The sequence below is a fragment of the Adiantum capillus-veneris genome, chromosome 5 (genome assembly GCF_014529385.1).
Source record: "Adiantum capillus-veneris isolate H3 chromosome 5, ASM1452938v2, whole genome shotgun sequence".
In the NCBI taxonomy this organism is placed as follows: domain Eukaryota; kingdom Viridiplantae; phylum Streptophyta; class Polypodiopsida; order Polypodiales; family Pteridaceae; genus Adiantum; species Adiantum capillus-veneris.
In genome coordinates, this window is record NC_140935.1 from 153690937 (window position 1) to 153835115 (window position 144179).

The 144179-nt window shown below is 44.4% G+C and overlaps 1 protein-coding gene and 1 pseudogene across 4 annotated transcripts; both read left to right on the top strand.

The window, feature by feature from the left end:
- Positions 1-8033: 8033 nt before the first annotated feature.
- Positions 8034-105191, top strand: LOC147458329 (Low-density receptor-like protein). Of its 3 annotated transcripts, none has more exons than XM_086512990.1 (3): positions 8034-8367; positions 8542-8688; positions 104793-105191. In XM_086512990.1, the coding sequence occupies exons 1-3, from the start codon at positions 8214-8216 to the stop codon at positions 104813-104815; spliced, it is 324 nt and encodes a 107-aa protein (XP_086369116.1). In that variant the 5' UTR covers positions 8034-8213; the 3' UTR covers positions 104816-105191. The 3 variants fall into 3 exon arrangements, with proteins under 3 accessions (XP_086369116.1, XP_086369117.1, XP_086369118.1); XM_086512991.1 differs by lacking the exon at positions 8542-8688 and adding an exon at positions 24119-24164 and having other exon boundaries at positions 8038-8367; XM_086512992.1 differs by lacking the exon at positions 8542-8688 and having other exon boundaries at positions 8095-8367.
- Positions 10745-13979, top strand: LOC147458330 (uncharacterized; annotated as a pseudogene). Its single transcript, XR_015188025.1, has 4 exons — positions 10745-12471; positions 12575-12920; positions 13046-13207; positions 13297-13979. The product of XR_015188025.1 is annotated as an uncharacterized LOC147458330 (transcript).
- Positions 105192-144179: the final 38988 nt, after the last annotated feature.

Below are 144179 nucleotides of genomic sequence, written 5' to 3' on the forward strand. Positions count from 1 at the left end.
CAAGATGACTACATTGCGTGTAGTGCTTGAGGACTTGGCGTAGTAGCCATTGAGGACCTAGAACTTGTCCAAATGGATACGAAGATATCTTTTCTTCATGGGGATCTAGAAGAAGATGTTTACATGAAGCAACCTCAAGGTTTTGAATAGCCTAGTAGGGAGGACCTTGTATGCAAACTCAAGAAAGCACTTTATAACTTAAAGCAAGGTTCAAGGCAATGGTATAATAAATTTGACACTTTTATGTGGTCAAGGGTTTTAGAAGGAGTCGAGAGAATCATTGCTTGTATGCAAAGAAACTCAGTGATGGTTCTTTAGTCATTCTTAGTGGTATCAAAAAATTGATGCGTTTATGTGGTCAAGGGTTTTAGGAATCACTGCTTGTATACAAAGAATCTCAGTGATGGTTCTTTAGTCATTCTCAATTTATTGGCAAATGATGCAGGAAAGTCCACTGAGGAGATTGCCAAAACAAAGCAAATGCTAAACAAAACTTTGCTATGAAGGATTTGTGCAAAGAAAATCAAATTTTTTGGTATGCATATCAAGAGAGATAGGAAAGAGGAACTGCATCTTGCTTGAAGTTCAAGTCTTGTCACCACGTGTTCAGTGGTAACGCTACTAGGACCAAAGAGAATTTGTTCAAAGTGCCATGCAATGTTGGGCCTTGTGGTTTACCTCTACAAGACATCTATGACGCAATTCCTAATTATGCACAAAAGGCAACACTTGAGAGTAAAAATAGAGGGTAATGCAAAAGTGATCATACTATGGGAAGAGAAGATCTAATACATGAAGAGGGACCTGTTGCAAATGAGGAGAGGGAGCCGATGTGCACTCAAATAGAGAATATTAAAATCTTTATTTTCAAAGTGAAGTGTAATGTAGTGCACAACCCTATCTTCAAAGATGCATTGATGATAAGTACCACCAAAAAAGGATATGTGATATTGGATTATAATAAAATGCGCACAAAGTATGTTGAAAAAGTAAAAGATGAGGTGGAAAGTACACTCAAACGTGCGATGTTGGAATACGTTACTTCCTTTGGTTGTACTATAATCTTGGATGGATGGACCAATTGTCTGCAGAAGCTTTGATCAATGTGGTTTGTAGTCATGTGTGGATGTATGTGCATGAAATAGCACTAGGGTGAACTACATCCTGCTTGAAGTTCAAGTCTTGTCACCACGTGTTCAGTGGTAATGCTACTAGGATCAAAGAGAATTTGTTCAAAGTGCCATGCAATGTTGGGCCTTGTGGTTTACATCCACAAGACATCTATGACATAATTCCTAATTATGCACAAAAGGCAAAGGCTATACTTGAGAGTAAAAATAGAGGGTCATGCAAAAGCGATCATACTATGGGAAGAGCAGATCTAATACATGAAGAGGGACCTGTTGCAAATGAGGAGAGGGAGCCGATATGCACTCAAATAGAGAATATTAAAATCTTTATTTTCAAAGTGAAGTGTAATGTAGTGCATAACCCTATCTTCAAAGATGCATTGATGATAAGTACCGCCAAAAAAGGATCTGTGATATTGTATTATAATAAAATGCGCACAAAGTATGTTGAAAAAGTAAAAGATGAGGTGGAAAGTACACTCAAACGTGTGATGTTGGAACACGTTACTTCCTTTGGTTGTACTATAATCTTGGATGGATGGACCAATTGTCTGAAGAAGCCTTTGATCAATGTGATGCTAATTTTTCCCCGAGGTTCAATATTCTCAAAAACCATTGACACATCTTTGAAAGAAAATACAATTACCTTTCTAACAAAAATATATAAGCGTGCCATATCAAAATGTATAGGCCAAGGAATGTAACAGCCAATCATCACTGACAATGCTACAAATTATAAAGGCCGCAGGTCTTGCAATTCAAGCAACATACCCAAAATTAACATGTGCCATGTGTTGCACATAATATCAATTTGATTATGAAAGATATCGGCAAATTTGATGAAATAAAGAGCACACTACTGAAAGAAAACACAATAGTAAAATTTATTAGAGAGCATCAATTTTCATATGCTCTATTTAGAACAAGGTCACTTAACAAGGCATTATAAATCTTTTGTATGACTAGGTTTGCCACTGCATATTATGTGTTGTCAATGTTGAGTGAGTAAAGATATACGCTCTACGTATTCTTTGTAACTATGATAGGTTGTGTTGGAGATTATCTCACGCTTCAACAATGACTAAATTGATTATTTAATCTTTTAATCAATTAAATTGATAATGATCACTCTTGTGTTAGAGCTATTAGCTCACACAGTTGAGTTATTAGTGAAGTCGCAGAGCGGAGCTTAGATCGACTCACACACACACACACACACACACACACAAAGATACACAGACAGAGAGCTTACACAGTACGCAGAGAATTTGTTGAAGGGTTATCTCCCAAATCTTATTATTCACACAAGTATAAGTGAGTATATACAAAGAGTTAGTGATAAGCGAGTTAGGCGGCCGGCCGGCCATATCCGTATAAGAGGCCACTTGGACTTTAATCCCAACAACCTCCCACTTAAAGTCCAATGTAGCACTTTAAGTTACTGTAAATCTATGAACATAAATGTACAAAGATTTACATGGCTGCCATCCATCCAATGCCCAATAACTCACGACAATGCACAAAGCCCTCTCCTGGAAGTCTCTTTGTGAGTAGATCAGCAGGATTGTCCTTGGTGTGGATCTTCATCAATTGTATCTGCTTGTCTTCAAGTACTTCCCTAATGAAGTGATATTTCACATCAATATACTTAGTCTTCAAATGGAAAATTGGATTCTTTGCCAATTGTATAGCACTTTGACTATCACAATATAACTCTGGCATATCTACTTTGATTCCCAAGTCTGCTACCAATATACCAAGCCAAATAGCTTCTTTGCATGCCTCATTTGTTGCAATATACTCAGCTTCTGTAGTAGACTGCGTAATACAATCTTGTAATCGAGATCGCCATGATATGGCACCTCCAGCCAATGTAAAGACATAGCCTGATGTAGATCTCCTCTTATCCAAGTCTCCTACATAATCTGAGTCAGTGTATCCTCTGACACTCAAATCCTGACTACCATAGCATATGTCCATACTCTTTGTATGTTTTAAGTATCTCATGATACCTTTCACTGCCTCCCAATGTTTCTTGACAAGATTTGACATATATCTGCTAACCACTCCCACTGCAAATGCAATATCCGAACATGTAGCAATCATTGCATACATCAAACTCCCACATGCAGACACATACGGCACCGGATCCATTTCAACCTTTTCCACCTCAGACTGTGGGCAATATTGGTTGCTTAGTTTCACATATGATGGCAATGGTGTCATCAATGCCTTTCCCCTGTCCATATGGAAACGTTGCAACACCTTGTCAATATACTCTTCCTGAGATAAGTAAAGCATCTTCTTTGACCTATCTCACTGGATACGCATACCCAGTATATGACTTGCCTCACCCATGTCTTTCATGTCAAAAACCTTTGCCATTTTTGACTTAAGAGCTGAAATTTATGTCATTTTTCTACCAGCAAGTAACATGTCATCCACATACAAGATGAGGATTATCAAGCTACCATCCTTAGCTTGTCGAGTATACAGGCAATGATCTGACTCACTTCTCTTGTATCCTTGAGAAAGCATAAATTGGTGAAACTTCTTATACCATTCTCCATAGAGACTCTTTCTCAAACGACATACCAATTTCTCTTTGCCTTTCTCAACATACCCTTCTGGATGCTGTATATAAACCTCCTCATGCAAATCTCCATGAAGAAATGTCGTTTTCACATCCATCTGATGTAATGCAGATCATGGTTGGCAACCAAAGCAAGTACACTTCTCAATGTTGTCATCTTGACAACTGGTGAAAAGACTTCATCAAAATCTATTCCGTGTTCTTGCTTAAAACCCTTAGCAACCAACCGTGCTTTGTATTTTGGTTGTCCATCATGAGGAGTAAGCTTATACCTGTAAACCCACTTACAAGGTAGAGCTTTCTTGCCATCTGGCAATTGAACCAAATCCCACGTTTGATTCTTATGTAGAGCCGTCATCTCTGATTGCATGGCCAATTGCCATTTTTTCAAGTCAACCACTTGTAATGCCTCCTTGTAACAAGATGGTTCTCCGCAATCTGTGAGCATGACATAATTTAGAGGTGGCACATAACGATCAGGTGGTTTGGAGACACGCTCAAAATGTCTCACCACAATTGATTCTGCCTCTCTAGACACTATAGGCTGTTCCTGAGCCTGACCATGTGTCTTGATGTGCTAGCATTAGGTCCATCTTCCCTGAAGACAACTCTTCTGATCTCCTCTGTCTTCTGTGGCTTAGCGTGAAACTTGGCTTCATTGAAATGCACATCATTGATACGAATAACTTTTCTGGACTTAGGATCCCAAAGCCGGTAACCCATCTCGCCTGATTCTCCGTAGCCAAGAAATATACACTTCCTGCTCTTTGGTTCTAACTTATTCCTCAAATCCTTAGAAATATGGCTATAAGCTTCACAACCAAAGACTCTGAGATGCTTATACGAAGGTGCCTTGCCTGTCCATAGCATCTCGGACACTTCACTCTTATCCAGAACCCTACTAGGAGACCTGTTGATCAAATGGACTGCTGTAGCCACTGCTTCCGCCCAAAATCCATCAGTCAACTCAACATTTGACAACATGCTTCTGACCTTCTCTTGTATGGTCCTATTCATACGTTACGTTCTGCAACTCCATTTTGTGAAGGATTGTATGGTGCAGTAAGTTCCCGCTTTATCCCTTTTGCTTCACAAAAGTCTTGGAAAGCCTTGGAAACGGACTCTCCACCATTGTCTGTCCTTAAGCATCTCAACTTTTGACCACTCTAATTCTCCACAAGTTGCAAGAATGTCTTAAAGACCTTGAGCACCTCATCCTTGTGCTTCAAGAAGTAAACCCATACTCTGTGAGAATATTCGTCTATAAAGGTACAAAAGTACGCTGCTCCCCCTAGCGACAAACTAGCCATTGGTCCGCATAGATCACTGTGCACAAGAGCTAACCGTTCGTCCCTACGATTCCTCTTTGATCTGTGCGGTTCTTGTGTTTGCTTACCATACACACAATGCTCACAAAACTCAAAATCTTGAAATGAAAATCCAGGCAAATAACCATAACGAGAAAGTATTTCCATTCCTCTTTTTGACATATGTCCCAGCCTACGATGCCACAATGACACACTTGGCTGCTCAATCACATTAATTACATGGTTTTTAACCTCTAAAACATGTAAAGTGTACAGAGTTCGTGACTTGCTACCATGTGCTACAATCATTGAACCTTTGGAGATCTTCCAAGTGTTGTTTCCAAAGACTGTCACATAACCCGCATCATCCAACTTCCCTGTATTGTTCAAGCTCTTTCGAATGGTTGGAACATGTCTGACATTCTTGAGCAATAAAGAAGAACCATTCTGAAATTTTAACTGCACATCTCCCACTCCAAGTATGTCACAAACCTGTTCATTGCCAAGTCTGACATAATCTTTAGTAGCCACATATGATGTAAACCACTCTTTGTAAGGAGAGACATGTAGAGATGCCCCAGAGTCGATAATCCAATCACTCATGGCATAACCATCCTCTACAGTCAAAAAAGCAGAATCATAGCACTTGTGAGAAAGATGTCACCAGTTACAATTTCGGAATCACTGTCTGAACCAGATCCTGTGACATTCACTTCTTCAATCTTCACTGAACTCTTCTTCTTATCATCTTGCTCAGAACTCTTAGCTTTGCCTTTTTCTTGTTTCCATTTTTTACAGTCCTTTCTCATGTGACCCTTGTTGCCACAATGATAGCACTCTGTGTCATTGTGTGAAATTCATTGAGATGATTTGACGTGGTTGTCCCTTCCTTCATCTTCAAATCTACCAATTTCTTGAGCCAGTAAATTTGAGAAGCAGCACTTTGTTTCTCGTACATACCACATAGCTTTTGCCATACGCCATACGTTGTAGTCTCTTCTGCTACGTTGAAGTAAACATTTTCTGCAGTGTCAACATGATTGTGGAACAAGCTAACTCGTCAAGCTCTTCCCACTCATCTTCAGCCATACCTTCTGGTCTCTCCCCTTTGAGCTTCAATGGCTTCACTTGTTTTTTCTGCACCAAAACCTGCCAAATCTGCTTCTTCCAGAATGGAAAGTTTGTGCCATCCAGCTTCTTTATGTTGTAAAGAGTCTCACTTTGAGAAGATGCCATGTCTGCCAAACTGTTTACTCTTGGGAAAAATCCAACAGAGTTTCCCCTGTAAACTGGCCTCTGTACACAAAGAACAAGCTGTAAACAACAAGCTGAACACCTCTCCTCAAGAATTGTCAGTATTTTGAAAAATTTTGACAGAGTCTCCCCTGTAAACTAAGATCTGGAAACCAAAAGATAGCTCAAAAACAACCATAAATAGCTGACCAGTGACAAATCTAAAAATCTATGTAATATGATACCCTGTAAGCATACACTGTCTCCTGCCTGGGCGATCACAGAACCTGTATCTATCTCAAGACTGAACCCTGAACAATGCCTCAATGGCCTGACGCATAAGATGCAATCCAGTGTCTACACAAAGTCATATCCTATGGGATAAAAGTCGCCGAAGAGGATGCGTGTAGAGGGGAACTCCAGCAACCTAATCCACCTCACACTAGGTAACCCAACCCCTAGTGCTTGCTTCAAAAAACCTCACAGACGACCCTCTCAGATGGCTCAGCAAACTGCCCAGAACTAGCATACATCCTACAATAGACCAATCACTGTCCTATGACCGATGTGGCAGTCTTTCTGCTAGTGTGACTCACAACTAGCAGACCCACAATCACAGTACATCAATCTGCAATACATGCCAGTGGTGTCAAGCTATCGTATGGCCACACCTCCCTTGGAACCTGGCAAGCTCAAGAAGTAGCAATGCAGACTGTAATATATAAATATCTGATAATATATATGTGTACCCGGTCTATAGATGATGCTTTGAAGACTAATGAGTGATGTATGTCGATGCCGATATTGATGCCGACCACCTCTTGCTTGCCGATCTACACAAGACGGGTTTCTTTGTGGCTGAAACCTATCTTTTAATGTAGTGCTCAGAACAAAATTCTGAGGGAATAAACAGCTTCGAAAGGGGGGAAAAGCCTCAGGTCGCCTACTGGAAATACTCCAGGAATGCCGAGTGTGAATTTCCAAGCTCCGGATCCAAAATTTGCCTGAAAAGTGCGCGCGCGCGATTACGCAAAAACGCATTGCACCTCGCTCTGATACCAATTGAAGTCGCGAAGCGGAGCTTAGATCGACTCACACACACACACACACACACACACACATACACACACAGATACACAGACAGAGAGCTTACACAGTACGCAGAGAATTGTCGAAGGGTTATCTCCCAAATCTTATTATTCACATAAGTATAAGTGAGTATATACAAAGAGTTAGTGATAAGCAAGTTAGGCGGACGGGCGGCCATATCCGTAGAAGAGGCCACTTGGGATTTAATCCCAACAATTAGTGCATAATATACACTTTTCGTAGTCTAATAGACTACTTTCGTGTGACATAAACTTTCAGTGTTCTGTGTTTAGTAGTATCCACACTTGTGTTAGAGTTTTTAACTCACACAGTTAGACTACTTTTTCATAACAATAACTTTTAGTGATCTATTTTCTAAAATTTTATCTTCCATTGCATTACAATTAAATTGATTGTACATTTATTCAATTATTGATAACAAAATCTTATTCAAAAATCATAATCATTAAAAAGTGTGTGTGTGTGTGTGTGTGTGTGTGGTTGCACACGTCTCGATCGCCATGTCTTGACTTCGCTGCCGTGGATCCCACCGCTTGAGCTTCAAAAATTTCCCGTGCCCTTTAGTGCTCAGGAAGGAGGGAGGGGAGGGGGGGAAGGGGGGGGGTTTCGCCTAACCCAAGGATTGGCAGGTGAGGCTTAGTTTTAGCCTAATCAATTAATGACAGCGTGGACGAAGAACCGCTTCGCTCAAACCCGGCCGTAAGATGACTTCGAATTTTAGGCGATCGGAGGCTCACGTGTGCTCCTAATGTGGAAGGGACAATCCAAGAGATCTAAAAGGTAAATTAGACAATACAAAAGCACACCGAGTCACTGACTGGTTCCGCATCTACGTCGGACATGGCAACTCCAGCAGGGAAATGGACGCTGCGGATGCTGCTACTAGTTGCTCTCTGCATTGCGCTTTTCTACCTGGGCCGCCCCCTGTACTGGAAGCTATCCGCCTCTGCCCACGACTACTGGCTCCACAATTTTTCCGCCCAACAGCTGCAAGGTGATGCGTACAGACACCCCCCTGATCTGCCAATACTGAAACTTTTGAATCTAGTTCATGATCCAGAAGACTTAAAGTCCATTTCTCATGTCAATTTCTTTCAAGGGAATTAGGGACGACAATGTGTGAAAAGTAGATGAACATTCCTGATTTAAAGATTTGTTCAAATTGTAGATAAACCCACATTTTCTTTAACGCATGGAGGAAGGTCCCTTAACTGTCTCAGTCCGTACTCTGCCACGACCTGCAGATCCTGTTGTACTGTGCTGCGCATGCCCCACAAAAGCATATTGCTCAAGGAGGGCAGCGGAATACTCCCAGGTTGTGCATGCGTGCTGTTGTTCAATAGAGGCTTGCTCCCTTTGTAAGAGTTGTTGCGATACGACATGCCAAATTGTCATTTGTTAAGAAAAGACCAAGATCAAAACAAGTCAAGCCCAGGGTTTGTAATGATTGCCTTTGAATCGCTTATAGAGTTTCTAGGAGGTACACTGATAATAAGTGGCTGATTATATAGGGTTATTCGTTCATACCAGCTGATAAGTTTGCAAGTGATGAACTTTACAAGATATTATCACCAATTAAAGGTTGCTAGTTGTTAACCCTCACGGCTCACGGACACCCTATCACCTACGATGGACGTTGTAACCTACGGCGGACGTTGTATTATTTACTTATAGAGTCAAGCACCGGGTTTGTCGGTCCAATAAGAAAAGGGTAAGAGTGATCGCCGATGAGAGGCGCACTCTAACTATAACATTTAAGGGATTAGTTGGCTAAGCATGGGCGCCCAAGTGTGAATGGGGTGAGCTCATATAAAAGTCAACTAAACCTAAAATTCACTCATTCTCTCATTTGTGCAATAGAAGAGTGCTCTTGCTCCATCTCCATCTCCATCTTCTTCTTCTTCACCTCCTTGTGTGTGTGTATGTGAGAGTGAGAGAGAGAGAGAGAGAGAGAGAGAGAGAGAGAGAGAGAGAGAGAGCATTGCGGTGGCACGACGGTGGTGAAGCGGTTGAGCGCGACGTAGCGACGTCTCCTTCTTCTTCGCGGCGAGGAATCCTCCACGGCAGGAGCATAGAGCAGTGAGTGACACACCATTGCCCTCTTTTGAGTTTACTAGTTAAGCTAGTTGTGTGCTTGGAGCCGTCTGTGGTTCGCACACAGTGTTAGGCAAGTTCCTTGCTTCGACAGTGCGGCAAGGAGCGCACATTTTTGGCGCCGCTGTCGGGAAATCGCCCTGCACTAAGCCCAAGAGGCACTTTGTGCTTCTCCTATGAGTTGTTTGTAGTAGGAAAGAAGAGGAAGAGGAAGAGGAATGAGTTATTTTTCTGCAAGTTGTTAATTTCTGTATTGTCTGCAAGTTCTGTGATTTCTGCATAATGTTGTGTTTTCTGTTTGCACACAGTCTTTGCACAATTAGTAGTCGTTAGCTTGTTCGCAGTGAATGAATAAGCAGGTAGACAATTAGCAATTTCTGTTTGCACACAGTTTTCTGTCAAGGTTTGCGTGCACAGAGTCTTTGCACAGTAAGGTAGTGAGAGAGGAAGTAGGTGGACAGTTAGTCCACTGTCAGTAAGCAGTTAGCAGAATGGTTAACAGATTAGTTAGTGGTTAGCAGCACTGTTAGTAGGTAGATAAGGTAGTGAGCTGTCTGTGAGCTGTTGACAGAGAGGGTAGATAGGTGTTGACAGTGTGTGTGGCCAAGAAAGGGTCACCTAAACCGCGCGCGGTCGACGCCTCAAAAAATAAATAAATAAATAAATAAATAAATAAATATATAAAACCGAAAATATTTAAGCGTGAGTGACTGGGGGGCTATACTAAAATTTTAATCGGGATCGGGATCATTTCCCCAAGCCCAAGCTCAAGCCCAAGCCCAAGCCTTAGTCCTCAGTCTTATGATATATACTAGACTCACTCTTATATATATACCCTACCTCCTCAAGAGGGAATGAGAGCATGTGGGGCAAGTCCTCCACTCTCCTCCCTTCTCTTCCCACTTGCACCCTTAGACTTTCTAATTTGGGCCTAGTTCCCTATTAGAAATGGACGGTTTTAGGGATTCCGAGGGCTTTAAGTGACCAAACGGAGGGCTGTAAAGCACGGCACGTCTCTTTGATCGAGACGCTCGTTTTGAGCTATCATACGTTCTATTCTATAGTTGGTAAAAAAAAAAGGACCAAAAAATCAAAAAATAAATAAATAAAAAAAGACTTGGGTTCAGGGTAGAATCCGTACGTACGTACGATACCTTTTCGTACGGTACAACCGTACGGTACGGTACAGTACGTACTGTACGGTACAGTACGGCATAATTTTTTTTTTTTGGCGTTTTTTGCTCGGACAAATTCCGCTAGGGAGCGCTTCCAGTTGGGCTTATTAGTGTGAAGGGGGGAAGCCTTAGGCTTTTTTAATCGACCACTGTAGCAAAAGAGTCTCTGTTCTGTTACAGAGAAGTCTGCAGAGCAGTGCACAGAGTCCTGCAGAGCCGAGCTACGCGTGTGAAAAGGTACTGCTTCTGCCACGATGCACTCCGTACTCTTCTCTCGCACTCCGTACTCCTCATGTGCGTGCACTCTTTTGCATTTGCAATGTGCAGGATTCATTATGCCGCGTAAAACCAACCCCAACTGGTCGCTCCACACCAATGTTTTGAGGATCATCACGACCACTTCTCAGCAAGGTTCTGGTACACGCTTATGGCAATGCAAGTATTGTGGGGACCAATACACCAGCACTATTACGCGAGTCAAAAAAGCACTTGACAGGCATCGGGTGCATTGATAAGATTGGTGCATGTGAGAAAATACCACCACCTTTGAGGGAGCAGCTTATTCAAGAGTATTTTCCTGTTGATGCTCCTGCTTTGAGAGGTGCTCCCAGCACACAGGATGCTTTACATGATGCTTTTGTTGGAGAGCTGGAGTCTTTAGGTGCGGAGACAGAGGTTGGAGGAGGTTCGGCCTCCATGCAATCCCCTACTTCCAGGAAGAGAGCACGTGTTGGTGGTGAAGGTGAGGATTCCTTGCCACGTGAAAAAGGTACATCTGAAACACCAACGCAGACCACTTTGCCTAGTCGCATCTCTTCTCAGGCTTGGGTGAAAGAGCGTCAGAGGGTGGCAGAGATGGAGATATGTCGCACTCTTATTGAGTGCAACATATCTTTCAATGTTTTGCGCACAGATCAGTGGAAAAGAATGGTAAAAGCCATTGCACAGGTGGGGCCTACTGAGACATGGACAGGTCTTGATTACACAAAGATGCGCACCACTATGTTAGATGAACAAAAGGCCTTAATTGACAAGGCGCTTACGCCTGTGAAAGCTGGATGGAAGGAGTTTGGATGTACCATTATCTCAGATGGTTGGGCAGACATATGCAAACGACATATAATCAATATTCTTGTGTCTTCTGCTTTGGGCACCTATTTCTTGCGTGCTGTGGATGCAGGAAAAGCAGGGGAAAAGATCACGGCTGAGTTTATTTTTGGTCACATCAAAACAGCCATAGAGGAGGTTGGCAAGGAGAATGTTGTGCAGGTGGTGACAGATAATGCAGCTAATTGCAAGGCAATGGGATTTATGGTGGAGCAACATTTTCCTGGCATAGTGTGGACTCCATGTGCTGCACATTGTTTGGATTTGCTCATGGAGGATATTGGCAAACTTTCATGGGTGCAGCCCATAGTTGCAGATGTAGTCAAGGTCACCACATTCTTTCGCAAGAAACATCAGGCTCTTGCTATCTTCCGCAGCCATAGCACTTTGGATATGGTTCGACCTTCAAAAACCAGGTTTGCCTACATTTACTTGGTTTTTCAGAGGCTCTACAAACTTAGAGATCCACTACTACAGACAGTGGTGGATCCAAAATGGCGAGGCATGTCAAGATCGCAGGATGAATCTACAAAATACTTGCAGAGGCGGATCCTTGATGAGAGCTTTTGGCAGGAAGTGCACGCTCTTTCAATGGCACTCAAGCCAGTCTACGTCCTCCTTTGATTGACGGATATGGAGGGATCGACCTTGGGACTAGTCTATCATCTGTTTATGTAGATGAAAGACCACGTTTCCAAATGCGATCTGTTGACTATTGATCGGTAAGGGTTCCTCATGTTCTAATGGTTGTAACTTGTCTATTTTAACCGTCAAGTCTAAGTTATAACAGTTAACTTGTATTGACAAGTTGTTTTGATATTTCAGCCGATCAGATTTATTGGGATGTGTTGAGAGCCGCTGGACTTTCATGAGCCGTCCCATACATGCGATGGCTGCCATGCTTCATCCTCTCTACAAGTCGCCAGAGCTATGGAGTGATACCTTGCTTAGCACAAAACAATCAGAGTATGTTGGGCTCATGTTTTCAGAGGATGATCAACTTGGGATAGACAAGGAATTCACCAACTACATGAATGGCATTGGCGCTTCTTTCACGAGAGCAGTTTCTTTGAGGAAGGAAGCCACAAAGTATCCTTTGACGTGGTGGCACTCGTATGGAAGAGTTGGTCTTCCCAACCTCTCACGCATTGCTCTTCGTATCCTTTCCCAGGTTAGGAAACTGCCATCCATGATTACATTGTATATATCATTTTAAACTTCTAACTTTATCTTTATATTACTTGACACTTGTCACTCTCTTGCTGATAATTGCGCTCTTGCTTGATCACTGAGCAGGATTGCTCGGCTGGAGCATGTGAGCGCAATTGGAGTGCTTACTCTCTCATACACACGAAGATTCGAAATCGCCTTAGCACTTCTCAGTTGGAGAAGTTGGTGTATTGCAGAGCCAACATGAGGCTCGTGCGGAGTTACCATTCTTTGGGGCAACCCAAACAGGTAATTACCTTGATGTTGGCCACTGTAAACTCAACCTGCAAGCATATGCCATAAATAAGTCAGTTTAACTTTATTTTACTCTTCAACAGGTTGATGCGACAGAGCTGAAAATGGTAGATGATCCTAGACCAGAGGAGGTGGACCGACAGATTAGAGACGAACAGGAGCAGATTCTCAGAGAGCTGCATAGAGAGCTCGAGAGCGTGGATCGTCGTGTGACTAGATTACGTGCACGAGCTCTTAGCCTTCCTCTACGCACGGTGGGAGGAGATCCAGACACTGTGAGACGAGAGAGTATTCGCAGGGGGAAGCTTCCTATTCGCTCCATTCGCAGGCGAGCGAATGAAGCTGTCCGGCTCATCCATGCAGAGATTGCTGATATGCCTGAGGAGCCTTGTGGTGCAGCGGTGCTTGTACCAGAGTTGACATATGCTGAGCCTGACCCTGAGTTTGATGAGGAGGGCAATGTCCTTGATGATGGGGGCTTGCTCTCTACTGACGATTCATCTTTCGCATCTGACACAGACTTTTGAGGCCGCACGTCTTAGTGCACACTGGTGACTTCATGCTTTGGAGGACAGGCTGCAACAGACTTTTATTGTTATTATGGCATTGTAGTATTTCACAGTACTTTGTTTTGGATCTTGATTCAGTTTGTATGGTATATGCCCACTTCTGGCTAATGCCATGGACATGATGTTTGAACTTTGTAGTTGTTATTTGGTCTTATGATTTATGGTCATTGGTTTTCTCATTGAGTATTGAATCTTGAGTCATTAAGTTTTTGGATCAATATGTTCATTTTAAGCATTGCATTGTTAATGAGGTTGAATTTTGAAAGGTCTGTGAACTTAAATTTAGTGTAATTGTCTTTTTTTACAAATGGTACGTACCTGTCACGTACTTAAAGGTTGGTTCAGTACGGAAGTACGTTCCGTACGTACCTAAACCGTACCGTACACTACGTACCTTTCCACCTTGCTTGGGTTGCAAAACACCCAAAATTACTAGGTGAGCAGCCTTCACGGGCACTCACTGATACTTCTAGGGGATCCAAGTCATATGAACCTACGCTCTGGACGCTCTGGACGAGTGTTAGAGCACGAGCATATTGGTAGTGCCTCCATTTACGCGGGCACCCATTATTCCTTCACCCTAGGTTCTGGACCTTCGGCCGGGACTCAAGGTAGCGCGACCCAAGATCCTTATATCGCGTCTAGTGATTCTTCCTCTGACTACGAAGTCATGGAGGGGTATCCTACACCAAACCCTGATAGTTCAAGTCAAGACATGCATGCCATGGGCCCACGGCCCGGGTCCAGCGTGTTTAGCCGCTTAAAAGAGACCCTTAGTAGAGCTACTTGCTCCGAACATGCGGTTAATGAAATAAATGAACGGAGTGGGGAAGTAAATTCGTCATTCATGTCTAAAATAGACCCTATGCTTCTTGAGAGTGTGCATGTGAATGTTCCATCCACTGCACCTCCTGATCCTTTAGGACTATCTCCCTCTGAGGTTTTACTACCCGATGGTAGGAGTCTTGCTGAAGTACAAGAGATCGAACGCTATATGCAAGCAACAAGGGAGAGGGAAATTGAGAACCTACGAAGGCTAGAACAAAGTCGAGCCCTGAAAGCAAAGGCTCCTATGACAACAATCATGCCAGCCGAGCAACCGAGTGCTCCCAAGGTAGCAGTCACGGAGGGGCAAGCGATGGGGAGCAATAATGCTTCCACTTCTAGAGAAACCTCCAGCACGCCAGGCTTAGATGGGATATTCCTAAACGAAAATTGGGAGTATGACCTACAAGCAGAAGCTTTAACTGATCGGTACACAGGACACACCTATCATGTGGGTTGGTTAGATGTTCTACAATCCACATCGGGTGCTACTAGCATAGATGAGCAACAACAGAAAGTCTGTGATGTCCTCCATAGGATTGTCGAGTTAGAAAGACAGAACACAGGGATCAACATGCCTTCAATAGGCCTAATGAGATTCTTGGATGTGGGAAAGGCCAACCAACCAACCCTATCACAAATAGAGACTCCCTTAGTGAGCCCCATTGATCCTCCATATGTTGTTTCGCCAGGAGCCTCAGTACTATCTGAGCCCACAAGTGACAGCTTTACCTTCCTAGATCTAGCTCATCTTTCTCTTAATGACACTACGGCTACCATGCATATCCCAGTGGTGAGCATGACAAGAAGTACACCATGGAGTTCATTTGTTAATACTGCGCCGATGCCTAGTAGCACAGTGCCCCCAACTATACCTACATATATGTATCAATCATGTGCACCTGTCGTACCTCAGTCTCATGTAGCTCCTACACCTCCGATTATTCCAAGAGCATACAATCCACAATGCCATTATCCAAGCTCTTATACAAGTGGGGCCATGCCATTTAATAATAACATGCCACATCAGACACCCCCTATGCCTAGGGCCACGCCTGTAAACTTTGGACCATCGTCTGGTACACCACCATACGAAATATGGGACCCAAGAGCCGCGCGTATGCCAAGGCCAAGGCCAACTCTCATCTCACATGTGGTTCCAGGAGCACATACACCCATTATACTTGCTCAAATAGGAGATTTGGCAGCATTTGCTCAAACTATCGGTCGCTCTATTGCGGAAAACATGCGTAGTGCACTTGATAGAGAGCCTAGGAGCAAGGCAGTTCAAGTAGCTAAGCTCACACAGAAATTCAATGGAGACGGAGATGCTAGAAAGCATATGGAAGTCTTTGAACATGTGTGCGATTCCTTGGAAGAGCACAATGAGCTACATAAGTGTAAGGCTTTGAGTTTGACCCTAAGCGGAAAGGCTGGAGATTGGTATAGAACCTTAAGAGTAGAAGAGAAAACGATCTACTCTACTCTTAGGAGACTGTTCTTAAAAGAACACATACGAGAGGGAGTACTTTGGGGTGTAGTCTCTCAGCTCCAGAAAGCCCAACGAGAAGAAGGTGAATCCGTGAGAGACTTCATTAGTCGCCTAAAGAATTTGAATTCTCGATGCAATCTAAACGAGCGATTCAACAACAACCAATTGCTCGATAGATTCATTAGGGGACTACGACATGAAAGTATCTATAATGGCCTAGTCATTAGAGGTATCACTACTTGGGAAGCAGTCACCATGAATGCAATCCAATTGGAGGATAATTTAATGATTGCAGGAGAAAGAGTGTCTGCCGAGCCGAAGTCTAGTAGCTCGCAAGCGTCAGGGCATGAGCCAATGAAGATAAAGCCAATCGTGAAAGAGCAAACGATATCTGAGATGACTCTGGCAGATCTCACCAAGGCCATCCAAGAAAGCCTTAGGGGTAATCGTGCTCCACAAAACACTCATATGTATCCAAGAAGGGAGCAACAATGGTGCTCAATTTGCTTGGGCCCACATACTACGAGTGAATACACTACTTTCAGAGTAAAGTTTAACGAGACTTGTAACGCGTGTGGTAGGTATGGCCATCAAGCGAAGGATTGCCTAATGCTTAAACGCATCATGGAAAATAGACCGCCTATAGCTTGGGCAGACTCACCTCGAGTTCTTGCATTGATGCCTACCCCACCTTAGGAGCAACAATTGCCATTACAACACATGGTCCCTAGAACCCAAAATGTGGTCCAAACCACACCGTTGCCACCTCCAGTGCTAGGACCGCAACCCCCTCATCCAAGAGTTACACCTATGAACCAAATAGGTTGCGAGTCATCTAGTACTTATGTAGATTGCGAAGAGGACATAGACTCTAGTATCATCTATGGAGTCGACATGCTTGAGGAGTGTCCCATGTACTATATGGAAGACCATTGGGGACAAATCAAACCGGTATATCAAGCTACTGCGCTAGCAGCAAGAGGCCAAAACATTAATAGTTTTGCCAGGAGACCACCTCTTCAGTGCTACGAATGTGGTGGACCACATCGAGTAGCTGAGTGCCCCATTAGAATGCAAAAGAATGCTGCACTAATGCAAACAAGTCAAGGGAGTGCATTGGCAATGCCAATACTCACTTGTAATCGTTGTGGCATAGATCATTTGATCGCACAGTGTCCTAACAATCCAAACGCGCCGAAAATCACACCATTGAACTTAATAGAGATTGTTGATGGGACACCACCAACTATAAACATAGCACCCGTGAATGCACTCACACGGTCGATGCTCCAAAAGCAAAATTACATCCTCAAAGAGAGAGATGCTGCATCCATTGGCCGAGCGAGAAAGAAGAAAACACGAAGAAAGAAATCCCTTAATGCTTCTAGCTCAAAACCTAGTTCAAAGACTAACATAGGGACATGAGAGGATCCCGTGTATATGAATGACCCTGAGGATGACTCAGATTCGATAGAGACCACGGAGACCAAAACTGTTACTACAAAGGAAAAAGCCAGTGAGGAGGATCACGAGAGGGAATTACGACGAACACCAAAAGAGTATTCAAAGTTAAACCACCCAGTTGCGAACCCCCAAGATAAGCCACGAGAGACAAAAAATGAGGATTGCAAGAGAAAGATTGGAACCTATCCAAACCCAACAGTGGAAATTGAACGAGTCCAGCAACTGAGGGGTTTGGTGGAAGAAACTCAACGAACATTAGAACGTGAACCTAAACATATCCAGATGTCGGACACACTGTTTCCCACACAAGTTCAACCTCACAAGAACTACAGGCAGTTAGCTATACCCAGTATCATTCGGGAAGAGAGTGAGGGTAGGACATCTGAAAGTAGACACACACCTTTCCTACTAGAGAGAATGTTTGGTGAGGGAATGCCCGACCCCCTTGAGGAAGTGGAGATTCCATCTTCACCATTCTCTTGTCAGGGTCCTACGTCCCACAAGATGCCATTAAATGTTGCCAAATTGATGGATTTCATGTCTTCAGAAGTTAGAACCACCATCATGTCGAAACTATATAAAGACCCCGAGTTAGTCTCAGCTCTTCGAGCCTTCCTCAATGGAGAATTACAGATCGGATTACCACAGTTTGCACATATGAACAAACCTGACTCGGTAATGAATGATGAGGAACATTTAGCACCACCATCTGACCTAGCGAGACATGAATCTGTAATTGAAATACCCGTTAACAAGTTGGGGCAATACTTTGAAGGTGATGAATCTAATGCTACTCTACCAATCACTATTAAGGGATTAATTGTAAAGGGGGTCCTTGACGGTGGTGCGGGAGTCAGCATGGTGACAAAGAGTTGTTGGGAGTCTATGGGGAGACCTCACCTTGAAGCCACAAGCGTAGTGGTAAAAATGGCTAATGGATCTATTGTTACGCCTATTGGAATGCTAAAGGATCTCAGGATCAAGGTCTTGGGACATAAGGTAAGACAGACTTTCATTGTTATGGATTTTTCCAAGCATCCTATGTCATTTGAGATGATCTTAGGGCGTCCATTCATGAGGGAAGCAAAAATGGTGCATGACTGGTCCAAAAACCACGTCTACTTACAGTTCCAAGACTCTGTCATTCGAGTTGATCTTTTAAGTGGTCGAACGCATCCTCTAGGAAATAAATTCATCATTGATAATCGATCAGACACAACAATTCACTCAGCTCCATTACAGTATTGTTACACGTGTAACGAAGACACGGATATTGGGGAGAACTCTCCTTATATGGATATCCTACCCGGAATGGCTGAGTCAGACAATGTCGATTGGATGCACCTAGCGGAAACTATAGATACATGGGGAGCTAGAGGAACAACCTGGGTAACACCAGATGGGGAACAGATACCACACATTGCACCAATAAACATGTTAGGTGTAGCGCATGTAACATCCGATGATAAGAAAGAGGCACACCTACCTGAGAGTGAAACTGATGATTCCTCAAAGGCTTCAGGCCAATACACATCAGAAACGGAATCTCAGGGAGAAATGGATTCAGAACCCGAGGAAACATCGAGTGAACCAAGTATAGAAACTAAACACTCAAGGCCTAGTACGACCATCTATGGTAATTTATATGAGAGTGAAGAAGATACAAGTGAAGACCTATCAGGCGAGTCGAGTTCAAACATTTACCAAAATCAAAACCTTAACAAGAAACAAAGGTCATATAAGAGACGACGATATCGAGCAAATGTGAGAGCTAGGATAAACAAGGAAAGATCTATTGCAGAATGGCTTAGCTATCTAGGGGCATGTGATGCTCATCGAAAGCTAGTAGACAATTGGGGTGAACATCTCCAGAGTGTCATGTGGTGCAGCCCGCGACCCATTGACCACGCTCAATTGGAGGTTACAGAGCCGAAATTGAGTCGAACTATAAGAAGACGTCAAAACCGAGAGTTAGTACAACAACAAAAGGAGGCAGAACTAAAAGAAAGGTCTCTGTCAGGACAAGAGCCTGCTGACTTACATACGGCTCCTGAACATTTTAAATCTTATACCACGGGGGAGCGAAAGGTTGTGTATGCCAAAGCCCAACGAATACCTACCAATGGAAGCAGTGGAGTCTATGATGGTCCAGCGGTAGTTAAAGAGATAGAATTAGCAGAACCAGGTGAGGAGTCTAAACCAGTCTTTATTGCTCAAGACCTTACCGAAACTGAAGAGGCTGTACTTAAGGAGCTCCTCAAGGAATACAAGGATATCTTTGCTTGGACATATCTGGACATATCATGACATGAAGGGCGTTCCACCTTCTGTGGTGCAACATACAATTCCCATGATCAACATTGCTAAACCCGTCCAGCAACGACCCTATCCAATGAATCCTAAGTACGCCAAAATTGTACAAGAGGAGATTGAAAAACTTATCCAATGTGGATTCATATACCCTATTGAGCACTCAGAATGGGTTTCTCCAATAGTCATTGTGCCAAAAAAGAATGGGAAACTAAGAGTGTGCGTGGACCTCAAGAAAGTTAATGCAGCTACTAGGAGAGATCATTATCCCTTGCCATATTCAGAACATGTGCTTGAAAGAGTTGCGGGCAAGGAAGCTTATAGCTTTTTAGATGGGTACTCTGGTTACAATCAAATCACAATTGCATTAGAGGACCAAGCTAAAATTGCTTTTATCACAAAGTTTGAAGTGTTTGCATTTCGTGTTATGGCTTTTGGCTTAACAAATGCCCCTGCTACATTCCAACGATTAATAAACACTGCGTTTAAAGAATTTCTAAGTGAGTTTTGTGAAGCTTTCCTAGACGACCTTTGTGTTTATTCTTCTTGGGAGAAGCATTTGTTATATCTACGAAAAATATTTGAAAGGTGCAGATTTTATCGCATCTCATTGAACCCTTTCAAATGCCAATTTTGGGTTAAGCATGGAGTCATTCTAGGACATATAGTGTCCAAGAACGGGATATCCACAGATGAGAGTAAGATTAAAGCCATTGCCGATTTGCCACCACCTACGAACTATAAAGGAGTTCAAAGATTTATGGGCCATGTTGGTTATTATCGAAGGTTTATTTTAAACTTTGCCGAGATAGCGCGTCCATTGTACAAGCTTCTTATCGAGTTTCACTGGACGGAAGAATGTCATCAATCTTATGAGTTATTAAAGAAGGCCCTAACAAGTGCTCCAATCCTGCGAACACCTGATTGGAATGTACCTTTTCATGTGCATATTGATGCATCAAACTTTGCTATTGGGTGTGTTCTAACTCAACCAGGAGAACATAAATTGGACTACCCTATTAGCTTTGCAAGTCGCTAATTAAATGATGCCGAGATGAACTACACTACTACAGAGCGCGAAGGTCTAGCTATGATTTACGCAGTAAAGAAATTTCGCTGTTAACTTCTTGCTACCAAGTTTGTGTTTTATGTTGATCATCAAGCATTGCTATATTTGGTAAACAAGCCGTGTTCCACAGGTCGAATTACACGATGGTTGTTAATTCTTCTTGAGTTTGACTTCACCGTTGTTGTGAGGCCTGGGAGGAAACATGTCATGGCGGATCATTTATCTCGTTTTCCTAATGACGAAGCTCCTACAGGGGTTGATGATGAATTGCCTGATACTCCTTTGTTCATTGTTGAGACAATGCCTGAATGGAGTGATTAACTTCTTAGTTAATGGTTTTCCACCCAAAGAGCTGCGAAAAGATATAGCTAGAAAATTAATCAAGGAATGCGAACCCTATTGCTTACTGGCTGGAACTCTCTATAAGAGAGGAAAAGATGATGTTCTTAGACGCTGTGCCCGCGAGGATGAGTATTTATATATTTTACAAGAGGCACACATGGGCGTAGCTGGTGGTCACTTTTCAGGAAAGTTGACTGCCCGAAAGATCTTACAGTCAGGCTATTGGTGGCCCACTCTGTTTAAGGATGCATCACTTTTTGCAAAGGGATGTGATGAATGCCAACGCTTCAAGAAGCCACAAAGAAGGGATAGGATGTCTCTACATCCCATCAAGGTAACCAAACCATTTGAAAAGTGGGGCTTAGACTTTGTAGGACCGATTAGTCCGGCTGCACGTAACACGCAATCACGATATATCATTGTGGCTACCAACTATGTAACCAAATGGGTTGAAGCAAAAGCAACACGAAAGGCGGATGCAAAAAAAACAGCTAAGTTCCTCTTTGAGAACATTATCACACGTTTTGGATGCCCCTTTGAACTTGTGAGTGACAATGGAACTCATTTTATAAATGAAGTAATAAAAGAACTCACATTAAACTTCATGATATCTCACCACAAGTCTACACCCTATTATTCCCAAGCAAATGGCCAAGCTGAGAGTACCAACAAAACTCTCATCTCCATTTTGACAAAGACAGTTGAGGCTCATCGCACTGATTGGGACCTAAAGCTTACATCAGCTTTATGGGCTTATCGTACTGCGTATAAAGTTGCTATTAATTGCACACCGTTTAAGATGGTGTATGGCCAAGAAGCAGTTATGCCATGGGAGTTTCTCATTCCTAGTCTTCGAGTAGCTTCTCAAGAAGGTTGGGATGGTAACCCCTTAAGTGGAGCGATTATATATCTTGGAAAGGCTAGACGAAGAGAGGCAATTAGCTGTGCGAAATGCTCTAGTGGAGAAGGATAGGAGAAAGAAGTGGTTTGATAGCCATTTAAAGGATAAAGACATCAAGGTTGGTGATAAAGTTCTTATGTACGGGGTACGTAATGAAAAGAAGAAATTGAAATACGCTGGTAAGGGACCATATCGAGTGTGTGAAATTACCCCGCGAGGTACCATTCGTGTGGAGACTCTAGATGGAGTTGAAACCATTGGATTCCTTAATGAGAGTAAATCCAAAAGATATTATGATCCTCTAAGCCAGGAAGAGTTGCAAGCCATCCATAAAAAGAAGGCTGCCAAGGAACAAGCAGAGCTTAGAAAAATCCAAGCAAGAGTTGAGGCTCGAGAACGACAACAACGTCTTAGATGCCAACGAGAGGCTAATCTGGGAATCACGCAAGCATTTTTCGAGGACACAGATGACGACTCATTAAAATCTGAGCCACCCCTACGATACCCAATTGAGCTAAATAGCACCTATGGGAAAGTACTATACAATGCCTTATTAGATACGGGAGCTAAACACAATTTGTTGTCCTATGGAGTTTGGTGTCAATTAGGGAAACCGACCCTATCCCCTAGTACGATGCAAGTCAAGGGCATTAATAAAAAGAAAACTGCTATTCTTGGAGTCCTTCAGACCCCTGTTGTCTATGACAATGGAAGCATAGTGCAGAGGTTTCTAGTCATGCCTGCGGGAGCTATGGAAGGCAACGTAAACCTGGGATGCACGTGGATGTTGGCAACCAAATGCACTATTGATTGGGATACTAGTAGTGTCACGACGCGACCACCGACTCTTACCCCTATCATTCAAGCAAAGTCACCTACGTTGCAAACTCTAGCAAAGTTGAAGGATAGCCAACATTCACAAGCCAAGGTGGTTAACTCGTCTTTGCCGGCTACCCATGAACCTAGCACTTCAACACTTGTAGTTGCAGCAAGCAGTAATATTGCAAGTACTCAACTTGCACGACCTAAGAGTACATATCAATGGGTCCCCAAGGCCTTACTTCCAACTACCTCAACCCTCCCATCCATTCCAAGAAAAATTTTTCCCGGAAAACCAAGAGCGCGCCCTAGGAGAGTCAAGACCAAATCACGATGGATTCCAAAACAACTATTAGAAGCCCAAGGCTACTATGATGGAAATGAGCAAATTTGGGTACCTAAACGTAAAATGTGTCCTTCCCTATCGACAACAAACCCATATGAGTCAAACAGTGTAACACTAAAGCCAATGGTAGACCGTGGGAAGGGAAAGATCATAGAATGCTACACACCTAGTCCGGAGCTAGTTTGGGCTCCAAGGCAAAACCAATTTATTCCACCTAGCTCAGGAAGGGGGGAGTTCCATGAAGCTTCTAGCTCCTCATGTAATACATCCATAGAGATAAAAGCTTCTACACAGCCTCCACCTACAATAATGGACCTCCATGAAGCTACAAAGGAATCCACATCTTCCAATGTTCAATAATCACCTGATGAACCACTTCAAGTTCGATCTTGGGAGAGTACCTTACCACCCTTGCAACTCGACGAGGCACCTAAGGTAATAGAAAACTACTGGCAAAAATCTTCACCTATAACAACTTGGGACAACTGGTTTCAAAGGGTGACGACATCATTTCAAACGGTATGATCTACTCAAGGAAGGGGGGAGTGTTTTTGGACATACATTATTCACTTGCTTCCCTCTCAACCTTTCTCCCTGACCTCTTAATCTCCAATCTTAAAGAATGTATATATAAAGCGTTATACTCACAAAACAAGATAAAAAAGTAAAAGTTCAAGAGCCATAACACAAAATCATAAAAGCAAATTATGCACAAAACACGATCCTTGTAATATTTGCACTCTAACCATCATCTATTTGCGTGTACAGATATGGCTAGTACGCTAGAGTCATCCACTCCTGCCTTGGGTGAGAGGTACCCTCGTTACTTTTCACAAATATTTCACATGGTCTTTCCAGTGCTTGCATGTGAATGGAATTTGATAGGTACGCTAGCATGTGAGAGGAATTTTGAGGAGTTAGAATGGCTGATACGTCTCTTGACCACGTTTGATCCATACTTAGTAGAGAGCGTTTCTCCCATTGCACAAGCCTACCCTTTTGACCAAGATGACTATAGGCGTCTAGTGACCTTCTTAGTAAACATGGGCACCTATGATGAAGAAGAAAATTTACAGGACTACACGGATGACACATATGGTCTCATGGATGATGACTTTGTTTATCTCGACGACGAGGATAGGGGTTTAGCCTTAGGGTTTCCCCCCAACCTCTACAATATCCTATTCCTTTGACTCTCTAGGGGGAGTGCAAATAATTAGGTTAGGGTTCCTTATGTTTTTTGTTGTGTTCAAAAATGTGCGCTCCTTGCCGCAATGTCGAAGCAAGGGACTTGCCTAACACTGTGTGCGAGCCACAGACGGCTCCAAGCACACAACTAGCTTAACTAGTAAGCTCAAAAGAGGGCAATGGTGTGTCACTCACCGCTCTATGCTCCTGCCGTGGAGGATTCCTCACCGCGAAGAAGAAGGAGACGCCGCTACGTCGCGCTCAACCGCTTCACCGCCGTCGTGCCGCCGCAATGCTCGATCGCACTCTCTCTCTCTCTCTCTCTCTCTCTCTCTCTCTCACACATACACACACACACAAGGAGGTGAAGAAGAAGAAGATGGAGATGGAGATGGAGCAAGAGCACTCTTCTATTGCACAAATGAGAGAATGAGTGAATTTTAGGTTTAGTTGACTTTTATATGAGCTCACCCTATTCACACTTGGGCGCCCATGCTTAGCCAACTAATCCCTTGAATGTTCCAGTTAGAGTGCGCCTCTCATCAGCGATCACTCTTACCCTTTTCCTATTGGACCGACAAGCCCGATACCTGACTCTATAAGTAAATAATACAACGTCCGCCGTAGGTTGCAACGTCCGTCGTAGGTGATAGGGTGTCCGTGAGCCGTGAGGGTTAACATGCCCCCCTTCCTGATGTAGATTCCGTCCTCGGAAGCTATTGAGTTGAAGCTCGTTGGTCGAGGTGGAAGAGCATTTGAGATGAATGTCCTTAGCCTTCTTTAGTCACTGCAAAATCAAACAACATTGCACAGTAATTGCATTCTCATAAGCGATTAAAAAGCATATGCAATTTTAGGCATACAATTGATTGGTAACAGAATTTTAAACAATTTGTCAGCAATAAGCATTAAATTGCAATGTAATCAAATGCATAAACAGATGTAAGGTAAAAAATTAAACAAGTCTGGGTCGCTAATTTAACGGTCGAAAGGCACTAGAGATCGACTATTAATACCATGGGTAAGCTTCTTAATTTTCTCTGGTTAATTAAGTTGTTTAATCGCGAGAGCCAAGTATTTCATGTTCGAGGGCTAACTAGAGGCTATACTTAGAAGACCTTGTAATTAAGCTACGATAAAAGGAATTTCTCATGAAATCATCGCCTGATTGATTACCTTTTCTTTGACTCCCCAAAGTCTTTTCACAGTGATTCAATTTTGATGTGTGTGCTTATTTTGTATGCCTTGGGTTTTTTGCTTTTCAAGGGAAAGCGTCCACACTAGGAACCTCTAGGGCTCTAGTACCATAGGCAATACATGTGAGTGAAGTACCAAATCCAGCTGAGATTTCTCTTCCAGCTTAAAATTTTACATTGTGGCACTTTGATATTTTTTTGTGTTGTTTGTTTTCATCATTTTAATTTTGTAGCTTTGGGGGGTCATATAACTCTGATACACCTCCCCAGGCTCATCACACTAGTAAACTCCCTTTATAATACTTAAGCTAAAGGTCAATAGGGTCAAGCCGACTAGAAAGCCCTAGTACATTTCACACAATGCTGCCTAAATCGGGTTAAGAACCTAAGTAACCATTGCTTATTAAGAAGCTTACCCATGGTATTAATAGTCGATCTCTAGTGTCTTTCGACCGTTAAATTAGCGACTCCAGACTTGTTTAATTTTTTACCTTTATGTCTGTTTATGCATTTGATTACATTGCAATTTAATGCTTATTGTTGACAAATTTTCTAAAATTCTGTTACCAATCAATTGTATGCCTAAAATTGCATATGCTTTTTAATCGCTTATGAGAATGCAATTACTGTGCAATGTTGTTTGATTTTGCAGTGACTGAAGAAGGCTAAGGACATTCATCTCAAATGCTCTTCCACCTCGACCAACGAGCTTCAACTCAATAGCTTCCGAGGACGGAATCTACATCAGGAAGAGGGGCATGTTAACCCTCACGGCTCACGGACACCCTATCACCTACGACGGACGTTGTAACCTACGGCGGACGTTGTATTATTTACTTGTAGAGTCAGGTATCGGGCTTGTCGGTCCAATAGGAAAAGGGTAAGAGTGATCGCCGATGAGAGGCGCACTCTAAGTGGAACATTCAAGGGATTAGTTGGCTAAGCATGGGCGCCCAAGTGTGAATGGGGTGAGCTCATATAAAAGTCAACTAAACCTAAAATTCACTCATTCTCTCATTTGTGCAATATAAGAGTGCTCTTGCTCCATCTCTATCTCCATCTTCTTCTTCTTCACCTCCTTGTGTGTGTGTGTATGAGAGAGAGAGAGAGAGAGAGAGAGAGAGAGAGAGAGAGAGAGTGCGATCGAGCATTGCGGCGGTGAAGCGGTTGAGTGCAACGTAGCGGCGTCTCCTTCTTCTTCGCGACGAGGAATCCTCCACGACAGGAGCATAGAGCGGTGAGTGACACACCATTGCCCTCTTTTGAGCTTACTAGTTAAGCTAGTTGTGTGCTTGGAGCCATCTGTGGCTCGCACACAGTGTTAGGCAAGTCCCTTGCTTCGACAGTGCGGCAAGGAGCGCACACTAGTCAAACGCATATGATGCAACTAAGAAAAGAGCTGCTATTACCTATTGATGGTTAGTGCCGACTCATTCAATCCATTGTTTCAATCCCCAACTCTCTTTGATCCTCTAAAGTTGACAACACATAATAATCGGAATTGTTTTATTTTAATTATTTATATGGTTTCTCTTGAGTGGTGCTCAAGTGTGGTTTATCGCCGATAGTCCACACACCATCCTTGTGCCCTATAGAGACTTTTTGGAGGCTGGAGCTATTAGTCGGACGGTTTATGGTATATCTCTATTTGTTTCCTCCTAGTTCTTTGTAACAGGCTTGGCACTAACAAGGCAGTAATCTCACAACAACACAACAACACATGAACAATACTGAAATCTTTAACACTTCAACTTGAAAGCAAACAGTAGTCGTGACATGAAGAGGTGGAATTCCACTACTAGATGCACTCCCCCCAAAGTCTGGCGTCCCTTTCGGTACTTCTATTTATATTGATAAGGCATAGAGTACAACTGTTGGGAAGTCGCTCTGTAATTGTGCAACCATGCATTGTCTACTAGAGTGCTGGCAAGGCCTCACTAATAAAGGCTCTAGTGTAACAATGTCAGTCTTTGTAAAGTTTTAACTTAATTACTAGAAAATTATTATTTAATTAGTTGTGTTTACATCATAATAGAATTAGTAGTTCTAGGGTCTCAAGTGTGCCTAAATGCGGGCTAGAACACCTCAGGGATACCCTAGCAAAAAAATATCTTGAAGCCTTAGTGATTGGGAAATCAGGCCGTCATTAAGGGGTAGACAGTAGCCTTAGATTTTAGGCTCAAAAAAATTATGTGCGCCAGTGCGAGCACAGGATTGAGATGGGCTCCTTAGAACAGTGATCCTAAGGCCTTCATTATTTTTGATAAGGCCTTAGGATAACCAAATTAAATTAATTTTAGTTTTTTGTGCCCGGACAAGTGTGAACAAGTTCGAGGGGGGGGGGGGGGGGGGGGGGGTAGGGGCAAAGAAAAGTTGAAATCGGGCGTGGGAACTGAAGAAAAGAATGAAGATTTTGGGCAAATTTTTGGCAGAGAAGTTTGCCACAACAGAGTAAAAGCGTCAATTGTAGGTTGACATGTGTGTGAAAAGATTGATCAAGTACTCCAGAGACCGGAGATTTGCAAAACACGTGAAGAATTACCCGATTGATGAAATTTACTTAGATGGCGTGAGGCCACTGATTCTTCTCTCAAGTCAGGAGGAAAGCTGAAAGGACAGACGAGTGCACACAAGCGGAACTTGTACTTGCAGAAAGAGCTGGATATAACTCTTGAAAAGAAGATGAACCATAGGATCATCAGAAGATAAGCCAGAGAGTTACAGAGCAGCCGCTGAGCGCGGGAGAAAAGGAAAGACGAAAGCAGGATTGATACCAGATTTTGTGGGAACGGCCGACCCTTTATTAGTTGAACGAAAGTATCGAACTTTGCAGAGCAGGGGGCAAAGTGCAAGACCAAGAAGCCCTTATCTTCTTTGATGGAGAAGCCAAGGCCAACTTCAACCGAATTGGCGGCTTGATTTGTAAGGTGTAGTGGATGTGAATGTTGAACTTTGCTCAAGATGAGTGCTCCGAACTGTGCTCAAGGATTCCTTTTACTTATGGAAGGGAGAGCCTTCCGTTCCTTTAGTGAGAGAGTACAAATGATCACAAACAAAGTGGGTAAACAGTGTGCATGAAAGTGCTGAGACTGAGAGTTAGACAGAGAAGAATACGACACCAGACAAGTTGTCAAACCCTTCTCCAAGGACCCCTCTCTCGATGACGAGAGAAGTCTATGCTATTGATTGCACAATCTGATACAAGATGTTGATGCAAGTTCTTGACGCTACAATGCAATGAGGTTCTAAGTCGGAGACGACGACGATGACGAGGCCACGGCTGGCTGAAAACGCTGGTTCCATCTGTTGAACAAACGCTGGTTTTGTCTGTTGGAAACGTTGGACAGTAGGGTTGAAAAACGCAATTTCAGCAGGTTGAAAACATTGTTATACTGATCTGCTGAAAACGCTGGCACTGGAACTGTTGTAATTGCTGAAAAACGCAAGGGCTTGCAGGGGGTTCTTGCTTGAGAAGGTTGCTAGAGGGCCTGCTGCAAAGGTTGCCTGTGCTCTCTTTGCTTCTGCTGCTCTACTGAGTGATTGCCAGTTTTCTTTTATATTAACTTAGCATATTTACCCTACCAAGTTTCCCAACAACGTCACTTATTAATAATAAGTGAAAAATGGCTAAAATAGGGAAAATAGGTCTATGCACTGTAAAAATTCTTCTGATGGATTTTGATGGTAAGGCTGATGATCATGCCTGTGCAACCAGAGGATATGCATCTACTCTAAGTGCCTGGGTATGCACGGTCTGCGAACAGACTCACAAAAGTGTCAGAACACTTCCTAATCTAGGCTGACTGAATTGAACTGAACCCATGTCATGAAGTAGCTTGTCCCGTACACATAGGGTTAGATGTGCACGTGACATCCCCTCCTTTTCAAAGTGAGGTATTGGTACCGAACTGTATGGCGTCGAGGGAGATCGCCAATAGCATCTGGAATCCTGGAAAGGACTCTTTGCCGGCCCACTCTGATGCGTGGGTCATGCGATACTTGAACTTCATAAAGGTCTGCAACGCTTGCTTCTTTGGGCCGCGTCGAAAGCGACAAAGGCATCTGTGGCTGCGTCAAAGCTCCAACTTCGGCTATAGTCGTGAATCTACCGTCTTCAAGAATCTCCGAGGAGGAAAATTCCTGAAACCACTTCCAACACAAAAACATGAACATACCCATTCCATGTAAAGTGACTGGAAAAATTCTAGGCTTCTTTAAAGATTGTGCATGCAATGTAGATGAACAAATAGACGGAGTGCCAAACCGTTCATCAAACACACGCAAAAATTGGGATCGAAACTTGTCTTTCTGATCTAAATCTATGAACTGTGGCAAATCACAATGGACATGCCAATGCTTGATGCTCAATCTTTCTTGTGCTCTTTCGGATACTGTGTCATGCCAAGGAAGAGACATGAAATGTGGATTCCTTGAATGCAAACATGTCATCTTTTCATGAGTAATCTTGTGACGTGCACATCTAACCCTGTGTGTACGTGGACAAGCTACTTCATGACATGGATTCAATTCAGTTAGCTTAGGAAGTGTTCTGGCACTTTTGTGACTTTGTTCGCAGACCGTGCATGTCCAGACACTTAGAATAGATGCTTATCCTTTGGTTGCACACAACATGATCATCAAATTACCATCAGAACCCATTAGGAGCATTTTTATAGTGCATAAATTTTCACTTATTATTTTTAAGTGACTTTGTTGGGAAACTGGGTAGGGCAATTTTGCTAAGTTAATATATAAGGAAACTGGCAGTCACTTAGTGGAAGCAGAAGAAGCAAAGGAGAGCACAGGCAATCTCTTGCAGCATGCCCTCTAGCGCGACTTCTCCAGCAAGAACCCCCCCCCCCCAAGAAACAAGCGTTTTTCAGCCTACTGAAACCGCGTTTTCAGCCTCAGTATACCAACGTTTTCAGCCTACTGAAATCGTGTTTTTCAGCCTCAGTATTGCAGCGTTTTCAGCCTGCTGAAATTGCGTTTTTCAACCCTACTGTCCAACGTTTCCAGCAGACAAAACCAGCGTTTTCAGCCCTTGAAACCAGCGTTTTCAGCCAGCCGTCGTCCTCGTCGTCGCCGTCGTCTCCGACCTAGAACCACATTGCATAGTAGCGTCAAGAACTTGCATCAACATCTTGTACCAGATTTGTGTAATCAATAACATAGACTTCTCTCGCCATCGAGAGAGGGGCCCTTGGAGGAGGGTTTGACAACTTGTCTTGTGTCGTATTCTTCTTTCTCTATCTCTCAGTCTTAGTACTTTCATGCACAGTGTTTACCCACTTTGTTTGTGATCATTTGCACTCTCTCACTAAAGGAACGCCTTTCCGTAAGTAAAAGGAACCTTGAGCACAATTCGGAGCACTCATCTTGAGCAAAGTCCAACAGTCACATCCACTGCACCTTACATTGGTATCAGAGCTTTGGCAATGTTCTGTATCACTCAAGGAAAGAACCACAATAATTTTTTTTGCTTGTTGCGGTCGCACAGTACACTTGGACGTGTCGATTCCTAATCGTGTTTTTGAAGAGTGACAAGAAACCCAAGAAAGAAGGGCTTGTCCAGCCTCTCCTTGTTTCTCTTTTCACTCATTGAGAGTGGACAGTGCACTTAGCGGCCGGTCAATTGACGTGAGGTGGGAAAAAGCAACCTTGGTGTGAGCGCAAGGCCGCCAAGGGGTGCGCCTGCGTGAAAGAGAAGAGCTCGGGTAAGAGAAGATCCTTCTCTAACACAGATTGCAAGCTAAATAAGAACCTCAAGTGTCACGATTGTGACTATGTTAACAGCAATACATCTACTCCTAGTTGCAGATACGCGAAGTGCCATGCCAAGGAGGACCCCTGCGCTTGGATGGTCACACCCCTTCGCCCAAAAGACGTGTCTCTTCGCCAAAAGACACATTCCTTCGACGACTGGTCACACCCCTTCGCTCTACGGGTGCGACTCTTCGCCCTATGGTTGCAGCTCTTCGCCGAAAGGATGTGTCTTTAAGTCTAAAGTCACGTCTCTTCACCAAGAGACGTGTCTTTTCATTTGTGTCTCTTCGTCTCCTATATAAGGAGCCTATTGTACTCAGTTTTCAACAAGTCAATCAATCAAACACAGAGTCTTCTAAGTCTTGTCTCGAGTACAGTTCAGTTTCTTAAGTCTTAATCATGAGTTTAAGTACTTAATAAAGGATTAGTACCTAGAATCCTCACATCAAGACTCCAGAACCTCAAGAACCCAAGAACCACAAGAACCCAAGTTCCTCGTGAACTTAAGAACCCAAGACTTCAGTGTATGGTCATTTTCCGAAGCGGAATGGATACTTCACATGGAGGTGATGAGCATGGAAGTGGCGAAGAAGAATTTTCCCCACCAGGAGGTTTTTCCGACCCTCCCCCTTCCCCATCTACGCCAAGGATTGCAACAGATCCTATGGAGACTTTTCTCAAGATGATGATAGACAAAAAGTTAGAATGCGAAGAAAGAAGAGCAGAAAGAAAGGCCGAATTGGATCGTGACCACAAAGAAAGAATGGAAGCCTTAGAGCGTGAGCGCAAGCAAGCGCACTTGGCAGAAGCGCAGAGAGCCCAACACATGCAAGAGTTGTTCCGACTCTTTTTTAGTGTGCAGGCGCAGATTGACAAGAATCAGGAGAAGGAGACTCTTAGTCTTGTCTTCTCCAAAGCACGACACACATGATTTGCACGATAGTGATAAGCATGATGAATTGCATGATAATGATAAGCATGATGATTTGCATGATCAAGATGTGATTATTCACGAGCATGATGATTTGCATGATAATGATGTGATTATTCACAAGCATGATGAATTGCAGGATAAAGATGTGATTGTTCACAAGGATGATGGTTTAGTTGATGCTGTTTCTAGGGAAGCTAACGTCATTGCAGATTCGATCAATCACGGTGGCCCGATCTTGGCTCTCGAGTCGAGGTCCAAAGAACCCCCACAGGAAGTATTATGTGTTCGAATGATTAGTCAGCACGCATTGTTCGAGTGTTTCATTCGTGATGCTTTCCTGTATTTTAGTCACCGTCCTTATGTGATCCCTTTTCATAGGCATGACATTATACGATGAGCACGTTTCACTCATGAATGAGCACGGATGTATGCGGATTACTCATGAAAAGATGAAATGTTTGCATGCAAGGATTTCACATTCCATGTCTCTTCCTTGGCATGACACAATATCCGAAAGAGCACAAGAAGGATTGAGCATCAAGCATCGGCATGTCCTTTCTGATTTGCCACAATTGATAGATTTAGATCAGAAAGACAAAATTCGATCCCAATTTTTGCGTGTGTTTGATGAACGGTTTGGCACTCCGTCTATTTGTTCATCTACATTGCATGCACAGTCTTTAGAGAAGCGTATAATTTTTCCAGTCACTTTACATGGAATGGGTATGATGTTTTGTGTTGGAAGTGGTTTCAGGAATTTTTCTCCTCGGAGATTCTTGAAGACGGTAGATTCACGACTATAGCTGAAGTTGGAGCTTTGACGCAACCACAGATGACTGTCGCTTTCGGCGCGGCACCTTTATGAAGTTCAAGTATCGCATGACCTATGCATCAGAGTGGGCCGGCGAAGAGTCCTTTCCAGGATTCCAGACGCTGTTGGCGATCTCCCTCGATGCCATACAATTCGGTATCAGTACCTCACTTTGAAAAGGAGGGGATGTCATGTGCACATCTAACCCTATGTGTACGTAGACAAGTTACTTCATGACATGGGTTCAGTCCAGTTAGCTTAGGAAGTGTTCTGACACTTTTGTGAGTCTGTTCGCAGATCGTGCATGGCCAGACACCTAGAATAGATGCATATCCTCTGGTTGCACACAGCATGATCATCAAATTACCATCAGAACCCATCAGGAGTATTTTTCCAGTGCACATACCTATTTTCCCTATTTTAGCCATTTTTTACTTATTATTTTTAAGTGACTTTGTTGGGAAAGTGGGTAGGGCAATTTTGCTAAGTTAATATATAAGGAAACTGACAGTCACTTAGTGGAAGCAGAAGAAGCAAAGGAGAGCACAGGCAATCTCTTGCAGCAGGCCCTCTAGCACGACTTCTCAAGCAAGAACCCTCCCCCAAGAAACCAATGTTCTTGAGCCTACTGAAATCGCGTTTTTCAGCCTCAGTATAGCAGCGTTTTCAGCTTGCTGAAATTTCGATTTTCAGCCCTGCTGTCCAGCGTTTGTAGAGCAGACGAAACTAGCGTTTTCAGCCCCTAAAACCAGCGTTACGAAACTAGCGTTTTCAGCCCCTGAAACCAGCGTTTTCAGCCAGCCGTTGTCCTCGTCGTCGCCGTCGTCTCCGACCTAGACCACATTGCATAGTAGCGTCAAGAACTTGCATCGGCATCTTATACCAGATTTGTGCAATCAATGGCATAGACTTCTCTCGCCATCGAGAGAGGGGCCCTTGGAGCAGGGTTTGACAACTTGTCTGGTGTCGTATTCTCTCTCTCTATCTCTCAATCTCAGTACTTTCATGCACAGTGTTTACCCACGTTGTTTGTGATCATTTGCACACTCTCACTAAAGGAACGGAAGGCTCTCCCTTCCGTAAATAAAAGGAACCTTGAGCACAGTTCGGAGCACTCATCTTGAGTAAAGTCCAACAGTCACATCCGTTGCACCTTACAAATCCGCATACATCCGTGCTCATTCATGAGCGAATCGTGTTCATCGTACAATATGGCATGCCTATGAAAAGGAATCACATAAAGACGGTGATTAAAATATAGGAAAGCATCACGAATGAAACACTCGAACAATGCGTGCTGACTAATCATGCGTACACATAATACTTCTTGTGGGGGTTCTTTGGACCTCGACTCGAGAGCCAAGATCGGTTCTTCGTGATTGATTGAATCTGCAATGAGGTTAGCTTCACTAGAAAAAGCATCAACTAAACCATCATCCTTGTGAACAATCACATCTTTATCCTACAAATCATCATGCTCGTGAATAATCACATCTTGATCATTCAAATCATCATGCTTGTGAATAATCACATCTTGAGCATGCAAATCATGTGTGTCGTGCTTTGGAGAAGAAAAGACCGAGAGAGTTTCCTTCTCCTGATTCTTTTCAATCTTCGCTTGCACATTAGAAATGAGAGATGAACAATGAACAACTTGCTCCCCACGAATGACAATGGGAGAGTCACTCTTGCCATTGAAAGTGAAAGTATTAGCTGCCCAATCAATGAGAGGGTTATGCTCACGAAACCTTCGAATGCCTAAAGCATATCACATCCTAAAAGAGCAGAGACTACAAATTCTATGCGGAAGTGTAACAAACTTGGACACTCCAAGTCAAGAATCAACTGCGACAGCACCAAATAACCACTTCAAAACAATTCACAGATCACAATAGATTTGCACTAGCCCGGCGGAGTTCCGTGCCTAGAGATATTGGCCCAAAGACTGGCGCCCCTTTCGGTATTTCTTTTTGTATTAATCAATCATCAAAGTACAAGAGAGCGGTTAGGGTTTCACTCTCAGACTCTGCGTCCAGATGCTCTGAGAAGTGAGGCCCTCACCACTAATTTAAAGGTTACAAGGGATGCCCAAAAGCAGAGCCCCAAAAGCTTTTAAAATCAAAAGCATCAGTTCTCTCTCTCTCTTAGAGAGTCTTTTCTCTTTTTTTTATAAAAAAAAAAGCAAAAGCAAAATTCGCGTCACTCATCATTTTCCAAAATTTTTTTTTAAAAAATAAAATTTTAATAATCCGCCTCCGCGATTTCCGGAATTTAGGGTTTTTGGCAAAAATTAGGGTTTGCAGGAATTTTAGGGTTTCTGGCAGAAATTAGGGTTTCTGCTGTCCGCCACGTCATCACTTTGTGACATACCCCCCTCTTGAAAGCATTGTAATCGACCGTGATTACGCCTGCAAAACCGACAAAAGCCATAAACCGTCTTAGCAGACACTGACTGTTAGTACCTACGTACTAGGAACACACATCTAGCACATGTACAAAATCGACAGTCACATCACCAGACATCACAGGACATCACCAGACATCACAGGACATCACATGACATTCAACATTCATTCGGATCTTAGACCATGATTTATCAGCAATGTAGCTAGCAATCACATCTAGGTCCAATCGGGACCTCATCGATGTCCGATTGACTAACCCCTATTGCAACCATGTCTATTCGAGATCAAGTAGACCAAAATGCTGCAGTCATTTTGTCTATCAGTTCCTGCACTCACAAGAAGTCAAGAACAAATCAGTATCATTATCAGGAATTCCATTTCATAAAGTCATCTTGCAGAATACTGTCAGCTCTCAGTATCCCTGAAGCTCAAAGAGACATCAATGACTTTAGTATCAAAATCGAGGCATCTGTTGACAAAGGAGCGGAGTAACTCCCCTCTTGTGCATCCCATTGCACCAGATCTTCGGCCAAGCTGAGTTTCTGGGTTCCGTTTGGAGTAGACTATGCTAAACCAAAACATCGAGGTAAAGTTTCACAATCCGAGGAGTATCTGCTAGATCCTCCTCCTCCATCCACTTCGCATCAAATGCAGGAAAGTTCTTGAACTTAACCAAGAACCCGCCTTCGGACTTTACCTTTCTTCGTATCATTATGTGCCAAAATGTGTTCAGGAACAAGGATCTCCTCGTTTTCTTCCACTTTGGGTTGCTCATCACGCTCCCCACCATCAGGCACATCACCCTTAACAGGTTTCAAGAGACTCACATGCAATGCATTGTGAATCCTCCAAGTATCTGGCAGTTTCAATTGGAAGGAGACATCATTTATCTTGTCAGTAATCTGGAAAGGTCCGTAGTATCACATACTAAGCTTTGGAAAAAGCCTCTCCTTTCCCTTTTTCTTTCTTAGGCGTGCCTTCTCAAAAGTAAGAGCACCCAATCATCCTCCTTCAGTTTCCAGTCGCGACGATGGCGATCCGCTGCCTTTTTTTGTCGTTCTTGCGACTTCTGCAAAGTCTCGCGAACCTTGGCAAAAGCCGTATCCAGATCTCTCGTATATTCATCCGCTTCAAAGATCTTATCTTTCGTGCTCAGGAAGGGTGGAACCTTTGCAGCACCTTCAACAATCTCAAATGGCGCCGTCCCTGTCGATGAGTGTATCGTGTTATTGTAGGCAAATTCCACCAAAGATAAGTTCTTTTCCCATTGAGTCTTTTGATGCGAGATACAAGACTTCAATAAATCTAAAATCACTGAATTGGCAATCTCGGATTGCCCATCAGTCTGCGGGTGGAACGATGACGAGAACTGCAACTGCGTGGCAATGTTCTCCCAAATTGCCTTCCAAAACAAACTCATAAATCTGGGGTCTCTGTCGGAGACAATCGTCTCTGTGTCATGTAATCGGAAAATCATCGTGATCATTCTGTATTCTCGGGAGATAAAAAAAAATGAAATCCATTTCAATATTTTCCTAGGGGCGGGTGGGTATGGGTAAAGGCTGTAACAATCCTTGTGCCTTATGCCTGTCAAACTTGACCTTCTGGCATACCAAGCAACTGCGCACAAACTCTTCCACATCCTTCTTGAGTCTCCGCCAAAAGAAATCTCTCTGTACCCCTTTCATGGTGGTAGCAATGCCGCGGTGACCCGTAAAAGGTGGACAGTGGCAATCAGTCATAACCTTTTCCCTCAACGGCTGTGTAACTCACAACATAGTCTTTTTCATCAAGTAGCCTTCCCGAAGGGTGTATCCAGCTACTGTCTCCCCATCCCGTATCCGTGTGAAAATATCTACAAAATCTGTATCTGTGGCACACTGATCGACCATATCCTCGAAGCTCCTATGATGTATCGCGGAAATAGCCAGAACCAACGGTTTCCGAGACAAAGCATCTGCCACCACATTCTTCTGTCCCTACACATGGACAATCTGGAAGTGGAACTGTGACAAGATGTTCAGCTACCGCATCTGCTTTTCCGAAAGCTGCTTCTGTGACAAGAAGTAGCGCAAACTTTGATGGTTTGTAAAGACAGTAAAATCCGCTCCGAGTAGGTAATGCCGCCACTGAGTAAGAGCATGGATAACCGCCAAAAGCTCTTTCCCATAAATCTGTGCTGTCATCTCCGGCCTAGAGAACAAACGGCTCTCGTAAGCTATGACATGGCCTTCTTGCATCAAGACCGCACCCAGACTACGACCACAAGCATCACAAAATACTTCAAATGACTTCTGCAAGTCCGGCAAAGTCAAAATAGGTCCCGTAGTCAATTTCTCTTTCATCTCTGAAAGGCAGTCACCTCTGTGGGTCCCCACGAAAAAGGTACTCCTTTCTGTGTCAAGGTATGCAAAGGGGAAGCAACCTCTGCAAACTTTCGTATGAACTGCCTGTAGTACGAACACAATCCCAAGAAGCTTCTAACTTCATGGACATTCCTCAAATCGGGCCAATCACGGATAGTCTCTATCTTGGCCGGGTTCATTTGCACTCCTGCTGTTGACACAATGTGTCCCAAAAAATGTATCTCTGGTAGGAAAAATTCACTTTTCGTAGCATTAATCACTAATGTGTGATCTCGTAATGCCTGAAGGACTTGAAGCAGATGATCTCTGTGTTCTGCCTCATTCTTGGAGAAAACAATGATGTCGTCAAAGAAAGTGCCAACAAATAGCCTGTACTCTCGAAAAATCCTATCCATCATCCGATTAAATGTCGCAGGAGCATTGGTTAAGCCAAAAGGCATCACCAAAAACTCAAATAACCCAAAAGTCGTCCGAAAAGCTGTCTTGTAGACATCTCCTGGTGCTATCCTGATCTGATGATATCCACTCTTCAAGTCAATCCTGCTAAAGCACGAGGATCCCTGTAACCTGTCGAGTATATCATCGATCCTAGGAATCGGAAATCTGTTCTTGATGGTGATTTCGTTGAGAGTGCTATAATCGATGCACATTCTCCAAGATCCGTCTTTCTTCAAAACCAATAACACTGGAGAGCAATACGGTGAAGTACTAGGCTGGACAAGACCTTTTTCCAAGAGGTCTTTCACCGAGTTCATAATCTTTTCATTTTGTACTCGGCTCACACGATAAGGTGGCCGATTCGGTGGCGTGCTTCCAGATATCAGATCAATGGTATGATCTTCAGGCCCTCTCAAAAGCAATCGGCATGAGCGTGGAGAAAAAAAATCTTGGCGTTCTTTTCTTCAGGTCAAAACATATTCAACTTTTATCCATCGTTCAGTTCTCCCAAAAGAATGAGTAAGAAAACTGAAGTTCATCAAGTACAATCTCTAAGCCCTTCATTTATCAAAGTCGCTTTCTCGGCCCAGTAGTCAACCACGGCGTAGTTCTTGTGGTACCAAGGGATCCCGAGTAGAACGTCACTCGCGTGCCCTGAACACCCCTGTCATTGTTTGCCAATGCTCGGTGTAATGGCAACATCCCATCCGGGTGCCAGTCGAACTACCTCTGCCTGTGGCGTCAGTCTGTCGGGCGTAGTTCCAAATCGAGCCGCCAATTCCAAGTGAAAAGAAGTTGGCCTTGGCTCCTTCAAAAGAGCTTCCTGATCCTTCACTTTGCCCCAAAAAAAAGCGGCAAAGTTTGTGCTTTCATTCATTTGATTCGGTGCAAGTCCCACGCCATGTGGTACCAGTTCTACTTTTCTATCTGCCTTTTCTGCCACATTTCTCAGCTGCTCTCGAACTCTCAGACCTGTCGTCGTCTTTATCATTCTGTTCTTTCTGTGCCTTATCAGGGCACTTCGCGGAAATATGTCCATGTTCCCCGCATCCAAAGCACTTCCCCTCTCTGATGAAGCGAGCTCTCTCCTCAGGAGTAAGCTTGGGTCGTGCATCTTTTTTTTTCTCTGGGTTGCTCTTTTTCATTCTACTCTCATTCCCAGAAGTCTGGTCGGCTCGTTGTGTCATGGCCTCATCTGTAGGGTAGGTCAGACTGCAAGAGTGAATGGCAAACCTCCGCTTCGCATGACTCATCAACTCCTGAATAGAAGCTGACTTCTGTTCCAAGCAGTGATTTCGGATCTCTGTAGGTAGACCCAAGGTAAACCGCTCAATCTGTTCTCTGAACGAGATCTTCTTGAATGAAGATGTAACAAACTTGGACACTCCAAGTCAAGAATCAACCGCGACAGCACCAAATAACCACTTCAAAACAATTCACAGATCACAATAGATTTGCACTGGCCCGGCGGAGTTCCGTGCCTAGAGATATTGGCCCCAAAGACTGGCGCCCCTTTCGGTATTTCTTTTTGTATTAATCAATCATCAAAGTACAAGAGAGCGGTTAGGGTTTCACTCTCAGACTCTGCGTCCAGATGCTCTGAGAAGTGAGGCCCTCACCACTAATTTAAAGGGTACAAGGGATGCCCAAAAGCAGAGCCCCAAAAGCTTTTAAAATCAAAAGCATCAGTTCTCTCTCTCTCTTAGAGAGTCTTTTCTCTTTTTTTTTTTATAAAAAAAAGCAAAAGCAAAATTCGCGTCGCTCATCATTTTCCAAAAAAAAAAAAAATTTTTTTTTTTTTTTTTATAATAATAATCCGCCTCCGCGATTTCCGGAATTTAGGGTTTTTGGCAAAAATTAGGGTTTGCAGGAATTTTAGGGTTTCTGGCAGAAATTAGGGTTTCTGCTGTCCGCCACGTCATCACTTTGTGACATACCCCCCTCTTGAAAGCATTGTAATCGACCGCGATTACGCCTGCAAAACCGACAAAAGCCATAAACCGTCTTAGCAGACACTGACTGTTAGTACCTACGTACTAGGAACACACATCTAGCACATGTACAAAATCGACAGTCACATCACACGACATCACAGGACATCACCAGACATCACAGGACATCACATGACATTCAACATTCATTCGGATCTTAGACCATGATTTATCGGCAATGTAGCTAGCAATCACATCTAGGTCCAATCGGGACCTCATCGATGTCCGATTGACTAACCCCTATTGCAACCATGTCTATTCGAGATCAATTAGACCAAAATGCTGCAGTCATTTCGTCTATCAGTTCCTGTACTCACAAGAAGTCAAGAACAAATCAGTATCATAATCAGGAATTCCATTTCATAAAGTCATCCAGCAGAATACTGTCAGCTCTCAGTATCCCTGAAGCTCAAAGAGACATCAGTGACTTTAGTATCAAAATCGAGGCATCTGTTGACAAAGGAGTGGAGTGACTCCCCTCTTGTGCATCCCACTGCACCAGATCTTCGGCCAAGCTGAGTTCTGGGTTCCGTTTGGAGTAGACTATGCTAAACCAAAACATCGAGGTAAAGTTTCACAATCCGAGGAGTATCTGCTAGGTCCTCCTCCTCCATCCACTTCGCATCAAATGCAGGAAAGTTCTTGAACTTAACCAAGAACCGCCTTCGGACTTTACCTTTCTTCGTATCATTTTGTGCCAAAATCTGTTCAGGAACAAGGATCTCCTCGTTTTCTTCCACTTTGGGTTGCTCATCGGGCTCCCCATCATCAGGCACATCACCCTTAATAGGTTTCAAGAGACTCACATGCAATGCATTGTGAATCCTCCAAGTATCTGGCAGTTTCAATCGGAAGGAGACATCATTTATCTTGTCAGTAATCTGGAAAGGTCCGTAGTATCACATACTAAGCTTTGGAAAAAGCCTCTCCTTTCCCTTTTTCTTTCTTAGGCGTGCCTTCTCAAAAGTAAGAGCACCCAATCATCCTCCTTCAGTTTCCAGTCGCGACGATGGCGATCCGCTGCCTTTTTCTGTCGTTCTTGAGACTTCTGTAAAGTCTCGCGAACCTTGGCAAAAGCCGTATCCAAATCTCGCGAATATTCATCCGCTTCAAATTTCTAATCTTTCGTGCTCAGGAAGGATGGAACCTTCGCAGCAGTTTCAACAATCTCTCATGGCGTCTTCCCCGTCGAAGAGTGTATCGTGTTATTGTAGGCAAATTCCACCAAAGGTAAGTTCTTTTCCCATTGAGTCTTCTGATGCGAGATACAAGACTTCAATAAATCTAAAATCACTGAATTGGCAATCTCAGATTGCCCGTCAGTCTGCAAGTGGAACGATGACGAGAACTGCAACCGCGTGCCAATGTTCTCCCAAATTGCCTTCCAAAACAAACTCATAAATCTGGGGTCTCTGTCGGAGACAATCGTCTCAGGCGTGCCATGTAATCGGAAAATCATCGTGATCATTCTGTATTCTCGGGAGATAAAAAAAAATGAAATCCATTTCAATACTTTCCCAGGGGCGGGTGGGTATGGGTAAAGGCTGTAACAATCCCTGTGCTTTATGCCTGTCAAACTTGACCTTCTGGCATACCAAGCAACTGCGCACAAACTCTTCCACATCCTTCTTCAGTCTCCGCCAAAAGAAATCTCTCTCTACCCCTTTCATGGTGGTAGCAATGCCGCGGTGACCCGTAAAAGGTGGATAGTGGCAATCAGTCATAACCTTTTCCCTCAACGGCTGTGTAACGCACAACATAGTCTTTTTCATCAAGTAGCCTTCCCGAAGGGTGTATCCAGCTACTGTCTCCCCATCCCGTATCCGTGTGAAAATATCTGCAAAACCTGTATCTGTGGCATACTGATCGACCATATCCTCGAAGCTCCTATGATGTAACGCGGAAATAGCCAGAACCAACGATTTCCGAGACAAAGCATCTGCCACCACATTCTTCTGTCCCTGCACATGGACAATCTGGAAGTGGAACTGTGACAAGATGTTCACCCACCGCATCTGCTTTTCCGAAAGCTGCTTCTGTGACAAGAAGTAGCGCAAACTCTGATGGTCTGTAAAGACAATAAAATCCGCTCCGAGTAGGTAATGCCGCCACTGAGTAAGAGCATGGATAACCGCCAAAAGCTCTTTCTCATAAATCTGTGCTGTCATCTCCGGCCTAGAGAACAAACGGCTCTCGTAAGCTATGACATGGCCTTCTTGCATCAAGACCGCACCCAGACTACGACCACAAGCATCACAATATACTTCGAATGACTTCTGCAAGTCCGGCAAAGTCAAAATAGGTCCCGTAGTCAATTTCTCTTTCAATGTCTGAAAGGCAGTCACCTCTGTGGGTCCCCACGAAAAAGGTACTCCTTTCTGTGTCAAGATATGCAAAGGGGAAGCAACCTCTGCAAACTTTCGTATGAACCGCCTGTAGTATGAACATAGTCCCAAGAAGCTTCTAACTTCATGGACATTCCTCAAATCGGGCCAATCACGGATAGTCTCTATCTTGGCCGGGTCCATTCGCACTCCTGCTGCTGACACAATGTGTCCCAAAAAGTGTATCTCTAGTAGGAAAAATTTACTTTTCTTAGCATTAATCACTAACATGTGATCTCGTAATTGCCTGAAAGACTTGAAGCAGATGATCTCTGTGTTCTGCCTCATTCTTCTAGAAAACAATGATGTCGTCAAAGAAAGTGCCAACAAATAGCCTGTACTCTCGAAAAATCCTGTCCATCATCCGGTTAAATGTCGCAGGAGCATTGGTTAAGCCAAAAGGCATCACCAAAAACTCAAATAACCCAAAAGTCGTCCGAAAAGCTGTCTTGTAGACATCTCCTGGCGCTATCCTGATCTGATGATATCCACTCTTCAAGTCAATCCTGCTAAAGCATGAGGATCCCTGTAACCTGTCGAGTATATCATCGATCCTAGGAATCGGAAATCTGTTCTTGATGGTGATTTCGTTGAGAGTGCTATAATCGATGCACATTCTCCAAGATCTGTCTTTCTTCAAAACCAACAACACTGGAGAGCAATACGGTGAAGTACTAAGCTGGACAAGACCCTTTTCCAAGAGGTCTTTCACTGAGTTCATAATCTTTTCATTCTGTACTCGGCTCACACGATAAGGTGGCCGATTCGGTGGTGTGCTTCCAGATATCAGATCAATGGTATGATCTTCAGGCCCTCTCAAAAGCAATCGGCATAAGCGTGGAGAAAAAAAATCTTGGCGTTCTTTTCTTCAGGTCAAAACATATTCAACTTTTATCCATGGTTCAGTTCTCCCAAAAGAATGAGTAAGAAAACTGAAGTTCATCAAGTACAATCTCTAAGCCCTTCATTTATCAAAGTCGCTTTCTCAGCCCGGTAGTCAACCACGGCGTAGTTCTTGTGGTACCAAGGGATCCCGAGTAGAACGTCACTCGCGTGCCCTGAACACCCCTGTCATTGCAAACGAAGTTTGCCAATGCTCGGTGTAATGGCAACATCCCATCCGGGTGCCAGTCGAACTACCTCCGCCAGTGGCGTCAGTCTGTCGGACGCAGTTCCAAATCGAGCCGCCAATTCCAAGTGAAAAGAAGTTGGCCTTGGCTCCTTCAAAAGAGCTTCTTGATCCTTCACTTTGCCCCAAAAAAAAACGGCAAAGTTTGTACTTTCATTCATTTGATTCGGTGCAAGTCCCACGCCATGTGGTACCAGTTCTGCTTTTCTATCTGCCTTTTCTGCCACATTCCTCAGCTGCTCTCGAACTCTCAGACCTGTCGTCGTCTTTATCATTCTGTTCTTTCTGTGCCTTATCAGGGCACTTTGCGGAAATATGTCCATGTTTCCCGCATTCAAAGCACTTCCCCTCTCTGATGAAGCGAGCTCTCTCCTCAGGAGTAAGCTTGGGTCGTGCATCCTTTTTTTTTCTCTGGGTTGCTCTTTTTCATTCTACTTTCATTCCCAGAAGTCTGTTTGGCTCGTTGTGTCATGGCCTCATCTGTGGGGTAAGTCAGACTGCCAGAGTGAATGGCAAAGCCCAGCTTCGCATGACTCATCAACTCCTGAATAGAAGCTGACTTCTGTTCCAAGCAGTGATCTCGGATCTCTGTAGGTAGACCCAAGGTAAACCGCTCAATTTGTTCTCTGAACGAGATCTTCTTGAATGAAGAGGCGGGTAGAAAAGAGCTCCAGAATCTTTCACAATAAGAATTCACTGTATCGCTCTTGGTCATCCGGAGATGGTTCCAAGCAGCTCGTATATCTCGCTCAAACTCTTGAGTCAACCAAGAAGAAATAAAAAGCCTCTTGAATTTCAGCCATGTAACTGGCACAGTCTTGCTTAATAGAAGCGTGGACCACCAAGTACGAGCATTCCCCTCAGAGTAAGAGGCAGCTCTCCGAATCTTGGAGTGCTCTGAATAGCGTCCTCCCGCGAAAGCGATGTCAAACTGCTGTATAAGAGACAAAGCCTTCGAAACATCTGAGTATCCTAAAAAGTATCAAACTTGATCGAGTGGCCACCTTCCTTAAACTCTCGGACTTTCTTGCTGTTATCTTCGAGAAAGTCATACTGGTTGGCTTTGTAAAAATTCTTCTTGTTCGCATAAAACTTTCCGTCATCGGAATCTGAGCTGTCTGTAGACGAGTCCTCAGTAGAACTGTCAGTCTCTGGGCGAGATGTAGCCTTCTTTGCCTTTTTCTTGCCCGTTCCGAAGCTTTGTGTCTTGCTTCGCTTTTTGCTTTTTTTTCTGTCTTCTTCGCTCTAATCCGAGGAGCTAGAAGAACTGTCAGAAGAAGAAAAAGAAGAACTGGGTACTCCTTCAAATCGAACACGCTTCTTCCGTTTCTTTGCTTTGTCGAATGTCGACTGACGACCCAAATATCCCGGGAAGTCAGTACCTTTGTTCTGCTTTTTGCCGTGCTTTTTGCTTTTTGCCACCTTCCTTAAACTCTCGGACTTTCTTGCTTTTATCTTCGAGAAAGTCATACTGGTTGGCTTTGTAAAAAAAAATTCTTCTTGTTCGCATAAAACTTTCCGTCATCGGAATCTGAGCTGTCTGTAGACGAGTCCTCAGTAGAACTGTCAGTCTTTGGGCGAGATGTAGCCTTCTTTGCCTTGCCCTTTCCAAAGCGTTGCTTCTTGCTTCGCTTTTTACCTTTTCTGTCTTCTTCGCTCGAATCCGAGGAGCTAGAAGAACTGTCAGAAGAGGAAGAAGAAGAACTGGGTACTCCTTCAAATCGAACACGCTTCTTCCGTTTCTTTGCCTTGTCAAATGTCAACCGACGACCCAAATATCCCGGGAAGTCAGTGCCTTTCTTCTGCTTTTTGCCGTGCTTTTTGGCTTTCTTTTGCGTGTCAAAAAGCTGAGCAATCCGTGCATCAACCACGTTCTCCAGTTCCTTCTCCGTATATTTCTTGGAGGCAGAAGGTTTCTTGAGAGCGGGTTTCGGGAGTGGTGTTGTGGTTCTCTGCCACTCCATCTGTACCTCTTTCAAAGAGGTCTGGTTCATATATTTTGCCATCTTCGGGTCCTTGGCAAAATTGAGCATCATCTTTGTTGCATCGCCGATCAATTGAAGACGCGTCATCTCTCTTTGCTCCGCTTGAGTAGGCCGAGGTGGGCCATACTCTCTGCCAGAATCTTCGTTGTGATCCCAGCCCGCATCTCCAGATGCAGAGGGAGTCGACTGATCATTGCCTGAAGCCATAGGTGCCGCGGAAAAAAATTCGGGGATCGGATTTCTCGTAGAAGAGAAATCGGCCGTGCTCTGATACCACTGTAACAAACTTGGACACTCCAAGTCAAGAATCAACTGCGACAGCACCAAATAACCACTTCAAAACAATTCACAGATCACAATAGATTTGCACTGGCCCGGCGGAGTTCCGTGCCTAGAGATATTGGCCCCAAAGACTGGCGCCCCTTTCGGTATTTCTTTTTGTATTAATCAATCATCAAAGTACAAGAGAGCGGTTAGGGTTTCACTCTCAGACTCTGCGTCCAGATGCTCTGAGAAGTGAGGCCCTCACCACTAATTTAAAGGTTACAAGGGATGCCCAAAAGCAGAGCCCCAAAAGCTTTTAAAATTAAAAGCATCAGTTCTCTCTCTCTCTTAGAGAGTCTTTTCTCTTTTTTTTATAAAAAAAAAAGCAAAAGCAAAATTTGCGTCGCTCATCATTTTCCAAAAAAATAAAAAATAAAATTATTATTATTATTATTTTTTCAAAAATAATCCGTCTCCGTGATTTTCGGAATTTAGGGTTTTTGGCAAAAATTAGGGTTTGCAGGAATTTTAGGGTTTCTGGCAGAAATTAGGGTTTCTGCTGTCCGCCACGTCATCACTTTGTGACAGGAAGGACACTTGTTGAACCGTGAATAACACATCAAGGCACTCTTGCGTGATGAGAGAGTCCATACCGGGAGCGAAGCCCGACACCTCAAAAGGAGATGTCTTGCTAACCTCCAAGCGGGCTCTTTCGACAAGAGAGTCACTAATCACATCATGCATACTGCCTGGGTCAAACAATATGACAAAACAATGACCCTTCACGTGACCATAACACTTAATGAGAGACTCATCAATGGGAGGATCATGAGAAACTTGGGTCACACTCGTGTTCTCGTTTATTGCATCGACAGAGGAAGTGGGTGCTGTGGGCTCTTTAGATTCATTAGAGTCAAGCTTAGGACATGTTCTTTATATGTGACCCTTAACGTGATAATGATAACAACGACCTTCCTTAGAATAAATGCTTTGTTCTTCCGACGTGATGTATCCTCCTAAAATTCCTTGTTCTGCCTTTTCATCTGGAGTGAGCTTAGGTTTAGCAATTGTGTTTGCTTTACCCTCAGGTTCATTTGGAGAGTTCTTTTTTGAGAGACTAGAGGAAGATTGGTTAGAAGAGTTACCATTCTTACCATTCTTACCGTTCTGAGGGTTCTGAGAAGTCTGAGTGGTACTGTGAGAAGTCTTGTTTTCCTTAGGCTTTCCCTTATTGTGCTTCATCTCTTGGGCGAGAGCAATCGCTACCGCTTTGTTGAGATCGATTGGATTGAGTACCTCGACATCAAACTTGATATACTCGTCCAATCCATAAAGGAATGCCTCCTTGTGTCCATCATCCGATTTGCGTAGTTGGGTACCGAGCTGCAAAACACGATTAGAGAAGACATAACTGACATACCATTTTGCTTGAGACCGCGCCAATCGTCTTTCAACCGTGCTAGGTATTGTGGTGGCATTAACCGCGCCTTGAGCTTGTCTTGGAAGTCGGCCCAATTGAAGGAACGGGGCGCGCCTTCCTTGGCTTCCTCTAGGTGCGCGGTCAACTTTGCCTCTTGCCATGCGTGGTACCAATTAATGGCATCACCGGCAAGGTACATGGCTGCCGTCAAAACCTTGCTATTCCCTGTCTTCTTAGTTGTCGCAAAATAAGCATTAAATTGATGCAACCAAGAATGAATAACACTAGCATCCATCTTACCATCATACTTACTGAACGTGATCTTCTCTGTGATGGGGTTGTTAGAGGCCGAATCTCTGCTTGTGCTACTTGATGAACTACTAACTTCTTTGACCAGTTCGGACTTCGAGGTGAGTACCTGTAGGACCAACTCTTGCATGCGTTGGTCTCTTTGCTTCTGACGCTCTTAACTCCAAGGCCGCTCGTCTTTCTTCGCGCTCGCGATTCAATGTTGCCTTTCTTTCTTTGCGCTCGTGATCCAATTCTGCCTTTCTTTCTTCGGCCGCCAAGCGCGCTTGCTCACGCTCACGCTTCAAGGCTACCCTTCTGTTGTCGGCCGCCAAGCGCTCACGCTCCAAGGCTAACCGCTCGCGATCAAAGGTGGTGTAACGTAGCATCATGTCCATAATCGACTTGACCAAAGTCTCCATAGGATTTGGTGCAAACCATGGCGTAGATGGGGAAGAGGGAGGGTCGGAAAAACCTCTTGGTGGGGAAAATTCTTCTTCACCTCCTTCACGCTCATCACCTTCGTGCAAAGTATCCATTCCGCTTCAGGTGATGACCATACACTAAGATCTTTGGTTCTTAAGTTCACGAGGAACTTGGGTTCTTGTGGTTCTTGGGTTCTTGGGTTTCTTGAGGGTCTTGAGTTCTTGAGGTTCTTCTTTAGCTTGCAATCTGTGTTAGAGAAGGATCTTCTCTTACCCGAGCTCTTCTCTTTCCTGCGGACACACACCCCTTGGTGGCCTTGCGCTCACATCAACGTTGTTTTTTTCCACCTCACGTCGATTGGCCGGCCGTTAAGTGCACGGTCCGTTTTCAATGAGTGAAAAGAGAAACAAGGGGAGGCTGGACAAGCCCTTCTTTCTTGGGTTTTCTGTCACTCTTCAAAAACATGATAAGGAATCGACACGCCCAAGTGGACTTGGGTTACGTGCGACCGCAACAAGCAAAAAAAAATTCAGTGGTTCTTTCCTTGAGTGATATAGAACACTGCCAAAGCTCTGATACCAATGTAAGGTGCAACGGATGCGAATGTTGAACTTTGCTCAAGATGAGTGCTCCGAACTGTGTCGAAAATTCCTTTTACTTATGGAAGGGAGAGCCTTTCGTTCCTTTAGTGAGTGAGTACAAAGAATCACAAACAAAGTGGGTAAACACTGTGCATGAATGTAAGGTGCAACGGAATGAATGTTGTTCTTTCTCAAGATGAGTGCTCCATAATGTGCTCAAGGTTCCTTTTTGTTCTTATGGAAGGGAGAGCCTTCCGTTCTTAATGAGAGAGTGCAATGATCATAAACAAATTGAATGGACACTGTGCGTGCAAGTGTATGAGACTGAGAGATAGAGAGAGAAGAGAAATACGACACCAAGACGTCGTAAAACCCTCCTCCGAAGGCCCCACTCTCGTTAGCGAGAGTGGTCTAGGATTGATTGCACAAACTGGTACAAATGGGATGCATGTGAGTGATGCAAGTCTAGGTTAGATCGATGACGACGACGGGGATGGCGAGACAGATCTAAGGGCTGAATTCTGCCGTTCTTTTACTGCTATCCAAAAATGCTGCTGGCTGAATTCTGCTACTGCTGAAAACGCTAGGAAAAACGCTGAATTTGCTGGTCTTTATGTCTGAAAATCTGCTACTGTTGTGGGGCTGAATCGGCTGTGGAAAAAGGCTGAATTTGACGTGTTGCAAATCACCAAGGGCTGAAAACTGTGGCGATCCTTCCTTGGATGAAAAACGCTAGGGAGCTTTGTTGGAGGAAATCTCCAAGGTGGAGAGTCTTGCTGAGAGAGAGGGGGAACTTGTCGTCGAAGGCCTGTGTTCTCCTTGCTCATCTGCCAAATAGTGCTAACCTTGCTTTGCTTATATATTATCTTATCCAATTTGCCCTATCTACTTTCCAACAAAAGTCACTTAAATTAATAAGTGAAAAATGTCAAAAATAGGTAAAATAGGCTAAAAATGCACTGGAAAATTCCCCTGAAGGATTTTGATGGATTCTGATGGGAATGCTTATGATCATGCTATGTGCAACCAGAGGATATGCATCTACACTAAGTGCCTGGTCATGCACGGTCTGCGAACAGACTCACAAAAGTGCCAGAACACTTCTAATCTAGATTGATTGGACGGACGGAACCCTTGCTATTGAAGTAGCTTGTCCACGGACACATAGGGTTGGATGTGTCACGTGACAATGAAAGTACTGAGACTGAGAGTTAGAGAGAGAAGAATACGACACCAAATAAGTTGTCAAACCCTCCTCCATGCTATTGATTGCACAATCTGATACAAGATGTTGATGCAAGTTCTTGACGCTACGATGCAATGAGGTTCTAAGTCGGAGACGACGGCGCGACGAGGATGACGGCTGGCTGAAAACGCTGGTTTCAGGGGTTGAAAACACTGGTTCCATCTGTTGAACAAACGTTGGTTTTGTTTGCTGAAACGCTGGACAATAGGGCTGAAAAACGCAATTTCACTGAAAACGTTGCTATACTGATCTGTTGAAAACGGGAACTGCTGTAATTGTTGAAAAATGCCAGGGCTTGTAGGGGGTTCTTGCTTGAGAAGGTTGCTAGAGGGGCTGCTGCAAAGGTTGCCTGTGCTCTCTTTGCTTCTTCTGCTCTACTGAGTGACTACCAGTTTTCTTTTATATTAACTTAGCAAATTTGCCCTACCAAGTTTCCCAACAAAGTCACTTATTAATAATAAGTGAAAAATGGGGAAAATAGGTCAGTGCACTGTAAAAATGCTCCTGATGGTTTGTGATGGTAATGCTGATGATCATGCTGTGTGCAACCAGAGGATATGCATCTACTCTAAGTGCATGGGCATGCACGGTCTGTGAATAGACTCACAAAAGTGCCAGAACACTTCCTAATCTAGGCTAATTGAACTGAGCTGAACCCATGTCATGAAGTAGCTTGTCCATGTACACATAGGGTTAGATGTGCACGTGACATGATTTGAAATTACGTCCAAGAAAATGGGGCCACAGATTGAGGCTGTTCTAGTGGCACTCGGACGGGATGTTTCCATTACACTTGTCATTGGCAAACTACGTTTGCATTGTCACGGGTATTTAGGGCATGAGGACTTTTACATCATGTCTTTGGAAGGGTGTGACGTCCTCCTAGGATTCCCTTGGTTCCACAAGAATAGTGGCGTGTTCTATTATAGGGCAAGGAAAGCCATCTTGAAGAATGAGAAGGACAAAGAGATTGTACTTGATGGATAATCGAGTCTTTTCGTTTATTCGATCTTCTTGAGAGAACTAAATGATGATCAAAGGTTAAATATGTCTGACCTCGACAAGGAATGACAAAAATTACTGCAAGCTCAGGCTGATTGTTTCCCTGAAGGCTTAACTGGAGAGCTACCTCTTGCACGTCCGTAGGATCATAACGATTGATTTGATTCGCGATAGAACACCACCAAATTGGCTACCTTACTGAGTTAGCCGATTTCAAAATGAAGAAATAATTCCCCAATCCGAGGATCAATGATAAACTCAACAGACTTAAGGGTTCTACTTGCTTTAGCCGAATTGATCTGAAGAGTGGCTATCATCAGATCTGACTTGCTCCTAGGGACAGTGTCACAAGACGGGCACCACGTACCGAATTAAAAGAACAAATTGAACAGACTTTTAGCACTTCAATAACAATTGAAACTGAAAGAGAGACGACACGCGACACGGAGTGGCGGAATTTCCCCAAACCTTGGCGCCCCTTTCAGTATTTCTTTATATTGCATCAACAGAGTACAAGCCGATACTCCACGCTCTACACCTTCTCCGAGAAGAGTGTCAGAGAATGAGCCCTCTGCACATATTTAAAGGCCCTTGGCCTATGAAAAGCAGTTTACATGAAAAGCCTTCAAACTCAAAAGCAACTGGTCCAAAAGCAGGTGCTCAAAAGGTGCCAGTGTAAATCTTGGAAATCCGTACAACTGTCACGTCAACTGACAACGCAAAACGTGAAAATCCGTACAGTTTGCCATTTCATCATGTCAGCGCAAAATCTGGGTTTTCCGTAAGTTTTGCCACGTGATCAACTCTCCATGCTGTCTTCTGTGTGTGAGGGTCCAACTTTCTCTTAATGCCTTTATGTCACTTGGGCGCCATCGGACGGGGTCCCATAAGTTGGTGGGAACTTCAACTTCTTCAATTGCTTCTTCTTAGGGTTTAGGCCCTGCAGCCGGGATCTGCACAGTGGCTCCGTTCTTCAGTGACTTGACACATCACCAATTTGTGACATCTCCCCTTCTTGAAAGAAAGTAATCGTCCGCGATTACAGCTGTCACAAATCGATGACGTGGCAGTTCTACCCGAACACACGTAGAAACTCTACAGACAGTGTTGACGTGCCATACTGAGGTGACAGAATCCCGAAAAGTGCATTGACATGCTGACGTGGCAGCCTGTACGACCTTTTGCAATTTGCACTTTCTGGCTGATGACATGGCAGTTGTACGGAATTCCACTTTTTGTGCTGTTGACAATTTTATGGCAGTTTTTGACTAGTTGGTTTTGGAACAGTTTGCTTTTGAGTTTAACTGCTTTTGGGGCTCAGCTTTTGGGCATGCCTTGTAAGAATAAAAGAGCCCTAAGGGCCTCACTCTTCACGGCATCTGGACGCAGAGTCTAAGAGCGGAGGACCCTGCGGGAGTTGTAACTTTGATCAAGCATTAATATAAAAGAAATACCGAAAGGGGCGCCAGTCTTTGGGGCAAATGCCTCTGTGCACGGAACTACGCCGGGCCGTGTCGTCTCGAATTGAATTGTGATTTTAAAGTTGTGAAGTACTTTAAGTGATTCTCTTTGGTGTCGCGAAAGATTCTAGACTTGGGATGTTCAAGTCTTTTTCAACAGCATATCTGCAAAACAACTCAAGTTAGCTCAAAAATTTCCGAGAGTCATTACGAGGTACAATCCTAGGGACAATCAGTTTGCTCTTTTTGTTAAGGAGTTGGCTTCTCCTTTCGTCCAGATCGGAACTCTTGATATTCGGGCGTAGTAAAATTAACCATCACACCTAGACCGCATTGATCTTCCACGAGTGTCTTGATGCACTAAAATTACTTACCCAAGCAATCTTATCCAATTAGGAATATTCAGTGGTTGGCACATCACAATGCAACACAAATGCTCACATGTGCATGCTACAAGACATAGAAACATAAAGTCGTTGATGAACACTCCGTGTGCAAATAACCATCCAGGTCCGGGCTATGAGCTGTTCAACGACTCCCTCATCACTCCTCCCGTAAATAACCTAAAAAGGTCTGGGCCATGAGATACACAGGCCTTTTACAACCAAACGCCCCCCCCAAATCGTAGCCTGCGTCGTCTGGAGGTGCTGAGAGTAACCACTGCTCAAGACTTCTTAATACCCCCCCGTAAATAACCACAAGGGTCTGGGCCATGAGCAAAAACAACACTTTTCAATCATTGAATACTTCCGCCGCAAATAACCACAAGGGTCCGAGCCATGAGTATGAACAAGCATTCTCAAAACATCATTTCTCACTACTCCACCTAGGAGTTAAATCACCAATCATTGAAACCAGTATTAAAACCAGAGTCAAAAAATTCAAATTGGCACCAAGACAGGTTCCAAACAGATACCATCGATTTCAAACAAATTCCAAACAGGATCACCAAACAAGTTCTTAAAGAGAACTCAAACTCAAAAAGCAATCTTGACATGAACGGAGTTCGAAAAGTCGACTGACTTTCCATCCCGAAACTTGTACCAAAATAATTAGGGTTAGGTTCCTTCCATAAGGTCGTAGCTAACCGCACCATGGTCCATAAGCTCTTGGACAGACAATGTTCCTGTGGTGGTGACGGTAGTCCCAAGACATAGTAGTCACATCGGACCTCTGAGGCTATCAACAAGAGATACCTGCTGAGAGAGGTCTAGAAATTTCAAGTCGTAATTTGCTAGGGTTTCCGCTGCAAGCATTTCAGGATACCCCACTGTGCCAGAAGTTGCACTCCAAAGGAAGATTTCAGAAACCATATAACTTTGGGCAAAAAATTTTCTTTAAAGCTTGACATGTCCTTGGAGCATGCGGCTTGGTAGCTTTAGACATCCACCACTGCAAGGCACTGCCTTTGAGAAAAAAAACAGTGACTCGAAACAAATCTTGGATCCTTCTCTTGTAAATGATCTTTATGGCTTAAGGGTGGGACTCGCTCATAAGTCCGTCGTCCGGCCCTGAAGATTCTTCAAATAAGATTCCACTAGACTTTTAGAGGTGCCGGTTTGCTCTATCTTCTCTTTTGTAGGACAGATATGCTTTCAAAAAAAACACACGCCTGATGCTCTGATACCACTGTCGCAAGACGGGCACCACTTGCCGATAGAAAAGAACAAACTTTTAGCACTTCAATAACAATTGAAACTGAAAGAGAGACGATAGGCGACACGGAGTGGCGGAATTCCCCCAAACCTTGGCGCCCCTTCCAATATTTCTTTATATTGCATCAACACAATACAAGGTGGTACTCCATGCTCTACACCTTCTACGAGAAGAGTGTCAGAGAATGAGCCCTCTGCACATATTTAAAGGCCCTTGGCCTATGAAAAGCAGTTCACATGAAAAGCCTTCAAACTCAAAAGCAATTGGTCCAAAAGCAGGTGCTCAAAAGCTGCCAGTGTAAATCTTGGAAATCCGTACAACTGTCACGTCAACTGACAATGCAAAATGTGAAAATCCGTACAGTTTGCCATTTCATCATGTCAGCCCCAAATCTGGGTTTTCCGTAAGTTTTGCCACGTGATCAACTCTCCATGCTGTCTTCTGTGTGTGAGGGTCCAACTTTCTCTTAATGTCTTTATGTCACTTGGGCCCCATCGAACGGGGTCCCATAAGTTGGTGGGAACTTCAACTTCTTCAGTTGCTTGCTCTTAGGGTTTAGGCCCCGCAGCTGGGATCTGCACAGTGGCTCCGTTCTTCAGTGACTTGACACATCACCAGTTTGTGACATCTTTCCTTCTTGAAAGAAAGTAATCGTCCGCGATTACAGCTGTCACAAATCGATGATGTGGCAGTTCTACCCGAACACACACGTAGCAACTATACAGACAGTGTTGACGTGGCATGCTGACGTGAGAGAATCCCGAAAAGTGCGTTGCAATGCTGACGTGGCGGCCTGTACGACCTTTTGCAATTTGCGCTTTCTGGCTGATGACATGGCAGTTGTACGGAATTCCACTTTTTGTAGTGCTGACAATTTTATGGCAGTTTTTGACGAGTTGCTTTTGGAACAGTTTGCTTTGGAGTTTAACTGCTTTTGGGGCTCACCTTTTGGGCATCCCTTGAAAGAATAAAAGAGCCCTAAGGGCCTCACTCTTCAGGGCATCTGGACACAGAGTTTAAGAGCGGAGGACCCTGCGGGAGTTGTAACTTTGATCAAGCATTAATATAAAAGAAATACCGAAAGGGGCGCAAGTCTTTGGGGCAAATACCTCTGTGCACGGAACTACGCCAGGTCGTGTCGCCTCGAATTGAACTGTGATTTTAAAGTTGTGAAGTACTTTAAGTGATTCTCTTTGGTGTCGCGAAAGATTCTAGACTTGGGATGTTCAACAGCATATCTGCAAAACAACTCAAGTTAGCTCAAAAATTTCCAAGAGTCATTACGAGGTACAATCCTAGGGACAATCAGTTTGCTCTTTTTCTTAACGAGTTGGCTTCTCCTTTCGTCCAGATCGGAACTGTTGATATTCCGGCGTAGTAAAATTAACCATCACACCTAGACCGCACTGATCTTCCACGAGTGTCTTGATGCACTAAAATTACTTACCCAAGCAATCTTATCCAATTAGGAATATTCAGTGGTTGGCACATCACAATGCAACACAAATGCTCATATATGCATGCTACAAGACATAGGAACATAAAGTCGTTGATGATCACTCCGTGTGCAAATAACCATCCAGGTTCGGGCCATGAGCTGTTCAACGACTCCCTCATCACTCCTCCCGTAAATAACCTAAAAAGGTCTGGGCCATGTGATATAGAGGCCTTTAACAACCAAATGCCCCCCCAAATCGTAGCCTGCGTCGTCTGGAGGTGCTGAGAGTAACCACTGCTCAAGACTTCTTAATACCCCCCCGTAAATAACCACAAGGGTCGGGGCCATGAGTAACAACAACAATACTCCCCCCGTAAATAACCACAAGGGTCTGGGCCATGAGTAAAAACAACACTTTTCAATCATTCAATACTTCCGCCGCAAATAACCACAAGGGTCCGAGCCATGAGTATGAACAAGCATTCTCAAACATCATTTCTCACTACTCCACCTAGGAGTTAAATCACCAATCATTGAAACCAGTATTAAAACCAGAGTCAAACAATTCAAATTGGCACCAAGACAGGTTCGAAATAGATACCATCGATTTCCAACAAATTCCAAAGAGGATCACCAAACAAGTTCTCAAAGAGAACTCAAACTCAAAAAGCAATCTTGACATGAGCGGAGTTCGAAAAGTCGACTGACTTTCCATCCCGAAACTTGTACCAAAAAAATTAGGGTTAGGTTCCTTCCATAAGGTCGTAGCTAACCGCACCATGGTCCATAAGCTCTTGGACAGACAATGTTCCTGTGGTGGTGACGGTAGTCCCAAGACATAGTAGTCACATCGGACCTCCGAGGCTATCAACAAGAGACACCTGCTGAGAGAGGTCTAGAAATTTCAAGTCGTAATTTGCTAGGGTTTCCGCTGCAAGCATTTCAGGATACCCCACTGTGCCAGAAGTTGCACTCCAAAGGAAGATTTCAGAAACCATATAACTTCGGGCAAAAAATTTTCTTTAAAGCTTGACAAGTCCTTGGAGCATGCGGCTTGGTAGCTTTAGACATCCACCACTGCATGGCACTGCCTTTGAGAAAAAAAACAGTGACTCGAAACAAATCTTGGATGCTTCTCTTGTAAATGATCTTTATGGCTTAAGGGTGGGACTCGCTAATAAGTCCGTGGTCCGGCCCTGAAGATTCTTCAAATAAGATTCCACTAGACTTTTAGAGGCGCCGGTTTGCTCTATCTTCTCTTTTGTAGGACCGATATGCTTTCAAAAAAAACACACACTTGATGCTCTGATACCACTGTCGCAAGACGGGCACCACTCCGATAGAAAAGAACAAACTTTTAGCACTTCAATAACAATTGAAACTGAAAGAGAGACGATAGGTGACACGGAGTGGCGGAATTCCCCCAAACCTTGGCGCCCCTTTCGATATTTCTTTATATTGCATCAACACAGTACAAGCTGGTACTCCATGCTCTACACCTTCCACGAGAAGAGTGTCAGAGAATGAGCCCTCTGCACATATTTAAAGGCCCTTGGCCTATGAAAAGCAGTTCACATGAAAAGCCTTCAAACTCAAAAGCAACTGGTCCAAAAGCAGGTGCTCAAAAGCTGCCAGTGTAAATCTTGGAAATCCGTACAACTGTCACGTCAACTGACAATGCAAAACGTGAAAATCCGTACAGTTTGCCAGTTCATCATGTCAGCCCCAAATCTGGGTTTTCCATAAGTTTTGCCACGTGATCAACTCTCCATGCTGTCTTCTGTGTGTGCAGGATGTTTTCACGTATTGAATAGGTTGCACAGATTTATGAGAGTGCTTTTGGCAATAATCCATGCTCTTACTCAGTGGCGACATTTTCTACACGGAGCCGACCTTACCATCTTCAGAAACCATCAGTGTAATAGACTTGGACACTCCAAGTCAAGAATCAATCGCGACAACACCAAATAACCACTTCAAAACAATTCACAGATCACAATAGATTTGCACTGGCCCGACAGAGTTCCGTGCCTAGAGATATTGGCCCCAAAGATTGGCGCCCCTTTCGGTATTTCTTTATGTATTAAATCAATGTCAAAGTACAAAGAGCGGTTAGGGTTTCACTCTCAGACTCTGCGTCCAGATGCTCTGAGAAGTGAGGCCCTCACCGTGAATATAAAGATTACAAGGGTTGCCCAAAAGCAGAGCCCCAAAAGCTTTCAGTGAAAAGCAATTTCTCTCTCTCTCTTAATGAGAGCAAAAATAATAAAGCAAATCAATCCTTTCTCTCTCTCCAATTTCTTGCGTAGCAAAAAGCATGCAGAACGCGTCGCTAGTTGCTTTTTTTCTCAACTTCCGCAAATTCCGGGATCTCCATACACTGCTGCCACGTGGCACTGGTGCCAGCTTTTAGGGTTTCCAGCCACTTAGGGTTTCAGCCAGCAGTTAGGGTTAGGGTTTCCAGAAATTAGGGTTTCTGCAAAGTTTGGTTTTCTGGCAGAAATTAGGGTTTCTGCAAAGGTAGGGTTTCTGGCAGAAATTAGGGTTTCTGCAAAGTTATGGTTTCTGGCAAAAATTAGGGTTTGCAGGATTTTTAGGGTTTCTGGCAGAAATTAGGGTTTTTTCTGTCGGTAGCCACGTCATCGCTTTGTGACATACCCCCCTCTTGAAAGCATTGTAATCGACCGCGGTTACGCTTGCAAAACCGACAGAAGCCATAAACCGTCTTAGCAAACACTGACTGTTAGTACCTACGTACTAGGAACACACATCTAGCACATGTACCAAATCGACAGTCACATCACACGACATCACAGGACATCACTAGACATCACAGGACATCACATGACATTCAACATTCATTCGGATCTTAGACCATGATTTATCGGCAATGTAGCTAGCAATCGCATCTAGGTCCAATCGGGACCTCATCGATATCCGATTAACTAACCCCTATTCCAACTATGTCTATTCGAGATCAATCAAACCAAAATACTGCAGACATTTCGTCTATCAGTTCCTGCACTTAAAAGAAGTCAAGAACAAATCAGTATCATAATCAGAAATCCCATTTCATTAAAGTCATACAGCAGAATACTGTCAGCTTTCAGTATCCCTGAAGCTCAAAGAGACATCAGTGACTCTAGTATCTAAATCAAGGTATCTGTTGACAAAGGAGCGGAGCGACTCCCCTCTTGTGCATCCCACTGCACCAGATCTCCGGCCAAGCTGAATTCTGGGTTCTGTTTGGAGTAGACTATGCTAAACCAAAAGCATTGAGGTAAAGTTTCACAATCTGAGGAGTATCTGCTAGGTCCTCCTCCTCCATCCACTTCGCATCCAATGCAGGATAGTTCTTGAACTTAACCAAGAACCGCCTTCGGACTTTACCTTTAGTCTTCGTATCTTTGTGTGCCAAAATCTGTTCAGGAACAAGGATCTCCTCGTTTTCTTCCACTTCGGGTTGCTCATCAGGCTCCCCATCATCAGGCACATCACCTTTAAAAGGTTTCAAGAGACTCACATGGAATGCATTGTAAATCCTCCAAGTATCTGGCAGTTTCAATCGGAAGGGGACATCATTTTTCTTTTCAGTGATCTGGAAAGGTCCGTAATATCGCATACTAAGCTTTGGAAAAAGCCTCTCCTTTCCCTTTTTCTTTCGTAGGCGTGCCTTCTTAAAATGTAAGAGCACCCAATCATCCTCCTTCAATTTCATGTCGCGACGATGGCGATCTGCTGCCTTTTTTTGTCGTTCTTGAGACTTCTGCAAAGTCTCGCGAACCTTGGCAAAAGCCGTATCCAAATCTCGTGTATATTCATCCGCTTCAAAGATCTTATCTTTCGTGCTTAGGAAGGGTGGAACCTTTGCAGCACCTTCAACAATCTCAAATGGCGCCTTCCCCGTCGAAGAGTGTATCGTGTTATTGTAGGCAAATTCCACCAAAGGTAAGTACTTTTCCCATTGAGTCTTCTGATGAGAGATGTAAGACTTCAATAAATCTAGAACCACTGAATTTGCAATCTCAGATTGCCCATCAGTCTGCGGGTGGAACGATGACGAGAACTGCAACCGCGTGCCAATGTTCTCCCAAACTGCCTTCCAAAACAAACTCGTAAATGTGGGGTCTCTGTCGGAGACAATCGTCTCAGGCATGCCATGCAATCTGAAGATCTGGGCCACAAACAGTCTCGCTAAGTGATCCGGCTTGACTGTTTTCTTCACTGGAATGAAATGAGCGTGTTTGCTAAATCTGTCAATAACAGTCGAGATACCATCGTGACCACTCTGTGTTCTTGGGAGATCAAAAATTAAATCCATCGCAATACTTTCCCAGGGGCGGGTGGGTATGGGTAAAGGCTGTAACAATCCTTGTGCTTTATGCCTGTCAAACTTGACCTTCTGGCATACTAAGCAACTGCGCACAAACTCTTCCACATCTTTTTTGAGTCTCGGCCGAAAGAAGTATCTCTCTACCCCCTTCATGGTGGTAGCAATGCCGCGATGACCCGTAAAAGGTGGACGTGGCATTCAATCATAACCTTTTCCCTTAACGGCTGTGTAACGCACAACATGGTTTTTCGCATCAAGCAACCTTCCTGAATGGAGTATCCTGCTACTGTCTCCCCATCCCGCATCCGTGTGAAAATATTTGCAAAATCTGTATCTGTGGCATACTGATCGACCATATTCTCGAAGCTCCTATGATGTATCGCGGAAATAGCCAAACCAACGGCTTCCGAGACAAAGCATTTGCCACCACATTCTTCTGTCCTGCACATGGACAATCTGGAAGTGAAACTGTGACAAGATGTTCGCCCACCGCATCTGCTTTTCCGAAAGCTGCTTCTGTGACAAGAAGTAGCGCAAATTCTGATGGTCTGTAAAGACAGTAAAATCCGCTCCGAGTAGGTAATGCCGCCACTGAGTAAGAGCGTGGATAACCGCCAAAAGCTCTTTCTCATATATCTGTGTTGTCATCTCCGGCCTAGAGAACAATCGGCTCTTGTAAGCAATGACATGGCCTTCTTGCATCAAGACCGCACCCAGACTACGACCACAAGCATCACAATATACTTCAAATGACTTGTGCAGATCCGGCAAAGTCAAAACTGGTCCCGTAGTCAATTTCTCTTTCAATGTCTGAAAGGCAATCACCTCTGTCGATCCCCCTGAGAAAGGGACTCCTTTCTGTGTCAAGACATGCAAAGGGGAAGCAACCTCTGCAAACTTTCATATGAACCGCCTGTAGTACGAACACAGTCCCAAGAATCTTCTAACTTCATGGACATTCTTCAAATCGGGCCAATCACGTATAGTCTCTATCTTGGCCGGATCCATTTGCACTCCTGCTGTTGAGACAATGTGTCCCAAAAAGTGTATCTCTGGTAGGAAAAATCCACTTTTCTTTGCATTAATCACTAACTTGTGATCTGGTAATGCCTGAAGCAAATGATCTCTGTGTTCTGTCTCATTCTTGGAGAAAACAATGATGTCGTCAAAGAAAGTGCCAACAAATAGCTTGTACTCTCGAAAAATCCTGTCCATCATCCGGTTAAATGTCGCAGGAGCATTGGTTAAACCAAAAGGCATCACCAAAAAGTCAAATAACCCAAAAGTAGTCCGAAAGGCTGTCTTGTAGACGTCTCCCGGCGCGATTTGGATCTGATGATATCGACTCTTCAAGTCAATCCTGCTAAAGCACGAGGATCCCTGTAACCTGTCGAGTATATCATCGATCCTAGGAATCGAAAATCTGTTCTTGATGGTGATTTTGTTGAGAGCTCTATAATCGATGCACATTCTCCAAGATCCGTCTTTCTTCAACACCAACAATACTGGAGAGCAATACGGTGAAGTACTAGGCTGGATAAGACCCTTTTCCAAGAGGTCTTTCACTTGGTTCATAATCTCTTCATTCTGTGCTCGGCTCACACGATAAGGTGGCCGGTTCGGTGGTGTGCTTCCAGGTATCAGATCAATGGTATGATCTTCAGGACGAGCAGGTGGTAACTCTCTTGGTAGGCCCTCTGAGAAGCAATCGGCGTGAGAGTGGAGAAAATCTTGGCGTTCTTTATCAAGTTTAGACATATTTGTCCTATCCTTATCGCTCAATTCTTTCATAAAGATCGAGTAAACAAACAAACTGGATTTCATTAATTTTGAAATGGCCGAAGCCGATAGAATAGGGACAGACTCGCCCTTCAGTTTAATATCAAGTACAATTGTTATGCCCTTTTCTGTAGTCAATGTCGCTTTTCTCGCCCGATAGTCGACCACGGCGTTGTTCTTGTGGTACCAGGGAATCCCTAAGAGAACATCACAACTCTCCAAAGGCATTATGAAGAAGTCCTCATGCCTCAAATACCCTTGACAATGCAACCGAGGTTTGCCAATGATAGGTGTAATGGCTACGTCCCTGCTGGGTGCCGCTAGAACTGCCTCCGCAAGTGGTCCCATCCGATCGGGAGTAATCTCGAGCCGCGCCGCCAATTCTGGTGAAATGAAGTTGGCCTTGGCTCCTCCATCAAAGAAGATCAGGGCCTCTTGATCTTTCACTTTGCCCCAAGCTCGGCAAAGTTCTATACTCTCGTCCATGGTGTCGGGATTCGTACCCACACAATCTGGAACCAATCTTGTTTTCATCTTGCCTTTTCGTCCATATTCCTCAGTTGCTCTCGAACTCCCAGGCTTGTCGTCGTCCTTATCATTCTGTTCTTTGTGTGCTTTTTTAGGGCACTTCGCGGAGATGTGTCCATGATCCCCGCATCCAAAGCACTTCCCCTCCTTGATGAATCGAGCTCGCTCCTGAGGAGTAAGCTTGGGTCGTGCATCCTTTTTCTCTGGGTTGCTCTTTTTCTTTCTACTTTCATTCCCAGAAGTCTGCTCGACTCGTTGTGTCATGGCCTCATCTGTGGGGTAGGTCAGACTGCCAGAGTGAATGGCAAAGCCCCGCTTCGCATGACTCATCAACTCCTGAATAGAAGCTGACTTCTGCTCCAAGCAGTGATCTCGGATCTTTGTAGGTAGACCCAAGGTGAACCGCTCAATCTGTTCTCTGAACGAGATCTTCTTGAATGAAGAGGCAGATGGAAAAGAGCTCTAGAATCTCTCACAATAAGCATTGATTGTATCTTTCTTGGTCATCTGAAGATGGTTCCAAGCAGCTCGTATATCTCGGTCATACTCTTGCGTCAACTAAGAAGAAATAAAAAGCTTTTTAAGTTTCAGCCATTTAACTGTTTAAAAGAAGTGTGGACCACCAAGTGCGAGCATTCCCCTTAAAGTAAGAGGCAGCTCTCCGAATCTTGGAGTGCTCTGAATAGCGTCCTCTCGCGAAAGCGATGTCAAACTGCTGTATAAAAGACAAAGCCTTTGAAGCATCTGAGTATCCTGAAAAAGTATCAAACTTGATCGAGTGGCCACCTTCCTTAAACTCTCGGACTTTCTTGCTTTTATCTTCGAGAAAGTCATACTGGTTTGCTTTGTAAAAATTCTTCTTGTTCACATAAAAGTTTCCCTCATCGGAATCTGAGCTGTCGGTAGACGAGTCCTTAGTAGAACTGTCAGTCTCTGGGCGAGATTTAGCCTTCTTTGCCTTTTTCTTGCCCTTTCCGAAGCTTTGTTTCTTGCTTCGCTTTTTACCTTTTCTGTCTTCTTCGCTTGAATCTGAAGAGCTAGAAGAACTGTCAGAAGAAGAAGAATAAGAAGAATTGGGTACTCCTTCAAATCGAACACGCTTCTTCTGTTTCTTTGCCTTGTCAAATGTCGACTGACGACCCAAATATCCCGGGAAGTTAGTGACTTTCTTCTGCTTTTTGCTGTGCTTTATGGCTTTCTTTTGCGCGTCAAAAAGCTGAGCAATGGGTGCATCAACCACCTCTTGTAATTCCTTCTTTGAATACATTTTGTGATCAAAAGGTTTCTTGAGAGCAGCTTTCAGGGGTGGTGTAGTGGTTTTCTGCCACTGCGCATGCACTTCCTGAAAAGAAATCTCGCTCATATATTTTGCCAATTTCGGATCCTTTGCAAAACTGAGCATCATCTTTGTTGCATCGCCGATCAATTGACGACGCTTCATCTCTCTTTGCTCCGCCTGAGTAGGCCGAGGCGGGCCATATTCTCTGCCGGAATCTTCGTTGTGATCCTTGCCCGCATCTCCAGATGCAGAGGGAGTCGACTCATCCTTGTGTGAAGCCATAGGTGCCGTGGAAAAAAAATGGGGATCGGGTTTCCCGTAGAAGAGAAATCGGCCGTGCTCTGATACCACTGTAACAGACTTGGACACTCCAAGTCAAGAATCAATCGCGACAGCACCAAATAACAACTTCAAAACAATTCACAGATCACAATAGATTTGCACTGGCCTGGTGAAGTTCCGTGCCTAGAGATATTGGCCCCAAAGACTGGCGCCCCTTTCGGTATTTCTTTATGTATCAAATCAATGTCAAAGTACAAAGAGCGGTTAGGGTTTCACTCTCAGACTCTGCGTCCAGATGCTCTGAGAAGTGCGGCCCTCACCGTGAATATAAAGATTACAAGGGATGCCCAAAAGCAGAGCCCCAAAAGCTTTCAGTCAAAAGCAGTTTCTCTCTCTCTCTCTCAATGAGAGCAAAAATAATAAAGCAAATCAACCCTCTCTCTCTCTCTCTCTCCAATTCCTTGCGTAGCAAAAAGCATGCAGAATGCGTCGCTAGTTGCTTTTTTTCTCAACTTCCGTAAATTACGGGATCTCCGTACACTGCTACCACGTGGCACTAGCGCCAGCTTTTAGGGTTTCCAGCCACTTAGGGTTTCAACCAGCAGTTAGGGTTAGAGTTTCCAAAAATTAGGGTTTTTGGTAGAAATTAGGGTTTTTGTTGTCGGTAGCCACGTCATCACTTTGTGACAATCAGAGTTTACGCTACTTCTTGTCGCAGAAGCAGCTTTCGGAAAAGTAGATGAGGTGGGCTAACATCCTGTTACAGTTTCATTTCTAGATAGTCCATGTTGAGGGACGTAAGAATTCAGTGGCAGATGCGTTGTCTAGAAAGCCCTTGGTTCTAACTTCTTGCTATTTCTGCAATACATCATTGAAGCTTTGAGGATATGGTAGATCAGTATGCCACATATCATGATTTTGTAGATATCTTTCACCGGATACAGAGTGGAGAGACAATTGCAGGCTATTCCATACGGGACGGCTATTTGATGTGTAAAACGATGTGCATTACAGAGCCTTTGAGGCAAAAGATTTTGACAGAGTGCCATTGTCTATCTTTTTCAAGCCACCGCGGCATAGATACCACCTTGAAGGGTGTTGAGCGTTACTTTTACTGGCTGAGGCTCAAAAAGGTTGTGGACAACTTTGTTCGCAGTTGCTTAGTATGTCATAAAATGGTGACGTGGCTAACCCCGGACACACAGATTCCGCATAAAGCGTTGGCTGACGTGGCTAATGGTACAGATTTCCGGAAATCACGTTGCGATTTTGGAAATCACACCGCGATTTGCGCTGACATGTGACAGTTGTACGGATCCACTTTTTACGGCGCTGACTGTACGGAATTCCTTGAAAAAGCGCTGGCTGAATTTTTATGGCAGCTTTTGGTACAATTGCTTTTGGAGATTATAAGCTTTTAAATTTAGAGATTTTGGGGCTCTGCTTTTGAGCATCCCTTGTACTTATATATAAGCAGGCAGGGCTTCACTTCTCAAAGCATTTGGATGCAGAGTCTGAGAGTGAGCACCTACCCACTCTCTCGTACTTTGAACACAGATAAATACAAAAAGAAACACCGAAAGGGGCGCCAGTCTTTGGGGCCAATACCTCTTGGCACGGAACTACGTCGGGCCGTGTCGACCTTATTGTGAATTGTGAACTGTTTTGAAGTGAATCTCTGCTGTGTCGCGGTAAAATCTTGACTTGGGGTGTCCAAGTTTGTTACAATGGTATCAGAGTGTGGCCGATTTCTCTTCTATTGGGAAATCCGATCCTTTTCTCGCGGCACTTATGGATTCCAACAAAAATCAGTCGACTTCTTCTGCATCTGCGAATGCTGGAGGAGATCACGGAGAAGATTCTCATGAGCAATCAAAGGAAGAGTACGGCCCACCTTGGTCTACTCAGTTCGAGATTGAAGAGATGGAATGTCGACAATTGGTTGATGAGGCAACAAAGCAGATGATTGAAATTGCGAAGCATCCAAAATTTGCAAAATTTTTGACTCAGCAATCCCTCGCAGAAGTACACACCCAGTGGCAGAAGGCCACAGAACCACCCATCAAACCGGCCATCAAGAAACCTCCTTCTCCGAGGATATTTACAGAGCAAGAATTACAAGAGGTGGTTCAGACACAGATTAACCGTCGTTTGGACGCAAACAACAAATTCCAAAAACATGAGAAAAAGCATAAGAAAGGAACTGACTTCCCCGGTTATTTGGGTCGTCAATCTTCTTTTGCATCGGCGAGAAAGCAGAAGAAGCGTGTACGATTTGAAGGACTACCCAGTTCTTTTTCTTCTTCTTCTTCTTCTTCTTCTTCTGACAGTTCTTCTAGCTCTTCTGATTCGAGTAAAGAAGACAGAAAAGGCAAAAAGTGAAGCAAAAAGCAAAGCTTCGGATTTGGCAAGAGAAAGGCAAAGCAACCTAAATTTCGCCCAGTTTCTGACAGTCCTATAGAGGACTCATCCTCAGACAGTTCGGACTTCAACGATCACATGTTTTATGCAAAGAAGAAGCATTTTAATAAAGCCAACCAATATGACTTCCTCGAAGATAAAAGCAAGAAAATAAGAGAATTCAAAGAAGGTGGATAGTCAATTAAGTTTGACTCTTTTTCAAGATTCCGAGATGCTTCGAGGGCTCTTGGCCTTCATACAGCAGTTTGACATAGCTTTCTCTGGAGGGCATTACTCAGAGCACTCCAAGATTAGGAGGGCTACATCTTTCTTCAAGGAAAATGCTCGAACATGGTGATCCACCCTTCTACTGAGAAAGGAAGCTCTAGTTAAATGGTTGAAATTCAAAAGGCTTTTTGTTTCTCCTTGGCTGACTCGGGAGCACGAACGAGATATACGAACTGCTTGGAATCATCTTCGGATGACCAAGGGAGATTCTCTGGACGCTTATTGCGAGAGGTGTTGGAGCTCTTTTCTACCAGCCTCTTCATTTAAGAAGGTCTCATTTAGAGAACAGATTGAGCGCTTTGCTGCGGACTTCCTACAGAGATCCGAGACTACCGCTTGGAACAAAAGTCAAATTCTATTCAAGAATTGATGGGTCATGCGAAACGGGGTTTTGCGATACATTCGGGCAATTTGACTTACCCCACAGATGAGATCTTGACTTAGAGAACCCAACAAACTTCTAATAATGAAAGTAGAAAGAGAAAGAGTTCCCAAGAAAAGAAAGACAAGGATTCACGACTCCGGCTCACTCTTCGAGAGAGGGCCAACTACATCAAAGAGAGGAAGTGTTTTGGATGCGATGGGGAAGGCGCCATTTGAGATTATCGAAGGTGCTATGAAGGTTCCACCCTTCCTAAGCACAAAAGACAAGATTTTTGAAGCCGACTAGTACACGAGGGACTTGGACACTGCTTTTGCCAAGGTCCGGGAGGCTTTAGCGAAATCTCAGGAAAGACACAAGAAGGTAGCAGATCGACACCGTCTCGATTTGAAATTAAAGGAAGACGATTGGGTGCTCTTACGTTTTGAGAAGGCACGCCTGAGAAAGAAAAAGGGGAAGGAGCGGCTTTTTCCAAAGCTTAGCATGAGATACTATGGACCTTTCCAGATAAAAGAAAAGATAAATGATGTCTCCTTTACTCTGAAGCTGCTCGATACTTGGAGAATTCACAATGCTTTTCATGTGAGTCCTTGAAGCTTTTTAAAGGCGATGTGCACGATGACGGGGAGCCAGATGAGCAACCCGAAGTGGAGGAAAGCGAGAAGATACTCGTTCCAGAACAGATATTGGCAGATAAAGATAGAAATATTAAAGGTAAAGTGATTAGGCGGTTCTTGGTTAAATTCAAAAACTATCCTGCATTGGATGCGAAGTGGATGCGAAGTGGATGGAGGAGGAGGACCTAGTAGATATTCCTCGGATTGTGGAACTTTATCTTGAAGCATTCGGTTTAGCATAGTCTACTCCGATAGAACCCCGATTTCAGCATGGGTGAATCTAGTGCAGCGAGCTTGCACAAGAGGGGAGTCACTCTGCTCCTTTGTCAACAGATTACCCCGATTTTTGATGTAGAGTCACTGATGTCCCTTTGGGTTTCAGGGATACTGCTGGGCTGATAGTATTCTGCTGTATGCCATTATGAATTGGAATTCCCGAATATGAAAATGATATTGATTGATTTGCTGCTGATAGCCAGTATTATCAATCAATCAAGGCATCTTAAAAACTAAACCTTTGTAGACTTGCCACCACCAGAGCAAATGACTGCAGCATTTTGGTCTCATAAATCTCTATAAATATGATTGCAATATGGATTAGTTAATCGGGCATTTGTGAGGTCCCGACCGGATCTAGATGCGATTACTAAATAGGTTGCCGATTAATCATGGTATGAGATTTGGAATGAATTTGAATGTGATTTGGTCATGTGATGTCAAGTGATGTCCGGTGATGTGACTGTCGATTAGTACAGGTGCTAGATGTGCTGTGCCCAGTGCGTCGGTACTAACAGTCAGTGTTTGCTAAGACAGTTTATGGCCTCTGTCTGTTTTGCAGGCGTAATCGAGGGCGATTACAATGCTTTCAAGAGGGGGGTATGTCACAAAATGGTGATGTGGCTAACCCCGGACACACACAGATTCCGCATAAAGCACTGCTAGGCTGACGTGGCTAATGGTACGGATTTCCAAAAATCACGCCACGATTTGTGGTGGCACGTGGCAGTTCTACGAATCCGCTTTTTACGGTGTTGATTGTACGGAATTCCCTGAAAAAGCGTTGGCCATGGCAGCTTTTGGTACAGTTGCTTTTGGAGATTATAAGCTTTTAAATTTAGAGATTTTGGGGCTCTGCTTTTGGGCATCCCTTGTACTTATAAATAAGCAGGCAGATCTTCACTTCTCAGAGCATCTGGACGCAGAGTCTGAGAGTGAGCACCTACCCGCTCTCTTGTACTTTGAACACAGATTAATACAAAAAGAAATACCGAAAGGGGCGCCAGTCTTTGGGGCCAATACCTCTTGGCACGGAACTACACCGGGCCGTGTCGACCTTATTGTGAATTGTGAATTGTTTTGAAGTGAATCTCTGCTGTGTCGCGGTAGAATCTTGACTTGGGGTGTCCAAGTTTGTTACATAGTATGCGAAAAGGTCAAGTTTGACAGGCATAAGACACCACGACTTCTCCAACCTTTACCCATACCCTCTCGTCCTTGGGAAAGCTTTGCCATGGTTTTTATTCTTGATCTTTCCAAGACTCAAAGTGGGCATGATGGCATTTTGTCACGTGACACATCCAACCCTATGTGTCCGTGGACAAGCTACAGCACGACAAGGGTTTCGTCAGTCGAGTCAGTCTAGATTAGAAGTGATCTGGCACTTTTGTGAGTCTATTCGTAGACCGCGCATGCCCAGTCACTTAGTGTAGATGCATATCCTCTGGTTGCACACAGCATGATCATAAGCATTCCCATCAGAATCCTTCAGGGAAATTTTCCAGTGCATTTAGCCTATTTTTCCTATTTTTGACATTTTTCACTTATTATTTTTAAGTGACTTTTGTTGGAAAGTAGGTAGGGCAAATTGAGTAGGTTTGTATATAAGCAAACCAGAGCTAGCACTAATTGGCAGAAGAGGCAGCAGGAGCTCCACCGCCAACAGGCAACTTCTCAAGCAAGACCCCCTTGGTGGTTTCCCCTCCAAGCAAGAAGATCCCCATGCTAGCGTTTTTCCTCCACATCAACACTAGCGTTTTTCATCAGGCACCATCGCCATAGGACCTCAGTCAGCTAGTGTTTTCTATCAAGAACATCGCCAAAAGTTCCCAGCACCTAGCGTTTCCAGATTGCAGCCCTAGCGTTTTGGAGCCCAGATCGCCCTCCCTTCTGGTTGGCGTTTTCCAGCAAGATAAGTGACGTCAATTTTCAGCCCAAGAACCTGCAGTTTCGGCCCTAAAGAACATCAGTTTCAGGCTCTTTCAGCCCTACAAGAAGTGCAGATTTCAGCCCTAAGACCTGCAGATTTTCAGCGACAAAGATCAGCAGAGATCAGCCCCAAAACCAGCGTTTTGGATTTGCAGCAGATTTCAGCCTTGAGCGTTTTTGGACAGCAGATAAAGACCGTCAGTTTTCAGCCCTTAGGTCGGTCTCGCCATCACCGTCATCGACACCGACATAGCCTAGACTTGCATCAGTCACATGCATTCAGTTTGTACTAGTTTGTGCAATCATAAGTAGACCACTCTCGCCGACGGAGTGGGGCCTTCGGAGGAGGGTTTTACAACATCTCTGGTGTCGTATTTCTCTTCTCTCTCTATACACTTGCACACACAATGTCCACTCACTTTGTTCGTGATCATTGCACTCTCTCATTAAGAACGGAAGGCTCTCTCTTCCATAAGAACAAAAGGAACCTTGAGCACAGTTTGGAGCACTCATCTTGAGCAAAGTTCAAACATTCATTCTGCTGCACCTAACATTGGTATGAGAGCTTTGGTAGTGTTCTGTATCACTCAAGGAAAGAACCACAAGAAGCACATAATTTTTTTTGCTTGTTGAGGTCGCACGAACCCAAGTTCACTTGGGCGTGTCGATTCCTAATCGTGTTTTGAAGAGTGACAGGAAATCCAAGAAAGAAGGGCTTGTCCAGCCTCCCCTTGTGCCTCTTTTCACTCATTGAGAGCGGACCGTGCACTTAGCGGCGGCTGGCCAATCGACGTGAGGTGGGAAAAAGCAACCTTGGTGTGAGCGCAAGACCGCCAAGGGGTACGCCCGCGGAAAAGAGCAGAACTCGGGTGAAGAGAAGATCCTTCTCAAACACAGATTGCAAGAAAAAGAAAACTCAAGAACCTCAAGACCCTCAAGAACCCAAGAACCAAGACCCCCAAGAACCCAAGTTCCTCGTGAACTTAAGAACCCAAGACCACAAGAATCCACAAGAACCCACGACTTCAGAATGGTCATCACTCGAAGCAGAATGGATACTTCGCTTGGAAGTGATGAGCATGAGAGAGGCGAAGAAGAATTTTCCTCACCAGGAGGTTTTTCCGACCCTCCCCCTTCCCCATCTACGCCAAGGATTGCACTAACTCCTATGGAGGAGTTGCAGTAACTCCTATGGAGGAGTTGGAGCAGATGTTTATGGAAAGGAAGTTAGAACGCGAAGCAAGAAATACAGAAAGAAAAGCAAAAATGAATCGTAGACACGCAGGAAGAAAAGCAGAAATGGAGCGCAAACACCAAGAAAGAATGGCAAGCCATAGCGCGTGAGCGCGAGCAAGCACGCTTAGAAGCCAAAGAAACGGCAAGCCAAATTGGATCGTGAGCGCGCAGAAAGACAAGCAGAGAACAAAGCAAGACAAGCAGAATTTGATCGCGAGAACAAAGCCATCAAAGAAAAGAGCGACCAACACATGACAGAATTCTTGCGACTCTTTTCTCAAGTTCAGACACAGATGCAAGAAATTCGGGAAAAGGAGACTCTCAGTTTCTTCTTCTCCAAAGCATGACACACATGATTTGCATGATTATGATAAGCATGATGATTTGAATGCCAATGATTTGCATGATGCTCTCGATGACACTGACAAGCATGATGATTTGCATGATCAAGATGTGATTTCTCACAAGCATGATGATTTGCATGAAGACGATGTGATTGTTCACAAGAAGGATGAGTTAGTGAATGCTTTTTCTAGCGAAGCTAACCTCGTTGTAGATTCGATCAATTAAGAAGGATCGATCTTGGCTCTCGAGCCTAGGTCCAAAGAACCCTTACAGGAAGTATTATGTGTTCGCATGATTAGTCAGCACGCATTGTTCGAGTGTTTCATTCGCGATCATTTCCTGTATTTTAGTCAGCGTCTTTATGTGATCCCTATTTCAAGGCATGACATATTGTACGTTGAGCACGTTTCACTCATGAATGAGCACGAATGTATGCGAATTGTTCATGAAAAGCTGAAAAGTATGCATTCAAGGAAGTCACATTCCATGTCTCTTCCTTGGCACGATACAGTTGTAGAAAGAGCACATAAAAGTATGAGCACCAAGCATGGGTATTTCCGTTGTGAATTGCCACAGTTGATTGCTTTAGATCATAAGAGAAAGATTCGATGTCATTGTTTGCGTGTGTGTGGTGAACGGTTTGGCACTCCGTCTCTTTGTTCATCTACATTACATGCACAGTCTACTAGGACGACAAGATTTTTTCCATTCACTTTACATGGAATAGGTATGTTCATGGTTTTGTGTTGGAAATGGTTTCAGGAATTTTCAGCCTTGGAGATTCTTGAAGAACAAAGAAGCATGACTCTCGACGAAGTTGAAGCATCGAAGGAGCCACAGAAGACTTTGTGTCGCTCTTGGCGCGGCCCAAAGAAGCAAGCTTTGCAGACCTTTATGAAGTTCAAGTACCGTACGACCCACACATCAGAGTGGGCCGGCGAAGAGTCCCTTCCAGGAGTCCGGATGCTATTGGCGATCTTCCTCGACGCCATACAGTTCGGTACCAGTACCTCACTTTGAAAAGGAGGGGATGTCACGTGACACATCCAACCCTATGTGTGCGTGGACAAGCTACAACACGACAAGGGTTCCGTCAGTCCAGTCAGTTTAGATTAGAAGTGATCTGGCAATTTTGTGAGTCTATTCGTAGACCGTGCATGCCCAGTCACTTAGTGTAGATGCATATCCTCTGGTTGCACACAGCATGATCATAAGCATTCCCATCAGAATCCAGCAGAATCCTTCAGGGGAATTTTCCAATGCATTTTGCCTATTTTCCCTATTTTTGACATTTTTCACTTATTATTTTTAAGTGACTTTTGTTGGAAAGTAGATAGGGCAAATTGAGTAAGTTTGTATATAAGCAAACCAGAGCTAGCACTAATTGGCAGAAGAGGCAGCAGGAGCTCCACCTCTCAACAGGCAACTTCTCAAGCAAGACCCCCTTGGTGGTTTCCCCTCCAAGCAAGAAGATCCCCATGCTAGCGTTTTTCCTCCACATCAACACTAGCGTTTTTCATCAGGCACCATCGCCATAGGACCTCAGTCAGCCAACGTTTTCTATCAAGAAGTTCATCGCCAGAAGTTCCTAGCACCTAGCATTTCCAGATTGCAGCCCTAGCGTTTTGGAGCCCAGATCGCCCTCCCTTTTGGTTGGCGTTTTTCAGCAAGATAAGCGACGTCATTTTTCAGCCCAAGAACTTGCAGTTTCAGCCCTAAAGAACATTAGTTTCAGGCTCTTTCAGGCCTACAAGAAGTGCAGTTTTCAGCCCTAAGACCTGCAGATTTTCAGCGACAAAGATCAGCAGAAATCAGCCCCAAAACCAGCGTTTTGGATTTGCAGCAGATTTCAGCCTTGAGCGTTTTTGGACAGCAGATAAAGACCTTCAGTTTTCAACCCTTAGGTCAGTCTCGCCATCACCGTCGTCGACACCGACATTGCCTAGACTTGCATCAGTCACATGCATTCAGTTTGTACTAGTTTGTGCAATCATAAGTAGACCACTCTCGCCGACGGAATGGGGCCTTCGGAGGAGGGTTTTACAACGTCTCTGGTGTCGTATTTCTCTTCTCTCTCTATCTCTTAGTCTCATACACTTGCACGCACAGTGTCCACTCACTTTGTTCGTGATCATTGCACTCTCTCATTAAGAACAGAAGGCTCTCCCTTCCATAAGAAAAAAGGAACCTTGAGCACAGTTCGGAGCACTCATCTTGAGCAAAGTTCAAACATTCATTCCGCTGCACCTAACACATTTGGACAGTCATCAACAGATTCAGTAAGCACCTCATTTCATTCTGGTAAAAGTTAAGCTTGATCATTTGGTGAAACTGTTTGTCTTATAGATTTTCCAATTACATGGCATGCCTGAGTCCATTGTTTTGGATAAAGATCCCCGGTTTACTATGTTTTGGAGGGCAATCTGGGAGAACATTGGCATACGGTTACAGTTCTCGTCCTCGTTCCACAGACAGATGGGCAATTTGAGATAGCCAATTCAACGGTTTTGGATTTGTTGAAGTCTTATATTTTGGATTACGTTGGAAATATAAGATACTTAGCTCGGTTGTTTTGTAGAGTACACTCAAAGCATGAATGACCTCTATACAAACCTGCACCTACTCTTGGGTATTGATGACATGAGTAGGGATGTCATAGCTGTTGTCGAAGCTATGCATGATAAAGGTGATAATCTTATTCTTCCTGTTTGGACAAGCAACGAAGTTGAGCTCACGTATTGTCAAGTTTGGATCTTTGTACTTCTTTGGTTATTTGCAGCCTCTTCTTCGTAGGTTTATAGTAGTATTCATTTTTCGATTTCGTGTTTAGCTTACATTAGGACTTACTAATTTGTTCCTTTAGAAGTAGTTGTGTGAAGTTTGATTTCTAGGATTAAGTCTTTAAGATGTCTTATCCTTTTTTGTTTGAAGTTGAGTACTTGTTTTAAGTTTTAGACAAGTAAGCTGCGTCAACTTATTTTCACACGCCTTTACTAAAAACATTTTTAAGTTAATGTTTTGTTTCGTAGCAAATAAAGTGATTTAGTTTTTTTTTTTCTTGTGTCCCTTGCTTTTTAGTTTTATGAGTGCTTTATTCCCTCTTATAATTCATGAGTTTAGACTATTATGAACTTATGAAGGTATATATTATATTTTGGATTAGAAGACTCAATCAATGGGAAAAGTATTTGCCCTTGGTGGAGTTTGCCTACAATAACACAATTCATTCTTCGACGCCTTTCGGTATTTCTTTATACTTTGAGAGGGTAAATTACAAAGTAGAGTCGTGGGAATTCTTTACCTGTATCTAGCTAGATACCACCTGTTTTGGCCAAATTTCGGCAGCATAACGGCCCCAAAACTTGTGCGAAACCAATTCCCCTGATGGAACTCACTTTCACTAGCATAAACCCTCTGATTCCTGCACAAAAACAGTAAATTCAGCACGCTGTATTTACTGGTTTTTGTCCTGTTTTCAGCTCTAAACAGTCCCCGAACTGTCATCTATTAGTGGGGCATTGTTCCCAATGGTTCTGGCGTCCATATGGCTAAAAAAACAGTCAAATTACAGCGCATACACAGCGCTGAAAACGCACATGTTTGATGAGGTTATGACCCTCACCAATGCTTGCTTTGGAGTAGCAATTAGCTACTCTTGTTCCTGCTCAAGGAGGTTCTTCCCTCAGCACAAAAGCATGAAACCACACAGCTCTACATCAGTCAAATGAAGAGCCCTCTTGTGGGGCATCACATAACTGCACGTAGGGGAGAGAGAGAGCAGTGTATAGTGTGCAGGTCATCACTCTTAGCACCACACTGTACATAGAGCGGAAAGAAAGCACTCCATAGCTCTTAACTTGTGACAGTTCTTGCAAAATGAGGCCTCCAAGCTACAAATTCAGCGCCACTTCTTCATGCATGTGGAAAGTGCACAAAAATGTGCCACTTGGCGTGATTACAAGCATTTTCCCGTTTCGGGGTTGCTCCCTAAAAATCTCCCGACTGGTTGCCCAGTTGACATCGCGGCAGAGTTGTAAAATGTTCCTCTTGTCATTCCGAAGGTAATGACGTGAACACATTTCACGGCCCAAAATAGCAGTTCCCTAATTTTTAGCAGATGCTTCCGTTGGGCTCTTACCGGTCTTCCGACCATCTATCCCCATTGAGACCGCATCCAAAAGTGCAATGTGGCCCAACTATCGGATACTTTCTGTTGGTAATCCCACCTTGAATTTATGCCTTTATTGAGTTCACTTTCTAGTATCCACCAACTTGCTAAGTGCGACGGGGAACCTACATGATCTTGAGCTGAGCCTAGACATCCTCTTACTATACGAATTCTAGTGCCGATCCACTTCCCGTCTGCGGGTGAAACTACCGTTCACATTGGTCATACAATGTCCGATCATTTGCAACTTCAAAAAGAGGGTCTCAAAAATAAAACAAAAATCATTGGAAAGAAACCAACAACTAAGGTTAGCAGTTGCCACGTCCTCGTGATATAGTTAACAGTTGCCACGTCCTCGTGATACCGGCTCATTGACTTATCCTACGGATAGGATAGTATCCACCTCAACAGGTGTAAGGTGCAACGGAATGAATGTTGAACTTTGCTCAAGATGCGTGCTCCGAACTGTGCTCAAGGTTTCTTTTTTTCTTATGGAAGGGAGGGCCTTCCGTTCTTTAATGAGAGAGTGCAATGGACACAAACAAAGTGAATGGACACTATGCGTGAAAGTGCATGAGACTGAGAGATAGAGAGAAAAGAGAATACGACACCAGAGACGTTGTAAAATCCTCCTCCAAGGGCCCCACTCTCGATGGCGAGAGTGGTCTACTATTGATTGCACAATCTGGTACAATGGTTGATGCAATGAGTCTAAATGCTTGCTATGTCAAGGCCGACGGTGACGAGACTATGGCTGAAAACTGAATGCTGTACAGACACGGGATGACGTCTGTGATGGCTGAACTGACTTCCTTCGGCTACTTCTTAGGGGCTGAATCGATGAAGTCATGCTGCTCCTTGAAACGCTGGTTGCTGGATCTGAAATCTCTGATTAGGCTGCTTGAAAAACGCTAACTGCTGTGGTACAAAAACGCTACTTGCTGGCTACTTCAAGCACTGTTATGAAGGCTTGCAAAACGCTGAAATACCTTGGCTGAAAACGCTAGAATCCCTGCTGAAAATCGCTGGCAGAAATGCTCAAGCAAGCGCCAAGTGCAGGCTGAATTTGATGATGCAAAAACTCTGGTATGGCTGCAGTAGAACGCTGGGTTCCCTTTGCTGAAAACGCCAGGCTTGGTGGGGGGTTGTCTTGCTGAGAGGGAGAGAGGATCGCCTGTTGCAATAGATTGCCTGTTGCACCTTCCCACTTCTGCCTGATTAGCCTAGCCCTAGGTTTGCTTATATATTACTTGAGCAAAATTGCCCTATCCAGTTCCCAACAAAAGTCACTTAAAATAATAAGTGAAAAATGTCAAAAATAGGGAAAATAGGTGTTATGCACTGGAAAATGATCCTGACGGAATCTGATGGGAATGCTGATGATCATGCTGTGTGCAACTAGAGGATATGCATCTACTCCAAGTGTCTGGACATGCACGGTCTGCGAACAGACTCACAAAAGTGCCAGATCACTTCCTAGTCTAGATTGACTTGACGGAACTGAACACTGGTCATGCTGTAACTTGTCCCACGGACACATTGGGTTGGATGTGTCATGTGTGTAATAGACTTGGACACTCCAAGTCAAGAATCAACCGCGACAGCACCAAATAACCACTTCAAAACAATTCACAGATCACAATAGATTTGCACTGGCCCGGCGGAGTTCCGTGCCTAGAGATATTGGCCCCAAAGACTGGCGCCCCTTTCGGTATTTCTTTTTGTCCAGATGCTCTGAGAAGTGAGGCCCTCACCACTAATTTAAAGATTACAAGGGATGCCCAAAAGTAGAGCCCCAAAAGCTTTTAAAATCAAAAGCAGTAGTCCTCTCTCTCTTTAGAGAGTCTTTTCTTTTTTTATATAAAAAAAAAGCAAAATTCGCGTCGCTCATCATTTTCCCAAATATATATATATATATATATATATATTTTTAGCCTCCGCGATTTTCGGAAATTAGGATTTTTGGCAAAAATTAGGGTTTGCAAGAATTTTAGGGTTTCTGGCAGAAATTAGGGTTTTTGCTGTCTGCCACGTCATCACTTTGTGACATACCCCCCTCTTGAAAGCATTGTAATCGACCGCGATTACGCCTGCAAAACCGACAAAAGCCATAAACCGTCTTAGCAGACACTGACTGTTAGTACCTACGTACTAGGAACACACATCTAGCACATGTACAAAATCGACAGTCACATCACACGACATCACAGGACATGACCAGACATCAGAGGACATCACATGACATTCAACATTCATTCGGATCTTAGACCATGATTTATCGGCAATGTAGCTAGCAATCACATCTAGGTCCAATCGGGACCTCATCGATGTCCGATTGACTAACCCCTATTGCAACCATGTCTATTCGAGATCAAGTAGACCAAAATGCTGCAGTCATTTTGTCTATCAGTTCCTGCACTCACAAGAAGTCAAGAACAAATCAGTATCATTATCAGGAATTCCATTTCATAAAGTCATCCAGCAGAATACTGTCAGCTCTCAGTATCCCTGAAGCTCAAAGAGACATCAATGACTTTAGTATCAAAATCGAGGCATCTGTTGACAAAGGAGCGGAGTAACTCCCCTCTTGTGAATCCCATTGCACCAGATCTTCGGCCAAGCTGAGTTTCTGGGTTCCGTTTGGAGTAGACTATGCTAAACCAAAACATCGAGGTAAAGTTTCACAATCCGAGGAGTATCTGCTAGATCCTCCTCCTCCATCCACTTCGCATCAAATGCAGGAAAGTTCTTGAACTTAACCAAGAACCCGCCTTCGGACTTTACCTTTCTTCGTATCATTATGTGCCAAAATGTGTTCAGGAACAAGGATCTCCTCGTTTTCTTCCACTTTGGGTTGCTCATCACGCTCCCCACCATCAGGCACATCACCCTTAACAGGTTTCAAGAGACTCACATGCAATGCATTATGAATCCTCCAAGTATCTGGCAGTTTCAATCGGAAGGAGACATCATTTATCTTGTTAGTGATCTTGAAAGGTCCGTAGTATCGCATACTAAGCTTTGGAAAAAGCCTCTCCTTTCCTTTTTCTTTCGTAGGCGTGCCTTCTCAAAAGTAAGAGCACCCAATCATCCTCCTTCAATTTCAAGTCGTGACGATGGCGATCCGCTGCCTTTTTCTGTCGTTCTTGAGACTCTTGCAAAGTCTCGCGAACCTTGGCAATAGCCATATCCAAATCTCACGAATATTCATCCGCTTCAAATATCTAATCTTTCGTGCTCAGGAAGGATGGAACCTTCGCAGCACTTTCAACAATCTCACATGGCGTCTTCCCTGTCGAAGAGTGTATCGTGTTATTGTAGGCAAATTCCACCAAAGGTAAGTTCTTTTCCCATTGAGTCTTTTGATGCGAGATACAAGACTTCAATAAATCTAAAATCACTGAATTGGCAATCTCAAATTGCCCGTCAGTCTGCAAGTGGAACGATGACGAGAACTGCAACCGCGTGCCAATGTTCTCCCAAATTGCCTTCCAAAACAAACTCTTAAATCTGGGGTCTGTGTCGGAGACAATCGTCTCAGACGTGACATGTAATCGGGAAATCATAGTGATCATTTTGTGTTCTTGGGAGATCAAAAATGAAATCCATTGCAATACTTTCCCAAGGGTGGGTGGGTATGGGTAAAGGCTGTAACAATCCCTGTGCCTTATGCCTGTCAAACTTGACTTCTAGCATACCAAGCAACTGCGCACAAACTCTTCCACATCCTTCTTGAGTCACGGCCAAAAGAAGTATCTCTCTACCCCTTTCATGGTGGTAGCAATGCCGCGGTGACCCGTAAAAGGTGGACAGTGGCATTCAGTCATAACCTTATCCCTCAACGGCTGTGTAACACACAACATAGTCTTTCTCATCAAGTAGCCTTCCCGAAGGGAGTATCCCGCTACTGTCTCCCCATCCCGTATCCCTGTGAAAATATCTGCAAAATCTGTATCTGTGGCATACTGATCAACCATATCCTTGAAGCTCCTATGATGTATCGCGGAAATAGCCAGAACCAACGGTTTTCTAGACAAAGCATCTGCCACCACATTCTTCTGTCCCTGCACATGGACAATTTGGAAGTGGAACTGTGACAAGATGTTCGCCCACCGCATCTGCTTTTCCGAAAGCTGTTCGTGTGACAAGAAGTAGCGCAAACTTTGATGGTCTGTAAAGACAGTAAAATCCGCTCCGAGTAGGTAATGCCGCCACTGAGTAAGAGCATGGATAACCGCCAAAAGCTCTTTCTCATAGATCTGTGCTGTCATCTCCGGCCTAGAGAACAAACGGCTCTTGTAAGCTATGACATGACCTTCTTGCATCAAGCCCGCACCCAGACTACGACCACAAGCATCACAATATACTTCAAATGACTTCTGCAAGTCCGGCAAAGTCAAAATAGGTCCCGTTGTCAATTTCTCTTTCAATGTCCGAAAGGCAGTCACCTCTGTGGGTCCCCACGAAAAAGGTACTCCTTTCTGTGTCAAGGTATGCAAAGCGGAAGCAACCTCTGTAAACTTTCGTATGAACCGCTTGTAGTATGAACATAGTCCCAAGAAGCTTCTAACTTCATGGATATTCCTCAAATCGGGCCAATCACGGATAGTCTCTATCTTGGCCGGGTCCATTTGCACTCCTGCTCTGCTGACACAATGTGTCCCAAAAAGTGTATCTCTGGTAGGAAAAATTCACTTTTCTTTGCATTAATCACTAACGTGTGATCTCGTAATGCCTGAAGCGAATGATCTCTGTGTTCTGCCTCATTCTTGGAGAAAACAATGATGTCGTCAAAGAAAGTGTCAACAAATAGCCTGTACTCTCGAAAAATCGTGTCCATTATCCGGTTAAATGTCGCAGGAGCATTGGTTAAGCCAAAAGGCTTACCAAAAACTCAAATAACCCAAAAGTCGCCCGAAAAGCTGTCTTGTAGACGTCTCCCGGCACTATCCTGATCTGATGATATCCACTCTTCAAGTCAATCCTGCTAAAGCACGAGGATCCCTGTAACCTGTCGAGTATATCATCGATCCTAGGAATCGGAAATCTGTTCTTGATGGTGATTTCGTTGAGAGTGCTATAATCGATGCACATTCTCGAAGATCCGTCTTTCTTCAAAACCAACAACACTGGAGAGCAATACGGTGAAGTACTAGGCTGGACAAGACCCTTTTCCAAGAGGTCTTTCACTGGGTTCATAATCTTTTCATTCTGTACTCGGCTCACACGGTTAGGTGGCCGATTCGGTGGCGTGCTTCCAGGTATCAGATCAATGGTTTGATCTTCAGGCCCTCTGAAAAGCAATCGGCATGAGTGTGGAGAAAAATCTTGGCGTTCTTTTGATCAAGTCAAAACATATTCAACCTTTATCCAGCGTTCAGTTCTCTCCCAAAGAATGAGTAAGAAACTGAAGTTCATCAAGTACAATCTTTAAGCCCTTCATTTATCAAAGTCACTTTCTCGGCCCGGTAGTCAACCACGGCGTAGTTCTTGTGGTACCAAGGGATCCTGAGTAGAACGTCACTCGCGTGCCCTGAACACCCTTGTCATTGCAAACGAAGTTTGCCAATGCTCGGTGTAATGGAAACATCTTATCCGGGTGCCAGTCGAACTACTTCCGCCTGTGGTGTCAGTCTGTCGGGCGTAATTTCCAAATCGAGCCGCAAATTCGAAGTGAAAAGAAGTTGGCCTTGGCTCCTTCAAAAGAGCTTCCTGATCCTTCACTTTGTCCCAAAAGCGGCAAAGTTTGTACTTTCATTCATTAGATTTGGTGCAGGTCCCACGCCATGTGGTACCAGTTCTACTTTTCTATCTGCCTTTTCTGCCACATTCCTCAGCTGCTCTCGAACTCTCAGGCTTGTCGTCGTCTTTATCATTCTGTTCTTTCTGTGCCTTATGAGGGCACTTCGCGGAGATATGTCCATGTTCCCCGTATCCAAAGCACTTCCCCTCTCTGATGAAGCGAGCTCTCTCCTCAGGAGTAAGCTTGGGTCGTGCATCCTTTTTCTCTGGGTTGCTCTTTCTTTTTCTACTTTCATTCCCAGAAGTCTGTCCGGTTCGTTGTGTCGTGACCTCATCTGTGGGGTAGGTCAGACTGCCAGAGTGAATTGCAAAGCCCCGCTTCGCATGACTCATCAACTCCTGAATAGAAGCTGACTTTTGTTCCAAGCAGTGGTCTCGGATCTCTGTAGGTAGACCCAATGTAAACCGCTCAATCTGTTCTCTGAACGAGATCTTCTTGAATGAAGAGGCAGGTAGAAAAGAGTTCCAGAATCTTTCACAGTAAGAATTCACTGTATCGCTCTTGGTCATCCGAAGATGGTTCCAAGCAGCTCGTATATCTCGCTCAAACTCTTGAGTCAACCAAGAAGAAATAAAAAGCCTCTTGAATTTCAGCCATGTAACTGGCACAGTCTTGCTTAATATAAGCGTGGACCACCAAGTGCAAGCATTCTCCTTAAAATAAGAGGCAGCTCTCCGAATCTTGGAGTGCTCTGAATAGCGTCCTCCCGCGAAAGCGATGTCAAACTGCTGTATAAAAGACAAAGCCTTCGAAGCATCGGAGTATCCCGAAAAAGTATCAGACTTAAGTGCTTGGCCACCTTCCTTAAACTCTCGGACTTTCTTGCTTTTATCTTCAAGAAAGTCATACTGGTTGGCTTTGTAAAGATTCTTCTTGTTCGCATAAAAGTTCCCATTGTCAGAGTCTGAACTGTCCATAGACGAGTTCTCTGTAAAAGTGTCACTCACTGGGCGAGACTTAGACTTCCTTGCCTTTTTCTTGCCCTTTCCGAAGCGTTGTGTCTTGCTTCGCTTTTTGCTTTTCCTGTCTTCTTCGCTCGAGTCTGAAGAGCTAGAAGAACTGTCAGAAGAAGAAGAACTGGGTAGGCCTTCAAACTTGACGCGCTTCTTCAGTTTCTTTGCCTTGTCGAATGTCGATCGACGACTTAAATATCCCGGGAAGTCAGTGCCTTTCTTCTGCTTTTTGTCCTTCTTTTGCACGTCGAAAAGCTGAGCAATCCGTGCATCAACCACGTTCTCTAGTTCCTTCTCCGTATATTTCTTGGAGACAGAAGACTTCTTGAGAGCGGGTTTTGGGAGTGGTGTTGTGGTTCTCTGCCACTCTGTCTGTACCTCTTCCAAAGAGGTCTGGTTCATATATTTTGCCATCTTCGCGTCTTTGGCAAAATTGAGCATCATCTTTGTTGCATCATCAATCAATTTTCGACGCTCCATCTCTTGCTGCTCCGTTGGAGTAGGCCTAGGCGGGCCATACTCCGTGCCGGAATCTTCGTTGTGATCCCTGCCCGCATCTCCAGATGCAGAGGGAGTCGACTGATCATTGCCTGAAGCCATAGGTGCCGCGGGAAAAAAAATTCGGGGATCGGATTTCCCGTAGAAGAAAAATCGGCCGTGCTCTGATACCACTGTAACAGACTTGGACACTCCAAGCTAAGAATCAACCGCGACAGCACCAAATAACCACTTCAAAACAATTCACAGATCACAATAGATTTGCACTGGCCCGGCGGAGTTCCGTGCCTAGATATATTGGCCCCAAAGACTGGCGCCACTTTCGGTATTTCTTTTTGTATTAATCAATCATCAAAGTACAAGAGAGCAGTTAGGGTTTCACTCTCAGACTCTGCGTCCAGATGCTCTGAGAAGTGAGGCCCTCACCACTAATTTAAAGTTACAAGGGATGCCCAAAAGCAGAGCCCCAAAAGCTTTTAAAATCAAAAGCAGTAGTCCTCTCTCTTTAGAGAGTCTTTTCTTTTTTTATAAAAAAAAAAAGCAAAATTCGCGTCGCTCATCATTTTCCCTTTTTTTTTTATTTATTTATTTTTAGCCTCTGCGATTTCCGGAAATTAGGGTTTTTGGCAGAAATTAGGGTTTGCAGGAATTTTAGGGTTTTTGGCAGAAATTAGGGTTTCTACTATCCGCCACGTCATCACTTTGTGACAATGTGACAACAGGGCAAGAGGCTGCCAGTGAAAAGAATGAATCAGAGAACCTGATGAGAGCTCATCACAGGATTTTGGAGAATCAGATGATAGTACGTCACAGGGTTCCGATGATTGAGATTGGTGTGCCAGGGGGCAAGGAAAGAAAGGAAAAAGGGAATCAGCTGGTAGGTTATAGAATTTCCTACACCCATGATAAGATTTTTGAAGCAGATTAGTATAATCTAGATCTGGATAGCCTTTGCCAAGGTGCACGAGGCTCTTGAGAAGTCTCTGGCACGGCATAAGAAGGCAGAGGACAAGAATCGATGCGACTTGCAATTGAAGGAAGATGATTGGGTGTTACGGTTTGAGAAGGCACGCCTAAGGAAATGAAAGGGAAAAGAGCGGCTTTTTTTCCAAAGCTAAGAATGCGATACTATGGCCCTTTCCAGATTCAAAGAAGATAAATGATGTATCCTTCGTACTAAAGTTGCCAGATACTTGGAAGATTCACAATACTTTTCATGTGAGTCTATTGAAACCTTTCAAGAGTGAGGTGCCAGTCGACATTGAGCGTAAGGACCAACTTGAAATGGAAGAGAGCGAGGACGTTCTCGTTCTGGAACAGATACTAGCTCACGAGGAAAGGAAAATGAAAGGTAAAGTGAACGGCAATTCTTACTTAGTCAAGAACTCTCTGGCATTGGATGTGAAGTGGATGGAGGAGGAGGACCTAGCAGATACTCCTTGGATACTGGAACTTTACCTTGAGGCTTTTGGTCTAGCTTTGACTATTGCGAGAGATCCCGCAGATCAGCATGGTTGAATACTGGATACTGGAACTTTACCTTGAGGCTTTTGGTCTAGCTTTGACTATTGCGAGAGATCCCGCAGATCAGCATGGTTGAATCTGGTGCAGACGGGACTTCATAAGAGGGGAGTCACTCTGCTCCTTTGTCACAGGCTACTTAGATGGAATAAATTTACTGATTTTCCTTTGGATTTCAAGGATAATGACAGGCTGACAATATTCTGCTATATGACTTTATGAAAGAAGTACTTTGAAATGGAAATTCCCTAAAATGAATCTAATTTATGTCTGCTCTCTCATGTGACTTTGTCTGAGTGCAGGTTTGAGAGACGAAATTACGGCAGCATTTCGGTCTTGAGATTCTATGGACATGATAGCAATAAGAATTAGTCAATCCGACATTAGTGATGTCCGGTCTGGATCTAGATGCAATTGCTAAACACGTTGCCGAGAGATCATGGTCCGAGATCTCGATGGATTTTATGTCATTTGATTTGAATGTGATGTGGATGTTCAATGACTATCGTCTTTGTGCAAGTGCTGGATTTGTGTCGTCTAGTGTGTCGATACTTGGAGTCGATGTCTATACTGAACTTGTTTGTGGCTTATGTCTGATTTTGTAGGCATATCGAGGGCGATCACAATTCTTTCAAGAGGGGGGTATGTCACAAAATGATGACGTGGCATGACCACCCGGTCAAGTGTCACAAATGGGTGACGTGGCAGTAGACCCCGGACATGACACGTGGCAGACAGTACGGATCCTCGTAATATGCGTCGACAGGTTGACGTGGCATCCGTACGGAAATCTCGGAATATGTGGCGCAAAATCCGCTGACATGCTGACGTGGCAGACGTACGGACAACTGTACGGAATTCCTTGCTTTTGTGCTCGTTGAATTCTACTGTGGCTGAATTAGCAGCTTTTGGGATAAATTACTTTATTTTTAAAAGCTTTTAAGCTTTTGATTTTGGGGCTCTGCTTTTGGGCATCCCTTGTACCAATAAAGAAGTGGGCAGGCCCTCAGCAGAGTCTGAGCTCGAGCATCTACCCACTCTCTTGTACTTTGAACACAGATTAATACAAAAAGGAATACCGAAAGGGGCGCCAGTCTTTGGGGCCAATACCTCTTGGCACGGAATTACGCTGGGCCGTGTCGACTCAAGTGTGAATTGTGAAGTGTTTTGAAGTGAATCTCTATTGTGTCGCGGTAGAATCTTGACTTGGGGTGTCCAAGTTTGCTACAGTGGTATCAGAGCACATAAAGATTCTTCTTCTACGGAGGATCCAATTCTTTTTTTTACATCGCACACAGCTTTTGGAAAAGAATCTTCATGTCCGGCCCCTAGACTTATTAGCCACTCCCACCCTTCATACATTGCGCATCGGGCGTGCTCCCGTCTTCATCGCTCTGTCTTACAGGGCATAAATCCGTAAAGAATCCCATATTACACATGGGTTCTCGTGAAGAATTTGCCAGAGATGACACCTCTCAATGGGAAGGCAAAGAAAAGTTGAAAATCCGGCACGGGAACTGAAGAAAGAATGAAGATTTGGGCATATTTTTTTCGGACAAGCTTGCTAGAAAGGAGTACAAACGTCAACTGCAGATTGGCGTATCTGTGAATAGATTGATTAAGTACTCCAAGGACCCTAGATGGGCAAAACACCTGATTGATAAGATTTATTCGAGATGGCGTGTGGCCATTGCTTCTCCTCTCAGGTAGGGAGGAAAGCCGAAAAGACAAATGAGTTCAGAAAAGCGGATCCTGTACTCGCAGAAAGACATGGACAAGCACTCTTGAAAAGAAGCACTTCTACAGAGCCAACCAATATGACTTCCTCAAAGCCAAGAGCAAGAAAACAAAAGAATTTAAAGAAGGTGGACAATCGATTCAATTTGAATCCTTTTCTTGGTTCCGAGATGCTCCAAGGGCTTTGGTCTTCATTCAGCAATTTGACATAGCCTTCTCTAAAGGGAAATGCTCGATCATGGTGGTCCACTTTTCTTCAGAGGTAGGAAGCTCCAGTTAAATGGTTGAAATTCAAAAGGCTCTTTAATTCTTCTTGGCTGACTCGAGAGTACGAACGAAATATACGAGCAAGAGTACAGATGGACCCGGCCAAGATTGAGACTATACGTAATTGGCCCGATTTGAAGAATGTTCATGAAGTAAGAAGCTTTTGGGCTTATGTTCTTACTACCTGCGGTTCATTAGGAAATTTGCAGAGGTTGCTTTCCCTTTGCATATCTTGACACAAAAAGGAGTCCCTTTCTCGTGGGGACCCATAGAGCTGACTGCCTTTCAGACTTGGAAAGAGAAATTGAAGAGGTATTGGAGATACGCTGGGCCGTGTCGACTCAAGTGTGAATTGTAAACTGTTTTGAAGTGAATCTTTGCTATGTCGCGATAGAATCTCGTGGTCCAACTTATGGGGGTTCCGTCCGATGGGCCTAGGGGACAAAGATGGTAAAAATAAAGGTTGCGAAGGATGCTTACGTGGCTGGCAATTTGCGCGCTGACTGCTGACGTGGCAGCACTGTATGGACAACATGCAAATCATGCTGACTGTTGACGTGGCACCTGTATGGATTTCGGCGATTCACGTTGTAGCTTTTGGCGCCATGGGACCAAATGCTTTTCGAGTGCAAATTTTCATGTGATTGCTTTTGGGGCATCCCTTGTACTGTTTATAAGAGCCTTGGGGGCCTCACTCTGGAGAGTATCTGGACGTAGAGTCTGAGAGTAGAGGTCCCTCGGGAGTTGTACTTTGCGATGATTAATGATAAAGAAATATCGAAAGGGGCGCTTGTCTTTGGGGCCAATACTCCTAGGCGTGGAACTTCACTGTGCCGTGTTGACTCTCTCTCTCTCTCTCTATATATATATATATATATATATATAAAGGCTCAATGATTTGAAGTTTTTGTTCGTGTGTTGCTATGGATTTCTCGCTTGGAGTGTCCAAGCCTGCTACATATGTTCTCTACAGCACAAGTACAAAGGACAGTTTTTGATGAAGATTTTAAGAAAGCAAGTTACAACAGTGGGTATATGTGTGCTCTCCCGAGTCTGTATACAGTCCATAGTGTAATTCCAAGTTCTTGTGCTTTGTGTCTTTGTCGAAACCAAGCAAGGCTCACTCTTTAAGGAAAAAGTGATTCTGTCTCGGCAACGGAACCATGACACCGACCTGTAGGGCGGTAGACTTTAGCTCTCACATGATCTTTAAACTGTTAAACTTTTCGACACAGAGGAATTTCACGAATAAACCTGTGAACTGGAATTTAACACTTCAAACCATGGCTTGGCAACTAGAGTGCTTCCAAGTAGACAATGACACGGCGTTGGCCCCAAAGGTTGGCGCCCCTTTCGGTATGTCTTTATTCTTATTGCACTTGACAAAAACCTGTAAACTTCTACAAGTTGTCCCACTTTTATCGGCTGAAATTCCCGTACTCTAACCCAATTTTGGCAGCATAACCACAGTAGGAATCTCCACGGACAAAATCACAAGTAAACAATGACTTTCCACGCACTATAGAGCACTTTACAAAACGTGGCGAGAACTTACAGCACGCTGAATTCTCTGTTTTTGGCCTCCAATATGCACCAAAACACATGTTCGGTGATTCCCTAGCTTCCGCGAAGCTTCTGGGATCTATAGGCATCAAAACTAGCCAAAACCCTAAACCTACAAAAAATTTACAGCAAGCTGTAATTCTCTGTTTTGCGCTCCGATTCGTCTCTCTCTCTCTCTCTCTCTCTATTAAAGTTCAACGATTTTGAAGTTTCTGTTTGCGTGTTGCTATTGATTTCTCGCTTGGAGTGTCCAAGCTTGTTATAGTGGTATTAGAGCTTAGAAAAATTCTTTTTCTACAGAGGATCCGATCCTTTTTGTAGCTCGTGCAGTTTTTTTTGAAAGAATCTTCGTGTCTCGACCCCGGACTTATTAGCTGTCACAAATTGATGACGTGGTAGAGCCCTATGGAAGCCCCGCAAATTGCATTGACATTTTGACGTGGCAGCAGTACGGACATCCCGCGTTTTGCGGTGGCTGTGCCACGTGGCAGGCTGTACGGATTTTCGGGATTCACGTCGGCAGCATTTTGGGCCAGTAGCTTTTGAGTTTGCAGCTTTTCATGTAGTTGCTTTTGATTTTGAAGGCCAAGGGCCACTCTTCCACGTAGTCTGCTGACGAGCAACTGAGCAGAGAGGACCCTCGAACTTTGTAAGTTTGCTCAAGCATTAATATAAAAATAAATACCGAAAGGGGCGCCAGATTTTGGGGCCAATACCTCTGGGCACTGAAGTACATCGGGGCCGTGTCGACTCTTTTTAAGTTGTGATAAAGTTTGTGAAGTGTCTCTTGTGTGTCGTGCCAACTTTTCGACTTGGGGTGCCCAAGTCTGTTACAGTGGTATTAGAGCTCAATCGATTTTCCTTCCACCAGGAAATTTGATCCTTTTTACGGAAACACACATGGATTCAAGTGACGAATCCCGCAAGAATCAGACAAATCCACCCGTCAATTCCGGATTGTGTGAAAGTACGAGAAATTCAAATGGGCAATTAGAAGAAGAGTACGGGCCTCCACGGCCTACGGAGTATGAACGAATGGAGATGCGACGTCAACAGCAGGTTGATGCTTGTGCGAAGCAGATGCTCCAGTATTCGAAGGATCCCCAATACGCAAAATTTTCGAGCCGGTTGTCACGAGGACGTGGCAGTTGTTAACTATGTCACGAGGACGTGGCAACTGCTAACCTTAGTTGTTGGTTTCTTTCCAATGATTTTTGTTTAATTTTTGAGATCCTCTTTTTGAAGTTGCAAATGGTCGGACATTGTATGGCGAATGTGAACGGTAGTTTCACCGGCAGACGGAAAGTTGATCGGCACTGGAACTCGTAAAGTAAAAGGATGTCTAAGCTCAATTCAAGATCATGTAGGTCCCCCCGTCGCACTTAGCAAGTTGGTGGATACTAGGAAGTGAACTTAATAAAGGCATAAAGTCAAGGTGGGATCACCAACAGAAAGTATCCGACAGTTGGGCCACATTGCACTTTTGGATGTGGTCCCAATGAGGATAGATGGTCAGATGACCAATGGGAGCCCAATGGAAGCATCTCCTAAAAATTAGGGAACTGCTATTTTGGGCCGTGAAATGTGTTCGCGTCATTACCTTCGGTATGACGAGGGGAACATTTTATTATTATGCTGCAAAGTCAACTGATGCACCAGTTGAGAGATTTTTAAGCAGGAAGCCTAATGCGGGGAAATTGCATGTATGAGTGCCAAGGGGCACTTTTTGGTCAGTTTACCAAGTTTGGGAGAACAGAGCTCGTAACTGACTTTTTGGAGCAGTTTTGGAGGCTGATAACTCTGATTTTCAGCCATTTCTCTCCATTTTTGAGCTTTCCATGACTTGATCTAGGTCCAAGGAGCTCATTTTCAGCATTGGAAGGCATCAGATGCGTGTTTACAGGGCTGTTTTGTTGCGTTTTCAGCGATACGCAGGTTTTGGCAGCCATGGAAATCTTTCCCTTTTTGCATCTATTTGTTCACAGATGAATTACAGGTCAAGGGCAGCAGAGGGAGCGCTTGATTAATGTTGGGGAGATGCTTCATTGAGAACTTGTCACAAGTTAAGAGTTATGGAGTGCTTTCTTTCCTCCCATGTACAGTGTGGTGCTAGGAGTGATGCCCTGCACGCTACACACTGCTCTCTCTCTCTCTCTCCCCTACGTGCAGTTATGTGATGCCCCACAAGAGGGCTCTTCATTTGATTGATGTACAGTTGTGTGGGTTCATGCTTTTATGCTGAGGCAAGAGCCTCCTTGAGCAGGAATAGGGGTAGCTAACTGCTACTCCAAAGCAGGCACTGGTGAGGGTCATAACCTCACCGTACAGGTGCATTTTCAGTGCTGTGTATGCGTTGTAAATTGACTATTTTTCAGCCATACGGATGCAAGAACCATTGGGAATAGTGCCCCACTGGCAAAGGACAGCTAGGGGAAGAGGGTATGTCAGTGGAAGCGAGTTCCAGCAGGGGAATTGGTTTCGCGCAAGTTTTGGGGCTGTTATGCTGCAGAAATTTGGCCAAAACAAGTGGTATCTAGCTGGATACTAGTAAAGGATTCCCAAGACTCTACTTTGTAATTTACCCTCTCAAAGTATAAACAAATACCGAAAGGGGCGCCAATTTTGGGGCCTACAGGTTGTCGGCGTCTGCTTGGAGCATTCTAGCTTCCGAGCCGTGTGTGTACTTAGGTGTTAATCCCCGTCACAGGTTACCTTTGCAAAGTACTCTCTGTGTGTCTAAAGTAAAGAATTTCGGGTGAAAGCCAACGCCTACCGCCCCACGGGCCGATTTCACCGGCACCTAATTGATGAGATGCATTCCCGATGGCGTGCGGCCATCGTGAATTGATGGCGTGCGGCCATCAATTCACCATTAAAGTCCGCATTGAAGAAACCACCTGCCTCGTGGATGTAGACTAAAGATGAATCTGATGATGTGATTTAACAACGAGTCAACCAAATATCTAAGACCACGAAGCATTCAAAGAGGCACAACAAGGGAACGAATTACCTTGGTTATTTGGGTCGACAGTCTTCTTTTGCAAATGCACAAAAAGCCAAGAAACGTGTTGTTCCTTGACTTTAGGAGAGAATGTGCAATGACCAAACACGAGAGTGGAATGCAAAGTGTGAGTGAGAGTGCAAGAGAGTGCTAGAGAGAGAGAGAGAAGAGATGACACCAGATGGGGTCCCAATCCCCCCTCCAAGGGCCCCCCTCTCTATTGCTAGAGAGGTATTTGCTTTAGATTGCACAAAGTTTGGTTCAATGCTTCTAGATGTTGTGGTACTTGATGACGCCTATGTTGACGACGACGACGATGATGATGACGATGTCAACGACGACGACGTGGTCAAGGCTGAAATCTGAAAATGCTAAGTAAGCTGTGGTGGATCTGCTACTGTGGCGGTACTGTGGGGCTGATCTGCAACGCTGAGTCGTGCAAGGGCTGAAATGCAAAAACGCTAGCTGTAATGGCTGAAAACTGAAAATGCCAGGCTGATCTGGGTCGTGTAGGCAAATCTGGCGAGGATCTGCAACCGGTGGTGCGGGTGCTCACGAGGCTTATGGCTAATCTGAAAACACTGATGGATGTGGGCTGAAAACGCCGGAAGGCTGACTGCAGCACAACTTGGCTTCTGTGCACCTGAGCTCTCCCGGTTCTTCTACCCTTCTCTAGCGCCCTGGGCTGCTGCAAGAGGATGGGTCGAGCAACCCTTCTTTAGTCCCTCACGATTCTGGACAATTTAATTAATAAGTGATAAAGTCACTAATTAATAAAAATGCCAATAAGAGGTGGTTCCCTCGCGTTGTCAGGAACTGGGTTCTTGCGGTGGTAAATGCTCATGCTGGGTAATGGCTACTGATATCAACTAATGGTCCTAGGTTGTTCAATCAGAGGGTATACAGCTACTCTTAAGTGCCTGGACATGCACGGGGCTCACAAAGGTGCCAAAACACTTCCTAGTCTTGTTAAACCCTAGAAGTAGGAACAACTTGTCCACGTACACATAGGGTTAGAGGTGCACGTGACACGTGTACGCTTCGAGGGTGTCCAATTCGTACTCTTCCTCTTAGGATAGTTCCGGCAGCTCTTCCTCTTTTGATTCTAGTGATGAGGGGCAAGAAACGATGGAAAAACTAGAGACATGGAAAGAACAAGAAGAAGGCTAAGAAAAGCAGATCCCACCAAAGATCTTGGAAATTTTCTGACAGTTCTGAGGAGGATTCATCCTCTTCTAAGTGGTCGGACTCTGATGACCAGATGTTTTATTCGAAGAGGAAGCAGCCAACCAATACGGCTTTCTCGAGGATAAGAGCAAGAAGACCAAAGAATTTAAGGAGGGTGGACAAGCACTAAAATTTGATACCTTTCCAGGCTTTCGGATGCTCACAAAGCCATCGCTCTTATTCAAGAGTTTGACATAGCTTTTTTTGGAGGCACTACTAAGAGCACTCCAAGATCAGGAGGGCAGCATCTATTTGAAAGGAAATGCACGTACATGGTGGTCCACTCTTCTGTTACAAAAAGAAGCACCAACAAAGTGACTAAAGTTCAAGAGACTTTTTATTTCCTCGTGGCTCACTCAAGAGTACGAAGTTGACGTGATTACCGCCTGGAATCATCTTTAGATGGCCAAGGCAGATACTTTGGATACTTATTGCGAGAGAGTTTGGGATGTTTTTCTACGTGCCTCATCTTTTAAAAAGATCAGTTTTAAGCAGCAAATCGAGCAATTTTGCTGTGGACTTCCCAAAAGGATACAAGATTACTGCTTATTACAGAAATCTGAGTCAATACAGCAACTGATGGGACATGCTAAGCAAGGGTTTGCTATGCATTCGGGTAACTTTACTTATCCAACAGATCAACTTTCGACAAATGATGACAAAAGAAGAGGAAAGAAAGATGCACGTCTCCGACTGACAGAGGAACAGAAAGACGAATACCTCAAAACGGGGAAGTGCTTTAATTGTGGGGAACAAGGACATATATCTACGCGGTGCCCCAAAAAGGCACAAGAATGAGAACGACCGACAGATTGAAATAGAATTGGGCGAGAAGATACTCGCTCCAGAACAGCTGGATAGAAAACTAAAAGGAATATTGATATGCTGATAATATTTTGCTTTATGACTTTATGAATGAAGCACTTTGAAATAGGATTTCCCGAAGATGACTCTGATTTATGTGAATTTTTTTTTTTTTTTGAAGATCTTGTTATTTGTGTACAGATAACAGGTGACGAATTTGCATATGAATGCAATGACGGCTCAAGAATGAACCCGAGCACGATTCAAGATAAGAATCATGAATTTTGAATGTTGATGATGAAATGATCAATGATGAATGAGATGACTAGATACTGTGGTGAGCGCATCAAGAGTTCCCGAGGGATGAGATGGCTACACAGGGATCTAGGTGCATCAAGACTTCTGAACGGATGAGATGACTAGGCTGAATGATTGAAACACTGTGTTCAGTATGAACTAAGTATGATTTGTGAACTGGAATTCCTGGAAATGAATCTGATTTTTGAGTACTCACTCATGTGATTGTGTTTGAGTGCAGAATTGAAAGACGAAATGACAATAGCATTTCGGTCTTGAGAATCTATGGATATGATTGCAATAAGAATTAGTTAATTCAACATCAATGAGGTTTGGCGTGGATCTAGATGCGATCACTAAACACGTTGCCACGAATCATGGTCCTAGATTTGGATGGATTTTATGTGATGATTTGAATGTGATGTGAATGTTCAGTGATTGTCGTATTTGTGTCGTCTAGTGCGTCGGTACTTAGAGTCGAGGGTGTATTGAACTTGTTTATGGCTTATGTCTGATTTTGCAAGCGTAATTGAGGGCGATTACAATTCTTTCTAGTGGGGGGTATATCACAAACTGATAACGTGGCAACTGATGACGTACGGAAGCCCTGTAAATTGCGTTGACAAGCTGACGTGGTAGCAATACGGACATCCCACGTTTTGCGCTGGCTGTGCCATGTGGCAAGTTGTACGGATTTCTGTGATTCACGCTGATAGCTTTTTGGGCCAATAGCTTTTGAGTTTGCAGCTTTTCATGTAATTGCTTTTGATTTTGAAGATCAGGGGCTTATAAATATGAATTTAGGGCCACTCTTCCGCTCAGTCTGCTGACGAGCAAGTAAGCAGAGAGGACCCTCGAACTTCGTAACTTTGCTCGAGCATTAATATAAAAATAAATACCGAAAGGGGTACCAGATTTTGGGGCTAATACCTCTGGGCACGGGACTATGCCGGGGCATGTCGACTGTATTTTGAGTTGTGATAAAGTTTGTGAAGCGTTCTTGTGTGGTGTTGTGCCAGATTTTGGACTTGGGGTGCCCAAGTCTCTTACATTAGCCACTCCCACCCTTCATCGTGCATCGGGCATGCTCCTGTCTTCATCGCTTTGTCTTAAATGGCATAAGCCATAAAGAACCCAAGAGTACATGTGGGTTTTCGCAGAGAATCTGACAGAGATAACACCTCTCGGTGGACAGGCAAAGAAAGTTGAAATTCGACGCGGGAACTAAAGAAAAGAATGATGATTTGGGCGAATTTTCGGCAGAAAAAGTTTGTCAGAGCGGATTACAAGCGTCAATTGCAGGTTGATACATGTGTGAAAAAGTTTGATCAAGTACTTTAGAGACCCGAGATTTGCGAAATACCTGAAGAATTACCCGATTGATGAGATTTACTCAAGATGGCGTGAGGCCATTGATTCTCCTCTCAAGTCAGAGGAAAGCTGAATGGGCAGACGAGCACAAAAAAGCAGAATCTGTATTCGCAAAAAGAGCTGGACAGAACTCTTGAAAAGAAGATGAACCAAAGGACCATCAGAAGATAAGCCAGAGAGTCACAGAGCAACACCCAAACGCAGAAGAAAAGCAAAGACGAAAGTAGGATTGGTAACAGATTTTGTGGGGACCGTCGGCCAAGTACCAAACTTTGCAGAGCATGGGGCAAAATGTGAGACGAGGAAGCCCTCATCTTCTTTGATGGAGAAGCCAAGGCCCGCTTCAACCGAAATTAACAGCTCCATTTGGAACTACGCCCAAAAAAATGGGGCCACAAGCCGAGGCTGTTCTAGCGGCACGCAGACGGATGTTGCCATTACACCTGTTATTGGCAAACTACGTTTGCATTGTCAAGGGTATTTAGGGCACGAGGACTTTTACATCATGCCTTTGGAACGGTGTGACGTCCTCCAAGGAATCCCTTGGTTCCACAAGAATAGTGCTGTGGTCGATTATAGGGCAAGGAAAGCCATCTTGTCGAATGAAAAGGCCGAAGAGATTGTACTTGATGGAAAACTAAAAGGCCAGTCCGTCTCACTTGATGAAATCCAGTTTTTTTTTTGATTTACCCAATTTTCTTGAAAGAGCTAATTGATGATTAAAAGTCGAATATTTCAGTATTTTTGCAGGTTTAGGGTTTCGGCCCTAAACGGTCCCTAATATCCCTAGGAGGTCCGGGGACGTGAGGGGACCACTGTAGAGGTGATCCGGCGCATTTTCGGGGCAGAAACAGAGGATTCAGCGTGCTGCAGATTCTCGCCAAGTTTTGCAAAGTGTCCGTATGCGTCGGGAAAGTCATCTATTGCGTGGAGATACTGTCTGTGAAGTGTCCTAGTATAGTTATGTTGCCGAAATCGGGTGAGAATAGGTGGATTTCAGCTCGGATTATGCAGGACAGCTCGTAGGAAATCACAGGTTTTATTCCCTCTGTTAAAGTATAAAGAAATACCGAAAGGGGCGCCAATTTTGGGGCCTACAGGTTGTCGGCGTCTGCTCGGAGCATTCTAGCTTCCCGAGACGTGTTTGTGCATAAGTGTTAATTCCCGTCGCAGGTTCCTTTTGCAAAGTGCTCTGTGTGTGTGTCTAAAGTAAAGAATTTCGGGTGAAAGCCAAAGTCTACCGCCCTACAGGCGGGTCTCTCTCTCTCTCTCTCTCTCTCTCTCTCATTCTCAGATGTCTTGTCTCTTTCTACCTCTTTCTCCATAGGTGTGCCTTGTTGAAGCGTTTGGCATTGCAGGTGTTCTAGATCGGAATTGAGGTGCCTATCGGATCACGGGCTAGTTCTTGTCTTCATTGCATCTTCCGTTGCCACCTTTGACATTCTCCTCTACTTCTCCACTCCTTAGAATGCCGGAAGAGATCCTTATTTACAAATTTAAAGGGCCTTGGCCCAAACTCAAAAGCAGTACATGAAAAGCAGTAGTCTAAAAGCATTTGGTGCCAAAAGCAAGCGCCTCATGCCTTAAACCTTAATATCAAAAGCTTGAACTTTGGGTAAGATTTCCGTAAATTGTGCTGACTGTGCTGACGTGACAGGTTTATGGAATTCCATGTTTTACGTTGGTTGCAGTTGGGCAAGTTTTACGCAAGCTTTTGATACCAGATGCTTTTGGGTGTAAGTGCTTTTAGAGCTGATCCGTTTGGGCATCCCTTGTATTGTTTATAAGGACCCTTGGGGCCTCATTCTGGAGAGCATCGGGATGCAAAGTCTTGGAGAGAGTTGGACCCTCGAGAGTTGTACTTTGTGAAGAGCAATAATAGAGAAATACCGAAAGGGGCGCCGGTCTTTGGGGCCAGTGCGTCTTGGCTCATAACTCTACCATGCCATCTCTCTCTCTCTCTCTCTCTCTCTCTCTCTCTCTCTCCTCTCTCTCTCTCTCTCTCTCTCTCCCCTTGGCCTGCGCCTGCTGCTGCCCCCCCCTGTCCGCCTGCGCCTGCTGCCGCCCGCGCCCTGCTGCCCCCTCGCCCTGCTTGCTGCCGTGCTCTATGCCCCTGCTCGCACGTTGCTGTGCCCACCTGCAGCCCCGCTATCCCCGCCTGCACCTGCCCGTGCACTGCTTCGCCCGCCTGTTGAGCCGTTGTGCCGCCTCCCCTCGCACTGCCTCTGCAGGCCCGCGCCCCCTCCCCACATGCTACGCGTAGGATGTCCCTCCCCCTTCCTCTACGCGTAGGGTTTCAAACCCCCCCCCCCCCCCCCCCCCCTCCCCACATGCTACGCGTAGGATGTCCCTCCCCCTTCCTCTACGCGTAGGGTTTCAAACCCACCCCCCCCCCCCCCAACAAAATTTTTAACACGTAGGATGTCCCTCTCCCCCCTTCTCCTACGCGTAGGAAGTAAAAAAAAAAAAAAAAAAAACCGCCCCCCCTCCCCCATTCTCTCTACCATTACCCTCCCCCCCCTCTCTCTCTCCCGTCTGTAACTATCGATGCCCCTCTCTAGTCGTATCGCCTCACGCTCCCCCACTCGCCGCTAGTGTGGGTGTACACGCGTCTTCTCTCTTGCGGGCGGCTCCCCCACTTGCCCAACTGTCGCGCCCGCTGCTAATGTGGGTGCACACGTACATCTAACCCCCTCCTTGCGGACGGCGATCAAGCATGACGAAGATGAACGATAAAGCCGACCCCCTGGAGAATGCTATTCAAAAATGCAAAGAGGAAATGACGGAGACCATTACCAAGATGAACCGCACTCTCTGGGGTACAATAAACATACTCGAAGGACGCGTGTTGATCCAAGAGAGCAAGATAAGCACACTGGAAGACCGAGTGACGACCCAAGAGGAAGAGATCGTGTCACTCAAGAAAGATCTCGCCGAAGCACGATCAAGAAACACACTGGAAGAGGGCGAACTGCAACCCTCAGTAATCGAAGAAATCAACACGATCAAGGAGCAAGTACGGGCCATCCAGGAGGGAGAAGAGCAGCACAAAGAAATGACGACTTCTTGGGTGGATGTTGTTACCAAAACTCAACAAAAGGCGGACGAAGCCGAGAAATGGATCAAGGTGGCCAAGAAAGGGAAAGGCAAGGAGATAATGCCCATGTCCACACCCAGCAACATCATTAATCAGACACTTGAGGAGGAGCAGAGGAGAAGGGTGCGCGCTTTACATGTGAGAATTTGCGGTCTTAATGACAAAGGCAATGTGGACTAAGAAGTAAAAGAACTCACAGCCTTGATGGGGATTCATGAGCCGACGCACACAAGGGCATGGAGAGTGGGCAACATAAAGAAAAATGGAAGCAGTGGAGAAACCTCAAAAGAAAGAGCACTCATCCTCCGTTTTCCCTCCATGGAAGCGAAGAAGTCCTTCTTGAAAAAAAGACCAACTCTTAAAGAGATTGGCATCTTTCTCGGGGATGATCTCACCCTCTCGCAGATCGCTCATATGCAGGAAGTAATGCCAGAGATTAGAGCGGCAAGGGAAAAAGACAAGATCGCTTTTTACCGAGACGGAAAAGTGGTAATACTAGAGCGACGCTCCACATGACGGTGCGAGACTTATGGGACCACACTCAAAGTAGCTGCCTGGAACTGCAATGGATCTATGCGTCTTGATGTGGGAGCGTTTGAGGATAGCTTTACTGGAAGAGACATCATCTTTTACTTTGAGACACACTAGGCCGGCCCCTGGGCAATCCATGCCACACATCAGTGGATACAGGTGGGAGACAGCCTACAGACAGGAGACACGCTCAGAACACAGAGGGCGGGGCTCGGGGGGAGTGGCAGTGTTATTTAGAGAGGATCTGCAGCCACTGATACACATAGCCCGCAGGGACGAGCAAGCTAGGTACATGTGGGTGAGACTGAAAGCAGAGACATGCAGATACCTCTATCTAGCTATTTGCTACTTTCCCCCGAGTACATCAGTCTATGCATCACCCAGAGGACAGTCCCCTTTCTCTATTTTGGATGATGACATATGGGAGTTCTCTAGGGATGGTGACATTATCATCCTAGGGGACTTCAATGCTAGGACTGCCCATCACCAGGCAGTGTTTGATGATACTTCAGAGGAGATGCTAAGAGAGCTAGATGTAGCAGAGACGGGCCTTTCCAGACTATCACACGATGTGGAATATACTGAGTATGGGCGACACCTGATAGACATGGGCACTGCACATGGATTGGCCATCTTGAACGGCCTACAGAGATTTCCTGCTGCGGGAGGTTTTACATGCTTCCCACACAGACACGGAGCCAGCACTGTGGACTATGTCATGGCACAGCCGAATCTTATCTCTAGTATCCAGGATCTCACAGTTGGGCCCAGACCGGTCGGGGTGGCAGCGGATCATGCCCTGGTGTCGATGACCATCTCCTTCCAGTTCAGTGTACCACAGGCCACGAGTGGCGGCCCCCACTCGCTACACATTCACACGGGAGACGGATTCTGTATACATGGACGGAATCTATAGACGCCTATGCACTGAGGACCCGAGGCGAGACCTCTGGAGGAGCTAACTACTATACTAACACAAACATTACATGAGGCAGCAGCAGAAGCATACCGACACACCAAGCCTGAGCAGAGCCGCCGATCAGGGAGCATGCCTCAGAACAATTGGTACGATGAGGAGTGCCGCCAGACTAGAGCCAGACTTCAGAAGGAGGTGCTGTTGGGGGGCGTCACTCACAGACAGTCATAGATTGACTTCCGACGCCTAGTGCGGCGGAAGAAGAGGGCTTTTTTGGCTCGACTCGAGCAGGATCTATATCAGCTATTCTTGAGTCAGGACTCGTGTGAGGCGTGGCGGCTTTTTCATGAGCAGTCCCCCCCCCCCCCGCTATTTCCTCCGCAAAGACCTGGGGTCAGTACGCATCATCTTTGTACACAGTACTTGGACAGCCGCCCCTCCCCGACCCCCCTGATCCATGCCCACACGCATGTGTCCTTTTCACCGCTGAGATGGTGAAGAAAGCTATTGATAGGATGAAGACTGGGAGAGCATATGATCATGACGGCCTAGTCGCTGAGCATTTCATGCATGCCAAAGACCTACTAGCAGAGCTTCTAGCAGTTATGTTTAACCGTGCCATGTGTGAGGGCCTACCGGACACTTGGAGCCTATCTACGATCGTACCTATCTTCAAATCAGGAGACCCCATGGAGCCTGGGAATTATCGCACTATTATGATTGGGCACACACTGGCACGATTGTATGCATCCATTCTTGAGCAACAGCTGAGTAGATGGGCAGAGAGGGAGGGAATACGTGCAACTGGGCAGGCAGGATTCAGGAGAGGCTTCTCTACTCTTGACCATATCCTGACACTCAGGGCCATCATCGAGGAAGGTAGATCTCATGGGAGACGGATCTATTGTAGCTTTGTGGACTTCCGCAAAGCTTTCGACACAGTACCCAGAGCTAGACTGATGCGCAGACTACAGGAAATGGGGGTACCCACAGAACTCATTTGGGGGACCATGGCATTGTACAGATCAGTAGTAGGGCATATACGCACCCCGGAGGGACTTTCTACACCGGTTCACTCCACTATTGGGGTGAAGCAGGGCTGCCCTCTCTCCCCTACTCTTTTCGGTATGTATGTGGATGAGATTTCTGACTACATTGACACCGATGGAGATAAAGGTGCTCAGTTGGCAGGAATATGGATTCCACTTTTGTTATATGCTGATGACATAGTGTTGATCTCCGAATCCCCAGAGGGAATGCAACGTCAATTGGATGCTTTGCATACGTTTGCCCACGAAAGTGGTTTGTCTGTCAACCTGGGTAAAACCAAGGTTATGGTGTTTAATACCACCCCACAGTGGATCAGGAGGTCAGCACCTACATTCACATACGGCCAGGAGACTGAGGAGTACACAGACGCTTACACTTACCTTGGAGTGGTTTTTAGCGGACCTGCATTCTCACTCAGAAGAGCAGCTGAGACCAGACTTACTAGAGCCCACGCAGCATTGGGTAGATTGGAAAGGATGTGTTCGCAGGTTCAGTTTCAGGAGCCCCGGACGAAGCTCCGGCTCTCTGACACCTTGGTGGCTTCAGCATTGCTTTATGGAACCGAGATATGGGGACCTTCACTGGACCACCACGGGAGGCCGGGTCGCACAGACGGTTGGGGGAACATGGAGAAACCTCTCGTTTCTATGATCTCGCGGCTCATTAGAGCCAAGGCATCAGTACCGCGAGCCATTATCCGAGCAGAGCTAGCGGCCCCCCCACTAGTGGTGGAGGCGCTCACCAGATCAGTCTCCTTCATAAACCGCACATGGGAACTTCCTAGAAACAGATATGCTCGCATAGCACTTGAATCCTCTCGACAGTTAGCCATATAAGGAGATACAACATGCTGGTATGGGGAGATGACATCATGGTTTCAGGCACATGGGTTCAACATCGACAGGCTGCCACCATTCCATTACTCATTGGATGCACCATCTCTCACTCTTACACAGTCAGAGATCACCAAGCTAGACTTGACCCAACTAGACACCAGGAGGACATGGATACAACCAGCACAGGAATTGGGCACGAAGATGGCTTTCTACAGAGACCACCTTCTCCAGCTTACGGAAGATGGTTTTGTGACGAGACCCAAATACATGGATACCCACTTGTCTCATGGGATATGATGTGCTATTGGCCAATTACGCACATCCTCTCACCAGTTGCGGATTGAAACTGGGAGATACAGCGGAGTACCAACAGAAGACAGGACTTGCCCCTTGTGTAACATGGAACTCGAGACCGAGCTACACTATACATGCCACTGCCCCGTCTACTACGAGATACGAGGCCGATTCCACTGCTTGTTCAGAGAGGGTTTTGGACCACTCTCAAGAGTCATGGGATACGAAGATCAGAGATGTCTGGGTTTGTTCTTGCTCGAGCTGCGCAGACACAGAGATAGCCGGATGAATGGAGAGGCTAGCCAGTCTCAAAGACGGATCACAGACTTTTTCAGAGTATCAGACGGATCATCAGAGTGTCTACTTTTTCAGAGTAGACACGGGACAGCCGCAACAACCACTCCCACAGCAAAGCTCCCCCTCGTCTCACACCAGAGGCACACTGATTGACCGAGCGATTGAATTGGGGAAATCCAGGCCAGAGTTACCGGGGAACGCCCCCGTTCCGGCGTTCCGGGGGGCAGTTCCCTTCCCGAACGTTCCGAAACGTCCCGGAACGTCTGACGTTCCGGGTGGCCAGTGCAAACCGGAACGGCCGCCTCGGAACGTTCCAGAACGCCTCGGAACGTTCCAGAATGCCCCTGGAAAGGCCAACGGCTACAAACAAATTTGGCAAAAAATCGAAAAAGTTGAAGTAAATGTTTGGGCTTCTTTTTGAGGTGTGCAAGGCCTCAAGGACTCATAAAATGCACCCCCCTCCCCCTTTCTCTCCACAAGCTAATCCTTAAGGCTCAAGCTCTCTCCCTCTCACACTCTCAAGATCAGACCCTCTCAAGACTCACTCTCTCAAGGCTCAAGGCTTCAAGCCTTCAAGCTCTCTTCCTCTCCCTCCCACTCTCTCAAATCTCTCCCTCTCCCTCTCACTCTCTCAAATCTCTCCCTCTCACTCTCTCTCTCTCTCTCTCTCTCATTCATCATCTAGTCATAGCAAGGTTGAATGGTCTTCAAAACGAGTTTTTTGTGAGTATTAGAGTCAAAGCACTCTAATACTCCTTGTATTTAAACACAAGGAGCTAAAAAGTGCACTATTTGGGTGCTTCTTATACCTCCCGTTCCGTGCCGTTCCCGTTCCAGACCCCTAGCCGTTCCCCCGTTCTGCGGGGATCCCGTCGCCGTTCTCGTTCCGCGTTCCGGGTAATCCGTGATCCGTCTGAACTACACAGCATCGACGGAGGCTACGACAGAAAATTCGGAGCACGCTGGCCAGGCATGCACGACGCCCGGTCAGACTACTAACCATGGAGGAAATTGATGAGATTCGCCAACGACCGATGATAGATCTCTTGTGATTCAGCTATCCCAACAAGCCGCCCATTTTTTGCTTAGTTTGTTGCTTGGCTCACATCAACCAACTTAGGACCCCATCGTATATATCTTTGTTTTTGTACTGTTGTTAGGCTATTTTGTTACTTTGACTTTGTATCAGATCCACCACTTTGTAACTTTCGGGTCTCATAGGTCATTATGGCCTTTTGAAGACGTTAATATAACATTTCATTTCATTTCATTTCATTTCTCTATATATATATTCAAGTTCAATGATTTTGCAGTTTCTGTTCGTGTGCTGCTATCAACTTCTCGCTTGGTGTCCAAGCTTGTAACAACCTTTGGGACGTCGGTTATTTAAGGCATTGACTTTTTGAAAGCTTTTGGCGACCAATTATGAAAGCTATTGAGTTTCGTGCAATTTGCAGTGCTTTTAGCACTTGGAAAGCTGTTAGTGAGCAGTTGCTCTTAGAGACCACATGCCTATAAATATGTAGCTTAGGGCGGCGCCAGAGGATTCTCAGAGTTGGCAAGTGGGCTTACACCGACAATTGTAACTCAACTCTCAGATAATAAAAAAAGTACCGCAAGGGGTTAAAAGGATGCTCCACTAGTAAGTACATTTCCTAGTTCTTTGTCCAAGGGCATTCTATTGGTATTAGGTACCAATTCGACAATAAGGTTAGATTTGACAAGCATTGCAATTATAAGGAACCATCTGGACATGGTAAACCCATCCACTATAGCGGATGATCATAACTCTCTTAAATCCTTATGTAGTATCATGCCCCCTTAAAAAGTGTATATGGAGTTCCAAAGAATGCATACAAAGTTCAGGCTGTTAAGCTACTTAAATTTTTAGAGTTTGTGTATCAGCTGTGCGAATAGAGCTTTCTCAAGCTCAAGAACAACTAAAACAACACAAGGAAAAAGAAGCTTCATCAGTAGAACTAGACAGACCCTCTATGATCAAAGGATCAATGTTGGTTGATAAAGTCCTGCTTTATTGAACGCCTACAAGGCCAGATTGAAGCCTAATCAAAAGAATGTTGACCTATCCACATCGTGAAGTAGAACGACAAAGGTTGGAAATGTGTGAAAAGTTAATTGAGACTGCACAAGTCTTGATTGAACCTGCACCATCCATCCCGCCTCCTGAAACAAAACAACAAAAGGTTGAACCTAAGACCCTAGGGAGAAGGCTTTCGAAACTTCTCCTCTGACCAACCTCAGGTTGTTTTTAATGTTTGTCCTAAAGATATTGGTTTGAGCGTGCTTGTCTCTGTCAGTTTAAGTAATTATGGCAAGTCTTGACCTGTCAAGTTGTTTTGTCGTTTTTCCCTACATAAGGCCTTAGGGGACTACTTGCACTCTTGGGAGCAATTGTAGACCATAGGATTAGGCTTGTCGATTAGTGCCACATGACAAAGCTAATAAGGGCAAGCATTTTTCTTTCCCGATTTTGATGAAATGTTTAAGAAGGGCATTAGCTCGTGGCACACACTTGTCACTCGCTCATTGATTCATGTTAAGTTACAAGGCCAGTGTTAGTTATCACCTTTTTGGTTCTGAGTTATGACCAATTGATATTGTGCTAATACTTTCTATATTTTGTGGTGCGTATGCCCTATCAAATACCTCATTTTTGTGCTAATTTTTCCGATTTGATGCTTCTTTTAGTGCTAGGTTCCATTATGTCCGAGTCTGCCCTTGATCTCCGGAGTCTTGACAGAAACTCAGTACGCTGGACTTTGTGTTAATATAAGCTCAAGTGTGTGTGCGTGTGTGCTGTGTTAGTGTTTGGGAGTACCTAGTTCTACACCCACTATTGGGCACTGATGACGTTAGTGGGGATGTCATGGTATTTAGTCAATACTATGCATGATGAAGCTGATGGTTATATTGTCTTATGGGTGACTACCTTGGGTCTATACCTTGCACTTTCCTTTAAGGGTGAATCTGGGCTGATCTTGGATTCATCTAGGTATATATATTATATAATTAGTCTTTGTCTCTGTATGTCAAGTATTATCATTACATTTTATTTCGTCTTTGAAGTTTTATGTGGTAACAAATATATGTGTAGTTTTTGTTCCGCTATAACTAGCTGAACTCTATATTGGATCTGAACCAGGTTCTGAGGTCGTGAACGATTGAATTGTCAACATCAGATATCATGAGTTTGCCATCCAATTCAGCCTGACGAGCTCATTATCACAAAAATATACCACTAGCTGATGGCTCTTCAGTGCAGAGACATGTAAGGAAGGAAATAATTCTGGTAAGAGTGTCACGTGGTACTGCATCTTTGTGGACCCAGCTGGTGGTTTTCTGCTGGAGGTGAAGTTACTAGGCTTCAAAGCACCTATTTTGCTCCAGATAATACACGCACCAGTTTAATTTATCGAAGAGTGCTCTGACAGAGTTGAGCCTTTCTAAGGTCTTTATTTATGACACTTGTAGTTGGCAGACAATTATTTGGGTGATTATAAAGCTGAAGGTGTCCAAAGTTTTATTTGGGTTGTGTCTGAAAGTCCTGTTATTGCTCTCTCTCTCTCTCCCACCCCCCCCCCCCCCCTCCCCCCCGCCGCTCATAAATCTCTTTCCCTCTTCTCTCTTTGGATGTAGTATTCCCTATTACGAAGGACCTGTTGTGGCCATTCCATGAACCTTTTCAGTTAACCAAATTGGGGTTGAATTTAACTAACCCTATCACATTTGGAAATGATAATGATTACCCATGATATTGTATGGATGCACCTGCAAAGTCAACCATGCAAGAGATCACCTAAATAAATTTAGATATAACAGAATGGTGACTCTTTCTTTTTTTCTTTTTTTTTTTCAAATTGAGAGGCTAGTCATTTTACAAAATTGGTGATGTAGCAGCCTGCCCAACGGCTGAATGACGACATGGCAGCCCAGTACAGGATGGATAAACTGTATGGAGCTGTGCTGACATGATAGCCCTCTGTCTGGACACAGTGATTATGTGGCAGCAGCGTACGGACGCTGAAGAACTGAAGTCAGCAGTGTAGAGCGCATCAGGTCAGTTCCGCAACACGATTGAGTGGAAATCAATAAGGAAGAGGAAGTAGATGAGGAAGCACACAGGTGGAAATCACACACAAGAGGAACATGCCTCTGTAGGCCTGGATTGTGACAACAGAAAGGAAAGCAGAGGTCAATAATCTTTGGACCACTTTTTGGAGTATTCAAAGGATCCCAGATATGCCAAGCATATGCAACAGAAGGTCAGGAAGATGGTGTTCAAGAAGTTGAAATACTCAAGGCACTCCATAATTCTTAGATTAAAGTTTGGCTTTAAAGACCTCTCGTTTCTAATGAAGCTTTCTTCTAAAGAAGCTTGGAACTGGAGAGGCAAGCTATCTCAAAAATTTGCTGCAGCAATCGAGGGCTCCATAAAACTGCTCTGGGGTAATGGGTGGTTTAATTAATATTATGAATTAGCAGGAGGAGATACTTTTGGCATGAACCCAGATGGGTATGGTGCTTTGGGAGCAACTGTTCTAGGTTATAGACAAGGAACATCCTGAAATCTTCATTTTTGAAAGGGAATGCTTTGCAATGGTGGTCTACACTTTTGCTAGAGGGACTGTTCCTTCGGGATTCAGTTGGAGGTCGAGCAGTTGTTTGCCTTCTTATGGCTTACAGAGGCTTTTGAAGCAGATATCTTGACAGCTTGGAATCAGTTTGAAGAAGAAGTTAACATCATTTAGTTACAATTTGAAATTTTGGGATGCCTTTTTGCCAGTTGCTTCTTTCAGATTGGTTACTTCTGAGGAAATGGGAGCATAGTTTGGTACCCAATTCTACACCCACTATTGGGCAATGACGACGTTAGTGGGGATGTTGTAGTACAATACTATTCATGATGGAGCTGATGCTTATATTGCCTTGTGGATAACTACCACGAGTTTATATTTTGCACTTTTTTTGAAAGGTGATTCATGGCTTATCCTGTACTCATCTAGGTGTATATAAATATTATTGTGGATATTTCCAAGGAATTTAAGATTTTTTTTTCCCCCAAGAAGAAGATCCTTCCATTAGTTAATAAAAACTGCCCATAGGGCTACAAACCACCTCTACTAGAGAGGGCTACAGAAAAAGCATGGGGAGACTCCCAGTGAGTGAACAAAATATGTACAATGGGGATAAATCACAAATTGGGAGGAGGAAAGAGCCACACAACTGGCCGGTAGTGCCATCTAGGCACACCCTTGACCATGGTGAAGAAAGGCCCTGGGTGCCATAGTCGCAAAAAAGCCTCTCTGCGATCCCGCATACAGCCGGAGCTGCCCATAAGTCGCTCGAACTGATCCCTGAGAGTATGAATCAACTCCAACCAAAAGTCACGAACAGTCATACCGGTGGGACAAGGTGAGCCTCGAAGATGCGGAAGTAATGGGCCTGCCAAATGAACTAGAGAGTCAGGCCACAGACGAGCTTCCAACACACCTCTCTCTCACTGCACCACTCCTCGGGGGTAAGCTCTGTGGCAAGACTGAAGTGTAGGTCGACCCCCTTGGATCACTATCATCGTGCTGGTGGAGGCTAGCTCAAAATGGAGCATAGGACCCGTGAGAATGGACCAGGCAGCAACACCCCAAGTGTATTGTCGCGCTGTGGAAAGAGCTGGTATGAGTCGAAGAACGTGAAGCCAAACCTGTTGTGCCATGGGGCAGTCCCATAGACAATGACGCTGACTCTCCAAAGGATGGTCACAAGCTGCACAGGTTGCCGAAAAGCCATTATGTACTAGCCAACTCCCCACTGCTGTAGCTCTGTGTGCAACTAGCCACTGGAACAAAGTGACTTGCCTCGGTTGTTTGGAGTCCCACAACCGCTCCCAAGAGCGTGACAAGAACTCGGTTGTGAGACCCTCCTCCTACCAATGAAGTGCTGCAGTAGGACGAGCCTCTCTACGTGCTGCTAGTGTGTGTCGCCCCAGTCAAACCGTGTACTGAAAGAAGGGGATCCCAAGGTGATCGGCTGGAGAGAAGGGGTCTCTCCAAAACCACTCTCCAAGGTCCCACTGCACTCGTGCCAGAAGGAAGCTCTCCCAAGCCCAAAGCCGCTAGTGGCCTGCTGGGTCAGGATCTGTGACACAAGACCTTCACAGATGCCCACTACTCATATCCTCTGAAAACATCACTCTGCAACGTGTGGAGCCTCTACTGAGACTCTGTGTAGGCGACCCTCCCCTTGGATCTCAAAGAACATGGGGGGTACGGACTCCGAACAAGTACAAACTGCGATGAGGACCTCTAGTAGCGTGAAGGCCCCCATCCATCTGGGAGCGGCTATACTGCATCTAGAGGGGTAAGCCACTCAGGTGGTAAAGCCTCTGCAATGTCCTAGCGCATGCTCTGCACCCTTCTCATGCCTCGCAGCTGGATGCTACGTGCCTCCGCTGGCAAACCTGAAAACTGAAGCCAATCACCATGAGTGCGGGTTGGACCCTCTGCCATGGGACCCCAAGAAACATGAGGCCTACTATCAACCAGGTGGCCTCTCTGAGTGCTAACCATGGGGTTCCAAACAAGAGGCTGTCTCAAGTGCTCCTCCGTGCAAGTGGGCTAGTGTTGCTCCACGCCACTTCTCAACTGCTCCCAAGCACGAAGCATGCTCGCAGCAAACTGATTCTCCCACCTCCTACTCAGACCAACTCTGCGCATCTCTGTAAAGATCCACCTGATGGAAGGCCTCCAAGGGCCTCCTGCATGAGGGACACGAGCTCGAAGCCGGTGAAGCAATAACTCCTTCGAGGGCTCCTTCCTTGGAAGCAGTCCTCTGATAACAAACATCCCAAAAAGGGCTCTGCTTTGCTGTGTTGGGTCTATGATCCCTAAGCCCCCCCTGAGAACATGGTAAGGTGATGACTTGCCAAGCTACTTTGGCCCGGTCTAATTGGGTGTTGCGCCCTGACCAAAGAAAGTTCCTGATCAGCCTCGAGAAAATCCAGCAAGACATGATGTACCACATAGTCGTCAATAGCACTTGGCTAGCCACGACAACTCTGCCTACCAAAGAGAGCCATGCCAAACTCCAATGCAGCAACTTCCTCGTAATGGACAGGAGGAGGGGAGTCGTTTGCTGCTTAGGGGACAAGTCTAGGCCAACCTAACAACCCAAGTAACGAACTACAGTCCCTAGGGGAATTCATCTAAAACCCTCACTTGGCAACCAATCAGACGTAGGAGCACTGCAATCGAGAAAGCTACTAGTAGTCTTCCTCCAGTCGATCAGTGCCGTTGATGAACGTAGCACAACAAAACACCTCAAGAGCCTGCTCACACCTGTGCAGATTGGCCTCCCTGGCCCTCCAAGTACAAGGCTGAGTCGTCGGCAAACTCAGCGTCAAGAAGTTCATTTGTCCTAATAGGGAGCTCAAGACCTCGCAAGCCAACCTACTGAGAGGTCAAAAATATGCTCATTGCCTCAGCATAGAACAGAAAGAGGAAGGGGCTAGAGGGTAACCTTGTCTGACGGAACGCGTGAGCAAGAAGTGTTCCCCTCTTCCCCCTGCCAAGATTACCTGACTGTGCACACACTTGTAGAGAGCTAACACGTCTCTGATTCAAGCATTTGAGAAACCATCCTGCGTAGACTGCCCTCCAGGAAGTTCAAGTCAACTCTGTCATAGGCCTTCTCAAAATCGAGGAGTATCACCAGATCGTCTCCTCGGAAACGCGCGAGGACGAATGCCTCTCAAAAAGTGAAGATGTTGTCAAGGATACAACGCTCCTTGACAAAACTTGTCTGGGTCCCATTTAAAAGGCTCTCTAGTAGTCGCTGAATCCTCAAGCTCAAAGCCTTTGCTAGATTTTTGTAGGATGAGCTGAGGATGGTGATGGGTCGCCACTATCGAATCTCATCCAAGAAGCCTCCCTCCTTGGGAATCAAGTAGATCATGCCCTCACTCATGCTGTCAGGTATCTCGCAAGTGTGCAAAACGTACTAAATGCGCTGCAAAGATCTGAACCAAGCAAGTCCCAGTACTCCAAGAAAAAGCTGGGAGTCAAACCATCCTCCCTTGGACAACTACCTCGGGGGAGTGCTTTGAGGGCCTCATGGAGTCCCTCTAGTTGGAGAGGAAGCTCAAGTCTCTGTCACATCTCCTCAGTAACAAGGCAAGGCATTTGTGCCCAAACCTGCTCTCTCCATATATCTTGACGCTTTGACTAAGGCTCATATGACAACAGATCACGGTAAAAGTCAGTAGCAACTGCACGCCTATCCTCGGGCTCTGAAGCAACTGACCCGTCGAGTCTCCTCAATTGACTAACATTGGTGTGCGCATGGCGTGGCCCCACCGTCTCAAAAAACTCCAAAGTAACTCTGTCACCCACCTGGGTCCACTGAGATGCTTGCCGATGGAAGGCAAACTCATGATGCCGCTCCTCAATGCTAGCCAAGTTCTGTCTAGCCTGCTGTATTTGCTCCTCCAACCAAGGACTGCCTGGATGTTGCTCCTGCATCCTCTGCAAGGAAACAATGTCCCGTCGGAGACGCTCCTCCTCCTCCCTGGCTGCAGCCAAACGAGCTGCAGACTCCTGGAGGAAGAAGCGACCAAGCTCAGCCAGTCCAGAGGCCACTCTGCCAGCAGGGCTGTCTTGTGTGTCCAAACTCTCTGTCCAAAGTCCCTCCACTCGCTCTCTAAGCTCTGGATCCAGCAAGATCCTCTCAGGGATGCATAGCATCGCACCCTCCCCCCTCCTCTATCTGTCTGTCACAGTGAGAATCATTGGTGCATGGTCGGAAAAGGTAGTCCCTACCAGGATGCAAATCGAGCCCCCCATGTCACATATGTGGTCACTGGCGTAGAAGCGATCTATCCGAGATAGATTTACTCCTCCTACTTTGCGGTCAGAGTGAGAGAAGACAATCTGTGTGGGGGCCTCACAAAGCCTGAGTGCTACCAAACATCAAATTCCCTCAAAATCATACAGACTCTCCCAAGCTGCCAACTCAGCCCCGTGCACAGTGGCATGGCCACCTCCAATCCTGTAAGAGGGGTCCTCCAACATGTTGAAGTCTGCCCCAACACACCACTGCTTTGCATGCGGCAAAGACTTTATAATATGAGACCAAAACTCTGCTCGTGCACTTGCCACATTGGGCGCATATATGTTCAGGAAACCCATGAGGCAACCCTGAACGTGCATAGTAATCCACTGAGCCCTGCATGGCACAATAGTACCTCTGTTCATAATGGCTTGCTTCCATGAGTCCGCAATAGTCATACATACCCCTCCCAGGATATCTCCAGGTCCAAATGAAACTGATCAAAATGTCTCATAGCGACCATGCAAAATCTGACCACATCGTCTAGTGGGGCTCTCACAGAGATGATGCTCGTGTAATATAAGAATGTCAATCTCACCACCCACAAGGCATCACTGAAGCTCCTTACGCAACCGCCCCTCTGACGGTGAAACTGGGGCCCTCCTAATCCTGCACATTCCATGAGACAATCCTCATGGAGTCAGTGAGAAAAGACCGATGCTGCAACAATAGCAAACCTGGCTATTTTTGAGACCGGCTTGGATGGGGGGTAATCCGCATCCGAGCGACCTCTAGACAAGTGCATCTGAAGTGACTGTCCCACCCGGACCCAAGCCGAGCGCACAGTCCGTAGGGCAACATCCTCTGTCCAAGAGTCCTCATGTACAAATACATAGCAAGGGAGGCTCTGAAGTGCACCACAATGTGCTTGCAACCTGCTGCATCCGGAGGCGTCACACTAAATGTAACCGGCCTGTTAAATCCAAAAAGGGCAGTAGACCTTGGACTTCAACTTTATTTGCTTTCACCCATTTAATTTGTCGCCCACTTTACCTGTACTTTCAAGACACAACAAAGGGGAAAGGGATACAGGTTGCTAGATTGCACCTGTATGAGAAGACCGACACTAGATTGGCCCCTAAATAGGCGCCCCTTTCGGCATTTCTTTATTCTTTAAAAGAGGGAATAAAAGCATGTAGTTCCCTACAAGCTGCCCCGCACAATCTGGGCTGAATTTCACCTGTTCTTGCCCGATTTCGGCAGCATAACTGTACCCCTTCCCCTTTGTTGTGTCGACCCTTCACAATCAGTATCCCCACGCATTAGATGACTTTCCCGACGCATACGGACACTTTGCAAAACCTGGCGAGAATCTGCAGCACGCTGAATTCTCTGTTTTCTGCCCCGAAAATGCGCTAGATCACTTGTATAGCGGTCCCCTCGCGTCCCCGAACCTGCTGGGGGTATTAGGGTCCGTTTAGGGCGGAAACCCTAAACCTGCAAAGATACACAGCAGGCTGTAATTCACTGTTTCGGGCTCCGTTTCGCGTGCCCGTCGCATCCGTAGCAAGTCCTCGAGCTCCCGCACCCGTAGGGCTACTTGCCCTTTGAATCGGACGGGATTTCGCACGTGAAACCTCTCCGAATTCACCTGTACCTGCGGGGGATTAGCCGCTAGCTAATCTAGTACCTGTGCAAGAGGCTCTTGCCTCGGCAATCGCGCATGAACCCACATAACTGTACATTGGTCAAATGAAAAGCCCACTAGAGGGGCATAACATACTGCTCATAGGGGAGAGAGAGAGAGCAGTGCGTAGCGTGCAGGGCATCATTCCTGGTAGCGCACTGTACATAAAAGGGAAAGGAAGCACTCCATAGCTCTTAACATGTGACAAAGCTGCAAATGAGTCTCCTCTCATTTTAGGTGCCCCCTCTAGCAGAATGCTCACGGAGTGCCACATGGCACACTTTCTGACTTTGGGCATTCCCGGCTAAAAATATCTCAACTGGTGCATTAGTTGACTTTGCTGCAGAGCAATAAAATGTTCCTCTTGTCATTCTAGAGCTAATGACGCGAACACATTTTCAGGTCCAAAATAGCAGTTCCCTAAATTGTAGGAGATGCTGCCATTGTATCTTTCTAGGTCATCTGACCCTCTTTGTACATTGCAGCCACACCAAGAACTGAAATGTAGCCTATGTAGCAAAGGACCCCACTTTGGCTAATCAATGACCCCACTTTGGCTAACCATAGTCCTTGTCCAACCTTAGTGCTCTCTTGCCCTCAGGCCTTGACTCCCTCTGAACAGTTCCACACTAGCTATGCAATGCAGGGCAGTTAGATTTCTAGAGGGGTGTTTCCAAAAAGTGAAAATAAATAAATAATAAGAAAGAAATCAACAAAAAGGATTGATAGTAGTCACATGCTGGTGACATACCCCCCTCTTGAAATCTCAAACGTCCTCGTTTGCATCTATGTCATACATGCTCACAATCAACACTTGGGTGTGCGCACACTTGTCAACACATGTACGACACATACATGCTCATTGTCAACCCTCGTGTATTTAACATGTCGTTGACACATGTATTGCCTGCGTGTGAACCTTGTCCCAATGACATAGTGGTACCTTCACACTCTGCCATTGCTTTGAGTCAATAACTTTCCAATGACAAAATGGTAGCTACGCATTTTGCCACTATCTTTTAGTACTCGTCTGATCTAGTAACACTTTCGAGCATACCCAAACCAACAGTTTAAGAATGCAGTTACACATGTACTGTTTAATAGAAGCAATTACTGTATTCTTGACAAACTGACAAGAAATACTCACTTCTATAGCACTAACCAAACTTTTGGACATTCCGTAAGAGCAATTGCCAAACTGACAATCTGTACAGCTCTACATTCATGTAACATGTACTTCATTTGAGCTCACTTTAAATAACATGTACATCATTTCTTTCAGAAGCCATTGTCACACTGACAATCCATGTAGCTCTGAAACTCAAGGGGTCAAGGTAGGTTGCAAAATCAAAGGCTTCAAGGTAAAGTGATAACATAGTTGGTGACTCTGCAAGTTCACCTTCTTCCATCCACTTAGCATCCATTGGTGGATAGTTTCTGAACTTCACCAAGTAACGCCTAGCAACCTTGCCTTTCACTTTTCTTTCTTTATGTGCCAAAATCTGTTCCGGGACCAAGATCTCGTCAAGTTCCTCAACTTCCGACTGATCTTCAGCTTGCATATCTTCAGGCACATTACCCACATAGGGTCTGAGAAGACTCACATGAAACGCATTGTGAATCTTCCAACTCTCAGGCAATTTCAGCCTATATGCAACATCACTGATTATGACGCATACTTGAAAAGGCCCATAGTAACGCATGCTGAGCTTTGGAAACAGTCTTTCCTTGCCCTTCATCTTCTTTAACCTTGCCTTTTCAAAGCGCAGAAGCACCCAATCACCAAGTGAAAATACCACTTCACGACGGTGACGATCAGCTGCTTTCTTTTGCTTTGCCTGAGTCTTTTCTAAGGCCACTTTGACCTTCTTGTACATTTCATCCATGTCTTGAACATACTTATCTGCTTCAAATATCTTGTCCTTTGTATGCAGTATGGGAGGAACTTTCTTGCCGCCTTCAACTATCTCAAAAGGTGCCTTGCCAATTGATGAATGCATTGTATTATTGTATGCATACTCCACTAATGGCAGATACTGCTCCCACTTTCCTTTATGCTCTGACACATAGCACTTCAGCAGATCTAGGACAATAGAATTTGCCTCTTGTGACTGCCCATTTGTTTGAGGATGAAATGACGAAGAGAATTTGGGGAGCGTTGTGCCCATATTCTCAAACAAGTCTCTTTAGAAAAAACTTGTCATGCGTGGATCACGGTCGCTAACAATCGATTGTGGCATGCCATGATAGTTGAAAATAATGCTCATAAACAAGCGTGCCATCTGATATGGCTTTATCTTCTTCCTGACAGGAATAAAATGAGCCTGCTTGCTGAATCTGCAAATGATGGTCCAAATACCATCATTTCCTGTCTGCGTTCTCGGAAGATCAAAGATAAAATCCATAGCAATACTTTCTCATGGTTTATCTGGAATAGACGTTGCAATAACCCTGGTGCCTTTTGCCTGTCAAACTTGACCTTGTGGCATATTATGTATTCTAGCACAAAGGCATCCACATCTCTTCTCAATGTAGGCCAGTAGAAGAATGTCTCAACCGCTTTACCTGTAGCATCGATACCACGATGCCCTGCATACGGTGGGACATGACTCTCTTCCATAACTTTGCGTCGCAATGGCTTTGTGACACAATCTACCATGCATCATCATAAAGCCATCTTTGAGAAGATAGTGTTCATGACGTTGTCCATCCATTAGTTGCTCGAAGACCCTTGCAAAATCTTCATCATTTGCATACTGTTCCCTCATATCATCAAGCTCATGATGATAAGGAATTGACACAACTGAAATTTGTGGCTTCCTTGACAAGGCATCAGCCATAACGTTTTTCTTGCCTTCCACATGCACAATCGGAAAATGGAACATGGACAAGATATTTGCCCATCGCATATGCTTCTCAGATAACTTTGCCTGTGTCAAGAAGTATCGCAAGGTCTGATGATCCGTTTGGACAACGAAATTTGCACCTAGCAGGTAGTGTTTCCAACTTAAGAGCGCATGAATCACGGCCTGCAGTTCTTTTTCATAGACTTGCATACTCTTTTCTGGCCCTTGCAAGATTCTACTCTCATAGGCTACTACCTTGCCATCTTGCATTAGCATTGCACCAATGCTACTACCGCAGGCGTCACACTGGACCACAAATGACTTCCTAAGTTCTGGCAACACAATGACTGGATCTGAAGTCATCTTTTCCTTTAAGAGATTAAAAGCTGAAATCTTTTTTTGTGCCATCTGAAGGTGACTGCCTTCGTTTGAAGAGCATGTAAAGGTGAAGCAATCTCAACAAAATTTCGGATAAACCTTCTGTAATAGGAGCATAGTCCCAAGAAGCTTCGGACATCGTGCACCGTCTTCAAATCTGGCCATGACTTGATCGCTTCAACTTTAGCAGGATCCATTCTGACACCATCCTTTGAGACAATGTGTCCCAGAAAGTGAATCTCTTCCAGAAAAAAATCACTTTTCTTTGCATTGATGAGCAACCTATGGCTGCGTAGCTCTTTGAACACAATGGCCAAGTGATGCCTATGCTCCTCTTCATTCTTTGAGTAGACTATCTTGTCGTCAAAGAATGTACCAACAAACTGCTGGTGTGGACGGAAAATTCTATCCATCATCCTATTGAACGTAGCAGGAGCATTTGTGAGACCAAAAGGCATCACTAAAAATTCGTAAAGGCCAAACGTCGTCCTAAAAGCAGTCTTATACACATCCTCTGATCTAATGCGGATCTGATGGTACCCACTCTTTAGATCTATCCTGCTAAACATAGCTGCTCCTTCTAATTTGTCCAGAATATCATCAATTCTAGGTATAGGGAACCTATTCTTGATGGTATTCTTGTTCAGTGCACGGTAGTCGATGCACATACGCCAAGAGCCATCCCTTTTCTGCACCAACAGCACGGGAGAACAGAATGGAGATGAACTGGGCTGAATCAGCCCCTTTTCTAACAGCTCCTGTACTTGGCTCATTATCTCTTTCTGCTGAGCCGCACTAACCCTGTACGGAGGCCTATTTGATGGGCTACTGCCTGGCACCAAATCTATCGCATGGTCCCGGGTCTCTCTGGCGTTAATTGAGACGGTAATGAATCGGAAAAACAGTCAGTATACTGTTGTAAAAACATTGACCTTTCTTTATCTAACACAGATAAATTTGATTCATCACAATCTGACACTTCACGTGCGAAAACCAAGTACGCAGAAAGATGCTTTTTCATTACAGAAGTAATAAGAGAAGCTGATACAGTGGGAATAGACTCCCGTTTAAGCTTTACATCCAGAATGTGAGTCTTTCCCCTGCTCTATCCATGATTCCCTGTACACGAAACAACCAAGGAATGCCTAGCAACACATCACATCCATCCAGTGGCATGATGTAAAATTCTTCAGCATCTACATAGGAATGGATATGTAGGCGCAACTTTCCGATGATGGGTGTCACAGCCTCTGTATGGCCAGGACATGCCAAACCTGCCTCTGCTGTATTCCCCATCTCTTCAGGTCTAATTCCCAACTTTGAAGCCAATTCTGGGGAAATGAAGTTGGCTTTGGCACCTGGATCAAAGAAGATAAGCACTGTTTGATCCCTGACCTTTCCCCATGCTCTGCAAAGCTCACTTGCATCTGAATTTGGCTTGTCGCCCACCATATCTGGCACTAGACCAGCCATGGACCTCTTTCCTTTCCTGTCCTTATCTTCAGAATCAGCTGGCCTTTTCTTTTGAGGACAATTCTGAGCAATGTGGCCAGGCTGCTCACAGATAAAGCATTTGTTCTCTGACCTTAGGACCTTCCTTTGCTCTTCCGATTTGCGAGGAAAAGGTCTTTTCCATTTCTTTGCTGGTCCCTTTGCTGGTTCAACCGTGGCTTTGCCTTTCCATGCTTTGGCTGGCTCCTGAGTCGCTCTAGGAACCTCATTGAGAACGTACTTCTTCGCTGAATTTTTCTTGGCTGATCCTTCCTTGACGCCAGTGTTGAATTCACAATCTTCTCCCTTGAGCAAACCATTGCCAGTGTTTGCTACCTCGATGAGCTGCGTCAAAGTAGTGACTTTGGTCTTCGTGCAGTACTTTCTCAATCCTTTGGGTAGGCCACAACAGTATTTTTCAATCTATTCTGTCAATGGCACAAACCTATAGGAAGTTACTTGAAGTAGAGCTTTCCAAAACTTTCGATTGAAGTCATCCAGATTCTTGCAAGTAGCAACATTAAGCTGGTGCCATTCTGTCATGACATCTGCTTCAAAGTCATCAAATAACCATGCTGATGCAAAAATCTGCTTGAAGTAAATCCATGTGGACGGAGCTTGCCCTTGAAGCAATAAAGTGTTCCACCATTGTCCCGCATTCCCTGTCAAGATGGTGGCTGTCTTGCGGACCTTTGAAGCCTCTGTAAAGTTTCCTCCTGCATAAGCCTTGTCAAACTGCTGGAGGAATGAGAGAGCCTTCTTCCTGTCATCAAACCCTGTGAAGGTCGTGAATGTCACACCTTTGCCACCTTCTTTGTACGGAGTTGGCTTCTCCAGCGGCGTTAAGTTGTCATATGGAAGTGACTGAAACATGGGAACACTGTTAGCGTTCATCTGTGTTCCTTGGCCGCTATTACCTGGAGATGCCATATTTGGCTGTTGATTTGTAATTCTAGCCATACTAAAATTTGCCTGTGACATCCCAAATTGGCCTTGAGTGCTTTGAAACCCTGGTTGCATGCCCATGCCACCATACATGGGGTTAGGCATCATCGTTTGAGCACCCCCAAACCTGTTCCTGACGTGTAAAACTGATTTCCAGATGCATGACCAACCATGCTCTGGAATACTGATCCACCTCCAAAATAGCCAGGGTGTACTGAAGGTGGTGGGAAGACTTGTTGCATAGCCTATAGGTTGCTTCCTTGCCCATTAGAACCAGCTATAGGCTGTTGAAAGGTGGTTGGCTGAACTGGTACAGCTTGAAAGACCGGCATTTTAGCCACCTGTTTTTGCGCCTTAGGCACAGGTTTTTGCATGGTCTCCATCAAGTGTACATGTGTTTTCATTGATTCTGCAGTATGAATCACCTGTGCTTGAGCCTTAACAGGCTTTTGAATATGATCCAATGACCCAACTTGCTGAGACAGAAGAGGAGGTTGCAGAAAGGCTAGAAACCTCGGGTTCTGCATTACTTGTGTGAACATAGTCACAGCAGTAACCAACTGGGTCCTGAATATATCGTCATCCGTCTGTGGTGGTCTTGAAGACTCACCCACTTAATGTGTCTGTTGACCCTGTGAATAGGAAACCTCTTCAGTCACATCATCTGGTCTGTCAGCCATAATTGCAATTCCCTGTGTCTGGTCTATGATCCCCTGTGTCTTCAAGCCCAAAGTGACCAAGGCTCACTTCTATGGGAAAAAGTGATTTAATTGCGGAGATGCAACCATGTAACCGGCCTGTTAAATCCAAAAAGGGCGGTAGACCTTGGACCTCAACTTTATTTGCTTTCACCCATTTAATTTGTCGCCCACTTTACCTGTACTTTCAAGACACAACAAAGGGGAAAGGGATACAGGTTGCTAGATTGCACTTGTATGAGAAGACCGACACCAGATTGGCCCCTAAATAGGCGTCCCTTTCGACATTCCTTTATTCTTTAAAAGAGGGAATAAAAGCATGTAGTTCCCTACAAGCTGCCCCGCACAATATGGGCTGAATTTCACCTGTTCTTGCCCGATTTCGGCAGCATAACTGTACTAGGACCCTTCACAGTCAGTATCCCCACGCATTAGATGACTTTCCCGACACATACAGACACTTTACAAAACCTGGCGAGAATCTGCAGCACGCTGAATTCTCTGTTTTCTGCCCCAAAAATGCGCCAGATCACCTGTACAGCGGTCCCCTCGCATCCCCGAACCTGCTGGGGGTATTAGGGTCCGTTTAGGGCGGAAACCCTAAACTTGCAAAGATACACAGCAGGCTGTAATTCACTGTTTCGGACTCCGTTTCGCGTGCCGGTCGCATCCGTAGCAAGTCCTCGAGCTCCCGTACCTGTAGGGCTACTTTCCCTTTGAATCGGACGGGATTTCGCACGTGAAACCTCTCCGAATTCACCTGTACCTGCGGGGGATTAGCCGCTAGCTAATCCAATACCTGTGCAAGAGGCTCTTGCCTCGGCAATCGCGCATGAACCCACATAACTGTACATTGGTCAAATGAAAAGCCCACTAGAGGGGCATAACATACTGCTCATAGGGGAGAGAGAGAGAGCAGTGCGTAGCGTGCAGGGCATCATTCTTGGCACCGCATTGTACATAAGAGGGAAAGGAAGCACTCCATAGCTCTTAACCTGTGACAAAGCTGCAAATGAGTCTCCTCTCATTTTAGGTGCCCCCTCTAGCAGAATGCTCACGGAGTGCCACATGGCACACTTTCTGACTTTGGGCATTCCCGGCTAAAAATATCTCAACTGGTGCATTATTTGACTTTGCAGCAGAGCAATAAAATGTTCCTCTTGTCATTCCAGAGCTAATGACGCAAACACATTTTCAGGTCCAAAATAGCAGTTCCCTAAATTTTAGGAGATGCTGCCATTGTATCTTTCTAGGTCACCTAACCCTCTTTGTACACTGCAGCCACACCAAGAACTGAAATGTAGCCTATGTAGCAAAGGACCCCACTTTGGCTAGTCAATGACCCCACTTTGGCTAACCATAGTCCTTGTCCAACCTTAGTGCTCTCTTGCCCTCAGGCCTGGACTCCCTCTGAACAGTTCCACACTAGCTATGCAATGCAGGGCAGTTAGATTTCTAGAGGGGTGTTTCCAAAAAGTGAAAATAAATAAATAATAAGAAAGAAATCAACAAAAAGGATTGATAGTAGTCACATGCTGGTGACATACGTCCCTCTTGAAATCTCAAACGTCCTTGTTTGCATCTATGTCATACATGCTCACAGTCAACACTCAGGTGTGCGCACACCTGTCAACACATGTAGGACACATACATGCTCATTGTCAACCCTCGTGTATTGAACACGTCATTGACACATGTATTGCCTGTGTGTGAACCCTCTCCCAATGACATAGTGGTAGCTTCGCACTCTGCCATTGCTTTGAGTCAATAACTTTCCAATGACAAAATGGTAGCTACGCATTTTGCCACTGTCTTTTAGTACACGTTGGATCCAGTAACACTTTCTAGCATACCCAAACCAACAGTTTAAGAATGCAGTTACACATGTACTGTTTAATAGAAGCAATTACTGTATTCTTGACAAACTGACAAGAAATACTCACTTCTATAGCACTAACCAAACTTTTGGACATTTCGTAAGAGCAATTGCCAAAATGACAATCTGTATAGCTCTAACATTCATGTAACATGTACTTCATTTGAGCTCACTTTAAATAACATGTACATCATTTCTTTCAGAAGCCATTGTCACACTGACAATCCATGTAGGGGGAGGGGGCCTTCTTAGGGGGCTCTTGTTGAAGGGGTTTAAAACGGTTCGTTGTCGGAACCCAATGTTGTCGAGCTGCTAGAGGTCGGCCACCAGGGGGACAGTGTGGTGAGCCCGTGCCTGTCAATGGCGGCCGGGCACTTGCTGCCAACCATCAGCTGGTTGATGGCTGGCCTTTGTTAAGGTACTAGCCTGTGTGTCCTAGGTACCTATCTGCTGAACATGTTCAGCCTTGGGAAGCTGCACATCAGGCCTTCGCTAAGTGGCCCATCTGTTTGCAAATGAAGCACTGCTTCAGGAGTCCCGAATACTCCACTCTCTGATGTAACCATCCCCCGCTCACCCTAGGTTGAAGGACCACCTTCGGGGGAGAGTGTCACAACCAGAACGCGAACTGAAGGCACACCAACAGCCTTGGCTGCAACTAAAGCTGCCGTGCGCGGGGTCTCCAAGACCGTCCCGATCTCAGAACCAATCGTGGAGAGAAGCGGTAAGCACTCCCGCCTCAGGCCAGGGAAGCATACCGAAATAGGCAAGTCTGTCTAAATCAAAAAGATTTACTATCCAGGGAATGATGGAATGTGCTTTGGATGGGTATGCAAACTTGGACACTTGGAAATTCAAAGGATTAGGAAAAAGAGAAGAAAAAGTCTCCTCACGAATCAGAAGAAAGGTGTTTGGTTGGCCAGAGGAAAGAATGGTCAAACAGGGAATTGTTTCTAGTGTGGTGTACTTGGGCACGAGGCTGCATTGTATCCAGCAAAAAAGGATTATAATCTTTTCTTTCTTTGCGACACATTTTTGACTGATAAAAAGTCATGTTTGGAAAGGATAGCCACTTTGGTTTGTATAAATTAGTAGTGAAAGCAACAAAAGTACTTATGACAGAGTTTTTGGACTTGTTTAAAGAAGATCATGACAGACCTTAGTGTTGGTACTTCCAAAACTAAGTGGGGGATACACTTGGCTAGATGAAAGAAAGGTAATAGAGAAGCTCTCTCCAAGCTATTTGCAGGTGAGCAAGGTGGCGATACACTCGATGTGCTGAAGGGTTTAGATGGAGCAGGGTGACTTGACAGATGATCATAAGGTGTGGGATCGTATCTTGAGACCTTTGGTTTGGAGCGTCCATAGAAAAAGTTGACTCATGTTTGGAATCACCCTCTGAGTCTGGTGCAGTACCTTGTGCATGGAGGGGGCCCACTCCACTCCCTTGTCAACAGATCAATATGTTTGTGAGCATGGAGGTCATGTGGTTGTGCTTTTTAGCACATTTACGAAAAGTTAGGCTGACAATACTGTTTTAGGGACATCTTGGAGGTGAATGACTGCAACCTTCTATATCTATTGCAAGAATTTGATGGTGAATCATCAGACGAGTGTAGGATTGAACTACAGCACCCAATACGTCAGATGCAAAAAGTGATGATGTGGCAGTCTGACAGGTGGATGATGACGTCGCAGTTCTGTATAGATGGATGGAGGAATGTATGGACACTACTGACTTGGCAACCGTGTAACTGACATTGCATTGAAGTACCAACAGCATACGGAGGCTTTGCTGATGTGGCAGGCTATGCAGATGCTTTTTGCAGGTCCCCTACGTGGGCCACAAGCAACTTATGACAGTTGTTTTTAGCTGTTCCTATTAAAATTGCTTTTAGCAATTAGGAGATATAAGTAAGAGGCGAGCGTGAAGAGGTGAGCGTGCGCATTATAACCAGATTGTTGGAGTGGTTTGTTCTGGCAAGTTTACTTGGTGAATCTTTGAAGTCAATACAGTAAAGAAATACCGCCAGCAGCGCCTGTTTAGGAGCCGATCATCTCTGAGAGGAACTCTGCCTCTGACGTAACTCTTGCATATGCTTGCTCACTTTGGTGCATTGTTACTTGGTCGAGAAGGTGCGTGAGAGTGCTGCTATATTCACCAAGTAGCAGTGTACCAAACCATGGCCAACAACACGTGGTGGATCACTAGGGCTCTCTCCGCAAGAGAGAGTTGTCCTAACGGGTATTAGCGAAAATGGAAAAAATAAGGTCTGCCCTGGCCCTCTAGTATGAGAAAAGCTAGAAACCACACATATTTATGTCTTTATATTCTTAGTAAACACTCAACTATGTGGCCTCTAAGGAAACACGCACATTATGGCTCTTAAAGACACTTCAAACGCTACTTGAGAAATGATTCCAAAAGTTTTGCGGGTTATGGTTCAAAGTATTGTATCGGTTATGGATGGTACTGGACTGTATGGTCGACAAGTACGAGTATGGGATGCTAGCTTGAACAATATTTATATGGAAACTAGGGTATCTACAAGAAGCTGCAAGTTAGTAAATCCACCCCACCCCACCCCACCCCCCCCTCCCTGCCGCAAAAAAACATGTGTTTTCTTAAAATGGAGGACAATGGCAAGGGGACGATGGCAAAAACAAGCCCATTCCAGAGCTTCAGAGAAGGTAACAAATTCAATCAAGTCACATGGATCTTGGGAAAAGCGTGTTTGGAAAGCATAAAATTGGGTGAAAATCAATGAAGGCAGCCATCGAACTCCCTTGCAATGGATTTCTTAGTAGTGGCGGAGTAAAGTGATATGGCACTACGAGGAGAGAAATTGTGATTCCCTTGATGGAGATCAAGTTAGAGCACGTTGAAGTAGGCATGTGTCTAGTTGTGCTGCATACCAATCAACATCCAACCATGCACATCACTACAAAATCCAAAAAGACGAGCTGTGAAATCGCTGTCTTTTGGACAAGGGGAAGGATAGATAGTTATAACAACATCGACCACTGGGCGGTCTCTCTGCTATATTGTATCATGGTGACACTTATCCCCACTTTGTACCTTTATGGCATGATACCATTGCTCAGCCTACCAGCCACCCATAGGAGTCGGTAGCACTCCTATCAGTTCTTTGTTTGTAGTTTTCTTGTTTGTACCCAGACTTGGTACTAGACTCATCAGTGTAATCAGTTGGTCTCATAGGTCATTTTGGCCTCTTGCAGACGTTAATATATCATTTCATTTCATTTCATTTCATTTCATTTCTCTCTCTCTCTCTCTCTCTCTCTCTCTCTCTCTCTCTCTCTCTCTCTCTCTCTCTCTCTGTGTGTGTGTGTGTGTGTGTGTGTGTGTGTGTGTGTGTGTGTGAGAACAAGTGCTCAGTTTGTGTGGTTGCTGTAACGCTCTGAAGAAAAGCACTGCAATCTCTGGATAGAGTGGATAGAGATATGCATAATGCATCACATCCCTCTCCATTCAAACGTTTTGACTTACTTGGAACACACTACATGGAGTCCAGACTTTACCGTTTCATTGTTGTTCAAGGAGCAGTGTACTTTAAAGGAAGTTCTGAATGCACTATGAGGAGCATTGTGTTCAGAGACTTCGTTGACAATTAAACTGCATTTTGCTAAAAAGCTGATTCTGTATGTAGCATTATACTCACAATCGCTAAGAGTTGATTGCACAAGTATTGAGAAGATATTTGTTGTTACAATCTGTATCACTAATGTCGCAAATACATTGGGCTCCTCATGCTCTCTCTCTCTCTCTCTTAGTAACATCTTCTAGAGGCTGAAGATGGCCTATAAGACGGAACGATCTATGTGTGTGTCCTCTGCATATCCAGAAAAAGGGACAAAAGTGCAGGCTGATGTAATGCCTTTGGGATTGTAATTTTGATTGCGTAATAGAAAGGGTACCAAGCGTTCCTTTTCTTGCGCGCGTGCGCGCACACACACACACACACACAGAGAGAGAGAGAGAGAGAGAGAGAGAGAGAGAGAGAGAGAGAGAGAGAGAGAGAGCCTCCTTTGTTTATTCTCAAGTTTTTGATCTTGGACCATGATGGTCATTTGGTGTGACAATTGATTTTTCCTTCTCATTACCTTTACCATTCAAAAGAATACAACCAATATGAGGATTGCACACACCAAGGCAATGTAAAGCTTGTAAGAGAGGTTGTCCTGATGCTCGTCACTGGTTCTAGACCGATTGATGAAGCTTATTCTGGGGGTAGCTTCAAAGTTGGAAGATGATGAGGAGTGCGGACTAAAATCATCCTCTGTAGCATGAAATGGAGGGACATCAATAAGAGGGAAAGGATGAGGGAAATGGAGGTCTTGATCATAAGGGAGATAGAAACCATGTGGAGGCCAAGAGTCCCAATATCCAAGAGTGAGTGGGTTCATTGGAGGACTTGCCACCGGGGAAGAAGGGGCCAGGGGCCTTAAGCCGATCGGGCGTTGTGGAAGAGTCTGCAATGGGGGAGTTCGGGCGGTCACTGTTCCACTACCATAGAGGGGAAAAATGGTGTTCTCTTGGGCAAGGTTTGCTTTACAAACAGGACAAGTCTTCTCGGAATCCGAAGAACGTGATTGAAGCCAGCGGTAAATGCAGGGCCAGCAAAAGAGGTGTCCGCAGACCGTGACCACAGGCTGCTCTCGGGCCGCGTCGAGGCAAATGTGGCAGTCGAAGCTGTCTCTTCCATTGAAATGGGTTTCTTCATGGGAAGAGAGCTCCTCTGCTCTTGTGGGAGGGGCCGGATGCGCATCATAAATGGGATGCGAAGTGTACATGGTCTCATATCTTTGTACATGACGCTCTTCTTCATTATCGAAGTGAGAATCTGCTCCATTGTTCTGTTGGTGCATAGAGTGATGGTGGGCGTGCCAAGTTTCAGCATTTGGAGCAGCATTGAGTATGCTCACCTCCTCTTCCTCCTCTGGCAAAGAGAGCACTCTTCTGCTATCCACAGCCACCCCTTCCTGTCCCGAATTGTCTGGCATGCAGCGGCAATCCCTCTCTCTCTCTCTCTCTCTCTCTCTCTCTCGCATTTGCAACGTACTCATGTGCTGTTTGCCGAGAATCCTTCATTCTTCAACGTTTCCTTGATTCGGTCCCTTGATGCGATTCAGAGGATTCCCCGAGCCTAAGCCAAGTAAGACTCAAATTCTCTCTCTCTTCTCTCTCTCTCTCTCTCTCTCTCTTCCGAGGATCCCCCGAGCCTAAGCCAACTTATGAAGTAAGACTCAAATTCTCTCTCTTCTCTCTCTCTCTCTCTCTCTCTTCAGAGGATCCCCCGAGCCTAAGCCAACTTATGAAGCAAGACTCAAATTCTCTCTCTTCTCTCTCTCTCTCTCTCTCTCTATTCAGAGGATCCCCCGAGCCTAAGCCAACTTATGAAGCAAGACTCAAATTCTTTCTCTCTCTCTCTCTCTCTCTCTCTCTCTCTCTCTCTCTCTCTCTCTCTCCACGTCTTTAGTGCAAGACTCGTCAGATACATCTTTGAGATCTCTTGGCTGCAGCGTTGTTTGCTACGCGACCTCACTCGTAACCATGCAAAGGCGGCCCGGTCGCTTTATTTGGTGCATCGATCTTAAAACCTAATATGGAGATAAAAATTACTCTTGGGATGTTGAGATTAGTTTTAATGCCGAGATTATCATTTTTGGATTCATAACTCTGTGCCCTTGCATCTAAAACAAGAAAATGCATGCAAGTCTTATGGTCAGGGTATCAACCTCTCACCCTAGTGGTGAGGGTTCGAAAATGGGATGCGAGGGGGTGGGGCTTGGGAGAATCAGAGATTGATAGGGAAAAAGAAGAAATTAGCAGTAAGGAAGGGGAGCATTATGATCAACAAGCTTTTCCACTTAGAACAAGTGACTTTGTCCCAATAGTTGCAGTTCAAAAACAAGAAGAAAGGAAAGATGGAGGAGAAAAGAAAGCTGCACAAAGCACTGAGGCAGTAGGATAAGGAAAATGTAGTAAAATTAGTCCCCACACAAGAATCCACAAAGGAGCCTGTGCAAGTTCATGCGCCGACCAGAGAGAAGGATGGGACACAAGGTGAAGGGTCTTTTGGAGACGAAGAAAGAAAAGCTAGAAGATTAAAAAAAAGAAGAGAAGAGTGAGGTAATACAAAGAAAAGCAAGAAGATGGTGTCACCATTCTGCCTCCCAAGCACCAGCAGGCCTACTAGGTAAGAATTGGAAGAAGAACAAATATGTAGGAACGAGGAGCAAACAAAGAGCTCCTCAATAGTCAAGTGGAAAACCATGCAGATTTGAGCATCTCTATCACAAGCTTAGCATTAATGGAAGGCATTTTTTGATGACACCAAGGCCAAGGACATCCACATTGTGAAGCTAAAAGCAAATTGAAGGGTAAAAGAGTGACCAACAAGTTGTTGACCTTGAAAATAGCTGACTAGAGATGTCAAGAGAAGGCTCTTAAAGACTTGAACAGAGCAAAGGTAGCACATGGGAAAGAGGTGGTTGACCTTGAAAATAGCTGACTCTAGAGATGTCAAGAGAAGGCTCGTAAAGACTTGAACATGAGCATAGGTAGCACACAAGAAAGAGGTGGTTGAACGTAGAGTTGCCTTAGAGAAAATTAAGTCAAAGCCTCAACAAAAGGCATGAATAAGAAAAAGATTTGGCACAGGCAAAGCTGCTCAACTTAGAGAAAGCCTTGAAGGAAAAGGAAAATCTAAGTGAGCAGGCACCATGGGTGAAGGTGCTCCATAGACTACATGTGGAGTAGGTATTGGCATTGGGCTTGGCGCATAGGAAGCCCTTGGGTTCCACGTTGGGTACGGTGTTGTGCCATGTGGTGGTCAAAAGTTCATATGTGTGGCCCTAGGCATAGCAGACGTCGGATGTGACATGCTAATGCTAGCCGGTATGGTCCGATGAAAATAAGAAATTGGGTGTTGTGGTTGTGGAGCATAGGTTGTTGAAACAATGGGAGGGGTAGGGACTACATGAGTGTGATGACCCATAGGTGCATACAATTGGTACACACTTGTAGGTACTGTTGTTGCAGGCATTGAGCTACCATGTAGTGGTGCTTTACTAACAAATGAGGTCTTGGCGTGTTTCTCAACATGTCCATCATTGGGGTAGGCATGGTAGCCGTGGTGTCATCAAGGGAAAGATGAGCTAGACTTGGAAAGGTAAAGCAATCACTTGTGGGTTCAGATTGCACCGAGACCCTTGGAGAAACATCATATGGGGGATCCATCGGACTTATCAAGGGAGTCTCCATTTGCGATAAGGTCGATTATTTAGCCTTCCCTGTATCCAAGAATCTCATGAGACCCGTTGAAGGCATGTGGATCCCCTTGTTCTGTCTCTCTAACTCAATCACCCTATGGATGACCTCACAAACTCTTTTTTGTTGATCCTCCACACTAGTAGCACCCATTGTGGATTGTAGGACATCTAACCAATCTACGTGATAGGTGTGACCTGTGTATAGGTCGGTCAGAGTTTCCTTTGTAGTTCGTACTCCTAGTTCTCATTTAAGAACGCTTCATCTAGAATTGAGGTTCTATGGGTGTCCTTTGAGCTAGATGCAATGTTGCTTTCTAGGGGTTAGCCCTTTGTGGTTGCTAACTCAGGAGCACTCGATTGCTCTCCTAGCAAGGATATTGACATAGAGGCTTTCGCTTTTAACTCTCTTCGTTGCTCCACCTTGCGTAACCTCTCGATTTCCTTTTCCCTCGCTACAAGGATATATCGCTCAACCTCTTGCGCTTCGGCAAGGCTTCTACCATCAGGTAATATAACCTTAGAGGGGAATAGTTCTAAAGATTCAGGGGGTGCAGTGAATGGAGTATTCACATGCACATTCTCTAAGGGCATAGGGTCTACATTGGATGGAGAATTTACTTCCCCACCCCCCTTATTTACATCATTAGCTCCATGTTAGGAGTGAGTGGCTCTACTAAAGGTTTCCTTCAAGCAGCTAAGCACGCTCGGCTCGGACCACGGGCCCATGGCATGCATGTCTTGGCTTGAGCTATCGGGATTAGGCATTGGGAAACCCTTCATGACGTTGTAGTCAGAGGAAGAGTCACTAACCGCTATGTTTGGGTCTTGGTTTGTACTACCTTGGGTCCCCGCCGAGTGCCCAGAACCTAAGGTAGGTGGATATTGAGAACTCGCGTAAGTCGAAATTCCCTCTAGTTGCTCCGTCTCTAGCACACGACCAGAGTGCATATACATGTGCCTTTGACACCCTACAAGCGTCGAAGAATAACCTCGAAGGTTAACCGTTTACTTTTTTAGGCGTCCGTTTTTACTCGTTTTCTAAAAAATATTTTTTTAATATTTTTTAATGATCAAATTTTTTGATTAAAATGTGTGATAGCTCAAAATGAGCGTATCACTCAGAGAGTCACGGTGTGCTTTACAACACAATGTTCGGTCAACTGAAGCTCCGTTGGTCTTAAAAAAGTCGATTTTTAGCTACGTGTGAAGCTAAAATACGTAATTTTAAAGGGCGACTGAGGCATGAACCTGAGCGTGATCTTGGGCTTGGGTCTAGGAGATATTCTCGATCCCAGTCCTACCTTTTTTTTTTTGGATAAGGTCGTGGCGACCTGCGCGCGAGCACACACACTCTCTACCTACCTACTTACAACTAATACACCTACTGTTATACACTAACACACTTCATTAGCTCTAATAGATCTACTTCCTACTTACTGTACTTTACATTACACAGAACTAACAACCTTAATACTAACACGTTATCACAGAGAAAACAAAACACAGTACCTTTCAAAATTTCATTAACAAAAAAATACATAGTAGCAAAAGCAAAATCCTTCTTCTTAACACACACACCTTCCTTCTCTACCTTTCCTACAATTGAAATTGCACCACAAAAGAAGCACAGAGTGCCATTCAAGCTTAGTGTATGGCATTCCCCGGCAACGGCGCCAAAAATGTGCGCGTCTATCGCACATGTCAATACAAGGAACTTGCCGATACACTGAGTGCGAGCCACAAATGGCTCCAAGCACACAACTAGCCTAAACTAGTAAGCTCAAAGATGGCGATGGTGTGTCACTCACCGCTCTACGCTTGCTGTCATGGAGGATTCCTCGCCGCGAAGAAGAAGGAGCCGTCGCTGCGTCGTGCTCAACCGCTTCGCCGCCGCCATGTCATCATCGCAATGCTCGATCGCACTCTCTCTCTCTCTCTCTCTCTCTCTCTCTATCACGCATACACACACCCACAAGGAGATGAAGAAGAAGAAGATGGAGATGGAGCAACAACACTTTCAATTGCCCAAATGAGAGAGTGACTGAATTTTAGGTTTAGTTGACTTTTATAAGAGCTCGCCCCATTCATACTTGGGCACCCATGCTTAGCCAACTAATCCCTTGAATGTTCCAGTTAGAGTGCGCCTCTCATCGGCGATCACTCTTACCCTTTTCCTATTGGACCGACAAGCCCGGTACCTGACTCTACCAAATAAATAATACGACGTCCGTCTTAGGAATGTACGTGAGGGTTAACAGGTATGAATAGACTTATGGTCCTATCAATATGTATAACCCATATATCATCATCATTACCTTTGACAAATATGAGAATTTTAGGTGTGTTTTGGATTTTACCCAAGGATATCCACTTTGGATAGCCTCTAACAACTTCCTCTACAAAGAAGACCTAAATGAGAGAAATGCTCATGTAAAATTTTTTCATCAGATTACACCGATAGACTTTTCTCAAGGCAAGGAATGGCATGAAGGCAAATATGTGAACGTAAGGGCTTGATAGAAGTTTTGACTTTTGAAACTTGAATGTGCACAAGTATAAGGAAAAAAGTCCATTATTTGGTCTAGAAATTGGTTTATAGGTCCTTTGGGTATTCATACACCTTTGCCAAAATAAATAGAAGAATCATTTTGTCTTTCACACGTGTGAGTTTTTCATTAGTATCTTATGTTTGGCCGTCTTCGAAGCCTCACCATATTGATGCTAGCAAAGCAAGAACCACAGACATAAAATGTCAACCTGTGGGACGTAGCTAACCCGACTAGTGCATGGAGGATACAAGAGATAGATAATCTCTCAAAAAACCCCAATCCAATGTGCTCTTACCTAGATCGGTCTCAGGTGTGTGTCAAACATCAAAAGACACTTTCCATTGCAAGCTTAACCTGAAATTTGTATAGCTACGATGCTCCAAATGCAACAAAACTTACTACCTAGAATGTGCAGAGTTTCCTCAACATTCCCATGTGCTCAAAATTAATTTTTGACACTTGGGCAATATTGTGTCAAAGATAAACATCCTATTTTGGGCAGGTCAATTTCAACCTCCGAAGCACTCTATAGCTTTATTAAGACGTGCTCTATCTATTCCTATGGTCAAAAACCAATTTGGATGCATGTATTGTGTGTAGGGAATGAAAACAAATCGTAGACAAACACGACTAAAAACATAATTTCATCGTGAGAGACTTACATAGAAAGGAAGAGATTTCACCAACAAGCGTGTTGGCATGCTTGGATTTGCAATGCAAGCATACAAGCATGTTGGTATTTGCAATACAACACCACACGTTGGTATGCTTGGATTTGCAATACAACACCACGCGTGGGAGGAGACATGAAAGATTGAAATAGCGTATGCTCACTTTCATTATCCAAAACTTAGCGCAAAAGTTACAAAAATTGGGTTTTATACCTTAGCCAAGGTTTAAGAAATGGATTCCTAGTTAATTGGACTCGATGATAAGGCTTATGAACTGTATTTAATTACAACTTTGGAAGCCCCCATACCCTTTACACTCTTTGACAATAAAAAAAATACAATAACTTTGGACTTTCACGAGATTTCTCATTAATAATGAGATTTTGATACAATCGATAGCGATGAAAAATAAGGGTGGTGTCCTTTTGATTCTTTTGTTAGCTGAGAAGATAGCATTCCCCCCCTCCTTGACTATGCAAGGCTTTCTTTTATCTACAACACTTTGAATTTGATGAGTGGGTAGGGAAGAGCTTGTTGATGCCAATCCTCATTAACATTTTTTGGTGTGAGGAGATTGACATTAACATAGTGTAGGATCCTTTCTTCCCACTGCATGGACTCTTTCCAAATATTGTCCATTTCCTCTTCTACTTGCTTCTTTAATAAAGCTTTTTCATGGGTGGTATGGCTTCTTCAAAATTCATAAATTGCAAAGAATCCATATCTCCCATTGTTGTTTTTGGTTGATCTTCTCCTGATGTGGAAGCTTGTGACCTAGAAGCCTCTTGAGCTTTGCTTTACTCCTCCTTAAGCTGTGTAATTTCTCTTTGGTAGCCCTCTTCTTTCTGCATGAACCCAATCAAGATTTCATGGTGCTGCATCTGTTCCAACTTTATTTCCATCTCAAAGTCTTTAATCTGCTATTTTGAGCACTTTGTAAGCCTCATCTATGCTTTGCCGTGTAGCCATAATGGGGTTATCCCTGCGCTGGTTGAGTAATTGATTCTACTCTTGGCAACTAAAATCCGAATGGGCGGGCTGAGAATTTTCAATATTGAGCTCGACTTGTAGCCATCGAACAAAGGAGGTGGAGTCTTGTAAAGCATCAAGTACCTCTTGAAGCTGTTGCTGGCTCTTTGTCCTTAGGACTCCCAATTCCGCTTTGGATTTTTTTCTCGGCTCTTCTAGTTTCTTGTTTGTTGTATCCATGGCCTCTTAATATTCTTCATTAAAGGAATTGGCTATCTCAAGACTCTTATTTGTGTACTCTAGATGTTGATGTAGGTTATGAAGTTGTTTATGGAGAGCATAAATCTCATCTTTCATCCTGTCCATCGCTTCATGAGCATACTTGAAAAACTCATCAATCTCTTCCAAGCTCTCTACCTATCTGGAAGTTCGCGCTTCATGCTGATGTGATGGTGTATCATTGTCTTCTAGCAGAAGGTCCATACTGGGCTTATTAGTTAGTTTTAGTTTAGACACCTCTGGAGGTTCTGTCTATTCTTCCAAACTTGCTACATTATGAGCATTGACGTCTTGTTGAGATTTCTCACATGGAGGAGTAATGTGTGTAATTTCCTCCTTGATTTCTGACTCTTGTTTGAGCTATCCCTCTCTTGGTGGTGTTGATTCTTCTTTCTGTGTCTTGACTTGCTCTCTTGGATGTTTTTTTTTTGTAAAGATAGTCCAATCTTGCCATAGGATCATCATCTTGGTAGTACATGGAATTCTTGGTTCAGATTTTGATTCACTTGGGAGAGGGTTTCCATTTTTATTTAAAATATCCTTTAAGCCCTCATTAGAGCTCGAATGCAGTGGATTCTCTTTCTATCCTTGCCACTCTTTGAGCCCGCTCTTTGACTGGCATGAGGGGGCAATGTATTTTCTTGGGCACTACTTTATCCACTTTAGCCTTTCCTCTATTTCTTTTTTTTCTTCTTAGGGTGGTTCTTCTTCCTCTTCTTTTTTTGTGTCACTTTCAGGTGCTTTTGATGCGGCATCAATTTCTATTTTTGCCACTATTTTCAAGAAACTGACTTTGTAATCATGTGGCCATTGGTGGTGCCCTGGTTTGTACTTTTTCTTCATGTCCATTTTTGCCTACTAGCCATAAATTTTGTTCCGAGGTTGCCAGTAAGTGTTTTCTCAGTTGATAGCATGATATGCTATCCTTGTGAGCACTTCTAAAGCCCCCAAGAAGGATGTGCTCTTTGTATTCTTCACATGTATTAAAGTGGTATGAATATAGTGGGCATGGTTGACCTCAGTGGCTCCCTCTTTCTTTGATGCATGTGTGAAGGTACAAGCCAGATCATGATTGGGAACACTGTACAGTGGTTGCCTCTTTGTGGTGAAATGGAAGTGCTGGTGGTATAGTCTTGAGTGCCCACTCTATGTGACAACTCATAAGCTCTCTTGTAGTCAAGACCACATGGTTCCACCTAGATGTAGTTTGTGAGACCAATCTTCTCCCACAGTGGTCTAAATGCCTCTTCTGTTGCTAGGTTTTGAGCGTCTTTGGGTAGCATTTTCACTTCTACTATGAATCCTTGTGCACTTTTGAATATGCCATGATAGACTATGGTTGACAAATGTGTTCCAACAGTTCCCAACAAGTAGAAAAGCTAATATAGCAATTAAGGTGCAATAAAAGTACAAATTTTTGCAAAATATATCTTTGGCACGCCTAAGATGCGACTGTGTGTGCGTGCATGCAACTTGATGCTAAAGTGGATGTACATGGTGTGTATGTGCTGTAGGTGTTAAGCATGAAGATGGCTTTCTGACCCTTGTCGTGAGAGTTATGGACAATTTTGTGTTCGTTTTTTCCGCTATTAGAGCTTGTTGTGTTTGATGGAGTTGTGCTATGTCATCCTTGATGAAACTTGACATGGTGCTTCATTTGAGTCATATAAACACATCTATCACTAAAATTGATGAGACAATTACCTCTGATCACAGATCTGTCTTTGGCGCGCATAAGATAGATTTGTGTGATATTGGGTCCTTCTGGGCTTCTTTCACCTTGAATGCTTCTATGGGGTTTCAACTTGGTGTTTGATGAAGTTTGAGCTCAATTGGTAAGTTTGTCTATTGTGTACACCTTTACTGTCTTTTGGGTGGTAAACTGCAACATAGGGAAGTGCATGAATGATGAGAGTATACTAGGGTGGTGTAGGTTATGTGTCCGTTATGGGGATCATACTTATGTGAAAAGATGTGCAAAAAGTGCTTCAAACATGGCAGTTTATCATTGGCATGCTTAAGACAAATTTTGCATTTTATTGCCATTTATGCCCCCAACTTGCTTTATATAGCTTCTACTATGCTAGTTAAGGTAGGTGATGGCCTGGTTATGTATCTTGCAGTTGGTGTTTATCCCAATGAAGTTGCTTGTTCCCTTCTGATGAGTAGAGTTTGATCACTAGCCTGTGGTTGTGGGCCTTTGAAGGTTAGTGTAGGAGTCTGGTATAATGTGTAGAGTGCCCCCCTTGACTTTGAGGTCAAATGGATCAATAAGTGCAAAATGTCACTTTGCGATGGAGAAATGGTTATTTTGCCCTATCATGATGAGATGGACTCAAATGCACTCCCAAATCTCTACAGGTCTTCTACTTCATGGTATCTGCACATGGGTCAATTCTAGTCAAGATTTGAGCATGTTATCTTCGGCACACCTAAGATATTAGGTGAGTTTTTTGGTCAACTTTTGCACTTTGGAGCTCACTATTGTGTTCTCTTACTAGAGATGAGCCTATGGTTCAAGTTTGGTGTGATTTGGATGTTCGATTATGGCCAGTGTACGCATCTTTGTTCCTAAAAATTCCCTGATTTCCCTATCTTATCGTGCCCCTTACGGCCTTGGTGGTGGACAAAGTGGTAATCAAAATTCTTCTTGTTATAGTTAGGAAGTTACCCCTCATGGTTGGAGCGAGTAAGGACCAAAAGGTTGTGTGTAGAAGCACACATAAGATAGCCAAAAATCACTAGTTGGAGCTCTCTCTCAAAGGGACTAGAATGCAAATGAGAGTAGAAATGGCCTATAGGACTATACACCTGGACTTTCCTCACACCCCCCATCCTGTACCTAACCATTGAACCAAGTAGCCTTCACAACATACGCTTGGATCAAAAAATTCTGAAAACTGACACCTGAGGACCTTCCTACCAAAAGTTGTCAGTAGTGGTTAGTGAGTTGGAGTGGTCGTCAAACTTTTTGATCGAAGTTGCCTCAAAATTTTCTTGGTTGCTCCATTGAACTTCAAGAAATTTTTGTGTTTGAAGTCGGATTCCAATTTTGACATCCCTACTTATTTCTTTATTTATTTCAAGCTTTTATTAGCTTTTATTAAAAAAAATTGAATAAAATTATCCAAACTATCAAAAAAAAAATCATTCCATGCTAAGAAAAAACAAAAACTGTAATGGAATTGGCCTATTTAATTTGAGAGTAGTGGAAATTAATGAGAGTACTTTTGAGAAATGACTTTGTGAGCATAGCGGGTGAACATAGTTGAAGATAGCAACATAATCATAGCAATTAGTTAACTTGGCATGAACAATACTTTTGCAAGAGAGAGAATTTAGAGAACATGACAACAGTTGAGGACCGGATTTATGTGGAGCCGGTCCCCCCTCCAATAGGCATTTGTATTATGATTTCTCCCATTAAGAGAGACTTGTTACAATACAATCTTTGTGTTCCTTGTGACCTAGGTGATGCAATGAAGATGGAAAGCATCATGTATCACAAACATAACATAAACTTGAAGAAAGATTTAACTATCCCAAGCCTCAGTCCCAAGACCTCAAACACTTTCGAAGGTGGAGAGAGCTAGCAGGGAATGAGGGTAGGGAAGAGGAAGAAGAAACATTTCGTAGGAGAAAGAATTAGTTCCTCACTTATCATAACTCTTGTTACTAGCATACATAATAGCATAGTAATGAAGAAGAAGGAGATGGCAAGCTTAAGCATTGAAGCATGGCTCTTGGTTGGATTTGCACTCCATATCCAAGAGTGTTGGTGTAGGCTCTCAACCTCTACTTGCTTGGAGAAGGAGAGGGAGTTCTTGCACTTTGCATAGCACACAATGAGAGTGTTTGTGAGTGTGTGTGGGTGAGTATACCCCCTAAGCAACCCCCCTCCTTGCTAGGTCGACCCCCTCTTCTAGCTCATCATTGAAGCTCATTGGCTCATGCCAAGCCTAGCCAATCACAAGCTTGAGCCATTTCTAGCAATAGGTGTAGTCTTGGGACAGGTGTCCCCCTTTCCCCTTTGAGAGAGAGGACTTGATAAATGCAAAAACAATTAGATAATTGTTGTAAATTATCATTGGACCCCTTTTAATCCTAGCCAATAGAGTTCAAGCACCTCATGGAGGTAACATGGGTAGGGGCTTGACATGTGTCCCTATTGCCTCTTTAAGCTTGGGATTTTCTTGTGTGTGTGTGTGTGTTCTCTCTCTAGCCCCTAAGAAAAGGGCTCGCCCCCCTCTTTGTAGAGATCTTTTTGAACTTTGGTGCTCAAGCACCTTAGTCATCAAGCATGACTAAGCACTTGGACTAGGGGTGTTCCCACAAGCATCTCAGGCAAGCATGTCAAAGTACCTCAAGCACCTTAATCATGTAGCAGGTCAAGTACCTCAAGCACCTTAATCAAGCACCTCAAGCACGACAAGCACCTCGAGCTTGGGCCGGGTTCCCACCTCAAGCTCAGACCTAGCTTACCTAAGGTCAAAGGACTTTTACATACATTATTGGAGGTTTTCAATGAAGCTAACCCTAAGCTCTTATGCTTCATTGGTTAGCCTTGCTCTTTGATAGACCATCTCTCATTTGGGCCCCTTTACCATTGGCCCTGTGTTGAGATAGATCTATAAGCACATATCTATATCTTAACACTTGTTCCCGTTCATTCTCCCACATTAAGTGATCAATTTAATATGAGAAAATCATTTGGGTTGGTTAGATATTATATTTTATGACATTACCTCTCTCTTGAAATCATAGTCGTCCTCGACTATGAGGTAAAAGAGATAAAGCCTTAGTCATTAGTCAATTTTACTTAGCGGGTAGATGATCCCTTTTTACCCTACGACATCTTTCCAAGATGTATGACTAATCCATTTGGTGCTTGGGAGACATAGCTGCCCCAAGCATGTCTGCTCTTTAGTCCATTTCATTCTCCCAAAGTAGAGTGACAAATTCTACTTGGTGTTTGAGAGACGTCGTCATCACAAACATGATTCAAAGCATGCATAGTAGTTAAATTTGTGCACAATTAAAAAGAGGACTAGTCTTATAAGACAAAAACATGAGTCATTTAAAAGAAATTTGTACATTTGCTTACTCTAATGTAGCATTGTAAGCATTGACAAGGTTCATACTATCCTTAAGCTATATTCCTTGCATCCATCTGGCATCTTCAAAAGGATAATTTTTGAACTTAATAAGATACCGTCGGATAATCTTACCATGTCGTAGTACCTTGTCTTCATGCCGAAGAACAGCTTCGGGTTGTAGCACTTCTTCTTGGTCTTCACCTTCGGGAGGGTCTTCAATAATTGGTTCGGTTGGTGGCTCTCCTTTGTAGGGCTTAAGTAGGCTTACATGAAAGGCATTGTGTATGAGCCAATGGTTGTGTAACTTGAGTTGATAAGCCGTCTCATTGATGGGCTTCGAGATTTGGAAAGGACCATAGTATCTTTTTCCTAGTTTAGCATAATACTTTTGATGGCCGGTAGGATTTTTGCCCGTCGTTTGCCTTAATCGAGCCTTGGGAAACTTGAGTAAGACCCAATCATTTTCTTTGAACATTAAGGCTCTTCTGTGCTTATCAGCAACAAGTTTTGCCTTTGTTGAGAGATGGATATAGCCGCCCTAATCTTTTGAAAAGATTCTTGTAGGTCACGGCTATACTCATCGGTGGCGAAGATCTTCCCATGTACTTTGAGTAGCAAGGGACTTTTAGGTCTTCCCTCAATGATCTCAAAATGTGCTTTTCCCGTAGAATTATGTACCGTATTATTGTAGGCATATTCTACAAGAGGTAAGTACTTTTCCCATTGTGAGCGTTGATCTACTTCGGTAACATAAGTCTTGAGTAGATCGAGTATCGTAAGATTGGCTATCTCACTTTGGCCATCCGTTTGTGGGTGATAGGCCGAATAGAAATTCAATCTTGTTCCTAGATTTTCAAAGAGACCTTTCGAGAATTTACTGGTCATTCTAGGATCTCTATCTGACACGATGGATGTGGGTAATCCATGGTGCTTGAAAATCTGAGATATGAAGAGAGTTGCCATTTGATGTGCCTTAATAGTCTTTTTGACAGGAATAAAATGTGCTTGCTTGCTAAACGTGTCAACTATTGTCCATATTTCTGTATTCCCATGGATAGACTTGGGTAATCCAAAGATGAAATCCATGGATATACTCTCCCATGGTGAATTTGGAATAGGCAATAGGCATACTACACATTTTGAAACATACTCTTGTATGTTCACTTTCATGGTACGCCAATAGAAGTACGTCTCTACTCCTCGGAGAGTAGGTTGAATACCTCTATGCCCCGCATATGGAGGAGCATGGGATTCATACATAACTTTCTCACGAAGAGAATGGGTAACACATAGCCTATTGCCGTGGAGAAGATAACCATCCTGCAAGGTGAATGGTTCCTCTTTCTTCCCCAAAGAAAGGGCTGACATTATGTCTCTAAAGTCAGGGTCAGTAGCATACTCTCATCTATCATAGAGGATAGATCATTGTGAGTAGCTATAGACACCGCATTAACTTTGGGTCGTCGTGAAAGTGACCCGGCCACTTGATTGTGCTTAACAGCTATGTGAGCAATATGGAAATTAAATTGCGAAAGAAAATTTTCCCACCTCATTTGTTTGTCGAAAAGCTTGGTTTGTTAAGTATGGAGCCTGATTTACCCTTGTAATTTTTTGTGGTAAAAGCGCACATTTGTAAGGCCCCCATTATGAGGAGAAGCCATCGTGCGTGAAGGAAAATCACTCACCAAAAACCAAAATTTTCATGGACAAGAATCAGGGGCAACTTTAGAGGCCTCGGGGGCGGAGGCCCCCGAGACTTTTTTTTTCGCCAGAATATTTCTGTCGGAAGTCAATGGCCGGTGGTCGGTGATCGGAAGTCAATGGCCGGTGGCCGGTGGCCGAATTCAAAAGCGGACTTGTCTTCTCAAGGGCGGCCACACATGGGCGAATTGGAGGGTCCGATTTGGACTTATTCGCACAAGGGCGGCTACACATGGCTGTCTCTCATAAGAGAGGGCAGCCCTTTTGGCCTATAAAAGGAGGCCATTTCTACACACATTTCATAGTGTGAAGTTGATGCAACAAGGTGAGTGTGAGGTGGTGAGAGTGAAGCAAGGCGGGAGCTCTATCAAGGGTTTAATCCCTTTGTAAACTACTTCTTCTTTTGAAGTGCTAAAGCCATTGAGTGGCTGCTTTCCCGTGGACGTAGCCCACATTGGGTGAACCACGTATATCGTGTGTACTCTCTCTCTCTCTCTACTCTATAATCTCTTGTGTGTGAAATCTATCTCTCTCCATTAAGTAATCTACTCAAAAATCTCTTTAGCTACGTCTTATTTTCTAACATAGTTTGCGTCATGAAATACTTGAGACTTTGGTGGTCGGTTCGTAGGATAAATGGAGTCCCCAAGAGGTATTGCTTCCATGTGTCTAGGGCATGTAGAACAACTAAAAGTTCTTTCTCATAAATGCCCAAGACTCGTTCATCAATATTGAGCCTTCGGCTCTCATATGCTATGGCATGCCCTTCTTGAAGCAAAACTGCTCCAAGGCAATCACCACACGCATCACATTGGACCTCAAATGGCTTTGAGAGATCCGGAAGTACGAGGACTGGTTGGGAAGTAAGCTTCTCTTTGAGCTTTTCAAAAGCATTTTGCTCCTTAGCAGTCCACACAAACTTAACGTTCTTCTTAGTTAAGTCGTGTAGTGGTCTTGATACTTGAGAGAATTTTGTTATGAAGCGTCTATAGTATGCGCACATACCAACAAAGCTTCTTAGCTCATGTAGATTTCTTGGGTTAGGCCATGCTTTTATTACCTCTAACTTTGATGGATCCATTTGGATACCATCTTTAGAGATAATATGACCTAGGTATTGAATCTCTTGTAGGAAGAATTCACTTTTCTTTTGGTTGAGAAAAAGCATGTTCTCCCTCAATCCTTGAAAAATCACTTGGAGATGTTGCTTATGTTCCTCCAAAGACTTGGAGTAGATGATGATATCATCAAAGAACACTCCAGTGAATTTGCGGTATGGTCTAAAAATTTTCTCCATCAAACGATTGAACGTAGCTGGTGCATTAGTCAAGCCAAAAGACATGACTAGATATTCATAAAGACCAAACGTTGTGCGAAACGAGGTCTTTAAGATATCTCCATCCACTATCCTTATTCCTTATTTGATGATAGCCACTCTTAAGATCAATCCTACTGAAGTAGGTCGAGCCTTGTAGGTTATCAAACAGATCTTCTATCCGAGGTACGGGAAATCTGTTTTTGATAGTGATATAGTTTAGTGCTCGATAGTCCACACACATACGGTATGTACCATCTTTCTTTTGCACTAAAAGGACTGGAGAACAAAAGGGAGAAGAACTAGGCCTCACCATCCCTTTGTCTACCAGCTCTTGTACTTGCCTCATGATCTCCTCTTGTTGAGCTTGTGAGACTCAATAAGGAGGCTTGTTAGGTGGTGAGATTCCAGGAAGCAGCTCAATACGATGGTCATCATCCCCTCGTTTTGGAGGTAAGTCCATATGGATATCATCGATGAACACATCTTGGAATCCTTTTAGAAAATTAGACAAGTCTAACTCTTCTTGATTCCTACCATTTACATTTGATGAAACATTAGTATCTTTTAGAGACTCTTTGACAAAAATCATGTACGCAGAAACTGAGCTCTTCATTGACTTATCAAAGGCGCACAGAATTGCTGCCTTTGCTCGGCAAAGTCTATCTTTTGAAAGACGGTAGCCTTGAGATGTAAATCCCAAAACTTGTCGACATATTTGTGGATAGACTCATGGGAGAGGAGCTTCAAGCTGCGCCATTTGGTAAGCACTTTGTCCTTTGCATCGCTTGCAAGGAACTGCTTCATGATGGAAACTCGTACAGTTTTCCATGTCTTTGGGGCTTCACCATTGCCACGAAGGCTAGCCCACCATTGTCGAGCTGATTTTTGGAAGTGCATAGCTACATGGCGTAGCTTAGAGGACTCTGTGAAGCCCTCATCTCCAAAGGCCGCATCAAATTGCTGGATGAAGGCCAACACTTTGTCGGTAGCACTGAAGGTGACAACATAGGTGAGAAAAGAGATACTCTTTCCTCCCTCCTTGAACTTCTTTAGCTTTTGTGACCTTCGCCATGCAGGAAATGATTTGCGATGTCCTCCCCTCTTGTATTCTCTAGGAGAATAACCATAACTTTCGTCAGAAGAGGAGGAAGGTGAAGAAGAAGGAGAAGAGGGTGACCTCTTCCTATCCCTTTTCTTCCTTTGTTTCCTCTCTTGCCTTTCAGAGTGATGAGGAGAAGGACTATGTGTTGATCTTTTCCTCTTGGGAGGAGTGGGCGATCGTCTAGACCGCCGTCTTCGTGGAGCCACATCTTCAGAGGAACTTAAACTTTCATTGCTTTCTTGCTCTTTGGATTCGTCCTCTCGAATGGGAGAGAGTCTTCTTTTGGGGGTCTCTTCAAGAGGCCTCCTAAGCTCTCTCTCCTCTCGCCCTTCCTCTTGGAGAGGAAGGGAAATTCCATAAGCACGAAGTTGTTGAGTAACTTCGGCTTGAAAAGCAGGGTTGCCCATAGCTTGCTGTAACCTAGTGACGAGATAATTCACAAACATGGGAGCATCATCATTAGCACCTTCATGTGCAAAATCAAAGCTATCAATGTTCATTCTACTCTCTTGATTATTGTCAACCATGTTAACAAAATTTATGTATGTACTTAGTGTATGCTTTGGCAATTCAAAACCTTAGTTGCCACTCCTCTTAGCCTTTGAAACTCGGCTCTTAAGTATCTACACCCACGGCTCGAAGTGGTTAATTATAGAGAGTAGAGGAGTAGGTCTAACATAGCAGAGTTGCCAAGGGCTAGCTCCTTTCGGACTTCTTATGGCTCAATAATGGTAAAGCCGTAGGCAAGTCTAAAAAGACTCCATTATTAAGTCCAAAGCTCCCGAGGTGTGCACCATCCCCCACATAGTGGGCTCAACAAAACCGATAATAGATCCAAGTTCCACTTACCCTAATATACTTAACAACATCAACCATTTATAGGCTACTTAAGGACCTCTCTTCTTAAGCAAGAAAAGAGAAACCAAATGCTCTGATACCAATGTAATGGAATTGGCTTATTTAATTTGAGAGTAGTGGAAATTAATGAGAGTACTTTTGAGAAATGACTTTGTGAGCATAGCGGGTGAACATAGTTGAAGATAGCAACATAATCATAGCAATTAGTTAACTTGGCATGAACAATACTTTTGCAAGAGAGAGAATTTAGAGAACATGACAACAGTTGAGGACCGGATTTATGTGGAGCCGGTCCCCTCTCCAATAGGCATTTGTATTATGCTTTCTCCCATTAAGAGAGACTTGTTACAATACAATCTTTGTGTTCCTTGTGACCTAGGTGATGCAATGAAGATGGAAAGCATCATGCATCACAAACATGACATAAACTTGAAGAAAGCTTTAACTATCCCAAGCCTCAGTCCCAAGACCTCAAACACCTTCGAAGGTGGAGAGAGCTAGCAGGGAATGAGGGTAGGGAAGAGGAAGAAGAAACATTTCGTAGGAGAAAGAATTAGTTCCTCACTTATCATAACTCTTGTTGCTAGCATACATAATAGCATAGTAATGAAGAAGAAGGAGATGGCAAGCTTAAGCATTGAAGCATGGCTCTTGGTTGGATTTGCACTCCATATCCAAGAGTGTCGGTGTAGGCTCTCAGCCTCTACTTGCTTGGAGAAGGAGAGGGAGTTCTTGCACTTTGCATAGCACACAATGAGAGTGTTTATGAGTGTGTGGGGGTGAGTATACCCTCTAAGCAACCCCCCTCCTTGCTAGGTCGACCCCCTCTTCTAGCTCATCATTGAAGCTCATTGGCTCATGCCAAGCCTAGCCAATCACAAGCTTGAGCCATTTCTAGCAATAGGTGTAGTCTTGGGACAAGTGTCCCCCTTTCCCCTTTGAGAGAGAGGACTTGATAAATGCAAAAACAATTAGATAATTGTTGTAAATTATCATTGGACCCCTTTTAATCCTAGCCAATAGAGTTCAAGCACCTTATGGAGGTAACATGGGTAGGGGCTTGACATGTGTCCCTATTGCCTCTTTAAGCTTGGGATTTTCTTGTGTGTGTGTGTGTTCTCTCTCTAGCCCCTAAGAAAAGGGCTCGCCCCCCTCTTTGTAGAGGTCTTTTTGACCTTTGGTGCTCAAGCACCTTAGTCATCAAGCATGACTAAGCACTTGGACTAGGGGTGTTCCCACAAGCATCTCAGGCAAGCATGTCAAAGCACCTCAAGCACCTTAATCATGCAGCAGGTCAAGTACCTCAAGCACCTTAATCAAGCACCTCAAGCACGACAAGCACCTCGAGCTTGGGCCGGGTTCCCACCTCAAGCTCAGACCTAGCTTACCTAAGGTCAAAGGACTTTTACACACATTATTGGAGGTCGTCAATGAAGCTAACCCTAAGGTCTTATGCTCCAGTGGTTAGCCTTGCTCTTTGATAGACCATCTCTCATTTGGGCCCCTTTACCATTGGCCCCGTGTTGAGATATATCTATAAGCACATATCTATATCTTAACACTTGTTCCTGTTCATTCTCCCACATTAAGTGATCAATTTAATATGAGAAAATCATTTGGGTTGGTTAGATATTATATTTTATGACAAAAACATAAGATTTATGGTCGATATATAGCCATTTTTGTACTTACTCAACTTTTAAAACCTTAGGATCCTTGTAGTACTACTGTATGTACTCATAGGATGGGGAATTCCACTTGGCCAAGTCAAGACCATCACTAGAAATGTTATAAACCATATTTTCCCATCGCTATCATATCGTGGGCATTAGTTATTAATTGTTTTGGGTACATGATTACGTACATAGTAAGGGGTGCAACTAAGGAGGGGTACCTTATGGAGTCATGAGTTTGATACAGAGTTCATATATATTATATGAATTTTTTTG

Excerpts from the sequence above, each read along its gene's own strand:
- LOC147458329 (XM_086512990.1), top strand. The coding sequence starts at position 8,214 with ATGGCAACTCCAGCAGGGAAATGGACGCTGCGGATGCTGCTACTAGTT. Across the intron at positions 8,368-8,541 it reads TTCCGCCCAACAGCTGCAAG|ATAAACCCACATTTTCTTTA; the intron begins GTGATGCGTACA and ends TTCAAATTGTAG. Across the intron at positions 8,689-104,792 it reads GGGCAGCGGAATACTCCCAG|GTTCTGAGGTCGTGAACGAT; the intron begins GTTGTGCATGCG and ends GATCTGAACCAG.